The following is a 122247-nucleotide window of genomic DNA, read 5'->3' on the forward strand; positions in this document are numbered from 1 at the left end:
TCCACTCACCTCTGGCTATCTGGACTGACTCTGCAGGCTCTGAAAACTCTGGAGCAGTACTCACTGCTGCTCTCTCTGGTTCCTTTTGTCTGTGCCTACACAGATAGACTCAAATGAGGGATCAAACTAGCTTATGAACAACCCTATTAACCTCCCCAAGAATCCCCTTAAACTCACTCAAACATCCATGCAAAGCATGCAAAGGAAGGCTGGACAGGACACTTTCGGTGGCAGGTTCGGCGGCCGAAAGTCCTCTCCAGAGCCGAAACTCATGCACCTTCGGCGGCCGAATCTCAACTTTCGGCAGCCGAACCCTTTCGTGGGCAAGTTTCGGGGGCTGAAAGGCACTCTAGAGACAAAAGTCTCTAACCTTCGGGGGCATCTTCGGCGGCCGAAACTCCCTTCCAGAGCCGAAAGTCCAAAGGCTCGGGGGCAAGCTTAGGCAACCGAAGCCACCTCCTCAGCACCTTCGGCGGCCGAACCATTCTTCGGCGGCCGAAGCTAGGTTCATCAACAAGGCAGAACCTTGCTCTGCCTCACGCCAAAAAGCACCAATCTTCCTCCAACGCAAACACCTCAACTCTTCAATATGCATACACCCAAGTATATGCTCAAAGGGGTCAGAAACTACCTGAAAACCCCAACAACACAAAACATATAACACATATACAAGCTTTTCTTACAAAAATATCAAAAACCTCTCTTTTACCCTAATCATGCAACTCTCTCCCAAAACCTCATAAAACCTTCATAAATCATGAAAACAAGCTCAGGATCTTCACTTACCTCTTGAAACCAAGAAGATGAACGATCCTAATATGGAGTTTTGGAGCAACTCTCCTTCAAACTCTCCAAACTTCATAACTTTGTGTTTTTAGCTCAAAACCTTCAAAATAACATAAAAATCAATCAAACCTTTGCATGATTTGATGAAAACAAGAAGAAAACGTAAGAAGGTCAGGGTCTCACCTCAGAAAGTGAAAGAAAACGGCAATACTTATCTTTTCAACCGACTGAGGGCCTTTTATAGGTGGCTGGCCAGACCACCTTCTGCGGCCACACGTGAAACCGAAAGCCATGCATGTTCGGCGGCCGAATATCACCTTCGGCGGCCGAACCTGGCTTTTCTACCTTGGTTCTTTTCTTGCAAAACCTCTTTTCATTTTAGCTTAAAAATAGTAAAACATACTACATTACTGTTGAAAAACATAAATCTTACCCTTCTAGAGAATTCCGACATCCTGGATTCCACCGGACGACAGGAATTCCAATGCCGGACTCTAGTCGGGTATTACAACTAAGGTCACCAATAAAACCATCTTGAGTGGGCTCAAGAAAAAGCTGAATGGGGCGAAGGCTAAATGGGCAAACGAGCTACCAAGCATACTATGGGCTTGTAGAAGCTCACCACGGGCAACTATCGGAAAAACTCCATTCTCCTTGGCATATGGAATATAAGTTATGGTGCCTATAGAACTCAAGATCTCAACTCACAGGGTACAATTCTATGACGAACTAACCAATAAAGAGAAACTAAGAAATAATATAGATGCCTTAAAAGAACTGCGAGACAAGGCTAGTAATTGGACAACAACCTACAAACAATGAGCCACACACTACCATGACCATAAGGTCAAAGAAAGAGTGGTCAGAATGGGAGATTTGGTCTTGAGGAAGTTAGATGCCATGAGTAAAAGAGAAGGTCTAGGAAAGCTCACTCCAACCTGGGAAGGACCCTTCAAGATCATCAAAGTAATCAGGCCAAGGGTGTTTCGCCTAGAAGATTTGAATGGAAAGAAAGAGTCACATGCCTGAAATGTATAACACCTCAAGTGGTACTATGTATGACTTTATACCGTTCAAATTTCGTGAATAAAATACCAATCAGATTACCATGATGTACTTTTCTACATATTTTTCATTCAATTTCATTTCAAAAAAAAAAGAGAGAAAAAAGAAGAAATCAAGATTAAGGCCTCCTATATACTCCTATATAAAAAACTATAATGCAAGATAGCCTAAGGGTACAAATCTATGTTGTTTAGTTAGCGCTCATAATCAGAGCTAAGGCCCCATACATAAGAAACTACAAAACAAGATAACCTAAAGGCACAAATCAACGTTATCTAGTTAGCGTTTGAAATCAGAGCTAAGACTCTGCACATGAAAAACTACAATGCAAAGATAATCTAAGGGCACAAATCTACATTGTTTAGTTAGCGCTCAGAATCAAGCTAACTCCTCGTGCATAAAAAAACTACAACGCAAGATAGTCTAAGGGCACAAATCGACATTGTTTAGTTAGCACTCGGAATCAAAGCTAAGGCCTCGTGCATAAAAACTGCAACACAAGATAGTTTAAGTGCACAAATCTACATTGTCTAGTTAGTGCTCAAAAGAAGGGCTCAAATTTTCAAACGAGTAAGCAGAGCTAAAGTGTCCAAACAACGATTCAGGGGTCAAATGTCCAAATGAGCATGCAGGCAAAAGAGCTCGGACATCAACCCAGGGTTTAAGAGCCCAGACTGATATCTAGGGCTTAAGAGTCTAGACATCGACTTAGGGCTCAAATACCCGAACGAATAAGAAGGGCTAAAGTTTCCAGACAATAACTCAAGGCTTAAATGCCTGGACGAGCAAGCAGGACTAAAGAGCCCAAACATCAACCCAGAGCTTAAGAGTCCGAATATTGACTCATGGCTAAAGAGCCTAGACATCAACTTAGGACTAAAAGCCTAGACATTAACTCAGAACTAAGAAGTTCAGATATTGATGCAAGGCTAAATAAATTAAGACTAAATTGAAAATTTCACTTTAAGTATATATTTCCATAGAAATCAAAGTATTAATATTCTCATTTCCAATGAGTTACAGAGCTAGAAAGTCGCATGCAATGTAGCTAACTTTAGCAAGTATCATTAATTTAGTTAATTAATTGAACTAATGAATTTAGTGTGCAATTAAAATTACAAAATCCCTATTATGACTTGAAACTTAGTTCAAATAAGTGAGTAATGAATAGTAGGAAATTATTTCATGGGATGAATTAATGGATCATGGATTAAAAGTTAGTTTTAATTATTGGGCCTTGTTTTTTACATGGGTGAAAGGAATGGGTGGATTATATCTACAAATACCTAATACATATAGTGTTTAAAAAATAATATTTTAGTAGTGGTTTTGAAAATTTAATATTGTTAAAAAAAAATTCAAAGTTTTACTCTATGTAATAACATATTATAATATATAATTTATTTTAAATTTAATAAAATTATAATTTATTGGTAAGTTTTATCTCAGACGAAAATGTAAGGAAGAAAATCTATAAACTCTTAATTTAGTACCTTTAAATTCATGAATACTGAGCAGTTAGAAGCTCGGCCTCACTCAATTTGAAAGTTCACAGAATGTCTTAAAGGAGAGGGGGTGAGCATTCGGTCGGTTCGGTTCAAAATCGAACCGAATCGAATAAACTAAAAATCAAAATTTTAGTGTTTATAAAAACCAAATAGAACCGATTTTAGTCAGAAACTGAATCGAACCGAATCGGTCTGATTCGGTTCGATTCAGTTCGGTTTGATCGATTTTAATTTTTAATAATTTTTTTTTATTTTTTACACTTTATTTTTAATATTTTAAAATTTAATTAAAATATTTTAATTTTAATATGATTTAATTTTTCGAAAAAACATATTATTATCACTAATCGGTTCGATTCAGTTTTTTTAGTTTTTTTCTGATCAAAATCGAACTGAACTAAAATAATCAAAATTTCTGAAATTAAAAATTAAATCAAACCGAAATTATAAAAAATTAAACTAAATTTTTAAATAAATTCAATTCAATCGATTTTTTCAATTTAAACTGAATAACGATCATGTTGTTTGAGGCTATAAGAGTGTTACACCATAAAAATTAAATAAGAAAATGTAAAAGGTAGAAAAATTCAAAGAATAAAAATTACAGTGAGGTTTAGGAGGCTCAATAAGCCCATTGCATACTAAGCTTTTCCTTGATTTTTTGATGGCCTAATGGACCAAAATATTGGAGGAATTGGCTGCTAGTGATTCAAGGCATAATAGGCCCTCATTGTTAGCCCATTCAGCCAAGGTAAGTAGATGAGGTCTTTTTGTCTTTGTGTTATTTTATAAATTCAAGGCTAGAGATTTCGATTTTTATTCATTTCAGTTGGATTCGATTTTTAATTTTAAAAATTTTAATTATTTCAGTTCGGTTTGATTTTAATCTAAAAAATTGAATCAAATCGTGTAGTGATAATAGTATATTATTTTTAATAATAATATAGAGATATTATATTATATTAAGGTAAAAATATTCTAATTAAATTTTAAAATACTAAAAGTAAAGTGTAAAAAATAAAAAATTTATTAAAAATTTAAATCGATCAAATCGAATCGAATCGAATTAGACTGATTCAATTCGATTCAATTTCTGAATAAAATCAATTCGATTTTTATAAATACCAAAAATTTTGTTTTGAATTTATTCGATTCGGTTCGATTTTGAATCAAACCGACCGAATGGTGACACCTAATCTTTGGCAGCCACCAAAAGCCTATTATAGTTTATTTTTATTCTTTAGTTATATAGGAGGTATGTAATATTAATTCTTAGTTATAGGCTTTAAAGGGTTTTGTAATATTTTCTTTTCCCTCTTTCTTTTAATTGTAGGTGGGTTGTATTCAATCTCCTTTCTATATATAATGCTTTCATCACCCTAAATATCATTAAATGGAAATTAGTAAAGTTAAATAAATTTAAAAACATTTCATGTTCGCGATATAGGTGGTATATTTTAGGAGTATTATCACCAAGGATATGTAATTAATTGGCTAAGTAGAAATTAATCTCAGATTAAGTTGACCTAAAATTAATTGAATGCATGCTTGAAACCTATTGAAATCTTTTCTTTTGCTATGGCTATTGAAAACAAATCAAATTAAATGATTCTATTTGTCAATCTTTTTAACTTGCTAACCAAGAGGTCAAAAAATTTGAGAAAAATCAGTCATTCCCATCCACGGATTCCTCAAAAAATTACAACTAATATTTTTAATATTATTTAAGTTTAATTATTGGAATTATTTATTGATCTTTATTGTCAATTTTCCAATGAAGACATATATTTAAAAATTATAATTATCAGTAGAATAATTTAGAAGTTTGTTAGAAATATCACTAAAAGCATAAAATAAAAACCTAAATATAATACTTACAATATCAAGAATTATACTATGATACTTATTTTGAGTACAATTATTTTTCAAAACAATTGTAAAAATAGAATGGGTAAATGGGCAAAAAGAGTTTGTAAATAATTTTAACTAATTTGATCAATTAAGCTATAACATTATGAATCAATCAAAATCTTATGATTCTAAATTGATGTAAAAATCTCATCTAACATTTTTTTTCACCTCAAAAATTTGAAAATTTCTCTAGTCAAATTTCACAAATAAAAAATATTATAGTTAAAATTTCAAGAATAAATGATATTATAGTTAAGAAATAAAAAGAAAATTCTGTATTTTTATATTTTTATAAGAGCAAAGAATGAGTTCTATTGGACTTGAATTACAAGTTCAAGGGTACTTAATTGGTCATTATCATGCTAATTTTAATTTTTTTTTTATCTTAAATTTTTCATATTTTTACAATTAAATCACATAATTATCTATAATTTTAATGCATTTATTAAAAATTTTAATATATATATATATTTTTTTAACTCAAAATTAGAGATTGGAGGAATAGAACATGAGATCTCTCAAATTTACTCGTATGCACTTACCATTAGACTAAACCAATAAATGCAATATATATATATTTACTTATTAAGAATCTAATGCAAAATAATTTATTAATCAATTTATTTAAACTTTTAAAAAATAATTATTTTTTATTTATTGTCAAATTTTATCATGTTAAATTTCAATTTGTTGTTTAGATATTTTTAAATGTAAACTATTAAATATCATTTTTAAAAAATAATTATTTAAAGTTATTTAATATATTTATTAAAAATTTTGAAATTCATGTATATAATTAATAATGTAAAATAAATAATTTATTTTTATATCTATGAAATTTTATAAAAATAAAATTTTTATCATAAAACTTCTTTTAATAAATAATAATATAATTTCAATATTTATATTATTAAATTGTTTTACAATATAATAGATTTTGAATTAAAATAAATAATCATCTATTAAGTTTAAAATTTGTAATTATTAGTAAATTTATATATTTTAATATTTTTTAACTAATTTTTAAAATTAGTTTACCAAATAAACTACAATCCTCCCTTCCTATGTATAGTATAAATAAATTATAAAAATTAAAAGAATTAAATATATTTAAGTGAAATAATTTTTTAATTATTAATTTATTAAACAAGGGTTGGTGATTTTACGTACTCATTTTAAAATTTTGTTATTTCATTCAATTTTTTAATTTTCATTAATTAAATTTTATTTCTTATTTTTATTTGTACTTTAAAAATATGAATTCATTATTTTAATAATCTTTTAAATATATATTTAATATTTGAATATGCTATTTCAATAATTTTTATTTTAAAATTAATCTAATTGTATTTAAATTAATTTAGATACTTGTTTCAGATTTCCTTAGCAAATTTTAAAATTAATTTAAATAATAAAATTATTAATTAATTTATATCATTATTTTAAAAAAATAACTTTTTATATTATATATATATTTTAAGATTTTCTTAATTAACAATAAAATTAATTTAAATACTAAAATTATCATCTATTTTATTTTTTTTTTAAAAAAACAAACAACTTATATTGCCATATATTAAAATAGAACATCCACAAAGATAGATGGAAAACAAAAACTTCATTCATTCGAATTTAACATAGAAACCATTGCTTAAGCAAGAATATGAACATCCCGATTTGTAGTTTTTTATAACAAATTGTAACTTGACATCAACGAGACAAGATAAAAGAGTTTTCATATTTTCAACGATCAATCCTAAAAAAGAAAAATCTAGATTTGTAGTTTTTTATAACAAATTGTAACTTGACATCAACGAGACAAGATAAAAGAGTTTTTATATTTTCAACGATCAGTCCTAAAGAAGAAAAATCTAGAGCAGTTCCTTGCAAGCATAAGAGATTTAGATTTCACAATAATTAAATGGAAAGCATGAATTTTGAGCCAAGTTAAAGCTTCTCGCACTGGTAGAGCCTCAGCCACCAATGGAGAAAAGCGGGCCTCAAGAACAATCATATCTCCATGTTGAAACTTCAAATAAGAATCCCCAATCAGCTAACCAAACTAATTATCAACTGTGTTCTATTCGTATAGAATATATAGCGTATAAAGCCTATCAAATATATTACAAAGGGATTCTCAATGTATTTGCTGTGTTCTATTCGTATAAAATATATAAAGTATAAAGCCTATCAAATAGGTTACAAAGGGACAAATACAGTTTGGCAGAAATACAATTTTTTAAAATACAATATATCCTTATCAGGATCATTATCATCTAGCCTTATCAGGCCTCCTCAATTCGAGTATCTTGTGTAGAAGCTCGAATTGATAATGATACATGAGTACTCGATGTCGAACTTTGGCTCGTGGCTTTGTTAAAATGTCAGCAAGCCGGTCCTTGGAGCAAATAAAATGAACATGGACTTCTTGCTTTTGAACTTTGTCTCAAATAAAATAGAAATCCACCTCTAAATGTTTAGACCGTGCATGAAAAATAGAATTAGCAGATGTAATACCCGGCTAGACCCCGGCATCGAAATTTCAACTTTCCGCGGAATCTCCGCTGGAATCCGGAAATCTCGGATGTCGGAGCCTTCTAGAAGGGTAAAATAAAGGTTTTCTAAAATATTTTTAAGTGTTTTGAAGGTTTTCAATGAGAAAAAAAATTGAGTTTTGAAAGAAAAGACCCTAAAGGGAAGAACCCAGGTTCGGCCGCCGAACATGGGGCTGTTTAGGAGGCACGTTAGGCTTTCAAAAGTGGCTTTCTTTCGGTCGTCGAACCCCAAGTTCGGCCGCCGAACGTGGTGAAGTTTTGGAAGCAGTTTTGGCTGCCGAAGGAGGTTTAGCCGGCCACCTATAAAAGGCCCCTTGTCCGGAAAAATGGGCGAGTTTTCTCTCTATTTTCGGGCATAGGTGAGTTCATGCTCTCCTTTGGTTGTTTCCATGCTTTTTCTTCAAATCCCTCAAGTTTTCATGAGTTTTATCTTTGTTTTGAAGAGTTTTAAGCTTCGATCAAGGTTTTGAGAGCTTGGACTCTCCATACCTTCAAGCTTGGGTCGTACCAAACCTCGATCTTCAAGAGGTAAGTGTAGATCTTTATCTTTTATGATGTTTTAAGTGAGTTTTATGAAGGGTTAAGGGCTAGGAATGCATGAGTTGTATGGATGTGCATGTTTGGGTTTTGATACCCTTTATGATAAAAGTATGTTAATGCATGTTTAATGTGATGTTTGTTGGGGTTTAGGCTAGTTTGAGACCCCTATATGTTTATATACATGTTTATGCATGCTTGTGAGTGTTGTAGTTGAGTTTGGAAGTTTTGGAAGGCTTTTGTGCATGTAAGGGCTGAGTTCTGCCACTTCTGGAAGAACTCAGGTTCGGCAGCTGAAGGCACTTTCGACCGTCGAACCTGCCTATGGTGGCTTGTTTTGGCTGCCGAACCCTGCCCCCGAAAGTTGGACTTTCGGCTCTGGAGGGGAGTTTCGGCCGCCGAAGGTGCCGCCGAACATGCATGAGTTTCGGCTCTGGAACCACTTTCGGCCGCCGAAGTTGCTGCCGAAAGTGGCTGAGTTTCGGCTCTGGAAGGACTTTCGGTTGTCGAACCTGCCGCCGAAAGTGTCCTGTTCAGTCTTCTTTTGCATGATTTCTATGATTGTTTTATGATGTTTTAGGGAGTTTTTGGGGAGATGTTTAGAGTCCTATTAGAGTATGTTTGGTCCCTCATTTGAGTCCACCTGTGTAGGATCGGACCTGAGGAACCGAGGTGTTCAGTAGTGAGTTAGCTGCTCCAGAGTTAGTAAGCGTCAGCCAGAGGTGAGTAGAACATAACTCTTTTTATATTAAAGAAATCAAATGTTTTAAGCATGTTCATGCATCATGAATACCATGTCATGTAATAGGTTGTTTGTATTAAAATTCACGAATATGATGCATTGCATAATACGATGATGATGATGTGGATGAATATTGAATGATCCTCTAGCCCTCTGTACGTTATGATATGATATGATATGACATGAGATGGAAAGACCAGGCGTGGCCGTATCGCCCCTAGCAATATGTTATATGTAAGAGAAGACCAGGTGTGGCCATATCGCCCTTGGCATAGTCGGACATGTTATGATACGAGCTATGTAAGAGAAGACCAGGTGTGGCCGTATCGCCCCTGGCATAGTCGGACATGTTATGATATGAGATATGTAGAGGGCTATTGGTGACAAGTTCATCCTTGATGTGTATTGTTTGTGATGTGATGCATTTCATGATGGCATATGTTTAAATGTTTTCCTTATTTAGTTATGCTCATTGGGCTTTATAGCTCATCCCTCTCCCCTAACCCCAGGTTTGCAGGGACAGAGATAGTTCAGGAGGTCAGCAGGTTATGGCTATGGTTATGTTTTGTAATAGAATAGTAGTGGACATGATGTAATGTAAAGATGTGTAATAAAATGTAAAATGTTATAATGTAATGTAATGGATAGAGTTGTGCTTGGCCCGAGTGTATGGTTAATCCCTTTTGATACATGATTTTATGTTAATGTTTAAATGATGATGTTTATGTAAACCAAGCTTAATGTATGATATGTTACCCCATTGGAGCATTTGATGAGGGCTCTAGTGTGGGGTTTTATGATATTGAGTATGTGCATGCACAGAGTAAGCTTGGTGAATGAAAGAAAAGTTTAAAGTTTTTATGTATATGTATGATCATGTATGGAATTAACAGGTATACAGGATGTGTAACGACCCGAAAATTGGACCGCTACCGGAGCTAGGATCCGGGTCGACTTAAGGCCGCCGGGACCCGTAGCAAGCCAAACATACATCCTGGAAACCTGTTTAATTCCATACATGATCACAACATACATAAAAATTTAAAACTTTTCTTTCATACCTCCAACTCAACCTGAACATACACTGCACATAGCCATAATCATAATCATGATCCCTCTGTGGGATCTCATCAATGCCCCAATGGGCGATACATCATGAGATGAGTTGGCTTTCATGAACATAATAAAACATTTTGATCATGTAATAAAAGGGATATCTCATACACAATGTCAAGCACAATAACTAATCCTCAATATCATTACATGACTGAAACTGTACTTTTACATAACATTAATACATCTATCATGTCCACACTAACTATTTCATACACGTGACTTCACTACTCTTGTAAACCTCCTGGTCTACCCTGTACCTGCAATCTTGGGGAAAATGGGAGAGGGGTGAGCTACTAGAGCCCAGTGAGCAGAATAATAAAACACTTAAAACATATGATAACATGGAATGCATCACATCACAGCTAATCACATCAAGGATGAACCTGTCCCCAATAGCCCTCTACATGGTTCAACTGTGCCAGAACGTAGAATGGATCCTGATCTTTCCCTTACATATCATAACATAACATGGTCCAACTGTGCCAGAACGTAGAATGGGTCCTGGTCTTTCCCTTACATAGTGCCAGCGAACGTAGAATGGGTCCCACTGGTCTTACTTTCCGTACCGTACATATCACATCGTCATATCATAGATCGAGGGCTATGGATCATCCAACATTCATCCACATCAACAATAAAATGTGCAATGCAACATATTCGTGAAACTCTAATGCAAACAACCTAGTATATTTCATGGCATTCATGATGCGTGAATCATGCTAAAAGTCCATTATTTGCTTTAAAACATAGTAAGTTATTCCACTCACCTCTGGATAGCTCTGACCAGACACTGGGGCAACAGACTCACTGCTGGGGTCCTCGGTTCCTCGGGTCCGAACCTACACAGGTGGACTCAAATGAGGGACCAAACATACCTGAACATAACTCTAAACTATTCCCCAAAAACCCCCTAAAACATCATGGAATAATCATAGAAAAACATGCAAGAAATGGCTGAACAGGGCACTTTCGGCGGCCGAAAGTCCCTCCAGAGCCGAAAGTCAGGCAGGTTCGGCGGCACCTTCGGCGGCCGAAACTCCCAGACAGAGGCGAAACTCATGCATGTTCGGCGGCACCTTCGGTGTAATACCCGGCTAGACTCCGGTAGCGGTCCGATTTTCGGGTCGTTACAGAATGGTATCAGAGCCTGGTTTCGATCCAGGGACCTGTGGGTTATGGGCCCACCACGCTTCCGCTGCGCCAACTTGTCCACAGAGTAGCCACTCCTGACAGGAATGAAGTGAGCAGATTTGGTGAGTCTGTCCACAATCACCCATATAGAGTCCACTCTGTTGGACGCCGCCGGTAACCCCACTACGAAATCCATAGCTATATTTTCCCATTTCCTTCACCATCGGGATTTCCTTGTTTCTTAACTTTCTGATCTGGGTGTCTATGATCCGCACTGGCTGTTCGACATAGGTGAGATCCTCTTGGACCTCCACATCAGGCTCACTAAGAACCTTGCTCGGATCTGACACGAACTTCCTCAACATTGAAACATGGAAAACCGGATGGATTCTTTCCATCGAAGCAGGTAAATCCAGCTTGTACGACACATTCCCAATCTTTTGCAAGATTTCAAAGGGTCCGATGTATCGTGGGGCTAGTTTACCTTTCTTCCCGTAGCGAACCACCACAATATAGAAGAATGCACTTGGGAGACACGGGAGTCCATGCTTCAGCAGTACCCTCATCTCTTTTAAGGTTAGATCCCTATGTGTTTATGTGCCTTGTATGTGTTATGTTCTTTGCCATGTTATGCATGTACTAGTTGAGAAACATTCGGGGACGAATGTTCTTAAGGGGGGGAGAATGTAATACCCGGCTAGACTCCGGTAGCGGTCCGATTTTCGGGTCGTTACATTCGGCGGCCGAAAGTCCCAGACAGAGACAAAAGTCTCCTTTCGGGGGCAAGCTTCGGCAGCCGAAGGCTGCCTCCACAAGCATGTTCGGCGGCCGAAAGTTCCTTCGGCTGCCGAACCTGGTTTCTCCCAGAATGGCAGAAACTCAGCTCCCCTATGCATTTATGCCTCCCATCTCATCCAAACATGCATTAACCTATTCTACAACATTCCTCAATCATACACAAGCAACATACAAGTTCCTAAGGGCATCAAACCATAAAAAACCCCAACTACAACACACAAGCAACTCACATTGTCCAAAAACACAAATAAAACCCATAAACCTAACCATGAGCTAAACATGCATTCTACCCCATAGATCTTGCATAAAACTTACTTTAAACATGAAATGAGCTTAAGATCGGCTCTTACCTCTTGAAGATCGAGAGAGAGACGTCCTAAACTCGGAGGTGGGAGATTTTGGGTTCTTGAACCTCAAAGCTCCAAAACTTGCTTAAAACTCGGAAATCTTCAAAACAAGATGAAAACTAGTGAAAAACTTGAAAGATCTGAAGGAAAAGACTCAAGATCGGTGAGGGGTGGCGGAGAACTCACCTTGGCCGGAAATGGGGGAAAAAGCTCGCCCGTTTTCGGCTAAGGGACCCTTTTATAGTGGCTGGCCAGGCCACGTTCGGGGGCCGAACGTGCCTCCGCATGCATGCCATGTTCGGCGGCCGAACTTGAGGTTCGGCGGCCGAACCTGGACTTTCCTCACTTATGCTTTCGGGGGCCTAAAGGCGCTCCCGAAGGCATGCATGTTCGGCGGCCGAACTTGAGATTCGGCGGCCGAACCTGAGTTTTCCTTCAAGGTTGTTTTCATGCAAAAACTCATTTCCATTATACTTAAAACCATGAAATACCTTAAAACATTTTATAAAAACATGATTCTACCCTACTAGAGGCTTCCGACATCCGAGATTCCATCAGACGGTAGGAATTCCGATACATGAGTCTAGCCGGGTATTACATTCTCCCCCCCTTAAGAACATTCGTCCCCGAATGTTTCTCAACTAGCACATAGCATGACATAAAGCATAACATACATACATACATAGCACATAAACACATAGAGATCTAACCTCAAAAGAGATGAGGGTACTACTGGAGCATAGACTCCCGTGTCTCCCAAGTGCATTCCTCCAAATTGTGGTGGTTCCACAGGACTTTCACCATCGGGATTTCCTTGTTCCTTAACTTTCTGATCTGGGTGTCTATGATCCGTACTGGCTGTTCAACATAGGTGAGATCCTCTTGGACCTCCACATCAGGCTCACTAAGAACCTTGCTCGGATCTGACACAAACTTCCTCAACATCGAACCATGGAAAACCGGATGGATTCTTTCCATTGAAGCAGGTAAATCCAGCTTGTACGACACATTCCCAATCTTTTGCAAGATTTCAAAGGGTCCGATGTATCGTGGGGCTAGTTTACCTTTCTTCCCAAAACGAACCACTCCTTTCATAGGAGACACCTTGAGCAATACTAGATCCCCCTCCTGAAACTCTAACTGCCTTCTGCGGATGTCTGCATAACTCTTCTGTCTGCTTGCAGCAGTCTTGATCCTTTCTCTGATTATGGGTACCACCCTGCTGGTGATCTCTACTAGTTCAGGCCCTGCCAAGGCCTTTTCTCCAACTTCCTCCCAACAAACAGGTGATCTACACTTCCTCCCATACAAAGCTTCATATGGAGCCATCCCGATGCTAGCATGATGGCTGTTATTGTAGGCAAACTCCACCAAAGGTAGATGCTGCCTCCAAGAACCGCCAAAGTCCAGCACACACATCCTGAGCATATCCTTGATAGTCTGGATGGTCCTTTCTGACTGTCCGTCAGTCTGGGGGTGGAAGGCAGTACTGAAATCCAACCTAGTACCCATGGCGTTCTGCAGACTCCGCCAAAACCTGGAGGTGAACTGGGTCCCTCTATCTGACACTATCGAAACAGGGACCCCATGCAGCCTGACGATCTCATCAACGTACACCTGCGCCAACTTGTCCACAGAATAGCCACTCCTGACAGGGATGAAGTGAGCAGATTTGGTGAGTCTGTCCACAATCACCCATATGGAGTCCAATCTGTTGGATGCTGCCGGTAACCCCACTACGAAGTCCATAGCTATATTTTCCCATTTCCATTCTGGAATAGGTAGCGGGTTAAGCATTCCAACCGGCTTCTGATGTTCCAGCTTCACCCTCTGACACACTTCGCAGACTGACACAAACTGTGCCACTTCCTTCTTCATAGCTGGCCACCAATAAACCTTCTTTAGATCTTGATACATCTTGGTGGCTCCGGGGTGAATGCTGTATCTTGCTTTATGAGCCTCTCTCATAATGTCTCCTTTTAGCCCTATGTCATCTGGTACACATAGTTTGCTCCCATAGCGGAGAATCCCCTTGCTGTCGAATCTGAACTCACTATCATTGCCTGACTGAACAGTCCTGGCAATCTCCACTAACTCCGGGTCCTCATGCTGTTTCTGAGCCACCTGCTCCAGAAACACGGGTGCCACTCTCATCTGGGCCACCAAGGCACCTGTACCAGACAACTCCATCTGTAGACCTTCCTCAATGAGCTTGTAAAACTCCTTCACCACTGGCCTCCTTTCGGCTGATATGTGGGATAAACTGCCGAGTGATTTCCGGCTTAAGGCGTCTGCCACAACATTTTCCTTACCCGGATGGTACTGAATCTTGCAATCATAGTCACTCAGCAGCTCTACCCATCTCCTCTGTCTCAAGTTCAAATCTCTTTGACTCAGGATGTACTGCAGGCTTTTATGATCCGTGAAGATCTCAGATTTTACCCCGTAGAGGTAGTGCCTCCACATCTTGAGTGCAAAGATTACTGCTGCCATCTCAAGGTCATGTGTGGGGTAATTCAACTCATGCTTCTTCAGCTGCCTAGAAGCATAAGCGATCACCCTCTCATTCTGCATTAGTACACAACCCAGTCCCACACGGGACGCATCACAAAAGACTGTAAAGTCCTCATCACTAGATGGCAGAGCTAAAACTGGTGCTGAAGTCAACCTCTTCTTAAGCTCTTCAAAACTCTTTTCGCACTGGTCGGTCCACACAAACTTCTGATTCTTCCTGGTTAGTCTGGTCAGAGGAGCTGCTATCTTTGAGAAGTCCTGAACGAACCTCCTGTAGTAACCTGCCAAACCCAAGAAACTCCTGATCTCCATCACTGAAGTGGGTCTAGGCCAGTTAGCCACAGTTTCTGTCTTCTTGGGGTCTACCTCTATACCATTTTTCGACACCACATGCCCCAAGAACGAAATGCTCCTCGGCCAGAACTCACACTTAGAGAACTTGGCATACAAGCCATGTTCCCTTAAAGTCTGCAGAACCAACCTCAGATGATGGGCATGCTCCTCTGCGTTCCTGGAATACACTAAGATATCATCAATGAAGACAATAACGAAGTGATCCAGGTATTGACTGAACACTCTGTTCATGAGATCCATGAATGCTGCAGGGGCGTTGGTTAACCCAAACGGCATCACAAGGAACTCAAAATGCCCATATCTGGTCCTGAAAGCTGTCTTTGGTACATCTTCATCTCTTATCCTTAGCTGATGGTACCCCGATCTTAGATCTATTTTGGAGAAACAACCCGCTCCTGTTAGCTGGTCGAATAGATCATCGATCCTTGGCAGAGGGTACCTATTTTTGGTAGTGACTTTGTTCAACTGCCTGTAGTCGATACAAAGTCTGAGGGATCCATCCTTCTTTCTCACAAACAAGATCGGAGCACCCCAAGGTGAGGTACTCTGTCGGATGAAGCCCCTTTCTACCAGCTCCTGCAACTGCTCCTTCAATTCCTTCAACTCGGCTGGGGCCATCCTGTAGGGAGGGATAGAGATCGGTCTAGTTCCAGGCACCAACTCTATCTCGAACTCTATCTCCCTAGCAGGTGGTAAACCTGGAAGCTCATCTGGAAAGACGTCCTGAAACTCTCTGACAACTGGCACCGAAGCTGGCTCCCTGACCTGACTGTCTAGCTCTCTCACATGAGCTAAGTACCCCTGACATCCCTTCCTAAGCAACCTACGAGCCTGAAGAGCTGATATCAGACCTCTAGGTGTGCCCCTCTTGTCTCCTCTGAAGACGACCTCTGACCCGTTCTGATCTCTAAACCTGACTACCTTGTCCCTGCAGTCCAAGGTAAGACCATGAGTAGATAGCCAATCCATCCCTAGAATGACGTCAAAGTCTGTCAAATCTAGAACCACTAGGTCGGCGGAGAGGCATCTTCCCTCTACAAAAATTGGACTGTACTGGCAGACTGACTCTGCCACTGACGGGTCACACTTGGGTCCACTGACCCATAGGGGACACTCTAACCCAGAGACTATCAGACCCAACCTCTCAACGGCTCTCGGAGCAATAAAAGAATGAGATGCACCCGGGTCCATTAAAGCATACACATCAGAACACCCAATGACGAGATTACCTGACACCACGGTGTTGGATGTGTTAGCCTCCTGCTGAGTCATGGTGAAGATCCTGGCTGGAGCTTATGGACCTTCACCTCGGGAACCAGAAGAAGAGGCTGCCCCTCTCCCTCTACCTCTGCCACTGCCCTGAGTTGTGACTGGAGCCGCTGGCTGTGCCACACTACCAGAAGCTGTCTGCTGGGGCTGGCCCATAAAAGGTGCTCTAGGACACTCCCGAGCTATGTGTCCCTCCTGTCCGCATCTGAAACATGTATTAGTCTCAGCTCGACACACTCCCCTGTGCGGCCTTCCACACCTCTGGCATTCTGTACCATCTGAGCCTGAGCTCGAGCCACCGCCAAATCCCAGACCGGACTTCAGCTTATTCCAAAACTTATTCTTCTTCGGCTTCTTGGTGGTGTTGTCCCACCTCTTCTTACTTGAGCTCTGAGAAGAGAGACCTGGCCCTCCTCTGCCTGGGGTCTTAACCCCTGAAGACTGGGTCGCTGACTGCTTCACTGACCCCTCAACTATAGCACTCGCTTCCATCCTTCGAGCCATATCCACCACAGTGTGGAAACTTTCCCTCTCAACTGACTGAATCAACGAGGAGTACCTGGAATGCAGCTTCATCACATATCTCTTGGCTTTCTTCGTGTCTGAATCTAGAGCTTGCCCTGAAAAAGGCAATAGCTCCAAGAATTTATCTGTGAACTCCTCCACGCTCATGTGCTCTGTCTGCCTCAGTTGCTCAAACTCAATCATCTTCAGTTCTCTGGAACTGTCTGGAAAAGCCCATCCAGCGAACTCATTCGCAAATTCCTCCCATGTCATACCGTCTAGTCTCGGGTCCACATAACACTTGAACCATTCCCGTGCCTTCTTGCACTTTAAAGTGAACCCTGCCATCTGAATGGCCCTGCTATCACTCGCCCCTAGCTCATCAGTTATTGTCTTCACTACTCTCAGATACTCAAAGGGGTCATCCCCTGACTTGTATTTGGGAGCATCCAGCCGAAAGTCCCTCCAGAGCCCAAAGTCAGGCAGGTTCGGCGGCACCTTCGGCGGCCGAAACTCCCAGACAGAGGCGAAACTCATGCATGTTCGGCGGCACCTTCGGCGGGCGAAAGTCCCAGACAGAGACGAAAGTCTCCTTTCGGGGGCAAGCTTCGGCAGCCGAAGGCTGCCTCCACAAGCATGTTCGGCGGCCGAAAGTTCCTTCGGCTGCCGAACCTGGTTTCTCCCAGAATGGCAGAAACTCAGCTCCCCTATGCATTTATGCCTCCCATCTCATCCAAACATGCATAAACCTATTCTACAACATTCCTCAATCATACACAAGCAACATACAAGTTCCTAGGGGTATCAAACCATCAAAAACCCCAACTACAACACAGAAGCAACTCACATTGTCCAAAAACACAAATAAAACTCATAAACCTAACCATGAGCTAAACATGCATTCTACCCCATAGATCTTGCATAAAACTTACTTTAAACATGAAATGAGCTTAAGATCGGCTCTTACCTCTTGAAGATCGAGAGAGAGACGTCCTAAACTCGGAGGTGGGAGATTTTGGGTTCTTGAACCTCAAAGCTCCAAAACTTGCTTAAAACTCGGAAATCTTCAAAACAAGATGAAAACTAGTGAAAAACTTGAAAGATCTGAAGGAAAAGACTCAAGATCGGTGAGGGGTGGCGGAGAACTCACCTTGGCCGGAAATGGGGGAAAAAGCTCGCCCATTTTCGGCTAAGGGACCCTTTTATAGTGGCTGGCCAGGCCACGTTCGGGGGCCGAACGTGCCTTCGCATGCATGCCATGTTCGGCGGCCGAACTTGAGGTTCGGCGGCCGAACCTGGACTTTCCTCACTTATGCTTTCGGGGGCCTAAAGGCGCTCCCGAAGGCATGCATGTTCGGCGGCCGAACCTGAGTTTTCCTTCAAGGTTGTTTTCATGCAAAAACTCATTTCCATTATACTTAAAACCATGAAATACCTTAAAACATTTTATAAAAACATGATTCTACCCTACTAGAGGCTTCCGACATCCGAGATTCCACCGGACGGTAGGAATTCCGATATCGGAGTCTAGCCGGGTATTACAGGATGTATGTTAGGCTTGCTAGGGGTCCCGGCGACCTTAAGTCGATCTGGATCCTAGCGCCGGTAGCGGTCCGGTTTCCGGGTCGTTACAGCAGATAAATATGTAGCTCCAATATTGTCACACTAGAGATTGGGAATTTCTTTAGAAGCATACCTAATATTTCATAAAAGAGATTATATCCAAGTAAGCTCTATAATTGCAAAACCAATTGCCCTGTACTCAGCCTCGGTGGAAGACTTGGCAACGGTTTGTTGCTTCTTGGAATTCCAATAAATAAGATTTTTGTCCATAAAAATGGCAAAGCCAGTTGTAGATTTTCGATCATCTAAATCACTTGCCCAATCAACATCCATGTATACATTCAGGTTTGTATCCAACGATTTCGAGAACAAAAGACCATAGCTGGTTGTTGCTTTCAAGTATCGCAATATGCTTTTGACAAAAATTCAATTCTCATTTATTGGCACATGCACAAATTGTGATACTTTGTGAACGGAATAACATACCTCAGGATAAGTGAGACTTAAATACTGCAATCCACCAACAATGCTTTTGTACAAAGTAGAATCAAAGAAAATAGTACTTTGCATAGCAGTAATTTTGTCATTGGAACTCGCAAGGGTAGAAATACCCTTGCAATCAAACATTTGCGCCTTTGAAAGCAAATCCATGATGTATTTTTGTTGTGTAAGCAAAAGACTTGTATATGTTCAATGTGCCTCCATACCTAAAAAATAATCAAGTCGGCCTAAGTCCTTTAATAGAAAAACTGACTATAAGGATTTAATAATCTGCTGCACAATTGTGATATTAGACCCAGTCACAATGATACCATCAATGTATACCAAAACAAAGATGAGAATGCTATTTCTAACATAAATAAATAATGATGAATCAGCAGGAGATGATCGAAAATCATGGAGCAACAAAGCCGAGAATAGACGTTTATACCACTGTCATGGAGCTTGATGAAGACCATAAAGAGATCGATGCAATCGACAGACAAAGTCAGGTTTTGTCTGATCTTGAAAACCAGGCAGCTGCTCCATAAAGACAACATCATCTAAGTCACCATGTAAGAATGCATTGGAAACGTCTAACTGCTTGATAAACCAGCCATAAGAGATAGCTAGAGACAAGACTATTTGTATTGTTGTAGGTTTAACCACCGGACATAAAGTCTCAAAATAATCTATTCCTGGACGGTGATGAAAACCTTTAGCCATAAGTCTCGCTTAATAATGGTGAACACTCCCATCTGATTTTTGTTTAATGCGGAAGACCCATGTAATACCCGGCTAGAGTCCGGCATCAGAATTCTACTTTCCGATGAAGTTCAGGATGTCGAAAGTCTCTAGAGGGGTTAGATTTATGTTTTTCTAAAAGGTTTTGGTATGTTTCATAGTTTTAAAGCATAAGGAAATGAGGTTTTGAGTGAAATGAACCAAGGCAGAAAAGCCAGGTTTGGCCGCCAAAGTTGAGGTTCGGCCGCCGAACATGCATGGCTTTCGGTTTCACGTGTGGCCGCCGAAGGTGGTCTAGCCAGCCACCTATAAATGGCCCTCAGTCGGTTGAAGCGGTAAGAGCACCATTTCTTTCACTTGCTGAGGTGAAACTCTGTCCTTTGTGAGTATTCTTTCATGTTTTCATTAAATCATGCAACGATTTGATTAGTTTTTATGATCTTTTGAAGGTTTTAAGCTAAAAAACTCAAAGGTGTGAAGTTTGGAGAGTTTGAAGAAGAGTTGCTTCAAAACTCCACATTAGGATCATTCATCTACTTTGTGAGTATTCTTTCAAGATCCTGAGCTTGTTTTTATGTTTTCTGAAGGTTTTATGGGGTTGATGGAGAGAGGTGCATGAATAGGGTTATGTGTGAGGTTTTGATGATTTTGTGCATAGAACCTGTTTCTGTGTTGTTTGTGTTGTGTTTTTGGGGTTTTAAGGTAGTTTCTGACCCCTTTGAGCATATACATGAGTGTATGCACGTGGAAGGATTGAGGTGTGTGAAGTGGAGTGAGTTTTGTGCATTGGGCGAGAGGCAGGGCAAGTTTCTGCCCTACTGCTGAACTCAGGTTCGGCAGCCGAAGGTACATTCGGCCGCCGAACCCCTGAGGAGGTGTGAGGAGGTGGTTTCGGCTGCCTAAGCTTGCCCCCGAGCTTTTGGACTTTCGGCTCTGGAGGGGAGTTCGGCCGCCGAAGGTGCCGCCAAAGGATAGAGACTTTCGTCTCTGGAGTGCCTTTTGGCCTCCGAAACTTGCCCCCGAAAGGGTTCGGCTGCCGAAAGTGGAAGATCGGCCGCCGAAGGTGCTTGAGTTTCGTCTCTGGAGAGGACTTTCGGCCGCCGAACCTGCCGCCGAAAGTGTCCTGTCCAGCTTTCCTTTGCATGCTTTGCATATGGATATTAGAGTGAGTTTAAGGGGAGTCTTGGGGAGTATCGAGTTGGTCATCAGCTAGTTTGGTCCCTCATTTGCGTCCATCTGTATAGGTACAGACCAGAGGAACCAGAGAGAGCAGCAGTGAGTACTGCTCCAGAGTGTTCAGAGCCTGCAGAGTCAGTCCAGTTAGCCAGAGGTGAGTGGAACTAACCTTAACTTGTTTACTTGCACAATGGAATGTTTTAGCATATCTCATGCATCATGATTATGCAATAGGGTGATTGCATTAGTATCCACGAATATGTTGCATTGCATCGTTATTTGGTGACGTGAGTGAATGCTGAATGATCCAATAGTCTCAGACAGGAAGTCCAGGAGCCTTTGACTACGCCCTGGCAGGTATAGTAAAGACTAGGAGCCTTTGACTACGCCCTGGCAGGTATAGTAAAGACCAGGAGCCTTTGACTACGCCCTGGCAATGGTAAGTACAGAGGTGTTATATACACATATACATATATGACAGGAAGACCAGGTGCTCGATTCTACGCCCTGGCACAGAGTTACTGGGACTATGTGGTGACAGGTTTACTCTTGATGTGGCTTGTCTGTGATATGATGCATTCCATGGGATCATATTTTACTGAGATGTTTTACTGTTCTACTCACTGGGCTATAGAGCTCATCCCACTCCCTTAACCCCAGTTTTGCAGGTTCAGTGTACAGTGTACAGGGACAGTCCAGCAGAGTACAGAAAGAGTAAAGAGATTTGTAATAGCTTAGAGTGGACATGTAATATTAAAGAGCTGTAATAGTTGTGTATAAAGTTAGAAATGTGCTTGACTTAGTGCTGTATGTTTTATACATGATCTGTATATGTATCTATGTTGTACTGTGTGTGAAAAACAAACCAGGCTTAACAGGTATGAGTTAACCCATCTAGAGCAAGCTCTAGTAAGGGGTACAGAGTACAGAGTACAGAGTATAGAGATAGTGCATGCACAGGTTAAGCCTTGGTTCAGAAAAGAATTTTTATTTTCACAGAAAATGTATGATCATGTATGAGTTTACAGGTTCGCAGAGAGGATAGCAGGCTTGCTACGGGTTCTGGCGGCCTTAAGCCGACCTGAATCCTAGCGCCGGTGACAGTCCATTTTGGGGTCGTTACAGATTGGTATCAGAGCCCTAGGTTCACATGATCGGACCTATAGAGACAGTGTCGGGCTCATAGAGGTTAAAAGTGGTCAAGCACAATAGGAAATCATGTCCACTAGGATAGGGTGTTTAGTCCTATCTGTTTCATGCCATGAGTTATGCATGTGTTTTATTGATGTTTATGTGCTAAAGTGTTATGTTATGTGTTGTTTTTCAGAGAGTAAAGATGAGAGGAACTCGTCGATCAGCTCGATTGACTGGAGTCCCACCAGAGAGTGAGAGACCAACTGCTCGTCCTCCTGCATTGCCAAGGGCAAGGTCGCAGAGATCTAGCAGGGAAGGTACGTCAACAGACCCGAGAAGGTCTGTAGACGAGAGTAGAAGAGGTACAGTGAGAGGAGAAAGATCAGAGGAAAGGAGGGAGGCTATGGAGATTGATCAGTCTAGAGATGATAGTATGGGTGTAGGCAGATTTGAGGAAGGTATGGGATTGTCGCAGGGAGGTGCTCAGGCCTCAGGTTATGGATATCCATCCTTTCCGCAGGAACCAGAGTATCCGATGGGAGGTATGTCGGAGTACTCTCGTTTTGTCCCATATCCCCCTTACATGCCATATATGCCTTATCCTCCTTATTACCCACCATATCCTATGTATCCATCTTCCCCTACCCATCCAAGTGCAGCACACCCAGAGCCAAATGACCCAGTACCACCACCATCAGAACAAGTAGCCCCTGTTGTTGACAGACATCAACCTAGCTCATCTGGAGGTAAAGTACAAATGATGGAGTACTTGAAATTGGATGCTCCTAAATATAACACGGGAGATGATCCATTTGAATACTTCAGATCAATTAGGATGATAACCAGTGAATTGGGAGCTGATGATAGTAGAGCCATTGAGATGGCAGGGTTTACACTTAAATGCAAGAAAGCCAGAGAATGGTTTAAGAATTATGTGGAACCTAGGGTGGACAGTATGTCTTGGGGAGAGTTCGCCAATGAGTTTGCAGGGTGGGCTTTTCTCGATAGCTCCAGGGAGATGAAAGTCATAGAATTTGAACAGTTGAGACAGACAGACGAAATGAGTGTTGATGAATTTACAGATAAGTTCCTGGATTTGCTTCAGTATGTGGGTCAAGCCTATGATACTGATCAGAAGAAGGCAAGGAGATATACTATGAGACTGCATCCCAGGTATTCTTCCTTGATTCTTCCAGCAGAAAAGGAGAGTTTCCACACCATAGTGGACGCAGCCAGGAAAATGGAAGCTAGTGCCAATATTCAGAAACAGTCAAAGGCACAGGCTTCGGGTTCTAAGGCCCCCAGTTCAGCACCCTCAGGCAGCAAGAGATGGGATAGAGCAAAAGGAACAAAGAGTAAGTTCTGGAGTAAAGTCAAGTCAGGTCTGGGAATAGGTAATGGCTCAAGCTCTGGCACAGCTCCAGTATGCAGAAGATGCGGAAAACCACATGGAGGAGTTTGTCGGTTGGGATCTACAGCTTGTTTTCGCTGTGGACAGGAAGGGCATATTGCTCGGGATTGTCCTCAGATGACTTTTGCACCATCCCAGCAGATGAGTTCCGACAGTGTGGTACAGCCAGCAGCTCCAGTCATGCCTCAGAGTAGTGGCAGAGGTAGAGGGAGAGGGGCAGCCTCTACTTCAGCAGCAGGTTCCCGAGGTGGAAATCAAGTAGCCCCAGCACGGATTTTCACTGTGACGCAGGAGGAGGCTAACACGTCGAACACAGTGGTGTCAGGTAATCTCATCATTGGGTGTTCAGATGTGTATGCTTTGATGGACCCCGGTGCTTCTCATTCCTTTATTGCTTCGAGAGCCATAGAGAGATTGGGTTTGATCAGTTCTGAGTTAGAGTATCCTCTCTGGGTCAGTGGACCTAAATGTGACCCATCAGTGGCAGTGTTAGTCTGTCGTTTCAGTCCAGTGTTCATAGAGGGTAGATGCCTTCCAGCTGACCTTGTGGTTCTAGACTTGACAGATTTTGATGTCATTCTAGGGATGGATTGGCTATCTACATATAGTGCTACTTTGGACTGTAGAGAGAAGATAGTGAGTCTCAGAGATCAGGATGGGTCAGAGTGTGTCTTCAGAGGAGACAGGAGAGGTACACCCAGAGGTATGATTTCAGCCCTTCAGGCTCGTCGGTTGCTTAGGAGGGGTTGTCAGGGGTTTCTAGCTCATGTGAGAGAGCTAGATAGTCAGGTTAGGGAACCAGCCACAGTACCAGTCGTCCGAGAGTTTCTCGATGTGTTCCCAGACGATTTACCAGGACTCCCACCTAATAGGGAGATAGGGTTTGAAATTGAATTGCTGCCAGGTACCAGACCTATCTCTATTCCTCCCTACAGGATGGCGCCAGCAGAGTTAAAAGAGTTGAAAGAACAGTTGCAGGACTTGGTAGATAAGGGTTTCATCTGCCCCAGTACCTCACCTTGGGGTGCTCCAGTACTCTTTGTCAGAAAGAAGGATGGATCCCTCAGACTTTGTATCGACTACAGACAGTTGAACAAGGTCACTACCAAGAATAGGTATCCTCTACCTAGGATTGATGATCTATTTGACCAGCTAGCTGGAGCAGGTTGTTTCTCGAAAATAGATCTGAGATCCGGGTATCATCAATTGAGATTCAGAGAGGCAGATGTGCCTAAGACAGCTTTCAGGACCAGATATGGGCATTATGAGTTCTTAGTGATGCCGTTCGGATTGACTAACGCCCCTGCAGCATTCATGGATCTCATGAACAGAGTCTTCAGTGAGTTTCTGGATCACTTTGTCATTGTTTTCATCGATGATATTTTAGTGTATTCCAGAGATGCAGAGGAGCATGCCCAGCATCTGAGGATAGTTCTGCAGACACTGAGAGAGCATGGTTTATATGCCAAATTCTCGAAGTGTGAGTTTTGGTTGAGGAGCATTTCCTTCTTGGGACATGTGGTATCAGCAGAGGGTATTGAGGTAGACCCCAAGAAGATAGAGGCTGTAGCTAACTGGCCCAGACCCACTACAGTGACTGAGATTAAAAGCTTTCTGGGACTGGCAGGTTACTACAGGAGGTTCGTTCAGAACTTCTCAAAGATAGCAGCTCCGATGACCAAACTGACTCAGAAGAACCAGAAGTTTGTCTGGTCAGACCAGTGTGAAGAGAGCTTTGCGGAGCTCAAGAGGAGATTGACAACAGCACCAGTGTTAGCTCTGCTTGTCAGTAATGAGGATTTCACAGTGTTCTGTGATACATCTCGAGTGGGATTGGGCTGTGTTTTGATGCAGAGTGATAGGGTGATAGCTTATGCTTCGAGACAGTTGAAGAAGCACGAGTTGAATTACCCTACCCATGACCTAGAGATGGCAGCAGTTATCTTTGCACTTAAGATGTGGCGGCATTACCTCTACGGGGTTAAATGCGAGATCTTCACCGATCACAAGAGTTTACAGTACATCTTGAGTCAGAGAGAGCTAAATTTGAGGCAGAGAAGATGGGTCGAATTGCTCAGTGATTATGATTGTAAGGTCCAGTATCATCCGGGTAAGGCGAATGTTGTGGCAGACGCCCTCAGCCGGAAGTCACTAGGCAGTTTAGCCCATCTAGCAGCCGAGCGGAGACCAGTAGTGATGGAGCTTTATAAGCTCTTAGAAGAGGGGTTACAGCTAGAGTTGTCTGGTACAGGTGCGTTGATAGCACAGATGAGAGTGACACCTGTGTTTCTGGAGCAGATAGCTCAGAGACAGCACGAGGACCCAGAGTTGATGAAAATTGCCAGGACTGTTCAGTCAGGCAACAGTGCAGAGTTCAGATTTGATAGCAAAGGGATCCTCCGCTATGGGAGTCGACTTTGTGTACCAGATAGAAGCAGTGTGAAGGAAGACATTATGAGGGAAGCTCATTGTAACGACCCGAAAATCGGACCGCTACCGGCGCTAGGATCCAGATCGACTTAAGGTCGCCGGGACCCGTAGCAAGCCTAACATACATCCTGTACAGCTGGTATAATCCCAAACATGATCAAACATAATCGTAAAACATCTAAAACTTTACCTTTAACCAGTTTGACCTGTGTATGCACTATGACTGAACTCATAGAACCCCTAGGGTCAGCATACCCTATGTCAAACTCGGTCCATCACATGAAACAACATAAAATAAAACTCATGTATAAAGGGATTATCCAACTCGGGCCAAGCACAATACTATAACTCTGAACATATATCATAATATCATTATGCAATACATCTCTTTTTACATCAATACATAACCTTACATTACATCATGTCCACTACTATTCTATTACATGTCCTGACCATAACCATATCTCGTCGTCTTCCTGAACTACCTCTGACCCTGCAACCCTGGGGTTAGGGGAGAGGGGTGAGCTAAAAAGCCCAGTGAGCAGAAACCATAAAAGAAAACAGTTCATTTTAACATATGCTATCATGGAATGCGTCACATCACAAATATATCACCTCAAGGATGAATCTGTCACCAATAGCCCCCTACATATCAATCTCGTACCATAACAAGTCAACAATACTCTATGCCAGGGGCGATACGGCCACGCCTGGACTTCATATGCTCTATGCCAGGGGCGATACGGCCACACCTGGACTTCTCATGCTCTATGCCAGGGGCGATACGGCCACACCTGGACTTCTCATCTCATCTCATATCGTACATGCCATATCATATCATACCATATCATGTCATAACATACTGAGGGCTAGAGGATCATCCAGTATCCATCCACATCATTATCATCGTATTATGCAATGCATCATATTCGTGAATTCTAATGCAAACAACCTATTGCATAACATGGTATTCATGATGCATGAACATGTTTGAGCATGCTGAAAACATTTGATTTAAAACATAAGGGTTAGTTCCACTCACCTCTGGCTAGCTCGGGACTAACTCTGAAGCAGCTAACACTGCTAAACACCTCGGTTCCTCGGGTCCGGTCCTACACAGGTGGACACCAGTGAGGTGCCAAACATACTCTAAACAACTCATAAACAACTCCTCAAAAACCCCCTAAAGCATCACTTAAACATGCATAGAAAATACTCATGAAAAGGCTGGACAGGGCACTTTCGGCGGCACCTTCGGCGGCCGAAAGTCCCAGACAGAGACGAAAGTCAGGCAGGTTCGGCGGCACCTTCGGCGGCCGAACTCTCTCTCCAGAGACGAAATTCAGGCACTTTCGGCGGCCGAACATTACCTTCGGCGGCCGAAAGTCTGCTTTCAAGCCAAAAACCCAACTTTCGGGGGCAAGGTTAGGCGGCCAAACCATGCATCCTCAAGTAGGTTCGGCGGCCGAAACCACCTTCGGCGGCCGAACCTGAGTTCATCCAGAACTCAGCCTTTGTGCATTTCAAGCCTCCCAAACCTTCCATACACCCCAAAACAAGCATCCAACTCCTCAAACACATGCATACATCCTTAACCATGCACAAAGGAGCTCAAACAAGCTTAAACTCCCCAAAAACAACATCTAAAGCATACATAGATAGTTTATGACCCACATAGGCCAAAACCATCAAAACAAACCAAACCTCACATACTCTTTCCCAATCATGCATACTCTCTCCCATATGCTCAAGGGGCTTGAAAACTGACCTAAACCCCAACACAAACATCACATAAACATACATTATCATACATTCGGCATAAAACCAACATAAACCCTAACATGCATATCTACCCATACTCAACCATCAAAACCTCTTAAAACTCACTTAAAACTTCATGAAACGTAAAAGAAAGCATAGATCCACACTTACCTCTTGAAGATCGAGGGTTTGTGCGAGCTCTAACTTGGAGATGGGAGGAAACTACTCCTTGGGTCTCCAAGCTCCCAAAACTTTGATCTAAGCTTGAAAACTCTTCAAAACAACCATGGAACTCATAAAAATATGAAGGAGATGAAGAGAAAACATGAAAATGACCAAAGGAGGACATGAACACACCTGAGCTCGAGAATGGGGAGAAATCTCGCCCATTTTCGGTCTGAGGGGCTTTTATAGGTGGCCAGCCAAACCTCCTTCGGCGGCCTAACATGCAAGCAAAACACCCCCATGTTTGGCGGCCGAACTTGAGGTTCGGCGGCCGAACCTGATTTGTTCAAACATAGCTTTCGGAGGCCAAAAGCGCTCCCAAAACCAACTCATGTTCGGCGGCCGAACTTTACTTTCGGCGGCCGAACCTGGCAAAAACCTCCTTGGTCTTTTCTTTTCAAAACTCAAATCTTTTTCATTTAAAACCATAAAATCAGTAAAAATCATTTTAGAAATCACATTTTTACCCCTTTAGAAGACTCTGGCATCCTCAAAATCCCGTATTCCAACGGAGATTCCGCCGGAAGGTAGGGATTCCGATGCCGGAATCTAGCCGGGTATTACACTCATAATGCGAGGTATAGTGTTCACCCAGGAGCCACCAAGATGTATCAAGATCTGAAAAAGGTCTATTGGTGGCCAGCCATGAAGAAAGAAGTGGCGCAGTTTGTGACAACCTGTGAGGTTTGCCAAAGGGTGAAACTCGAGCATCAGAAACCAGCAGGAATGCTTAACCCATTGCCGATTCCGGAGTGGAAATGGGAGAACATAGCTATGGATTTTGTAGTGGGTTTACCAGCAACGTCCAACAGGATAGACTCTATATGGGTGATTGTGGACAGACTCACGAAATCTGCTCATTTTCTTCCAGTACGGAGTAACTATTCTGTGGATAAGTTGGCACAGGTCTATCTGGATGAGATAGTGCGATTACATGGAGTTCCAGTATCTATAGTTTCAGACAGAGGACCTCAGTTCACCTCTAGATTTTGGCGAAGTCTGCAAAGTGCGATGGGCACGAGACTGGATTTTAGCACTGCTTTCCACCCACAGACTGATGGACAGTCAGAGAGGACCATCCAGACCATTGAGGATATGCTTCGACTGTGTGTGTTAGACTTTGGCGATTCTTGGAAGCAGCATCTACCTTTGGTGGAGTTTGCCTACAATAACAGCCATCATGCTAGCATCGGGATGGCTCCTTATGAAGCTTTGTATGGGAGGAAGTGCAGATCCCCTGTTTGTTGGGAAGAAATAGGAGAGAAGGCTCTTACAGGGCCAGAGTTAGTAGAGATTACCAGTAGAATGGTGCCCATGATCAGAGAGAGAATCAGAACAGCGCAGAGCAGACATAAAAGTTATGCAGACGTTCGCAGAAAGCAGTTAGAGTTCTAAGAAGGTAATTGGGTATTGCTGAATGTGTCTCCAATGAAAGGAGTGGTTCGTTTCGGAAAGAAGGGTAAGTTAGCCCCACGATACATTGGAACCTTTGAGATTTTGCAGAGGATCGGAAATGTGTCGTATAAGCTGGATTTACCTGCTTCTATGGCGAGAATTCACCCGGTATTTCATGTTTTTATGCTACGGCAGTTTGTGTCAGATCCGAATCAGGTTTTGAGTGAGCCTGAGGTGGAGATTCTTACAGATCTCACCTATATAGAGCAGCCAGTGCGAATTCTGGACACACAGATCAGACAACTAAGGAACAAAGAGATTCCAATGGTGAAAGTCCTGTGGAACCACCATAATCTAGAAGAGTGCACCTGGGAGACGCGAGAGTCGATGCTCCAGCAGTATCCATATTTGTTTTGAGGTTAGTTTCCTCCTTTTTTATGTGTTACCTGTTTGTTTTAGGACATTCGAGGATGAATGTTCTTAAGGGGGGGAGAATGTAATACCCGGCTAGAGTCCGGCATCGGAATTCTACTTTCCGATGAAGTTCAGGATGTCGGAAGTCTTTAGAGGGGTTAGATTTATGTTTTTCTAAAAGGTTTTGGTATGTTTCATAGTTTTAAAGCATAAGGAAATGAGGTTTTGAGTGAAATGAACCAAGGCAGAAAAGCCAGGTTCGGCCGCCAAAGTTGAGGTTCGGCCGCCGAACATGCATGGCTTTCGGTTTCACGTGTGGCCGCCGAAGGTGGTCTGGCCAGCCACCTATAAATGGCCCTCAGTCGGTTGAAGAGGTAAGAGCACCATTTCTTTCACTTGCTGAGGTGAAACTCTGTCCTTTGTGAGTATTCTTTCATGTTTTCATTAAATCATGCAACGATTTGATTAGTTTTTATGATCTTTTGAAGGTTTTAAGCTAAAAAACTCAAAGGTGTGAAGTTTGGAGAGTTTGAAGAAGAGTTGCTTCAAAACTCCACGTTAGGATCATTCATCTACTTGTTTTCACAAGGTAAGTGAAGATCCTGAGCTTGTTTTTATGTTTTCTGAAGGTTTTATGGGGTTGATGGAGAGAGGTGCATGAATAGGGTTATGTGTGAGGTTTTGATGATTTTGTGCATAAAACCTGTTTCTGTGTTGTTTGTGTTGTGTTTTTGGGGTTTTAAGGTAGTTTCTGACCCCTTTGAGCATATACATGAGTGTATGCACGTGGAAGGATTGAGGTGTGTGAAGTGGAGTGAGTTTTGTGCATTGGGCGAGAGGCAAGGCAAGTTTCTGCCCTGCTGATGAAATTAGGTTCGGCAGCCGAAGGTACATTCGGCCGCCGAACCCCTGAGGAGGTGTGAGGAGGTGGTTTCGGCTGCCTAAGCTTGCCCCCGAGCTTTTGGACTTTCGGCTCTGAAGGGGAGTTCGGCCGCCGAAGGTGCCGCCGAAGGATAGAGACTTTCGTCTCTGGAGTGCCTTTTGGCCTCCGAAACTTGCCCCCGAAAGGGTTCGGCTGCCGAAAGTGGAAGATCGGCTGCCGAAGGTGCTTGAGTTTCGTCTCTGGAGAGGACTTTCGGCCGCCGAACCTGCCGCCGAAAGTGTCCTGTCCAGCTTTCCTTTGCATGCTTTGCATATGGATATTAGAGTGAGTTTAAGGGGAGTCTTGGGGAGTATCGAGTTGGTCATCAGCTAGTTTGGTCCCTCATTTGCGTCCATCTGTATAGGTACAGACCAGAGGAACCAGAGAGAGCAGCAGTGAGTACTGCTCCAGAGTGTTCAGAGCCTGCAGAGTCAGTCCAGTTAGCCAGAGGTGAGTGGAACTAACCTTAACTCTTTTACTTGCACAATGGAATGTTTTAGCATATCTCATGCATCATGATTATGCAATAGGGTGATTGCATTAGTATCCACGAATATGTTGCATTGCATCGTTATTTGGTGATGTGAGTGAATGCTGAATGATCCAATAGTCTCAGACAGGAAGTCCAGGAGCCTTTGACTACGCCCTGGCAGGTATAGTAAAGACTAGGAGCCTTTGACTACGCCCTGGCAGGTATAGTAAAGACTAGGAGCCTTTGACTACGCCCTGGCAATGGTAAGTACAGAGGTGTTATATACACATATACATATATGACAGGAAGACCAGGTGCTCGATTCTACGCCCTGGCACAGAGTTACTGGGACTATGTGGTGACAGGTTTACTCTTGATGTGGCTTGTCTGTGATATGATGCATTCCATGGGATCATATTTTACTGAGATGTTTTACTGTTCTACTCACTGGGCTATAGAGCTCATCCCACTCCCTTAACTCCAGTTTTGCAGGTTCAGTGTACAGTGTACAGGGACAGTCCAGCAGAGTACAGAAAGAGTAAAGAGATTTGTAATAGCTTAGAGTGGACATGTAATATTAAAGAGCTGTAATAGTTGTGTATAAAGTTAGAAATGTGCTTGACTTAGTGCTGTATGTTTTATACATGATCTGTATATGTATCTATGTTGTACTGTGTGTGAAAAACAAACCAGGCTTAATAGGTATGAGTTAACCCATCTAGAGCAAGCTCTAGTCAGGGGTACAGAGTACAGAGTACAGAGTACAGAGTACAGAGTACAGAGTACAGAGTACAGAGTACAGAGATAGTGCATGCACAGGTTAAGCCTTGGTTCAGAAAAGAATTTTTATTTTCACAGAAAATGTATGATCATGTATGAGTTTACAGGTTCACAGAGAGGATAGCAGGCTTGCTACGGGTTCTGGCGGCCTTAAGCCGACCTGAATCCTAGCGCCGGTGACGGTCCATTTTGGGGTCGTTACAACCCACTTGCACCCAATAATGTTATGAGCTTGACATCGTAGAACCAGTTCCCAAGTGCCTGTTTGTATCAATGCATTTAATTCAGTAATCATAGCTTCTCTCTAATGGGGACTTTTAAATGCTTGAGTATAACATGTAGGGACCAAAAAAGAGATACATGCAGTATGTGCTTGTGGAGACCATGGGATTTTCGGCTTCAAACCTCCTATTTGCTGTCTTGTAACCGTCGAATGAGTTTTGAGTGGAGGACAGTCAATCAAAGCTTGGTTAGAAGTCTCACCGGTTAGTGGTTGGTCGATAATAGCATTCTGTATTGTAGAAGGACAATCTCGTGCAATCTATTCTAAAAACAATGTGCATAAGAGTAAGTGAGCTAGTTTGATTATGGTCAAGTGGTTCGAGTTGATTGGCATCGGGTGAGGCGGTTCGATTGAGCTGGTGTTGTGTTAAAGATATGACGCGGATTGGTATTGGTGACAGGAGGATTGTTGATGGGTCTAAGCTTTGTGTTGTTAGGCTCATGGACGGTAAAGAACTTAGTATTCGTGGAATGTCGTTTTGTGTAGAAGGAATAGATGAATGGCTACGGTTTGAGTTGGAACTAATAATTCCAGTACTGTGTTGCTGAAATGTTGAAATGGGTGGTAACAGTATGGATATAGGCTGCTGTGCAATTGTCTTGGTACCAATATCATCAAGATTCTAAAAGGGAAACACCTGTTTATAAAATAAAACATGACGTTATATGAATTTTTTATCAGAGGAAAGCTCAAGAAAGACATAACCTTTGTGAATTTTCATATATCTAAGAAAAGCACATTTAGATGATTTAGAAGCTAATTTATGAGGAGTATAAGGTTTCAACCATAGATAATACAAAAATCCAAAAACACGTGATTTATCGTAATTAGGCTTCACATGAAATAAAAGCTCAAAAGGAGTTTGAATAGAATTATGTGTTGACAGAAGGCTATTTATAGTATAAGCGGCAATGTCAAAAGCATAAGTCCAGTATAAATAGATAACAAACACATTATGTAACAAAGCCCTTCCTAACTCTATAATGTACCTGTATTTTCTTTCTGCATAGCCATTTTATTAAGGTGTATATGGACAAGACACTCGTTGAACAATATCATTGTCGTTAAGATATTTGACCAAAGACTGAAACTCACCACCCCAATTTGATTGAAAGCTTTTAATTGGAACCCCAAAATATTTTTCGACCAATTTTTGAAATTGAATAAACTTAGAAAAAAACATCAGATTTCTGTTTAAGAAAATATAACCAATAGTATTTGCTAAAATGATCATAAAATAAGACATAATATCTATAACCATCCATAGAGACCACAGGAGAGGGCCCCCAAACATCAGAACAAATTAATTCCAAAGGTTGTGTAGCACGAAACAAAGAATTAGCAAAAGGCAACCTGAGTGATTTACTCACACTACAACCATGACAAAACTCAAAATGTTTATTCGAATAAAAAGAAATCTTATTATTGCTAAGAATATTCTTGACAACTCGAAGATTGGCATGGCCAAGACGTTCATGCCAAAGAGAAATAGTCGCTAGTAACGCTTTTGGAGAAAAGGAATGAACTGGCTGCATCGGAAAGAGGTATAAGTCATCCTTACTTTGGCCTTGGTAGAGCACCTGCTTCGCGGGGATATCCTTCACAAAGTAAGTGTTAGAGAAAAATTCAACAGAAGCATTATTTTGAGAAGTAAATGCAGAAACAGAAAATAATTATTTTTGACAGCAGGTGAATAAAGAATATCATTAAGAACAAAGGAATGACCATTAACAAAAGTTGCAGACGACCCACGAGATAGGATTGGAAGTGTTTTACCATTAGCTATAGTAAGAGTTGTATTGTCGTGCACAGGAACTGGACAACTGATGTTCTCCTGATTAGGAGCTAAATGATAATTGGCACTAGAATCAATTGTCCAAACTTGGATAGTATCAGGTTAGTATGGACAACATTGGCTTGAGGTGAAGGTCTAGGAGAAGGGCACTGTCGGATATAAGGCCCACTGCCATGACAATTATAACAATAGCAGTAGACAATCCATGTGAAGATGTAGCACCACGACCAACAAAGGAGGATCCAGTACCTCGGCTATAACCATAATTTTGACCACTACGGCCTTGGCCACTACAGCCTCGGCCACTATAGCCTCGGCCACCACAGCCTCGCCAACGACCACCGCTGCCTCGCCCAATACTCACATAATTGGCAATCGGCAGAACAGCAGAAGTAATAGCAAGGTTATCTAATCGAAGCTGCATTTCCTCACTCAATAAGAGTGCATAAAGTTCATCAAAATTTACAGATGTATTCTGAGCTTCTATGGCACGTGCAAAAGGATGATATTCAGCATCACAAACTAACGTCTCATTAGAAATAGGACTTTATAAAGCATTCAGCTGATCAGAGATTGATCTAGCTTTCTTCATATAGATATCAATGGAGTCTGTAACACGAGACAAGTGCTTGACTTGTTTCCGCAACTGCTGAACTTGTGTTTTAGCACTTGTGGAATAGATAACAGCTAGCTTATCCCAAGCTTCTTTAGCTGTAGCGCATCGAACAATCTGATGCAGCATGATAGACTCGGAGACGGAATAGCAAAACCAATCATTATAATTAGAATTCGGTTCTCCATTAGAAAGGGTGCCAGAAGGAGCTATAGCAGAACCATCAATATGCGAAGTCAGTCTATAGCCATAAAGAAGAGGCAAAATCTAGGCTTTCCACAATAAATAATTAGATGAGGTCAGTTTGATGATAAGAAACTGTGTAACATTAGGAATTTGGAAAGAATGAGAGGTGGGAAGAGTAGACGAAGAAGTAGAAGAAACAAGACTTTGTTCTGTAGCCATTATTGAAGGATTGAACAAGAAATCGGGCAAAATTTATAGTTAAGCACTTTAAAACTCCGATAACATATAGAAGTCAGATGGTATTTGAATTCTCTAACATATTTTGTGCAGCAACCCATTCATTGATCGACGTGAAATCTCAGCAATAGAATTGTGCCGCTGGTTCCATATAATAACTTCATTTCTATTAGTCCAAATTCCCCATAAAGTCATGAGACATTCTGCAACTAAATCATCATTCAGTCAGAGATCGAATTTAGGAATGCATGCAAACTTTGTCCAACCAATGTCCATAGCTGATTAGCCGTCTCAAAATCAAAAAATAAATGGACCAAAGTCTCGATATGAAAACTACAAGCAGGACAACAAGATGGGACATCAACAGCTCTTTGATTGAAGAAGCGGACGAAGAGGTAATACATTTTGACACAAACGTCTTGTAAAATCCATAACTTTGCTTGGAACTTTAATCTTCCAAATTTACGCCAAATAGTCTCAGAGAATAGTGTACTCTGAGCAACACCAGCCCTACGGCGTTGTAAATATCAATATCCACTTTTCGCAGTATAAAACCCTGTTCTAGTACCCAACTACGTCCATGAATCAACATTATTTATCCTTCCTAGAGCAATTTGTTTAACAAGCTGAATATCCCTTGTGTTCAAAATTATGGAAATATAAAGGCAAATTCTATGTTTTAATATCATAATAAAACAAGTGACCAACAGTAGTTTAAAAGTTAAATTTTAAGGGCGATTTACTATTTAATTTTTGAGTATTCTCAGTATTTATATTTTTAAAAATTTATTAAAATATTTTTATTTTTTAATTTTATTAATGAAATAATTATTTTATCTATTTTTATTTATTTCTCTCATTAAAAATATATTAAAAGGTTAAATTACTTTTATTATTTAATTAATTTTTTTTCTCTTTTTCTTTTTCATAGTCTTTCTCCTTATAGATTGGATTGAAAAGCAATTTATCCATGTCTGGGGCACGCAAAATTTGTCATTATTGAATCTACTTTAACAGAAATAATATATGCTATTATCTCAGTTTGGAGAAAAAAAAAATATGAGAAAGTTTTGGAAAAAAGGGTTTGAGAGTTGGTGATTTTATTACAAGTCAAAGAGCAAGGATAATTTAGGATTTTAAGAACGAGATAAAAAATAAAAATATTTTAATATATGTTTAAAAATATAGGGATTAATTTATAAATTATGGTAATAACTAGAAATTAATTTATAAATCTCTCAAATTTTAAATAATAAAATTATCAACTATTTAAATAATTAAATATTATTATAAATAATTAAAAAGTTTAAGAGTATTATGAGAACCCATTATTTCCCTAATTTGATATAAATATATATATAAATTTTTCATTGATTTCTTTTTTTTTTTTCGTTTACACTATAAAAATTATATCAATTTAGATTGAAAAACTATTTAGTTTAGGAATAAGACTTGAAATATTTAATATGCTATTCTAGAAATACAAAGACTTGAGATAGTAATTCTTCCTTTATTTTAAAAGATTAAAATTATAATTTCGTAATATATATATATATATATGCTTTGTGGTTGTTTTGTATTAATTTTACTATTAGGCAGTTTCAATGATAATACCAAACACAACTGTATAGATAGATATATACTATTGGATTTTTGCAGGTATTGTTCTAGAGTCCTTTGGATTTGGGATTTTGATTTGTGTTTTGATGGGTTCTTCGTATTTTTTTCTGATGCGAAATTCTAAGGTATTCAATTTGTAGTTTGTTCTTCTTCTGCCTCCGATGGCTACTAGTGTTTCGATGGTGTTGCGTTGCAGGTATTATGGCTATCTATTTAATTGATAAGGATTGTTGCGGAGAGAGAGCTCACTATAGGCTCGGTAGGAGCCTTGTTGCATGTGCGATGGTGATGGCTTCGGAGTTTCCACAGTCAAGCCAAGGTGTGTTTGGCTTCCTCTAAGCTGCACAGTTCGGCTGGTGTGTTTGGCTTCATCTAAGCTGCAGAGTTCGGCTGATGAGCACCCTGTCGCTTTATTGAGACATGATTTCTATGGGTCTTGGCTGAGAGTCAAAAACAGTGTTTGGAGCTGTTGGACTGAGTTGCTAGGCTGGATTATGTTCTTGGACCGAAATGATTTGAGTTGTTTTTCTATGGCCAAGCTTTGAGTTCTCTCAATTATAGATTTTTTCCATTTGAGCTATGAAATGTAATATATGCTTTAACATATAAAATAGATATCAAAGGACTTTCATAATCAAACCTATCAATTGCATTTCATTTGTTACTTAATCAGCTAATAGCTAAAAGAACCCTAATGGCCTATACAAATTGGAGTCGAGCAAAAAGCTTCAATATTTACAGATTACACTGTTACTATGCATGTCTACATAGGGAACCCAAAGTTTTGATATCCCATTGAGCCACCTTGATTAGGCATATGGCTTGATAGGGCCATCTCATTAAAAAGAGGGTTGGTGAAATGGAGCACCTGGAGAAGGGATCCAATTTTGATCAGCAGGCAAAGCAACCGAGTTGTTATCGACAATCGTGATGTCGTGGATGCTTGACCTTTTCCTCTCTTTCCTCACAGAATTCTGCCGAAGGAAATACTTCTGGGCATGACTAGCTACTTGTGCGGGTGTTCTTGTCACAACCACATTCCTAGAAATGCTTCTCCAATCGCCCTTGCCAAATTTTTCCAGTCCAAATAAAAATTTTCTGTTACAATACCATATAGCAAGCCAATTATGAAGACTTAAATATATGTACAAATACAAAGGATCAAGTTTGCATATGCAATAAGGGAGCCCCATGAATTTACAGCTAGACAATCTCAAAAAGGAAATGCAAATATGCAGTAAATGTGGAATTATACTAGATCCAGATATAGACACTCATATGCATTGAAAAGGAATTGAAGATCAGATTTCATAAATTCCTGGAGCAATCCAAATATATATCTTGATCTTAAATTCATCCTGTTTCAGCCCCACCCAAAAATTTGGTGACAATAACACCAAAAGGAGTTGAGCTAAAACACCAGAAGAAGTTGAACATGAACTATGTAAGTATGAATCTGATCAGTGAAGCATTCAGTTATGGGAACTTAAAAGCTTGACAGACAAGAAATTCCAATTTGTCAATAAAATGATAAGGGTTGCAAATCATGTCGATCTTAAAACCTTGGATTCAGAAATCATTTTCAACTTTCTATAAGTGAACAAGATTTCCACATTTGTACAAGTGACGAAATTGGATACCCAAATATAAAAAATGAGGACAGTACCATCTACCAATAATAAAACTAATAACCTTCACAAAATTCATAAACAAAACAAAACAAGAAGTCCGGAAAAGTAAAAAAGATAAACCAAAAGAAAAATTCCTGGAAGTATTTGTGCAGGTTAAAGAGTCCACCTATATTTTTTTATTTTCCTAATTTTATAAGTAATTAGACCAGCTCTCAACCATAATTCCAGGAAAAATTAAAATCTACAAAAAAGACTTAGCAGTAAAAAAAAATAACATAAAAATCAGTTTCCCACAATCAAAATAAAAAAACTAAAAAACCCAGAAAATCCCAAATAATAAAAATATCCTTTTCCTTTTTCTACTTGTCCTCATCTTTATCCATTCAATTGAATGGACAAAGCAAACATCTAAACTCTTCATCCTTCATGTCTTTCTGCTACTAATAATCGTCATACAAACAAAAAACTACACCTGTGTTCTTCTTCCGTCCACGGCGTTCCTTTCTTCCTTTCAGCCTCGCGTAGCTTTGTTTTATTCCCAAAGGATATCTGATCCAAAGCCGCCATGGTAGAGTCAACTAAGTCATCACTGTAAATGGGTAACTCTATGCGTCCGGAGTCAATCTCAAAAACATCATGGGCCAGATACTCGTAATACTCTGTCACTTCTTGAACCGATTTTCCTGTGTAAGCAGCAATTTCCTGCCACCGATCAGGCAATTCCTCTGGAAAACGAATCAAAGCCTCTTCAAAGAGCTTATCATCATAGCGATTCCAACAAGAATTAATGGAAGAAGACGGTAAGGTAAGCCGATGCATTGTTTGAGTTCCTCTTTCTCTTTTATCAAAAGAATAGATTTGTTAGAGATTTGGGTCGGACGGGATATTTGAGACGGTGTTTAGATGTTTGTGTAGTCAGATGACTTTTAGAAATTCAGGTTTATTTTGGACTTTTTAGCAAAGAGTTTTAATTTTGTAGATTTTCACTATTGGCCTTTGTTTATTTGAATACTTTTGTTTTATTATTATTTTTTTTTTAAAACAAAAAACAGTTGCATTCTTTTTTTAGTTTTATCAAAGGAAAGGGTAATGAAAACACATTCGTCGAGTAAATCAAGTTTTTTAATAGGTTTAAGATTGAAAAATTTAGTATTTAGTTTTTGTAATAAGTGAAAGTTTATTAATTAAAATTTGAGATGGTATTTATATATGATTGTGTGTGTAGTCATCTAAAGGGGGAAGTGATTTTAGAATTTCGAGTTCATTTAAACTTTTTAACACAACGCACAAGAGTTTTAATTTTACACGCCTTTGTTTATTTGAATATTTTTATTTATTTATTTATTTTTAAAAAACAGTTGCATTCCCTTTTTAGTTTTATCAAAAGGAACGATGATGGAAACACATTCATTGAGTAAGCCAGGTTCTTTAATAGGTTTAAGATTGAAAAACTTAGTATTTGGTTCTTGCAAATAAACCGAAACTTATTAATTAGTTTCTAAATTTTAAAAATATAGTAAAATGTTCATAATGTTTTAAAAATTATATTAATTAATTTATTTATTAAATTTTTTTTTGAAAAGGAGAGAAATATTATTAACTCTTAGCGATCAAATAAACTATATGATAAGGAGGGATATGAACCCAAACTCTTTGATCTGACTCAGAATGAGTCGAGCGACATCATTCGCAGACCTATGAATAAAACTATATCTTGCTTCTCCATAACTGGATAGAAGTAATTTATAATTTTGAACCAAAAGACGAAAAAGTGATAAATCATCTAACGAAACATTGTTAATGGACACAACAAGAATCTGAGTATCCGATTCGAAAAAAACTCGATCCCATCCGCACTCTTTAATCCAGCTCAACGTCTCTCGAAAAGCCATTACTTCAGCACACTTAACCTCCATCTGACTGCAAAAACAGCTTGCTTTAGCCGCCATAAATCTACCATTAGCATCTCGGACTACACAGCCGAAACCTAGTGAACTTCATTGCGAGTTTAAAGAGACATCAATATTAACTTTAATCCAACTGTTAAAAATAATAAAAAAATTTTAATATAGAAAAATTAATTAATAAATTTTTATAAAATTAATAGATTAATTAATAACTTTTTAAATCAGAAAAATAAATAAATATTTAATAATTAAAATTAATGAAATAATTAATTAATATATTTTTAAAAATTTTCAAAATATTTTAATATATATTTTAAAATAAAAAAAATTAATTAATAAATTTTTTCATAACATAAAAATTAAATAATAAATTTTTCTTGAAAATTTTGTTGAATTGTATTAGGATCAAGACAAGAGCATAATTGCGCGCGTACTTAAAAAAAAAAAAAAAAAAGAAAGAAAGAGTTTAACACAGTATTGCAACGATAGAGATTAGAATTTTTTTTTTTTCTGCAAGATATTAGTTTGCATTAAAAAAGCGTCGGTCTAGTCTAAGGAAGCCCCAAAATTTGATTATAGATTAAAAGGAAATGAAGATCATAATAGAAAATTTCTGCCCATGACCTATCCCATAAATCCTAATAGCTAGGCAAAGCAACCTGCCACTGCAACAACACTCCGGTGAAGGAACAATACCATTGAGCTCACAACATCAATGAGAAGGAGCAAAGCTTCTTTAGAAAAGACTCATGCCCACAAGGAAGCATAGATAGTACCAGATTCACTACCAAACACAACTCAAGCCTAGAGAGCATTCATCAATGAAGTTGAAGCTAAACACCTAATAAAAAATAAGGAGTCTCCGCCAAACAACATGCTAAGCATTACATGCACAAAGGATCTAACTAGAGAAGCAAACCAAGCCAGAAATTATTACTGATGCTTTGGGGGGTGAACCAAGAAATGCTTTAAACACTCCCTTGCATCTAAGAGGTCATCCCTCCAGAAAGGAAAGTTGCTAAAAAACTCAGAGGTGCTATGGCTCAGAAACATATCTCATCTTCCCAAAGCAGGAAATCCAAAAGGAAACAAATGAAGCTCAAGACGATGAAAGGAACCTATAATACAAATATGCGAAGCCAAAACTAACACAAACTACACAAAACCCAAAAAACCAAGCTAGGTAGTCAAAAGATTCTCTGTGACCAAAGCCTCACTGCCTCAAGTAAACAAAAACAGCCTCAAGTAAACAAAAACAACGACAAACAGCTATCTACACCCCAATCTAGTAGTAGGGAGAGGAAATTCATTATCAAACCAGATGAAGAAAAGCATTTCCCTAACCAGAGTAGGGATGTGCAATCCGTCGGTTCAGTTCCGTTCCGAACTGAATTGTAAAAAATCAAAAAATCAAAAATAATTTTTTTAAAGAATTGAACTGAATTATAAAAAAAAATCAAATTCAACTAAATTGAAAAAAAATATTCTGTTCGATTATAACCAATCAGTTCCAAAGCAAGAATTTTTCAAATCGATTTTATCACCCAAATGCATCCATAATCCCAATTCCCAACATCATACGCCAAACACAATAGTCAATTAATTGAGCAAAACACGATCTCAATTTACAGATTTAATACAAACATATCGAACTCGTTAAAATTACATTGAAATTGAAGGAATAATAAATGACTGCACCTAAACTTCAACAACTCATTGAAACCCAAAGAAAAAAATCTCAATAATTTAAAGATTTAGATAACAACAATTGGTATTTTGACAAAGAAGAAATAGATGGTGAGGAATCAAAGGAAGCATTCATCGCAAACTTTGAAATCTCACATTCCAATTCATACACATTAATCAACAATAAAAAAACCCCAACAAATCCAAACTGCAAGAACCAACAACTAGACATCCAATTCTTGGTTTGTCCATGTATCTCGAACCTGTGCAGATCTTAAAACCACCATCATCTATAATCTATGGACTAGCAAATCTTGAATAGAACGAAGAAGAAGGTGGAAGAACAAATATCTATCTCTCTAAGCACATGAAGATGGAGAATCGATACTAAGAATCGCTTCGAGAGAGAAAGAAGAAGAAGAAAGAGGATGATGAGGGAAGAGACGAGAATGGAAACGGAGAAGGAAAAGGCTGGAGATGAGACTGAAATTGATGAAGATGAAATGGGATTGAGTAGGGCCGTAAATGGGCCGAGCTATTCGTGAGTCAGACTCACTCGATAAAAAGTTCAATCGATTTCGGTTTGTTTTTTAAACGAGTCAAGTTCGAGCTCAATTTTGAGCCTCATCACTTAAACGAGCTGAGTTTGAGCTCCATAATATTCGGCTCGTTAAGGCTCGCGAGCTGGCTCGTTTTTAGGCTCGCGAGCTGACTCGTTGAGAAGGCTCACGAGCAGGAGGCTCGTTAAATAGGCTCGTGAGTAATATTGGTGAACCAATTCGTTAAATAAATTTATGAACAAGTTCATATATTATTAAAAAATAAAAATAATTATAAAGTTATAAAATTTAAACTATTATAAATACTTGAAAATTATAGTATTAAAAATTATAAATAATTAAGATTAATTATTATAATTAATATTCTTTAAAATTAAATTATAAAAATCTTTTGTATATAATTATTATAATAAGATTCCATAAAATTAATGTATAATCACAAATAATTAATATTAATTATTATAATAAGTATTCTTTAAAATTATAGTACTACATGATAAATTGAGTTGTAAAAATTATATACATTTTAAAATTAAAGTATAATTATAAAAAAAATTTTGTATATAATTAAGCATACAATATAAAAGATGATAATAATTATCAAAGTATATTAATAATAATTAATTAAGGTTATATGGATGTTGAAGTTGAAATTCAAGTTAACTAATTGAACAAGCATGAAGATGATTATGAAAATAATTAAATTATATTAGTTTGTTTCAACTGTTGGAAGTTGGAATCAACTTTATTCGTTTGATATTAAACTTTGTGTGTAATCTAATTTTATTATGTTGTTGAATTTATATTTATTTGTGTTATTTTAGTTATAAATTGTGTTACGTAATTTTTTTTATGTATACTCTTTTTTTATATTATTTAAATTAATGATGATTAAAAATTGATTAAAATATAATTATTAATTCGAGCTCGAGCCTGAACTTGAGTTCAAACCAAACTTTTTAATTTTGAGTTCGGTTTCGAGCTTTTTTAACGAGTTTCTTAATCGAGTTTTCCGAGTTCGAACTCGAATTTTATTAACGAGCTTCTTAATCGAGCTTTTCGAGTTCGAGCTCGAATTAGGCTCGTTATTAAATCAAACGAGTCTTTCACGAGTCGAGCTCGATTATAATATTTAATTCTTGAGCCGAGCTCGAATCAAATATTAGAGCTCGAGTCGAGCTTCCAAACTTTTTTAATAAACGAGCTTGAACTTTACAAAGTTCGGCTCGACTCGGCTCGATTACACCCCTAAGAGAGATATGAATCATAATATTGATTTTAAAAAACTGTAAAAAATGATTATTGTGTTATATAATCATAAGGATAAAAATGAAAAAAAAATTAGTAATTTTAATTAATATTCTTAAAAAACACAAGTTTGGACAAAGAAAATTCTAAAAATTAGTGGATAAAAGTGAATATAAACAATAAAAAATAATTATATTTAATAAATACAATACTATAATTATTAGAAAATTTGAATTAATAAATAAATTTAAATAGCTTAATATAAATCAAATTAAGCATTGTGTTAATAGCCGTTGACTCTGTTTTTCCACCTACTTCAAATTGCAAACTAAAAAACATCTTAACATTCAGGCTAATATGGCGGGGTATATTCGGTTTAAATTAAAAAATTAATTAAATTAATATAAAATTTTTTTATTTATTTTGATTTGATTTGATTTTTAATTTTAAAAATTTTAATTATTTTAGTTTAATTCAGTTTTAATCAGAAAAAAATAAAAAAATCAAATCGAACTTATTAATGATGGTAATATATTTTTTTGATAATATAAAGAGATTATATCATATTAATATTAAAATATTTTAATTAAATTTTAAAATATTAAAAAATAAAAAATTTATTAAAAATTTAAACTGATCAAATCGAACTGAATTAAATTGAATAAGACTAATTTGGTTCGATTTGATTTTTGCCTAAACTCAATTCGGTTCAATTTTTATAAATACTAAAATTTTAATTTTTAGTTTATTCGATTCATTCGATTTTAAACCGAACCGACCGAATACTCACTCCTATTCATATGTGTTAATTTTAAAAAAAAATTTATAAAAATTAATTTTGAATTTTTTAATATTTAACTATAATTTATAATAAAAAATATTTTTGAGATAAAAAAAATGTGATAGATAGAGTATAATTTTTTAAACTAAATTTAAATAATTATTTTAAAAAATATTCAGAATTAATTTATTATTAAAGAATAAACTATTAGTACATAGTGAATAATTAGTATTTTTTATTATTTTAAATTTAAAAATAATTTTTTGTTACTAACGGGTGAACATGTCAATAATTTTTTATTTGCCTATTTACTTTATATTTTAGTTTATTTTTTAAAAATGGGTAATACCATGTTTGGATGGAAAATAAGAGAGAGAATAAAATTTAAGAAGAAAATAATTTTATTTTTCATATAATTTTGTTTTGATGAAAGAAAAATAATGAAAGTAAAAATATTGAAAAAAATAAAAATATTGGAAGGAAATTTTTTAAAATTATAAATATAATCCTATATTTATTTATGCTTTTTTAATATGTAAAATTAATATTTTACTATTTGAAAAACAACTTTCATTCAAATATTTTCCTTTCAATATTAAAAAAACAAATAAACATTTAATTTCCTTTTTATTTTTAGAGAAAATTATTTTTTGTTGTTTGTAGTATATAGGTAAATTTATTAGTTAGTTTTTTAATTTTTAAAAATATATTAAAATATTTTTAATTTTTTAAAAATTTTATTTATTGGTGTCTTAATTATAAAAAAATTTAAAATATTATTAGTATAGGGAATTACTTAGTAAAATAAAAAAATTAATGAAGCAATTATAATGAGTTTTTTAAATTATAATAATTAAATAGTAAAATATTTAATTGTTAAAATTAATTTAAAAATAATTAATAAATTTTTTAAAATATTAAAAATATTTTAATATATTTTTTAAAATTAAAATTTTTTTATCACATGAATTGAAAAAAATTTTCTCTTTCTTTTTATTTTTCTTTCTCCCATCTAAATATAGCATAAATGTCCTTTTGGATTCCTAGTTTCCTGCTTTCATGACCCTCCAGTTTCTTTACAGCTAAGAAATCATAGATAGATTTCTAGGGAAGGCAGACACGACCTACGAAAATGGCGAGAAAGGACCTATGAAAATGGCGGAATATGATACGACGTATATAATATAAAGAAGTCGTTCCAAGTCAAGAAGAGTACAGAAGAAGAAACTGCTTTTTATCTTATTTGTTTCTCAAATGTTATGGCCTTTTCTTTCATTGAAAAGCAAAAGAGGTAGTGCTCCATGCTAGTGCTAGTGCTTGTACTACGTAGATTCCTTGTTTCTTGATCATGATTCCCAGCTCTCCTCTTTCTTTTTCGCTAAGAAATCGCTGTTGAGCTTTAAAGGATGAAACTTTAAATGGGTTTATTGTTTTTTGGTTGCAGATAAAGAGTTTAGTGAGGATGATGGAAGGGGAGAGTTCAAGCAAGAAGATGGCTGTTCCTAATGACTTTGGCTTCACTAGCATTTTGCTTTCATGGTCCCTTGAAGACATATTCAATGAAAATCTTTTCCAGGTTTTTATAAAAATTATTTGTTTTTGCTCCTATTTTCTTATGGGGCAAAACAAGAATGATTAACACTTAATGATTTGTTTACTAGCATTTTGAAAAGAAAGAGAGCATAATTTATATTTGATCTTTTTGTAGGTGGATGAGATTCCGCAATCATTTGAATCAGTTAAACATTATTTTGGATCATATGTACTTCCTTTATTAGAAGAGACACGAGCACAATTGCAGTCAAGCATGGAGATTATTTCCAGAGCACCATATGCTGAAGTGGTTAACTTCTCTGAGTGCAAGCCTCATGGCTCGTTATTGTATGATGTTAAGGTTGATCACTGGAGAAACAGGTCCAGTGACCGTGGGAAGGAGCCTTACAACACATTGCCTGGAGATATTGTTGTTTTGGCAAATGCTAAACCTGAAACTGCCTCTGATTTGCAAAGGGCAGGAAGGACATGGGCTTTTGCAATGGTCACTAACATCACAGAGGATGAGAATGAGGCTGCTAGTACAACTACTTATTTTAAAGTCCAGGCATCGAAAGATTTTGAAGTTATTGATGGGTTGCAGAACTCGCTGTTCGTGATTTTCTTGATAAATGCAACCACTAATAAAAGAATATGGAATGCATTGCACTTGCAAGGAAACTTGAATATCATCAAGGAATTTCTGTCTGCTGATTCTGTGGTATGGGATTAAAATATTATGTTTGTTGTAGATAGGATTATGTAGATTCAACTTGTATATGTTTTCTTTATGTTAAAAGGACATATGGAAATGGCCATGCTTACTTAATAACCTTGGACCATAAAATGTCAATCCTTTGAGCCAAACTACAATTTTTATTCTTTTTTATTGGTCAAAACTTATTTTGCAGCTTTTTACTTGGCAAGAGAAATAATAGGAGAGAAGGAAATTTTCTAATTCACCTATGCTGCTCTCTTTTTTGTGGCTTCCAATCCATACGGATTTGGTAAAATCTAATTTGATGTGAAATGTATATGCACTGCATACATAGAACTAGATCCAGAGGAGAATAAATAATATGCCATATTGGTCTGTTTTCTTTCTCAACTGTATTCCAGATACGATATATAGATGAATTTGCATGTGTCTTTCTAGTATTGTTGTTGGGATTCAGCTGAAATTCTGTGCTTTATAATAGGTGAAGGAAAAGTGTGGCCGCTGTTCTGTGAGGAGGAATGGAATCTGGGATGCAAAACTTGCTGTTAGTTTTTCATCAATATTAAATGAATCCCAAACTGAGGCTGTATTAGCTGGCCTTGATAAAATGCAGTGCAATCACAGGTCTTCTGTCGAACTCATTTGGGGACCTCCGGGGACAGGGAAAACTAAAACTGTTAGCATCCTACTCTATAACCTTCTAAAAATGAAATGTAGGACCTTGATTTGTGCTCCAACCAATGTTGCAGTTATGGAAGTGGCCACAAGAGTCTTAAAGCTTGTAATAGAATCTCATGAAAAAGACTCGGGAACAGATGCTTCAATTTATTCTGTAGGAGATATTCTTTTATTTGGGAATAAAGAGAGGCTGAAAATGAATTCTGAAGTTGAAGATATATATTTGGATTATCGTGTTAAAAGGCTTATAGAGTGTTTTGCACCTTTGACTGGCTGGTGGCATTGTTTGAATTCAACAATTGATTTTTTTGAGGATTGTGTTCCTCAGTACTATATTTCCTTGGAAAACGAATTGATCAAAGGGAAGGAGCACAATAATGAAAGTGAAAACAAAGATAAAACATTCAGCTGTAAAATAGAGGTTAGATTGAAGGGGAACATGTCATTTCTTGATTTTGCAAGAGAAAGATTTGAGTCTATTGCATTACCTCTGAAACAATGTCTCCTTAGTTTATGCGCACACGTATCTGAAAGTTACATTCTGAAGCATAATAGAGAAAACATTATATCCCTAGTTGGGCTCCTTGACACTTTTGATTCTTTGTTGTCTCGGGATGATTTGATCTCTGATGAAGTAGAGGAGGTTTTCTCATGTTCAGAGTTTTCTTCTCAAGGTTTTGCAGATATATTACTGCTGTTGTGCTTGAGGAGAAGGGACTGCCTTTCTCTATTGAAATCTCTGCGTAATTCTCTGAGAGAACTTGATCTACCAAATGCAATGAACGAGAGTTCAATAGTCAAATTCTGTTTCGGGACAGCCTCTTTAATTTTCTGCACAGCATCAAGTTCATATAAGTTGCATTCAATGGCAATAGAACCAATGAATTTATTGGTAATTGATGAAGCTGCCCAGTTAAAAGAATGTGAATCAACAATACCCCTACAAATTCAGGGTATCAGGCATGCCATTCTTATTGGTGATGAGTGCCAATTACCAGCTATGGTGGAAAGCAAAGTACATAAAATCTTCTATCCGTCATATGTTGCCATTCTTAATCAGAATGAATTTGGTTATATTTATTTTTACATATAGCATCTCATTTTTTTTTTCTGTTTTTGTTTTTTCTTTTGCTTTTTTTTTTTGGTAGGCTTCTGACAGAGGTGGCTTTGGAAGAAGTTTATTTGAAAGGTTGAGCTCCTTGGGTCATCCAAAACACCTTTTGAATATGCAGTACAGGATGCATCCATTTATAAGCTGCTTTCCAAACTCAAAATTTTACTTTAACGACATCTTAGATGCACCAAATGTTAGGGAAAAATGCTATGAAAAGCAATATCTTCCAGGGCCAATGTTTGGTCCTTATTCATTCATAAATGTGCTTGATGGAAGAGAAGAGCTGGATGATGTTGGACATAGCAGAAGAAATATGGTTGAGGTAGCTATTGTGTTGAAACTAGTGATGAGTCTGCACAAAGGTATGAATAGTAAGTTTAATTTTCCTATTACCACTTCAATATGGAATTTTTCGCACTTGATTTATAGACAGGCATTCCTATTTTCTTTGAAGCCTATGCTTTTATCATATTTTTAGTTCAGTCATTTATGGAGTAGTTCTTGGCTCCTCTGTGCTTTTATCAGGCTTGATTTTGCCTAAAAAAGGTTATGTTTTCTTCTTATTATGTGGTAGGAATTTTAATTTTCAACACGCACAACAATATATTTTGATCTTTTTGGAGGAAGACTTAGCAGGATGAAGTTTATAATGTTTGTGATAAACTTTTGGCTTCTCTTTTAACATTTTTCATGTGGACAATATCATTAACCTCTTGAAATAATTATGTTAATGACATCATTATTCTGCTGAAACAAAGTGTCTCAACTAGTGATTTTGTTTGTAAATGTATTGTTGGAATACCTTTTGCTTCCTTGGCTGTTTTTGTATACAGCATGGAATGGCTCAAACCAGAAGCTTAGAATTGGTATAATATCTCCATATGCTGCTCAAGTGACTGCAATTCAAGATAAACTTGGTCACAAGTATGGAAATATTAATGGGTTTTCAGTGAAGGTGAAGACAGTGGATGGGTTTCAGGGTGGGGAGGAAGATGTCATAATCATATCCACTGTGAGATCAAATAGAGCTGGGGCAATTGGGTTCATGTCCAATCCTCGGAGAGTCAATGTTGCTATTACAAGAGCAAGGTACTGCTTCCAATTACTTCTTTCCCATCACCTGTATAGTAATCCTAGCAATACTATTAAAAAAAGTTTTATTTATTTAATTGTTGTCCATGTAGGCACTGTCTTTGGATTTTAGGGAATGAAAGAACTCTAATCAATAGTGAATCAATTTGGAAGGAATTAGTTTGTGATGCTAAGAGGCGTCAGTGCTTCTTTAATGTTGATGAAGATGAGCAATTGGCAAAAACCATATTAGAAGTGAAGAAAGAGTTTGATCAACTTGATGATTTGCTCAATGGAAACAGTGTTTTCTTCAGAAGTGCTAGGTGGAAGGTATATAAAATTGGACTGAAAGTAAGTTATTAAACATATCTGTGCTAAAGTAACTTTTGTGTTGATTTATGGTGGATAGGTTATTTTCAGTGAGAATTTCATTAGATCATTTGGAAAGCTGACATCAGTTCGGACAAAAACATCTGCTTTAAACCTTCTTCTTAGACTTTCCAGTGGCTGGCGCCCCAGGAAGAGGAATGTGAATTTGATTCATGACTCTTCTAATATCTTGAAACAATTCAGGGTTGAAGGGTTATACTTATATGTAATATGTTCAATTGACATAGAGAAAGAAAAAAGGTACTCTCAAGTTTTGAAGGTTTGGGACATATTGCCATTAGAAGAGATTCCAGGATTGGTCAAACGTCTCAATGGCATCTTTCAAGGATATACAGATGATTTTATTAGTCATTGCAATGAGAAATTTCTTGAAGGGTATGTGCCTTTGTTGGCACTGCAGTAGATTGTGTTTTTTGTTTTTCAAGTACCTTAACTTTTTAATTTCTCCTTATCTGAAACAGCAAGTACGTGATTTTCCTTTTTTTTTTTTTTTTTAAATTTTCCCTTCCATGCCTAATGTTGCTGTTTGTGTACAGAGATTTGGAAGTTCCCAAAACTTGGTCAACCTCTCATGACATTGTCCGGTTTAAGAGTCTTGTAAAAAATGAAGGGGAAAGCAATTTGATTTCTGATGAGAGATGTTATGTGGAGAACTCAAAAGTGAGTGACAGCTTGTTGCTAATGAAATTCTACTCCTTATCCCCTGTAGCTGTAAGCCACTTGCTTTCTGGTCGTGATGGTCTAGAACTAGAGCTCCCTTTTGAAGTGACGGATGAAGAACTGGAAATAATTCTATTCTCACAAAGTACATTTATATTGGGACGATCTGGCACTGGAAAAACAACTGTTGTAACCATGAAGTTATTTAAGAAAGAGCAACTTTTCCACATGGCCACTGAAGGTTACGGTGAAGGGAGTGGCAATACCTCCAAGGATGAATTCCAGAAAATCAATGTTGGTTATGATATAAAAAATGTTGAAAACAGTCATGGTGAGGCTAAGAGTGTTGTTTTGCACCAGCTTTTTGTTACTGTTAGTCCTAAACTGTGTTATGCTGTCAAACACCAAGTTTCTCAACTGAAAAGGTATGTGGGTTCTGTTCAAAATGTAGTACAATTATAAACATCACTTAGATTTTACACTCACTTAGATTTTAGAAAATTATTTCGAGAAGGTTTCTTATGACTGTGTTGGCCATGGAATTTTTGTTGAGATCTAAAACAACTGTATATTGAGTTATCATACATTAAGCAACAAGTTGGTAATACTCACTCATGCTTTCTACTTGTTAATCTTAGCAAGTTCCTTTACTTTTCTAAATGAACATTACCTTTTTCTGCATGTATGCATTTTCTGATTTATGCTTGTATATTTATATAGATTTGCCTCCGGTGGAAAATATTCTGCAACTTGTGTTTCAGCTGATGGGGAGGATGTTGATGATGCTGCACAATTCAAAGATATTCCAGATTCTTTAATTGATATTCCTTCTGATTTGTACCCTCTTGTCATAACTTTCCATAAATTTCTGATGATGCTTGATGGAACAATTGGTAATTCTTACTTTGAAAGATTTCCTGATCTGAGACAGCTTTTCGATGGTAAAATGCAAATTTCAGGCTCCATTGCAGTGCAGTCTTTTATAAGGACGAGGGAGGTTAACTATGAGAAGTTTTGTTCAAATTATTGGCCGCATTTTAATGTTGACTTCACTAAAAAGTTTGACTCGTCTAAAGTCTTTACAGAGATGATGTCTCAAATAAAGGGTGGCTTGCAAGCAGGGCGATCTTCAGATGGTAGACTCAGCCGGGAGGATTATGTTATGTTGTCTGAGGGTCGGATATCCACTTTAAGTAGGAAGCAGAGAGAAGCAATATATGATGCTTTTGAAGATTATGAAAAAATGAAGATAGCCAATGGTGATTTTGATATGGCTGATCTTGTGATTGATCTTCATCGTCGGCTTAAAACTGAAAATTATTTGGGAGATATGATGGATTTTGTTTATATTGATGAAGTTCAAGATCTTACAATGCAGCAGGTTGCACTTTTCAAATACATCAGCAAAAATGTGACTGAAGGCTTTGTATTTTCTGGTGACACTGCACAAACTATTGCCAGAGGGATTGAATTTAGGTTTGAAGATGTCAGATCTCTGTTTTATAACGAGTTTGTTTTGGGATCCAGAAGTGAGGGTACTGACAGAATAAAGGAGAAAGGTCAGTTATCTAAAATTTTTCATTTAAGCCAGAACTTTCGAACCCATGCTGGTGTTCTCAAGTTAGCTCAGAGTGTTATTGACCTCCTTTACTGGTTTTTCCGACCATTTATTGATGTTTTAAATCATGAAACTAGTCATATATATGGGGAGTCGCCGATTCTGATTGAATCTGGAAATGATGAAAATGCAATTGTTACTATATTTGGGAAAAATGAGAACATAGAAGGAAGTTTTGCCGGGTTTGGAGCTCAGCAAGTCATATTAGTAAGGGATTATTCAGCTAGGAAAGAAATTTGCAAATATGTCAGGAAGCAAGCTCTTGTTTTGACCATAGTGGAATGCAAGGGCCTTGAGTTTCAGGTCAGTGGTGTATTTTCTACATTTTTCATTCCTTTTTTATGTAGTGGAACATTAAAGTTGTTTCTCCTTGATCAAGTTCTACTGCTTGCTTTTTGCTGTCATATTAACATTGTTGCTCTTCTTGGTGACAAATGTTCAGTTATAGCCAATTGTTTTGAGATTATGATCAAACTTCAGCACTTTCAGCAATTTTTCTGATTCTGATGTTGTTTCATGTGCTTTATGAGAGAGAGTGTTTTTATTTATCTATTTATTTTGAGTGTAGGGTTTATTTATTTTCACTCTGTGTTTGTTAAAAGAAGTAAATAACTGCCAGTCAAGAAATTAATGTGACTTGTGAAGTACAACAATTATTAGGAAATAATCGAGTTCGGGCTGTAGTTATGAGTGCTACAGATGGTCTAACGAACTTTGAAACACAAAATAGAATAAAGCTAATGAGTTGGTTATGCAGGTAACGTTTTCATAAAGCTATTTTTTGAATGTTTACCATCTGGTCAAATGTTCATATTTTCTTGACCTATGTCATGGTTTTGCCTTATTAATTTTTTTATATAATCACTATGTAGGATGTCCTGCTCTACAACTTTTTTGGCTCATCACCAATGAGAAATAAGTGGAGAGTTATTTATGAATATATGAAAGAACAGAATTTGCTTGATGCTAGTTCTCCACCATCTTTTCCAAGTTTTAATTCAGGAAAACACAATATCCTGTGCTCTGAATTGAAGCAATTATATGTTGCTATAACTCGTACAAGGCAGAGATTGTGGATTTGTGAGAATATAGAGGAATTCTCCAAACCAATGTTTGATTACTGGAGGAAGAAGGCCCTTGTCCAAGTCAGAAAGCTGGATGATTCTCTTTCATCAGCAATGCAAGTTGCCAGCAGCCAAGAAGAGTGGAAGTCACAGGGTTACAAGGTTTTTGTTGGTTTTCCTCTTTTAAAAATTTCTTTGTAGTTTCTTTCCTCTTTTAAAAATTTCTTTGTAGTTTCTTACATATGAATAAACTTGCTATTAATGATGTTAGTTTTCTTTTTGATAATATTGTTATCATGTGCTTATCAGTATTTTACCCTGAAGGTCTGGAAATTGGAATAAATTTGTGCAAATCAGGATGTTATTATTTGTAGTTGCTGTTATCAATGATTATTACATTGTTGTCTTCCATACAAGTATATAATACTACTCTCTCCGTTCCATTAATTAGGCCTGTAGTTTCTTTTTTCTCCCACATGGATTAAAGAAATGCAATGGATATAGTTAAAACAATAAAGTTTAGGTTGTAATTTTCTAATGTTAATATACCTTCTTCTGGATTTTCTCTGTTACTCGATTACTCATGAAACTAATAAATTTTTCTTTTCCAACGCTTATTAAATAGAGGTATAATAATAAGCTAATAAATAAATTATCATCTGAGAAAGGAAATGTGCCTATAATTTGGAACTGATATGAAAGGAATGGAAGCCTATCCTTGTGGGAGCATTTGCTACCATCATTTGCTATTTTTGTGGGGTAGCAGTGAGGATATATATTGGTCTTGTATGAAGCTACAGGAGGAACACGAAGATGCCTATCATACTGACTCCTTGTAGTTGCATCATGTTCATGGAATGGTGACAATTTATCTTTCTTTTCCTTATGTTGGTGATGCAGCTTTTGCATTTGGGTAACTACGAGATGGCAACAATGTGCTTTGAAAGAGCAGGAGATGAATATGGAGAAAAGTTGGCTAAGGCTTCTGGGCTTAGAGCATCTGCTGAAAAAATGCAAGCTTCAAATCATGAAGAGGCTTCTGCTGCCCGTAGGCAGGCTGCTGAAATTTTTGAGGCCATTGGAAAAGCTGAGTATGCTGCAGAATGTTTTTTCATGCTAAAGGAGTATGAAAGAGCAGGTATGAAGTTATCTTCTCTTTTATTCTTATTTAGGCATCTTGAAACATGAATCAGAAATATGGTTTTTTTGTTGTGGGAGTACTATACATTGGTTTCGTGTGTCCTATGACCTTTTGAGCATGTTTATTGACTTGCTATATTAGGTCTCTTGGCCATAAAGAAGCTTTGTAAATTGTAGTTCATTGTGAAGCAACAGATTTTGTGGGATAATTAAATTTCTGATGTAGCATGTGAATGTCATCACTGCTAATATACCTGTGTTTCCAAATGAAGCATTTTAGTTCTGTGAAAATATTCATTTTGTTAATGGCAACATTTTTCCTGTTGTCACCATAAAAGGGAGGACAAGGCGAAAAGTGACGAGGGAATGGACACTGGTCTGTTTGGTGTGTGATGATCATGTCGTGATAGGATGCTTAGATTTATTTACTGCTAAATTCTGAAAGGTGATTTTGTGAAATGACTTTAAGATTCATAGCTCTTTAACTTTAATTCTTGACTTTCCAGGAAAAATCTATTTGCAATGTGGGGATTTTGCTTTGGAAAAAGCTGGGGAATGTTTCTATCTTGCTGGATGTTATAGATTTGCAGCAGAAGTGTATGCCAAAGGCAACCAATTTACGAAGTGTTTGTCTGCCTGTACTGAAGGAAAACTCTTTGACATGGGCTTCCAATATATTCAGTACTGGAAACAGCATATGACAGAGGATAGTTGCATTGTTAAAAGGAGCAAGGAAATGGATAAAATAGAACAAGAGTTTCTGGAGAGCTGTGCTCTTCACTATCACGAGTTGAATGATAACAGAGCCATGATGAAATATGTTAGAGCTTTCCAATCCATTGCTTCTATTCGCACTTTCTTGGAGAATTTAGGGTGCCTTGATGAGCTTCTTTTATTTGAAGAAGAATCAGGCAATTTCCTGGAGGCTGCAAAAATTGCAAAGCAGAAAGGTGAACTTCTACTTGAGGCCGATCTGCTTGGAAAGGCTGGACATATTAGGGATGCATCATTGCTAATACTTTGGTATGTGTTTGCAAACTCTCTGTGGTCATCTGGGAGCAAAGGCTGGCCCTTGAAGCCGTTTACAGATAAGTTGGAGCTTCTAACAAAGGCAAAGTCACTTGCAAAGAATGATTCAAGACAATATTATGAGTTTGTACATATGGAAGCTGAAATCTTATTGAATGACCAGAGCAGCCTGTTCATGATGAAACAGCATCTAAATGCTTCTCAGGGACAGAAGAGTATAAGAGGTGAAATATTATCTTCTCGAAAAATTCTGGATGCACATCTTAATTTAAATTCCAGTAAGTATGATTGGGAAAATGACATGGTTCTTGATCTAACAAGGTTTTCAGAAAGTAAAATTTCAAAAGATCAGGTTTCTCTTGAGACACTAGTTTACTTCTGGAATATCTGGAAGGATAATATTCAGAAAATATTTGAGTACCTGACAAGTCTTGAAGCACAATATGCTAGTGAATGCGCAAGTTATGGAGAATTCTGCTTGAACTACTTGGGCATTCGCAGGCAGTTCAGTAATCTCAATGCCATCTATCTTCTGATGATCCCTGATGCATATTGGGCAAAAAAAATGCACAGTCGATTAATCCAAAACAATGGGAAGTTCATTTCTCTGGGCGTTCATCAGTTTGTGCCTGCTGCTCGGAGTTATTGGAGTGAAGAATTGCTTTCTGTTGGTCTGAATGTATTGATCAAACTTGAATCTCTTTATAACCTCTCAGTTAAGAATTGCTTCTCTTTCTTCTGCCAGAGCAGGGCTCTTAATCATATATATGAAATAGCAAAATTTCTTTTCAATTCCAAGTTCCTGGACTGCAGACATTCTGACAAGAGGTTACTGCTTAAATTCATTGGATTGACAACTGAACACTTGTTTGGCTGCATTTATCCGCTAGGCTGGAAAGAATCATTGAAAAAGAATATGCTTTCTTTAAGGAGAACGGAAGGTTTTAGAACTTTAATCAAGGATGTTGCTTTAGAAACTTTTAATGTGAATAATCAGCTCTCATATGGGCAGCTTGGAAGGATAACATTGGCAATTCTTGGTTCTGGTAAGATGTGTAATGAGTTATATAAGAAGATTGTAGGTGGTTTAAGATGGAATACATCATGGATGGCTTTGATGGAGGATCTCTGTTCAAACTCAGGGTCAGAAATTTCACCAGACGGTAAAATTGAAATGCCAAGTGATCAGCTTTCTGTGATGTTGAAGTTACATGGAGCTTTGGTAGATACATATAATGCCAACTGGAGGACAGAGAATGACTACATCTCACCTGGAGGTTTCCTATACCTTGTGGAGCGCCAGCTGATTTTGTTATCTTGCTCACGCGGGTTTTTTCTCACTACAAAGTCTTCTTTTACTGAATGGCTCATCTACCTGGAATCTGATGGAAGCCAAATTTCCAGTTCAGCAGAACAGGCACTGCAGTCTGCCAATGGCATGCTCGGGTTTTTAGCTAATATTGTTCAGCAGCTTCTTTACAATAAGATGGAAATGATGGAGTGGATTAAAAAGTGTCACCCAAATGCAAAGGATTACTATGCAGTTGTTGTATTGAGACTAGTTGTTATAGCATGTTTGCTTGCTTTGAACTTTGGATTGTGTATGGACTTGCTTTTTGAGTTGCGGGGTAGGAATTATATTGCTGATCAGCTTCCAGGGGAATTTTATAAAGCCCTCCAGAAAAGGTGGAAGAACCGGAATTTTCTGAATGCAAATGCATTTGTAAATGTGCTTGCTGATGCATTTCAGGAAATCGGAAATCCACTGGTAATTGTGAGCTTGGATAAAACTCGCCCTCAGTATTCATGTCAAAACGCCATATTTTTTGATATGATCAGCCAAAGCAAAGAAGCCATGTTCACAATCTTGTTTCCTGATATCAATAAAGCTGATGAAACTAACAAAGAAAGTGTTGAACTGGACACTACTACCTCTTGCAAGGGAGTAGTGTCTCCTGATGGATATGATGATGGCAAAAGATCCAATGTTGATGAGAACATTCCTTGCCCACGTGGCCAGATTTGGGAACTACTTGGACATTTAAATTCAATGAATCAAGGAGAAGACAAGAGGTCAATGGTAAATGATCCCACAATTAAGGTGATGTTCATATCCTTTGCAAGTTTTGAAGCATGAAATCAATTGAGCATTATTATCTGCGCCAGCTTATTGAGTTTTTTTTTTTTTTTAAATTAAATTTTCAGGCAAATATAGAGAAGATAATTCTCCTTTTAAGTACTGCACTTAAGGGTTCTCCTGATAATGAAAACGTTAGCTTGCATGGGGAAGCTGCCATTCTACTAGAGGATTTGAAGCAACTGTTTGCTGCATTAGATGTGAGGTCAGTTTAAACATGGTGGTCTGATCTTTTACGTGCTTAACAGTTTGCATAAACACATTCATAAGTATATAGGGGTCTCAAACTATCCTATACCCCAACAAACATCACATAGCAACACAATAATCATGCATTTCATACTTAACCCATAAAAACCCTAACATTTTTACAACTAACCTAAACCTGCATTTCTACCCCATAGACCTTCATAAAACTTGTTTAAAATATCGAAGGAGGCGATGATCGACGCTTATCTCTTGAAGATCGAGAGAAAACGTGACCCAACTTGGAGATTTGGGGAAAACAGGTTCCGGAGGTCTCCAAGCTTCCCAACTTCGATCTTTGCTCAAAAACTTCAAAACCAAGTTAAAACTTGTTAGAAACTTGTAGGATTTGAAGGAAAACCTCAAAATCAACCATGGAAGGGTATGAACTCACCTTGTCCTGAAAATGGAGGAGAAAACTCGCCCATTTTCGAACATGGGGCTTTTTATAGGTGGCTGGCCAGACCACCTTCGGAAGCCAAAGGTGACTCCAAAACTCCACCAAGTTCGGCGGCCGAACCTGGATTTTCCTCCATGATGTTTTTCTTTCAAAACTCGATTTCTTTCATACTTAAAACCTTGAAAACATGTAAAAACATTTTAGAAAAACATATTCTTACCCTTCTAGAGAGTTTCGACATCCGAGATGCCGCCAGACAGTAGGAATTCCGGTGCCGGAGTCTAGCCGGGTATTACATTCTCTTCCCCTTAAGAACATTCGTCCCCGAATGTTCACCAAACAAGTATAGCAAGGCATAACACACATAAACACATAAAAACACATAGATACTAACCTTAAAAGAGATGAGGGTATTGCTGGAGCATAGACTCCCGTGTCTCCCAGGTACATTCTTCTATGTTGTGGTGATTTCAAAGGACTTTCACCATCGGGATTTTCTTGTTCCTCAGCTTTCTGATCTGCGTGTCTAGGATCCACACTGGCTGCTCAACGTAGGTGAGATCTCCTAGGATCTCCACATCAGCCTCATTAAGAACCTTGCCCTGATCTAACACGAACTTTCGTAATATGGAAACATGGAAAATCGAATGGATTCTTTCCATTAAAGCAGGTAAGTCCAACTTGTACGATACATTCCCGATCTTTTGCAAGATTTCAAAGGGTCTGATGTACCGTGGAGCTAGCTTACCTTTCTTCCCAAAGCGAATCACCCCTTTCATAGGAGACACCTTGAGCAACACCAAATCTCCCTCCTGAAACTCCACATGCTTCCTGCGGACATCTGCATAACTCTTTTGCCTGCTCACAGCAATCTTGATCCTTTCTCTGATAATTGGTACTACTCTGCTGGTGATCTCTACTAGCTCAGGCCCTGCCAAGGCCCTTTCTCCAACTTCCTCCCAGCAAACAGGCGACATGCACTTCCTTCCATAAAGAGCTTCATAAGGAGCCATCTCGATGCTAGCATGATAGCTGTTATTGTAGGCAAACTTTACCAAAGGTAGGTGCTGCCTCCAAGAACCGCCAAAATCTAGCACACACATCCTGAGCATATCTTCAATTGTCTGGATGATCCTCTCCGACTGTCCATCAGTCTGTGGATGGAAAGCAGTGCTAAAATCCAGCCTGGTACCTATAGCATTCTACAGACTCCGCCAAAACCTGGAGGTGAACTAGGGGCCTCTATCAGACACTATTGAAACAGGAGCCCCATGCAGCCTAACCACTTCATCAACAAATACCTGCGCCAATTTGTCCACAGAATAGCCACTCTTAACAGGGATGAAGTGAGCAGATTTAGTCAGTCTGTCCACAATCACCCATATGGAGTCCAATATGTTGGATGTTGCCGGTAACCCCACTACGAAATCCATAGCTATATTCTCCCATTTCCACTCTGGAATAGGCAGTGGGTTAAGCATTCCAGCCGGCTTCTGATGTTCCAGCTTCACCCTTTGACATACTTCGCAGGCGGACACAAACTGTGCCACTTCTTTCTTCATAGCTGGCCACCAATAAACTCTCTTCAGATCTTGATACATCTTGGTGGCTCCAGGGTGAACACTGTATTTAGCATTATGAGCTTCCCTCATAATGTCGCCTTTCAGAATTACGTCATCTGGTACACACAACCTGTTCCCATAGCGGAGGATCCCCTTGCTGTCAAATCTAAACTCATCATTCTTGCCTGACTGAACAGTCCTGGCAATTTTCACTAACTCTGGGTCCTCATATTGTTTCTGAGCCACCTGCTCCAGAAACACGGGTGTTACTCTCATCTAAGCTATCAAAGCACCTGTACCAGACAACTCCACTGCAGCCCTTCATTAATGAGCTTATAAAACTCCCTCACCACTGGTCTCCTCTCTGCTGTAATATGGGATAGACTGCCAAGTGATTTCCGGCTTAAGGCATCTGCCACAGCATTTGCCTTACCCGGATGGTATTGAATTTTGCAATCATAGTCACTAAACAGTTCTACCCATCTCCTCTTCCTCAGATTCAACTCTCTCTGACTCAAGATGTACTGCAAGCTTTTATGATCTGTGAAGATCTCACATTTAACCCCATAAAGGTAATGCCTCCATATCTTGAGTGCAAAGATTACAGCTGCCATCTCTAAGTCATGTGTAGGGTAATTCAACTCATGCTTCTTCAGCTGTCTAGAAGCATAAGCAATTACCATTTCATTTTGCATCAACACACAGTCTAGTCCCACACGGGATGCATCACAAAACACTGTGAAGTCTTCATTGCTGGTAGGCAGAGCTAACACCGGTGCTGACGTCAACCTTCTCTTCAGCTCTTCAAAGCTTTCCTCGCACTGATCAGACCACATAAACTTCTGATTCTTTTTGGTCAGCCTGGTCATAGGAGCAGCAATTTTAGAGAAGTCCTGAACGAACCTCCTGTAGTAACCTGCCAAACCCAAGAAGCTCTTGATCTCTGTTACTGTAGTGGGTCTGGGCCAGTTAGCTACAGCTTCTACCTTCTTGGGGTCCACTTCAATTCCGTTTTCTGACACAACATGCCCCAAGAATGAGATGCTCCTCAACCACAATGCACACTTGGAGAACTTGGCATACAAGCTGTGCTCTCTCAGGGTCTACAGAACTATCCTCAGATGATGGGCATGCTCCTCAGCATTTCTGGAATACACTAGGATATCATCAATGAAGACAATAACAAAGTGATCCAGGTACTGGCTAAACACTCTGTTCATGAGATCCATGAATGCTGCAGGGGCATTGGTCAGCCCAAACGGCATTACTAGGAACTCATAATGCCCATAACTGGTCCTGAACTCATAATGCCCAAACGGCGGTAGTCCTGGAAGCTCGTCTGGGAAGACATTTAAGAACTCTCTGACCATGGGTATTGAGGCGGGCTCCCTAACCTGACCATCCAGCTCTCTCACATGAGCTAGAAACCCCTGACAACCTCTCCTAAGTAACCGACGAGCCTGTAGGGCTGATATCAAACCTCTAGGCGTACCCCTCCTGTCTCCTCTGAAAACAACTTCTGACCCATCCTGATCTTTGAACCTGACTACTTTGTCTCTGCAGTCCAAGGTAGCACCATGAGCGGATAGCCAATCCATCTCTAGAATGACATCAAAATCCGTCAAGTCTAGAACCACAAGGTCGGCTGGAAGGCATCTACTCTCAACAAACACTGGACTAAAGCGGAAGACTGATTCTACCACTGATGGATCACACTTGGGTCCACTGACCCAGAGGGGACACTCTAACCCAGAGATTATCAAACCCAACCTCTCAACGGCTCTCGGAGCAATAAAAGAATAAGATGCATCGGGGTCCATTAAAGCATACACATCTGAGCAACCAATGATGAGATTACTTGACACCACAGTGTTGGATGTGTTCGCCTCCTGCTGTGTCATAGTGAAGATCTGAGTTGGAGCTAATGGACCTTCACCTCGGGAACCTGCTGAAGAAGAGGCTGCCCCTCTCCCTCGGCCTCTGCCACTGCCTTGAGTCGCAGCTGGAGCTGCTGGCTGTGCCACACTGCCAGAAGCTGTCTGCTGGGACTGTGCCACGAAAGGTGCCCTAGGACACTCCCGTGCCATGTGTCCCTCTTGCCCACATCTGAAGTAGGCTGTAGTCCTATACTGACACACTCCCTTGTGCAGCTTGCCACACCTTACACATTCAGCACCATCTGAACTCGAACTCGAGCCACCACCGAGTCCCAGATCTGATTTCAACCTGTTCTAGAACTTATTCTTCTTAGGCTTCCTGGGGCCTCTGTCCCACTTTTTCTTCCCACCTGAAGCTGCTGCATCCAAGGAAGAGGAGTCTAACCTTCCCCCACCGGGGGTCTTGGAACCCGAAGACTGTGCCACTGACTGCTTAACTTTTCCTTCGATTATTGCACTAGCCTCCATCTTCCGGGCTATATCCACTATAGCATGGAAACTCTCCCTCTCTGCTGATTGGATCAATGAGGAATACCTGGAGTGAAGCTTCATGACATACCTCCTAGCCTTCTTCAGGTCTGTGTCAAAAGCTTGCCCTGCAAACGGCAACAGCTCCAGGAATCTATCAGTGAATTCATCCACACTCATTTCCTCTGTCTGCCTTAGCTGTTCAAACTCAATCATCTTCAGCTCTCTGGAGCTATCAGGGAAAGCACATCCTGCAAATTCATTTGCAAACTCCTCCCAGGTCAAACTGTCCAATCTCGGGTCCACATAATTTTTGAACCACTCACGGGCCTTTTTGCATTTGAGCGTGAACCCTGCCATCTGAATGGCTCTACTGTCATCTGCCCTTAACTCATCTGTAATCATTTTCACTATCTTCAGATACTCAAAAGGATAATCTCCCATCTTGAACTTGGGAGCATCCAACTTCAAGTAATCTGTCATCTTAACTCTGCTCCCCCTAGATGAGCTAGGTTTGGGTATTTGGACTTTAGGAGCTACAGGTTCAGGGGGTGGTGGAGGAGGTGCAACATTTCCTTGATTAGGGTTTGTCACATTTGGGTAGAAAGGTGAGGGTGGATACATTGGGTATTGGGGGTATGGTGGATAGCAAGGTGGATAAGGCATGAAGGTAAGGTAGGGGTTAAAGCTGGAGTAATCCGATGTACCCCCATCGGATACCCTGGGCCCTGTGGAAAGGGTGGATACTAGGGTGGATAACCAAACCCCGAGGCTTGAGCGCCTCCCTGAGACTCCTCTGTACCCTCCTCAGACATGCTCACATCTAGATTTCCATCCCTTCTCTGATCCTCATCCATCACTTCCCTCACATTAGAAGACCCTCCTCCTAGATCTGTTCCCCTTCTGCTAGTATCAAAAGACCTTCTAGGGTCCCTTGACACCCTCTCTCTGCTTGATCTACATGACATTGCCCTAATATGGGAGTTTTGCACTAACTGAACACATAAAAACTCCCATATTAGAGCCCTCATCAAATGCTCTAGTTGAGTCAACATAACATATGCTAAGCTTGGTTCAACATAATTTAACATCAAAACATTAACCAAAGATCATGTATAACAGGGGATTCTCATACATTTGGGCCAAGCACAATACTAATCCTCAATACATTATTTTACACTAATTTACAATACATCATCTTGTAATTCATGTGCACGGCTAACTATTACAAACATAACTTCTACTCTTGAAGACTTCCTGGCCTAGCCCGTACCTGCAAACCTGGGGGTTAAGGGAACGGGGTGAGCTACTAGAGCCCAGTGAGCAAAATAATATAATATTAAATTTAAAATATATGCTTTCATGGAATGCATCACGTCACAAACAAATCACATCAAGGATGGACTTGTCACTAATAGTCCTCTACATAATCCAATTATGCCAGGGGCGTAGTGCAGGCCACACATGGTCTTTCTCTTACCCATAACATATCATACATATCCAAATCGTGCCGGGGGCGTAGTGCAGGCCACACCCAGACTTTCTCTTACACTGTGCCAAGGGCATAGTGCAGGCCACACCTGGACTTCTATATCATATCATATCATATCTCATCATATCGAGGACTAATGGGTCATCCAACATCCATCCACATCAACATCATAATATGCAATGCAACATAATCGTGGATTCTAATGCAAACAACATAGTAAATAACATGGTATTCATGATGCATGAACATGCTCAAAACTGATTTAATTTGATACATAAAGATCCATTCTACTCACCTCAGGCTGACTCTGAAGCAGCTAGCTCACTGCTGGGGTCCTCGATTCCTCGGGTCTGAACCTACACAGGTGGACTCCAAATGAGGAACCAAACATACACTAACATAACTCTAAACTACTCCCCAAAAATCTCTTAAAACACCCTAAAATAATCATAGAAAACATGCAAAGGAAGGCTGAACAGGGCACTTTCGGCGGTAGGTTCGGCGGCCGAAAGTCCCTCCAGAGCCGAAACTCAGCCACTTTCGGCGGCACCTTCGATGGCCGAAAGTCCCTTCCAAAGACGAAACTCATGCACCTTCGACGGTCGAAACTCCCCTCCAGAGCCGAAAGTCCAACTTTCGGGGACATGGTTCGGCAGCCAAAAGCTTGCCTCCACAGGCAGGTTTGGCGGCCGAAAGTGCCTTTGTAACGACCCGGAAACCGGACCGCTACCGGCGCTAGGATCCAGATCGGCTTAAGGCCGCCGGGATCCGTAACAAGCCTAACATACATCCCGTGAACCTGTTTAATCCCATACATGATCAACAACATACATAAAAATTTAAACTTTTCTTTTCCATTCATAAACCAAACTCAACCTGTGCATGCACTATACATAGACATTAACATTAAACCCACCTTGGAGTCCTCATCAATGCTCCAATGGGTGACATAAACATGCATTAAGTTTGGTTAAACATAATCATCCATAAACATTTAAGATCATGTATCTAAAAAGGGATTTACAACATACTCTGGTCAAGCACACTTCTAAACCTCAATATCATCATTACATTACATAACTCAACATTACATTACAATATCCATCATGTCCACTACGAACTATTACATGACTAAGACTTTACTCTATTCGACCTTCTGCTCTATCCTGTACCTGCAAACCTGGGGTTAAGGGAGAGGGGTGAGCTAACAAGCCCAGTGAGTAGAAACATAGAAAACATATTAACAAACATGCTCATATGAAATGCATCATTACTCAGACAATTCACATCAAGGGTTGGGTGAACTTGTCACCAAATAGTCCCAGCATCATTTCGTGCCAGGCCGTAGCATAGGGTCCTGGTCTTCCTGTCATATCATACATTACTTACCATTGCCCCAGGGCCTCCTCTGGGCACCTGGTCTTCGAGTCCCATATCCGTGCCAGGACGTAGAATGGGATTCTGGTCTTTCATTTCCGTGCCATGCCGTAGAATGGGGTCCTGGTCTTTCCTCAGGGACTAATTGGGTCATCCAACATTCACCCACATCAATCACAAAGAATGCGATGCAACATATTCGTGAAATCTAATGCAATCATCCTATTGCATAATCATGATGCATGAAACATGATAAAAACATTTAATTTCTCAATTTAAAAGATTAAGTTTAGTTCCACTCACTTCTGGCTGATTCTGACAAACACCGAAGCAGCTGAACTCACTGCTGGGGTCCTCGGTTCCTCGGGTCCGAATCTACACAGGTGGACTCAATGAGAGACCTAACATACATAAACATAACTCTGAAAACATCCCCTAAAAACCCCCTAAAACACCTCAAAACATCCATAGAAAATATGCAAAGGAAGGCTGCACAGGGCACTTTCGGCGGCAGGTTCGGCGGCCGAAAGTCCCTCCAGAGCCGAAAGTCATGCAGGTTCGGCGGCACCTTCGGCGGCCGAAAGTGCCCTCCAGAGACGAAAGCCCATTTTCGGGGGCAAGCTTCGGCAGCCGAAAGGCTTGCTTCACAGACAGGTTCGGCGGCCGAAAATCCCTTCGGCTGCCGAACCTGGTTTCTTCCAAAAGGGCAGAAACTCGGCTCCAACATGCACAAATGCCTCCCAAACATTCAATCATGCATTTTCCTATTCTACAACATGCATACTCAAGCATACAAGCTCCTAGGGGCTTCAAACTATCCTAAACCCATCTACAACACATCAAACATCCACATTGCTCAAAAATATACATAAACCCTATCAACATTCATAAGCTCTAACACATGCATTCTTCCCCAAGAATCAACTTAAAACTTATTTAAAACATAAAAAGAGTTCAAGATCGACCCTTACCTCTTGAAGATCGAGAGGGGAGGCGACCTAAACTTGGAGAATGGAGGGAGAGAGCTCCTGAGTCTTCCAAGCTTCAAAACTTGCTTTATGCTCAAAAATCTTCAAAACAAAGTTGCAAACTCATAAAAATCATGAAGAATGGAAGGAAGAAACTCAAAATCGATGAGGGACGGCGGAAAACTCACCTTGGCCGAAAACGGGGAGAAAAGCTCTCCCGTTCGGACATGGGGACCCCTTTATAGGTGGCTGGCCAGACCACTTTCGGGGGCCGAACGTGCCTCCGCATGCATGCCATGTTCGGCAGCCGAACTTAAGGTTCGGCGGCCGAACCTGGACTTCCCTCACTTATACCTTCGGGGGCCTAAAGCACTCCCGAAGCGCATGCATGTTCGGCGGCCGAACTTGGGATTCAGCGGCTGAACCTGGGTCTTCCTCCAAGGCTATTTTCATTCAAAACTCAACTTCCTTTTTACTTAAAATCATAAAATACATCAAAACATTTTATAAAAATATGATTTTACCCTTCTAGAGATTTCCGACATCCGATATTCCACCGGACGGTAGGAATTCCGATATCGGAGTCTAGCCGGGTATTACAGCCTTCGGCTGCCGAACCTGAGTTCTTCCAGAAGTGGCAGAACTCAGCCTTTACATGCACATTTTGCCTCCCAAACCTTCCAAACTCAAGCACAATACTCCCAAACATGCATAAACACATTCATAAGCATATAAGGGTCTCACATTATCCTATACCCCAACAAACATCACATAGCAACACAATAATCATGCATTTTATACTTAACCCACAAAAACCCTAACATTTTTACAACTAACCTAAACATGCATTTCTACTCTATAGACCTTCATAAAACTTGTTTAAAACATCGAAAGAGGTGAGGATCGACGCTTACCTCTTGAAGATCGAGAGAAAACGTAACCCAACTTGGAGATTTGGGGAAAACGGGTTCCGGAGGTCTCCAAGCTTCCCAACTTCAATCTTTGCTCAAAAACTTCAAAACTAAGTTAAAACTTGTTAGAAACTTGTAGGATTTGAAGGAAAACCTCAAAATCAACCATGGAAGGGTATGAACTCACCTTTGCTCGAAAATGGAGGAGAAAACTCGCCCATTTTCGGACATGGGGCCTTTTATAGGTGGCTGGCCAGACCACCTTCGGAAGCCAAAGGTGACTCCAAAACTCCACCAAGTTCGGCGGCCGAACATGAGGTTTGGCGGCCGAACCTGGATTTTCCTACATGGTGTTTTTCTTCCAAAACTCGATTTCTTTCATACTTAAAACCTTGAAAACATGTAAAAACATTTTAGAAAAACATATTCTTACCCTTCTAGAGAGTTTCGACATCCGAGATTCTGCCGGACGGTAGGAATTCCGGTGCCGGAGTCTATCCGGGTATTACAGAGGGCATATTTTATCCACTATTATGGGTAGAAAAAAAGGATAACATCCTCATTGATTGCAATCTTAATAGCAGCTCGGAAGTTCCAGCCATTTTATAAGAAAAACGAAAGAGATTTATGTCTCAGAGAAATGGAATAAGAGACTAGCTCTAATCGAAATGAACAGACAGGATTCAATAGATTTTTCTAGCAACGGAATCAAATGATGTGGCCGAAAAACAGAGTTGTGCTGTGATTGACTAGACTTGCAAGAAAGAAAACGTGAGATGGTGGGTACCTATAGCAGCCACTCTAACGCTTAAGTCAATAAGCTTGAAGAGAAGAGCGAGAGAATAGAATTGCTTAGAAGTGTAGAGTAGTTGTATAAGAGAATTGTATACCTTTGCCTCTGAGATTATTTCCTTTTTATACTATAAGAAGGTGAGGATAAATATAACATTTCTTAATAATCCAGCGATGATATGGCCTGCTGCTTGATAAAAGATCCCACCGAGTTAACTGGTTGATGATCCCGTGATTACATGGATAATGGAGATCTGCTGGATTATATCTACTGACGGTAACTTTATACCGAGATTCGACCTATCCAAGAGAGGCTGAGTCTTGATGATGTACCGGGTGTTAAGGTCTCCAACTCTTTCTTTTCTTGGGTGGGACCGCATTATCCACTTTTCAGATTTTTGCTACGTGGACCTATTTTGTGGTATATGTGGACTACTCTCATATAGCATAAGTTCTTCTATGTAATTTAATTAAATAAATTATATTTTAAAAATAAATTGCTACTTATATAGATTTTTAATTTTTTATAATAAAACTATTGAAAGAAAACATATATATTTGCATTATATATATGCATATCCATGCGGAGATGTATTGACAATTGGTTGTTTGAAAAATAATAATTTAAGTAAAAAATTAAGACATAAATGATAAAAAATGATACATTAAAAATAAAAAAAATTATTTAGTATAAATGATATTTAACGCAAAAGAAACTTCTTAAAATTAATGCCATGTTGTGCAAAATTAAAAGAATATATATCAATTCTTAGAGAAAATAGGTTTGCTTTGTATATATCCATAGATAATTTTATAAAATTATTTTAAATTATCTTTAATAAAATTTTAGTAGCTTTGTAATTGCGAAAACGAAGAGAGAGATAATGAAATGAAGGATTTCTGAAAATTAGGGCATTTGATCATGGTTCATTCAGTAACTAGAATTGTCTAGGTCATCTAATTTGATTGGCCAAGAAATATAGCGCTTGATTTTGGATTAATGGGATTGAGCCCACCACTACCTCCTCGTCTAATAGCCTTTTTGGAGTTTAAATGCTAAAAAATGTCGACCAAGCAAGGACGATTTTCTATGAAGGTTCTCCTCATCGTCTGCTTTTATTTTCTTTCTTTGTCTGGGTTTGTTCTGTTTTGTTTTGTGTTGCTTTCTAGCATTGGCTCCATTACTAGTGCGTCGACGGATAAATTGTTGTGATCAATGATAAATTATTGTGATCAATAGCTGATGCTTTGGAGACTTCATAATCATGGGTTTTTGCATTTTGGCTTCTCTTTGGTTAAAGTAGATCGAGATACTGATAAGCCTCCCTATTGCGCTTCTTGTTGTTCTTCTTCCTTGCTTCTAATTGCATATAAGATGGTTTGGCTTTTCTAGCATGTGTCCTTCCTAGAAGGTTTTAGAAAATCGAAAAATAGTCTTTTTATGGAAAACAGTTAGTAATAAATTTTGGAAAACTTCAACGTTTTGATATTATAATAATAGGAAATCCAATGGTAAACAGGATATATCAAAGCATTGTAGAAGGCTATTTCCATAATAAAAACTGAAAGAAAAATTTATAATTTAATTTTTATTGTATAAAAATAATTAATTTTCTCTTAAATTTTAAAAATCTAATCTATTAATTAATATTTTCATTAGTTTTATTCATTAAGTATTGTATTATTTAATATTTATAGTATAATATATAAAAATTTATTAATTGAGCACAAAAATATTTAATTATAGAGAACTTCAACATTTGAGATTATAATAATAAAAAATCTAATGGTAAACAGGAAAAATTAGAAGAATTTATAATTTAGTTTTTATAATATAAAAAAATTTATTAATTAATTATTTAAATTTAAAAATTATATTAAAAATCTCTTAAATTTTAAAAAAATTATTAATTAATATTATTTATTAAATATTATACCATTTAAACTTATTAATTCAATATTTAGTTTTATAAAAATATCTATTAATTAATTCATTTATATTTTGAGTCTAATATTTAATAACTAATAGAAAAAAATTATTATTTAGTCGGTTAATTTTTTATTTTTAAAAAATTATTAAAATATTTTTAATATTTTAAAAAAATTATTAATTAATTTATCTATTAATTTTAATTCTCAAATATTTTATTATTTAATTTTTATATTTTAAAATAAAATTTATTAATTAATTTTTTAGATTTAATAAAAGTCTATTATATAAAAATTATTAATTAATTTTTTAGATTTAATAAAAGTCTATTAATTACTTTTGGGATTTTAATTTTTTTATAATATTTAAAGATTAAAATTAATAAAAAAATTAATTAAGAAATTTTTCAAAATATTAAAAATTTTTTAATATATATTTTTAAATTTAAAAATTAACTAATAAATTTTTTTATAATATAAAAATTAAATAATAATTTTTTTAATTAAAATTAATAAATAAATTTAAAAATGTTTTAAAATTAAAAACTAATTAATAAATTTACCCACTAAAGTGAAGTTTCCAAAATAGAAATAAGAATGGAAATGAAAGCAGAGAAACCGGCATAAGACGAGGCGTCACTCGCAAATCACTGACAAGTGATCACTAATCACAATGACAGTGACCAACGCCAAATTCGGCTTCACAGGGATGAGTTGGTTGTGAAAGAAGAAAAGGAAAATAGAATGTTATACAAATTTCTTCACCAACATCTGATTTCATATTGATGATGAGATGATATGTTCAATGTTTATATAGAGTTGAATCAACGATGGCAGTGTCAGCCTTCAAATCTTCCACTAGAAGGCCAACAAATTCAGCATCTGCATCCGCCTCCTCCTCCAAAGAAGAAACCAAATCCAACTCTCCAAACAAACCACCGTCTCGAAGATCAAGAAGTGTAAGCGCTGTCTCAAGATCCCACCAAGAAACCTCGTCAACATCATCGGATTTCTTGTTTAAAAGAGACAATCCACTCTATTGGACCACTGTCTCCCCTCCCGACAATGATAATCCAAAGTCTTCGGATGCTGATATCAAGAGAGGAAGATCGGTGTCCAGAGATGTTGCTAAGAATGTCTCCGGGAGCCCGAAAGATGTCCATAGGAGTCTCTCCAGGGTGGACACTGGGCGCCGCCGGTCTTTGTCCCGGGGTCCCCTGGCCAGGACCCATCCCTTGAATTCTGAGGTTAAATCCGATATCCTCTTTCTATTCTTTGCACAAACATATTCGTCAAGTTCATATAATTCTATTCTGATAAATCTGGTTCCAGAGTGATGCTGAAAGAGGTGGTAGCTTGTTGAACAAGCGCACAAATAGAATTGCTAATGGCTCAAATGTTGGGAAGAAGGTTAATTTAGTCAGAGGTAGTAGTTCTGATACGCTTGAACAGATTGAAAACTTACAGGCGCCAGCACGAGGTTCTGCCACAAATTTGGTATGGTAGGAGGATAGTGAATTAGTTAGCTATGTGAAATGGAACTGTTTGATTAATTTTGCTTTTACAACTTTGTTCTCTTTTAGTCGTCTTCACCAACTTTGAGCGGGGATGATGGAGTTTTGGGAAGCTCATTCTCTGAAGCTGAAGAGAGAACTAGTAAGGCAATTTATGAGCAAATGAAGGTGAGCTACATGGAATGTTGTGTTTGCTTGGTTTAAATATATTGCATCAGAAGCTTAAGCTTATTTAGGTTAGTAAGCTAGTTTCTTACTGTTTAGTGACTAGGATTGAATGCTAATTTCCCCTTTGGGACATTTGTTAAATGTCATTGGCTGGAATGTTGTGTGATGATTTAGCTTTGTTATTCATTATGCAGTCATTTCAAGGAGATGAGTTGGGAGATGATGCCTCTAATCATATATATGAAACAGTTAGATCTGAAGTGAGACGTGCTATTGCTGACATTCAAAATGATCTTGAAAGTGTAAGTTTGATTTATCTGGATCTTTCACTAATACCTCTGTTTCCTTAGCTTTGGGCAATTTATTTTGGGAGATTCTTATGTGATGTTCGTGTTATAATTATCTGCTGCCTGATATAGGATTCAGATTAAGCAACAATTTTCATGCAATATGCCACCCTTCACCATAAAACAGCTCTATCTTTGTTCTAAGATGCGTCTTTTTTTTTTTTTTATATTGCTCACTGATTATCAATATCTGATGGCCTTTTTTATAAGTTTTCTGGCTAAACATACGCCGACTGCAGGTGTATGTTGTGGGTATTAGTGATAGTATATTCTTGGTTCTATGATACACATATGTGCATGTGATGTAGCTTCTATTCACTCTTGAACAGGACATATCCTCCTTATTAGATGATTTTAACATATAGCTGATGTCTCATAAAAACACTTGCATAAAGAATGGCCTAAATGGGCTTTACATCTTAAAGCTTACCAATAATGACTGATAAACATATTTAACATCATGCTCTTGAGATTGGTGATAATTTCACACTTAGTCATCAGTGACTTCTTGAAAAAGAATTGCAAAATCATGTTAACGAGGGTTAGTGTGCCATAACATGGTAACAAAGGTTAGTTAGTCATGGCAGTCTTTTGATTGACTTTATAGAAAATGTCCAACAGCAGCGCAATTAACTAAGTCTTCATCCCAAATTGTAATGATACAAATGCCTGAACTCCTAACCCACCAAGAAGAGAAGTATTCTCACCTTTCAAAGGCAACTTTGGTATTAGAAACATTTTGATAAGTTATCTTTTGGAGTCAAACAGTGACCGACAGCAAATTGGACATTCTTTTAACAAAATGACCAATTTGTTGTAGTTAATTAAAACTGAAGGGCCCAATAATAACCAAACTTATAATAGGGAATAATATGTTTTTGCTAAATCTTAGGACTTGACTGTGAATTTCCTAAATTAAAATGGATAAACTAAAAATTATATTGTCATTAATAATGGAAGAAAAAAGGATGTGGGCGTGGAACATAGGGCCCATATTTTTTTTTTCCCTGGAATAGGGCATATATTTCTAAATTGAAAAAAGAGAATCACATGTTTGCTAAAGCATGTATACTCCTTTGCACTTAGTGCCCAAGAAAATGTTAAATGGGTTAATATGTTAATGAAATTAATACATCTAGTGGAACCTGTTTGTAAACAGATTACACAGGTAATGTCATGTGGGTTTACTTGGGTCATGTCATTTGATTTGTTTAATGAAAAAGACATGTCAGTATTGATCATTTGTGACACAATTAATGATCGTGTTGTGTTCAGGCTGGGTGTAATCATGTTTGGGTCAAAATGAGACGGGCTTGTTTATATTACACAGCGCAGCACCCATTGCTAGACAATAGAGAACATGACATTAAATGTATATAGGTGAAGATTAATGTTAACCATCTGATTTTCTTGCCATTGCAGATTCATTTTCTAGGCAGAACCTAACGTCAACTTTTGATTCTCCATTGACATGTAGACCTAAATCTATGCTTGAATACCAATACCTGCACTTAACCCCTCAATATCAAGAACAAAGTGTGTTTTGTTGGTCACTTAAATATCAACTTAATGAAATTGAAGAATGGCTGAGCAGGGGCTGTTTGTGGTGGAAACAAGAGGGAACAAGATTATCCTCGGTTTTCTTATTTATCAAAGTTAAAAGTACAATAATGTTTATGCACCTAGAAGACCTAACTTAGAAGGGGAAAAATAAAAGTAATAAGGGATTACAACAAATTAGGAACTAAGCAAAGCGAGCAACTAAGAATTTGCATTGTTGATAAAGGCCTAGAATGGGAATCTGATGTCGCTGGTGATGAATGCATATTATGTAGATTCTGCCAATGAAGGTCTAGCAGAAAGAACTGGGTCATTTGGAATTGAGGTAGATTTATTGGTGGTGAAGGCTGGTTGTATTTATTGCTTATCGATTTATTGGTGGTGAAGGCTGGTTGTATTTATTGCTTATCAGCCATGAAGGTTGAAACTTGAAAAGCAAAAAACTTTGATAACTATTTTACTCTCTTACAATGATGCCTATGTAAACATAGGAACTGAGTTCTGGCACCATCCATATTATAATACCGTACTAATCAAAGTTATAGGTACAACAAGAATTTATGCACCAAGAAAGACCTAAATAAAAAGGGAAAAATACTACTATTCAGGGATTACAACAGACTAGGAACTAAATCAAGGATTATCTAGCTAAGGGATTATACAACAAATGGTTCATAAGTCAATGCTTTCTTCCAATAACAAAAATAAATAGGAAAGATTTTAGAGATTCTAACAAGGAGTTTAGCTATTTGTGGTAGATATTTGCTAATGCACTTGATACAAATTCTCTCTTGTACCATTAGTAGCTTCATCTCCATTGGAGCTAGCCATAGTTTCATGCCCCTCATTTATGTGCTTCTTCTCTATGAAATTACCACTTAGGTATTACAATGCATTAGGAACTAAATCAAGGATTATCCGGCTATGGGATTATACGACAAATGAATTCATAAGTCAATGCCTCTTCAATTAAGGAATAAAAATAAATAGGAAAAATTTTAGAGATTTTAACAAAGAGGTTAGCTATTTACTGGATGTTATTGCTATAAGTTGGGAGTCTATTAGTGTTAGTGTTGTTTTAGAAGTCTATTTTAGAATTCATATTTATATTGATTATAAAAACTCTCATAGCTTGTATTTAAATTCTATTCATTGTGAATAAAAACCTACAATTTTCTAATCAATTAATATGATGTTAGAGCCAATTCTCGTAAAATTAAATTGAGAAACGCAGTGAGTTTCTCTTTCACAAACTTATCCCAAACTCTAGGTCACCCACATAGAGTGATTGTTTAGCTTCACTACCCATCCCAGAAGGAGTGCTAGCTATTCCCAGAGTCCGGTCATCGTAGGAGCTGCGCGTGGACCTCATGCGCCCTTTCTGTCCAGACATTGTTGGCCAACACACTGACGCGTGAGCCACTTTCCGGCAACCTTCTTCACTCTGTTCTCTTCTTTCATGGTTGACTTGTCGAGGGGAGTCCATTCTAGTATGCTGCCGTCATGTTTTGTAAGTCTTTGAAGGTGAACTTGCTTATTTTTTACTATTGCAGTTTCTGGGTATTTGAATAGGCTGGTCTAGTGCGTGTGGGTTCATTTGATCAATCTTGGGTCTTTGTTTGTGGTACTTGTGCATTATGGCGGAGAATAAACTTGTCGTGATGGATGTAATTCTTGTAATGATCAAAATTATGGAACAAAAACTCAATGGGACTAATTTCTTGGATTGGACCAAAGCCATCCATGTGTATTTGCGGAGTATTGACAAGGATAATATTACTCTTTGATCCACTCAAAGATGATGCAAAACAAACTTGGTTGCAGGAAGATGCTCGATTGTTTGTACAAATACAGAATTCCATTGAAAGTGAGGTAATCAGTTTAATTAGTCATTGCGAGTTTGTTAAAGAAGTAATGCATTATCTTCGGTTTTTATACTCTGCTAGAGGAAATGTTTCTCGTGTTTATGATGTATGCAGGGCCTTTTATCATTCAGAAAAACTAGAGAGGCCCTCTTAGTTCCCTTTAGTCTGGATTTAGTCCAGATGTTAAGATTCAACAGTCAAAACGAGTACAAATGGCTGTCATGAGCTTTCTTGTTGGCTTACCTTTAGAATTTGATATTGCTAGAACCTAAATTCTGACTTTGAGATACTTTCTCTCAATGAGGCTTTTGCTAGAGTTCTTTGCACTGAAATGATGCAATTTGTGTCCCCTCAAGCTAGTAATGCACTTGTGAGCCATGTCAATGACAATAGTCATCAACGGAATAAAGGTGGTACCAAGGATGGGGCACAAGGCAATTGCGACAGTGAAATGGAGGGTCGCAATCAAGAATCAAGTGGAATTGTGTGCTACTACTGCCATGAGCTAGGACATACCAAATGCACATGTAGACAAACTTCAACACAAAAAATTAGCATGCTCAGTCAGCCCATGGCCTCATGTTGCATTTTCTAATACAATAGATGCCTCACCCTCTTAAAGGATTCTTTAGTTTTGTTAGATGAATTTGCTTAATTTTCCCCGCAACAAGCATCCTTATAGTCCAATACCTCTCCCATAATCCTTATAGTCCAATACCTCTCCTGTAATTGCCATTGCTTAGTCAGGTAAATGCAACACATATCTTGTTCCCTCTTCAAAATGAGTTGTTGATTCTGGTGCTACATATCATATGACAGGCAATTCAAATCTCTTTTCTACTTTTGAGTCTCATACTACACCATCTAAAGTCACTTTGGCAAATGGCTCCACTTCTCTTATTCTTGGTTCTAGAACTATTGATCTGACCTCGTCAATTTCCTTGTCTTCTATATTAAGTCTACCATAATTTTCTTTCAATCTCATTTCTATTAGTAAACTCAAATTAACCTTGAATTGTTGTGTCTCTTTCTTCTTGGTTATTGCTTGGTTTAGGATCTTATGATGAAGCAGATTATTTTGGGGTTTCTGCATACTTGACACAAGGATGTAGAGATCCATCGCTTGTTTTAGTGTTTTAATTCCTTTTGAAGTGCATTTTAGGCTGGGACATCCTTCATTATCCTCTCTAAAGAAATTATATTCTCAATTTCATAAATATTTCATCTTTAAATTGTGAGTCGTATCAGTTTGCTAAATATCATCGTCTTGGGTTAGTTCATTCAGTTATTTAGGGTCCTTGTCCTATTGTGTCCAATACTGATTTTGGGTATTTTGTTACTTTTATTGATGATCATTTTGATTTAACTTGGTTATATTTAATGAAAAGTCGTTCTGAGCTATGTTCCATCTCTTTTGCCTTCTGTACCAAAATAAAAATACAATTTAATATTTGTGTGCGCATTCTCTGCAGTGATGATGCTAAAGAATGCTTTTCAACCCCTTCTAATTTTATGTGGCCCAACATGGTATGCTTCATCATTCCTTTTGTGTTGACACACTTTCTTAGAATGGGGTAGCAGAAAGGAAAAAATAAGCACCTTCTTGAGGTTGCATGTTTCTAATGAGAGTTCTCAAATAGTTTTAGGCTGATGTTGTATCACTGCCTTTTTTTTTTTTATCAACCAAATGCCTTCTTATGTTCTTAATGGTGATATTCCTTATACTATTCTTTTTCCATCTGAGGCATTATTCCCTCTTGAACTTCGGATTTTTGGTAGTACCTGTTTTGTTCGTGATATTCGTCCTCAAATTACCGAATAAGAAAGTCTCTCAAGTGTATCCCTTGAATACTCACGTTTGCAAAAGGGTTATAGGTGCTATTCTCCTTATTTTAATTGCTACCTTGTCTCTATTGATGTCAATTTCTTAGAAAATACACCCTTCTTTCCCGTGTCTTCTACTTCTAAGAGTCAAGGAGAGGATGATGATATACTTGTTTATATTGTAACCCTTACTGTGAGTTCTATAGATGCTCCTACAGTTGTTCCAGCACCACCTCGACCACCTATAATCCATGTTTACTCACGATGTCTAGAGACTTGATCCAGAATCCCATGATTCCAGTTTTCTACCCTCCTTTTTGCTGTCAGATTGAGTGTCCAGTACTCCAAATCCTAGTCTTGCCTTGTATCTTTTGTTTTCTTTGATCACTTATTTTCTTCTTCTAGTTTCTTTGTTACCTCTTTAGATTCTATTTCTCTTTCTAAAACGGTTCATGAACCTTTTTCTCATTCTGGTTGGCGTGCTGCTATGGAAGAGGAAATGATAGCCTTGGATGATGATAATGGTACTTGGACTTTAGTGAATTTACATGTAGGAAAGTCGGCTATTGGATATAAATGGGTATTTGCAATAAAAGTAAATCTGGATGGTTTGTGACTCGTCTCAAAGCTCGTCTTGTGGCTAAAGGGTATGCCCATACTTATATTTTTCATTACTTTGGCACCTTCTCTCTAGTAACAAAGATGACATTTGTCCTACTCTTTTTTTCAATGGCTTCAACTTATGATTGCCCTCTAAACTAGGTTGATATTAAAAATGTTTTTTTACATAGTTATTTTTATGAGGAAGTCTATATGGAGCAACCACCTGGATTTGTTGCTTAGGAAGAGTATGGAAAGGTGTCATCTACGCAAATCTTTATATGGTCTGAAGTAGAGTCCTCGAGCTTGGTTTGGCAGATTCAATGAGGTAGTTCAAGAGTTTGGGTTGCAAAAAAGCAAGTATGATTACTTAGTATTATATAAATAATATGATTATCTTATTGGTTGTGTATGTTAATGATATTGTCATCATAGGGAGTGACATTGCCGGCATTTCGTCACTAAAATCCTTTCTTCATGCCCAATTTTAGACGAAGGATTTGGGACCATTGAAGTAATTTTTTTTTTTTTTTGGTGTTGAAGTGCCAAGATGCAAGAAAGGTATGCTCTTATCTCAAAGAAAATATGTTCTTAGCTTGTTGGCTGTAATAGAAAAAATCGGGTGTCAAACCATGTAGTACACCTATGAGTCCTAATTCACAACTCACAATCACAAATGATGATAGTGAATTGTTTAAAGACCCTGCGAAGTATAGGAGACTCATTGGAAAATTAAATTATCATATAGTGACTCATCCTGACAATACATACTTTGTTAGTATTGTAAGTCCGTTCATGTTTTCTTCGACAGTCAATCATTGGGCAGTTTTAGACTAGAACTTATGCTATTTGAAGGGTGCTCCAAGACGAAGCTTGTTGTACTCAAATCATGAGCACTCTAATATTGAGTGCTTTTCAGATACAGATTGGGCAAGTTCAAAGGCAGATAGAAAATCTATGAAGTAAGAAATAAAATGTGGTCTTTCAGTCCAGTGCAGAATTAGACTATAGGACCATTGCACAATCAGTATGTGAGATGGTTTGGATATGCCAATTATTAAAAGAAGTCAGTTTCAAGTTTCCGATCAATTAACACTGGTATTTGCTAATACACTTGACAAAAAATTCTCTGTGGTATCATTTGTAGCTTCATCATTGTTGGAGCAAGCCATAGTTTCATGTTTCTCATTTATGTGCTTCACATAAAAGAAAGGGTGAGAATAAGGGAAGAGTGAGAAAATGGTCTGTGGTAAAAATTATATTAAAACAATAAAAAAAGAATAATGTGGAATCCATTATTTTGTGTTGAATCTTGTTGGGCCTAGTGTTGTTAAGGCATATCGCTTAGATGAGGTGCGCTTGGAGTGAGAGAGGTGAGCGCCTAATGCAGAATGGCAAGAGGTGTCATAGCTGTTTTTTTCTTTCTTCAATAGCAAAAAACATAGAACCAATTCAAGTTCAACAGAAGCAGAGAAAAGGAAGAGGAAAAGGAAGGATCTGTGTATCAGATTTGGGGAAGAAGAAATGGAGGATGCACTAGAGGAGTTTATGAGGATTAGGCAGGAAGGGACTATTGAGGAGTACATGGATGGGTTTGAGGACGTGAGGATCAAATTGGAGAGGGTTATGCCATCTCTAGGAGAGCCCTATTCATTATCTGTATTCATAGGAGGGCTGAGGGATGAAGTCAGACCACTAGTAAGAATGCGTAAACCAACTACACTAGCTCAAGCATTTTAAACTGCAAGATTGCAAGAACAGTTCCTCACCAGTAGTAAAACGAGCAACCCTTATTCAAAAACCTATAATCCCACTTACAAGGCAAACAATCCTTTGAATGCAAACTCCTACAGAAGTAACCCTTCCATCCATAACACTTACTCATATGGCCCTAAGCCACCTTTATCAGACCACAAAATTGCCCACAATCTATTAATCACTCCAAAGTTTTAGCCCACTGCTATTCAATCCTCAGTTTGCCAAACTACTTCCAAAACTACCGTTACTTCATCTAATTCTATCCCTAACAGTTCCACCACTACACAATCTAATATAAGATACCCCAGACCTTGTTTCAAGTGTGGTGACAAGTTCTTTCCTGGATATCAGTGTAGACAAAAGACTTTGTTGTCTATGCAAGATACCAGTTTGGAGGAGGAAGTAGAAGGCGAAGAGGTATGGCATGAAGTTAAGGAGGAAGTACCTGAATTTTCCCAAGAAGCCAATCTGTCCATCAATGCATTGGAAGACAGTCAGGGAAGTGAGACAATAAGAGTGCTGGGTCAGTTCTAGAATAGACAGCTTGTGATCCTAGTAGATAGTGGCAGCACCCATAGTTTTTTGGATGCTAAGGTAGCAAAGGAATTGAAGGTTCCTATTGTTTCAGTTCCAACCACTTCTGTTAAAGTTGCTGATGGAAGGAAGGTTTTCAGTACCGAAAAGGCATTAGAATTTACTTAGAAAATTCATTGTTGGCCCTCCAATTTGACCTCCGGTTGCTGCCATTAGGAGGCTTTGACATGGTATTGGGAGTAGATTGGATGAAAGCTCATAATTCAATCTTGTTTGATTTTGATCAATGCAGTATCAAACTGGAAACGAGTGGTGTTACGTGGAATTGGGGATTATGCATCACAATTACAGTTGTTGTAATGCAAGAATGCCAGGAAATTGACCCATAAGAGAGGCAGTGATTTCAATTCTCCCCTATTCTCGGTTCAAGTTTCTGAGTGTCCACAAACTTTCCTGGGTTGCGAAGCTTTGTTACAGAAACAACCAACCTGAGGACTTATAACACTTCATAAATATAGCAGTGTGTTTGTAGACCCACAGTCCTTGCCAGCTTTTAGATCTCATAACCACTCCATTCCTCTATTGCTCCAATCCAACCTGTTAATGTTTGACCCTATAGGTATCCATATTTCCAAAAGGCTGAAATTGAGAAGTTAGTAGAGGAAATGCTGCAAAACGAAGTCATATTCCGCCTAGTTGAAGTCCTTATGCCTCTCCTATGCTTTTGGTCAAAAAGAAGGATGGTTCTTGGAGATTTTGCATTGACTATAGGAGATTAAATGACATCAGGGTGAAAGACAAATTCCCCATCCCAGTAATTGATGATTTACTTGATGAGCTCCATAGTGCAACCATTTTTTAAAGTTGGCTATCATCAAATTAGGATGAGCCCACTTGATGTTTATAAAACAACATTCAAAACTCACGTGGGTCATTACGGGTTCATAGTTATGACTTTTGGCTTGACCAATGCACCTGCCACTTTCCAAGCACTTATGAACTATATTTTCAAGCCTTATCTCAGGAGGTTTGTACTGGTTTTATTTAATGACATTATGGTCTATAGCTTTTCTTGGGAAGAACACCTGCAACATCTTGAAGCTGTGTTCCAAGTCTTGCAACAACAATAACTCTTTGCCAAGCTCTCCAAATGCTCTTTTGGCAAGACTAAGATTGATTATTTGGGACATATAATATTTGGGAAGGGAGTATCTACTGATCTAGGGAAGGTGACAGTTATGCTTAATTGGCCTGTTCCACAATCAGTTAAGGAGCTTAGGAGCTTTTTGGAGTTAACAGGTTGTTACAGAAAATTTGTTCAGAATTATGGACTTATTAGTAAGCCTCTCACTGATTTGTTAAAGAAAGATTCCTTTCATTGGAATGCAGTGACTCAAGAAGCATTTCAGACACTGAGACAAGCCATGACTAAAGCCCCTGTGTTAGCCTTGCCGGACTTTAGTAAACCCTTTGTAATTGAATCTGATGCAAGTGGAATGGGAATGGGAGTTGTACTGCAACAAGGAGGACACCCTATAGCCTATATTTCTAAAGCCTTTAGCTCAAGCACCAGCAGTTTGTCAGTTTATGGAAGAGAATTATTGGCTATTACTTTTGCTGTGTCTAAATGAAGACACTACTTGGAGCAAGGGCTTTTTTTCATTAAGACTGATCATGAGAGTATTAAATACTTGTTGGAATAGAAGTTGCATACCAGCTTGCAATTAAAAGGGGTTTCCAAGTTATTGGGGCTGCAATAAAAAATTCTATATAGGAAAGGGAGTGAAAATAGTTGCGGATGCTTTAATCAGATGAAGCCACATTGAGGAGGGACAATTTATGGTTTTAGAGTATTCTATTCAGCCTTTATGGATGAAACACATCATCACTAGTTATGAGGATGATCAGTTTGCCACTGACGTTATTACTCAGCTTTCTGTTGATTCACAAGCTTGCCCAAGGTATCACCTTAAAAATGGGCTCTTATACCATAATGATCAGCTGTTTGTTGGCTCCAAAGGCTCTTTTAAGAGACCAGCTGCTCAGCTTGTATCACAGTTTCTGTTTGGTGGGCCATTCTGGAGTGTATGCATCTTATATTAGGCTCAAAAGGCATTTTTTCTGGCCGGGAATGTTAAAAAGTATGATAGAGTGGGTTAAAAGATGTGATACTTGTGCAAGATGTAAGGTAGAACACTGTGCTTCCCCTGGGTTACTCTAGCCTTTACCTATACGATTACAAGCTTGTCAACTGATTACTGTGGAATTTATAGAACAACTTCCCACATCAAAAGATGAAGATACTATTCTGGTAGTGATATGCAAATTCAGTAAGTATGCTCACTTCATTGCCTTAAAGCATCCCTTCTCTACTTCCGTAATTGCTCTAAGTATTTCTGGACAATGTGTTCAAACTTTATGGGCTGCCAACTTCTATCATAACCGATAGAGACAAGATTTTTACAAGTTCGAAAGCTGAGAACTACTTTGGCCTATAGTTCTGCTTATCATCCACAATTGCATGGGCAAACTGAGAGGTTGAATCAAAGTCTGGAAGGATACTTACGGTGTCTCAGTTATCAACAACCTCACTTTTGAGCGAAATGGCTTCCTTTAGCGGAATGGTGGCATAAAGCCAGCCATCATTCTGCCTTGAAAATGTCTCCCTATGAAGCCCTTTATGGTTATAAACCAACCTCCCTTCCTCTCCTACAACTACACAATGTGTCTGTGGAAGGTATTTCTGCATTTTTGCAATCAAGGCAACACATGTCTCAACTTATCAGAGACAATTTGTTGAAGGCATAGAACAGAGTGAAGCAATATGCCAATAGCAAGAGGTCTGACCGAGAATTTCAAGTAGGGGATTGGGTTTATTTGAAGTTAGAGCGCCATATAGACAGACCTCCTTGGCGGTTCGAAAGGCATTAAAGTTGGCAGCTAAGTACTATGGGCCTTATCAAGTGTTGGAAAGGATTGGAAAAGTAGCTTATAAGCTTCTTTTACCTTCGACAGCCACTATGCACCCTGTATTTCATGTTTCTCTTTTTAAGAAGAAAAGATGGGATGCCTATTATTCATGAGTTACCAACTTTTCAAGGTGATGAAGTTGTTATAAAGTCAGAGAAGGTGCTTAAGACAAGAGTCATTACTAAGGATGAACAACAAGTTGTTCAGGGGCTCATTCAATGGTCTTCCCTTACAGAAGAAGAAGCTACTTGGGAGGATCAATTTTTTATCTTGGCCCAATTTTCTCACTTTGCGGCTTCTTGGGGACAAGAAGGCCCTCATGGGGGGTATTGTCAAGGAAGAAGAGAGGAATTGTTAAGAACATAGTGGAGGGAAAAATGTGAATTGAGTTTGGAGGGAAATAGGCCTTGGTGGCTTAGCTGTTGAGTGGTTGTTACAAGTTTGTTACAGCTACAGCTGTATAAATACCAGCCGGAGACATTCCTTCGGCACTTGAATAATGAAATCAATAATTCCTTCCTCTACAATTCTAAATCTCTTTCTCATTTAATCCTTTTTTTTTCTCTCTCCCATCTCCTATTCTCTTTTCTCACCCAATCTAATTCTTACTCATCTTCTTCAATTCTCTGAGTTTCTCTGTTAAGTGTTACACTTTTCCTCACTTTTTTTCTTGCTATTAGTAATGTATAATTAAAAATATTGGTATTAGTAACATAGGTGTTAAATTTGGGTCAGGCCTAACTCACCCCAAAAGCTAGTTCAAGGGGGAGGAGTGCCTATAACCCATATAAGGGGCACATTACCCCTTTCCACAACCGATGTGGGATTCAACACACCCCCTCACGCCCATAATTTTTTACTGGTGCGTGGCACATTTATGGGCCGCCCAACATCGGATGGGGAGGCTCTGATACCATATTAAATTTGGGCCAGGCCTAACTCTCCCCAAAAGCTAGCTCAAGAGGGAGGATTGCCTATGACTCATATAAGGGGCACATTACCCCTTTCCACAACCGATGTGGGATTCAATAATAGAAATGGAAGATTAATATTGGTGTTACTAGTATATGATAAATAATGTTTATTTATTTGTAAAAAGGTGAGAAATTTAGACTATAAATTAATTATTAATTATTATTTTAATTATTTAGAAATGTATTATGTTATTTTAATAATAATAATAAAAAAATAACTTTAAATTTTAAATAAATATGCATATTTTATTTAAAAATTTATCATATACATTAATTAGTTATTTATATTAATTTTATATTTTTAATTTTGTATAAGGAAATCATGCTAAATAAAATAAAAAATAAAAACTTAAGTATTTTAATTATTTAAAATTATATTATATTACTTTAATGATACTAATAATAATATATTTAATTTGTAAATAATATATATATCATATTAAATATTTATCATACATTAATTAGTTATTTATATTAAATTTATTTCAATTTTTATTAGTATATTAAGCTAGATAAATTATGTCACCCAAGTATTATTTAGGTTCCAAATAAGTTAAAAGTGTGATATTTTCTCTTGAAAAGGGGATATGTGTGTACCTACATACATACACTATGGTGCCTCCCTTCAAAAAGGCCCTTGCCTGGTCTCTCGCCTCTATTCTGAGGCCATAGAGTATCATTCGCCTTAGTGTTTCTAATTGCCTTAATAACAATGGCTGGAACCTGACATCAGGTTCGCTATTTTGATTGAAACTAATCTTTAGGGAGTTTGGGTACAAATTAAAGTTTTGGAATGATGCTATTACAAGGACCCAAATTCAGCACGGATCTATGATCCCCAATGTAAGAGCTAGCTTTTAGGATATCAGATAATTTCTAGTGCAGAAATAGTTTCATTTGCAAAAATGGTTGACACTTTAGATTAAGAGGCAAGGGAAGGGGCACATCATGTTAAATATTCCTTAGGGAGGGGGCACGTCATATTAGTATTCCTTAGTGATTGGGTGACAATACTAAAACATTTGAATTTTTACCATGTGAATTTTTTGTTAGTTCATGAGAGCTTGTTGATATGACCTGATATCCAAAACAATTTACATGACCTCATGACAGCTCTGTGGTTTGATTTGGTACTTGGTAGTTTGAGAATTGATGCAGAGATTTAATCATGTGAGTAGTAACTGGATAGTGGATACTCTTCTTTTAATTTTTTTTAGGCTCTTCTAAAATTTGGTCTAGCTTGTCTATTCTTAGGTTTGCAATGCTTTGTTGGTGTTAGTCATTTGCATTATTTGCTAGCAGCTATTCAATAATCTCTGTATATTTTACTTCTGGTATGAATCATATCATATTTCATGCTATACCATAATCTACTCAGAACTAGCTTCTTTATCTCAGGCTGTCCGAAGGAGTAATGCAACTACTATTGCCATCACCAATGTAACTGACGTTCCTCCTGACTTGGTCAACCCAAGTGCAGTTGAATTAGTTTTAGACATCAGAAGAGAATATGCCAATAAGCTTGAGCAGGTACTTTTCCTTCCAGAAGCTTTAGCTGAGCTTATGATTGAAAACAAATTGGGCTAAACTGCTAATTGATAAAACATTACCTGCCATTTTACATTTTTCTTAGGTGGTTTTGGTTGTAAATTTTACCTGTAAGTGGAAGCCAAATTGTTAGTACTTATATTTATGGTTTAATCCAACTTAAGGTTATCTTTTATTTGACTGGTACGTGTTTGAATAAATATGAATAATTTTGCGAGTCGATTATTTTATATTCCTCATTTTGATAAACTACAATGCATCTGAATTTAAAACTTGTGTGGCATGTCCTGCCTGAGGTGTGTTATTCTCATCTCTCTCTCTCTCTCTCTCTCTTTCTTTCCTTCCCCTTCTTTTCATTTGGTTTAATTAGAGATGATATTTTTTACATTGTAGTCCCAAGAACGGGCTAGGAAACTTCGAGCTGACCTGGCTGTTGAGGAGCACCGTGGTTTAGAGCTGAGCAGAATCCTTAGAGAAGTACTTCCAGATCCCAAGATCTCACATACACAAAAAACTCGTTCAGGAAGAAAGGTATGTTCTTTTTGGACATGGTCAGTTGAATTATTTGATGCATGTTTGACCCTTAGCTGTGCAGTATACAATATCCTGTCATATTGGATTATGTCCTGTAAATAGGTAGACAAATATCAGCTAATGTGAGTTATGTTTTGGACGTATTCTGATGATTTTTCATTCTTTATCGGCTGGCTGGCTGGTTATAGTACTCAATCCTTGTTTTCATACCTTTAAATTGGCATCTGTTGGATGTTCATAGCATCTGAATTTTGAAATAATGAAGGAACTGTAGCTATGAATTCCAATGGTAGATCTTGAGAAGATGGGTAGGTTTAAACAAATTTTCTTTTTTTTCATATTATGAAGTTTCTTGCTTACTTGGACTTGCATTAGGTGAATCCATAAGTTAGAATATGATTCCTTTTAATGTCGGACCATATCCTGCATATTACTTTGAAATGTGTATCCAAGATTATCTTTATCCAATGTGAATGAGATGCAAAAATCTGTAACTCCTTAATTTAGCCATGTTTCAAATAGAAAATTCTTTTCTATAACACGGGATTTTCTTGCATAGACTTCTTTTTGCTTTTTCCAAAATGCTTGCTTTTTGTTGGTTTTTGATCTTTGATATGGAAGTAGGTTTAAAAGAAGCATGTTTGGTAAATAATATGTATTTTTTCTTTAGAACTTCTTGTGATATTAATCCAGTGGTGGCGGTGGGGTCACTTGGATTATTGCTTCTCATAAAAAGCTTTTTTTTCTTTGAAGTAGTGCTCTTGCTTTTCGTGCCTTCAGTAAATGCTCTTTTTTTCTTCCTCCTTTTGGAAAAGCAAAGGCAAAGAGTTGTTTTTAGCTGCAAATGAAACACAATCTTGGTGATGGTTGTGGTGGTGAATCCAATTGTCAAGATCCATATGTGGGTATGAAAATGCTACAAGAAATATTATTAAGTGGTTTCCAGGTCATGTTTTTAGCTATGTGTGCACACTGATCATATTGAAGACGCCCACATGTTTATGTTGTGTATTTCTTCTAAACTAGGGGTTGGGTTGGGGGGCGAGGATTTTGGCACAGTTGTCATTTTATTTATTTATTTTCCTTTATTTAATTCTTTTCTTTTGTTTCTTTGGTCTGATGACAGTCTAGCATTGAAAGAAGGAAGATGTCAAAACGATTAACCGAAGAAGCTATGGCTTATTTTGATGAATGTGTCTCACTTTCGACTTTTGATAGTTCTGATTTTTCTTCACAAGAGGACCCACCAATCAGCTTGGTTGGCATTAGGACTCCTGTTGGTTATCGTACATCCATTTCTCAAGCCAATACTACTATCGCAGCCAACCACTGCCCTGACAGTTGCCCTGATGATAAACAGGTTTATTAAGTTGTAGCATTTTATCTTTTATTTAATTTTTCTTTAAAGAAATATAGTTAGATTTGACATATCCATGCAACAAAAATAATATAGTTGATACCTCTTCAATAACTGGGTTGAGATAAGCTGCCTAAATGGAGCCTGAACCTTTTTAAGCCTTGGTTATGGTCCTCCTTGGAATTTGAGGCCTGATTTATTCACCAAGCTTTATCCAATTGAACAAATATGTAAAATGAATAAAATAAATCCTAAGTTTTAGGTGGGCCTTGATCAGTCCCAGGGCAAAAGCCATGCTCAATTAAGGTTTTTCTAATACCATAATGCACCTGGCCCCCTGACTTATTTAGGGTTTTATAGACTAGGAAAAAATAAACTCATTAATCCCCCTATAGTTAAAATCAGCATAGGCAAATTGGAGAAATATACAATTTCACATCATATTAATTCAGAATTGCAATTATGTCAAAATTAATAATAATTATGATTTGACAGGTCAAAAGCTTATAAACACACACTAAACATTCTTGATTCTTCACTGCAAATTCAATCTCAAACCTTCAAAGCAATTAACATAAATGACAACAATAGTGATGAAGAAACTGAACAAACGGAAATCAGAAGTCCACATTCCACATTCTTAACAAGTTTCAATTTAGTCAACCATAAAAACTTTATTATCCAAAAGCTATTGTTGTTTTGTCGGGTACAATATTTTTAATGCTTTACAAGAAATGACAATGGTCTCCAACCAGAATACCTGATCTAGCCATGCTGAACTCAAACCAGATACCTGGTTTTCTCCTGATCTATGCTTTCTTACCAGAAACAAGTCCTCATTAATTACTACAGCTATATCTTATTTTCTCTCTACTTGCACTTTTCTCTCTCCCCAAACACTAAGTCACTCTCAGCTAGAGACACATACTCAATTTTTAGATTTTACCAATGCTAGCAGGCATGTCAGATGCACAATGGGCATTCATCTGAAAGTTAAGGGGGTGGGGGCGGGGAGAGAAGGATCAGTTTGCAAATAATAGTAATTCTAAAGGATTAACTTTGCAAAATATAAGGGCATATTTGTAAATCAGTTTGTCAAAATATAGGGATAAATTTTGTTTATGGTAAATTTTTTTAAGGATTCTAAATAATTCACCATAATTTTTATTAATTATAATTTAAAATTTTAACTAATGTAAGACCCACATTTTTTAATTGTCAAAATTTGTGAAAATTTTAATTTAGTCATATCCACGTATTAACATTAGAAAATGAATATTTAAAGTGTCATGTTGGCTATTAAGTAACTTAAGTGCTAGTGGTGTGAAACCTCAACTTAAATTGCAACGGGAAATTTCTTATATCCTGAATGATGAAAGTGTGAAATAGGGTACCCTAGCTAAGTGTACTTTTATCAATAAAAAATTACAATGAATTATTTTATCATTTTTATGTTATCATCATCATCATCATCATCATCAAAACTTACTGCTCATAAGGAGTTTTTTTTATTATTTTTTTATTAATTTTTTTTTCTCCGTTTTTCTTCCTAAATTTAACCATACTTCTGAGTGAAACTTGTTCTTGCTTTATCATATTTTATTTTGTTATGTTCTATTTTATTTTTAATGAAGGTAAAGATGAAGTTCTTAGTACTTCAAAAAAACCAAAAAAAGATGTTCTTAAACTAGAAACTGAGCAATCAGGAAAATTACGGAGGAAGCAATCAGAATATTTGGTTTCTAAACGTGAAGGGTTGTTCATGTTCTACAGGAATGGAGGACATGTACTAGCAGCAGTAGGGAGTGCATTCCTGATGAAAACAATATAAATAGCTCAGAAGCACGATGGAGCCATAGGACTCAGTTTTCTTTTGCGCACAATCAAGGTGACAAGTTTGAATTTCGGAATGACATTGGGAAGTATGTCAAAAATTTTGAGAGAAACAATGGGAAAGTTAATATCAGTTCACAAATTTTACAATCAAATCGCAGTGATCTGGATGAGTATAATTTGAGGGCCTCATCAGAAAGCTTGTTATTTGACAGGGTGTTATTTAAGAATAAAATCGAGTCCGGTAGTATGCTATTATGTGGCGGAGGCATCACATGTCCCTTTGCCTCTTCCATAATGTAAATGAAAGCAGCTGGGACTTCACACGTTTGAGGACTAAGCATCCATATCAACAACAGTGATCTCATGTAATGCCATCAGGTTCATTTTCATTTGCCGCATGTTTTGTGCTATAATTCCACTCCTGAGTTCAACTTATACACCGCTTAATGATCATAAAATATGAAAATTTTGCATTTCTTAATACCATCTTCAACCTCTTGATTCTTATTACTGTTACAGTTGAAATTTGTGAGATTATAGCAGTTGATTGAGCTTTTTATTTTTGTTTTTGTTTTTGTTAACGTTAAGATCAACAAGTTTTAATTGCTTTCAGTGTTGAAAATAAAAAGGCCCTTGATCGAAGATGGTTAAATGTGTTCATGGGTTGTGAAGCTCATGGATTTTTGGAGGAATTCTAAAATTATATATGGTGAATACCAAATGGATCCTATCAGTTTTCAATAATCAAAATATATTACTGGACGAGGAGAAGTCGATTTTAAAAATTTATGCAACTCAAAACATTCAGCATACGCTCAATTTCATAATTGGGAATCAATATGCACTTACTATATTATTTGGATCTTTAGCTCATTTCTAAATTTGAAACTAAAGCAATATAAATTTTTAAACTAAATTTGGGGATTGTAGCGTAAAATCACAAATTCTCTTTTTGGGTGTTAGACTACCAAGCCTTAGTCTCGGTTAATGTTCCTTTGGAATGTTCAAGAGCAATAACTTGTAACGTCTCTTGAACTTTTAGAAGAATCATGTAAAAGATCAGGAAGGGTTCTTTGGTTTGGAGGAAAAACACTAAGCAAAACTGAGGGCCAAGGCTAACTTAGGGATTTTCAGATCACTAAAGTTATTAGCTAGGGTTAAGATCTCTAAAATTATATTTTAAATGGTTAGATAAAGCTCAGCTATTCTCTCTTCTCACAAATGCTCTCCCATAAAATATGCCAAGGCATATTTTCACAATCTCCTATAAAAATACTAGGTAGTAAAAAAAAAAAAAGTTTCTCCTCTTTCCATCAATTCCTTGTTTTTCTTGCTCTCTTTATTTTTTTAATAAATATTTCTATATAAATTATAGATTTAATTTGAGCGTGGAATGATTTTCACCAGGCATCACTATTGGACTCTATTTCTCTTTATTTTATAGATCTTTTAGTAAAAACATTCTTGAAAAAATCTTCATCACAAGTCGCATAAACATTTTACACTCTTACACTTTTTATTAAGTTATTCAAGTCAGTTTAGCTTTATAAGAAAATAAAGTTTTAGTATTTTTTTTTCTCTTTCAAGTTAAAAAATTAAATCTATATTATATTATTATCTTTAAGATAGATCTAACCCCTTAAATAAAAGTTACCTTTAAAGGAGAAAGGGAAGAGAAAGGAGAGGAGGGCCACGAGGAAGGAGATAAAAGTTTTTTTTTTTTTTTTTTCTGTTTCAATTGTTAAGTTTGGGGTTTTGCTTTTGGCTTCATTTTTCTTCTGTGTTGTTCCACTATCCCTAGCTATTGGGTGAAGATGATTATTCTTTTCTTTTCTATTTGGTTGTGGTTCCTCTGTTCCACTCGGTTTTTTCATTGAGAGTGGACACGATGGGGTTTCTTTCGTTTTTCTATTTCTTTTTATATATATATATATTTTTTTATAGAGATTATCTGGTTTTGCAAGGGTGCTTTTATGGAGTCTATGTTGATAAGGGATTTTAACTTTGGCTTCTGGATAGAAGATCTCTACATATGTGACGATGGCATCTCAGCAGGACCGCACTATTAATACGGTGATTTCCACTCCCATTGGCTTTCTTACGGCTAAACTCTATTGCGTCTCCTTCATTTCTGTAGATGTTCGCTTCAAATTTTTCATGGGCCTACTATTTGTTGCGATTTGTAGTGCTTGCATGTTTGTCTTCTTCCTTTCTTTTTATTTATATGTGTTTCGTGTTTAGCCGTTGTGATGGGCTCTACTTTGGTGTTATGGTACTCTATTTTTCTTCGGTGTTGGTGTGTCAGTATCCTCTTTGGTTTTGCTGTTTTCAGTGATTACATGTATGCTTATTAGCCGTTCTTTGAGTTTTGACTGTTATGGTGGCTCTATGTTGGTCTTCTTCGTTTTGGGGTTTGCATCGATTTTTGTCAGTGTCTGCAGAGAAAGTCGTTGCCACGATGGTTTTTGTCTGTTTGACTTCTGGTTTAGTTTGTATTGATTTTGAATTATTGGTTGGTTTTAACTTTGGTTTTAATTTTTGATTTATTCAAATTGGATTATTTTGTATTGGACTTTTACTGTTTAGCCTTTTTATAGTTACGTCTTGTGGGCCTTTGAAATGCAATTCTATTGTATGGTTAAAAAAAAAAGTTACCGTCGTAAAAAAATCTAAAGATTGAGCTCACACAATCCGTTGAACAAAGCCCACCTTCACGAAAATATGGAGAAAGTCCATCTTCCTTAGTTGGTGGCTTGGGCTCCAACTCTTATTTGTATCCGACAAAAATCTGGATCGAATATTATTTTTATGAACATTTATTTCTTCCACTTAATTTTTCATTTTATGACTTGCCAATCATATCCAATATAAATAGTGAATTAATTATATAACTTTATAGAATTTAGTTTTAAGTTAGGTTAAGGAGTTTTTAATCTAAATGTAAATCAAATCAATTAATTAAATTAATATTATGTTCATCATTTAAGTTTTATTATATGCTAACTTTTTTGCTTTTATAATTAATTGACAATAAGAGCACCTGTAGAAAAATTACTTATTCAATTTGAAATCAAAAGGAAAACGACATTAAAATATTTTTATTTTATGATTAAAAATTCATTATTTGATTTTTTAGTTTTGAAAAATTTATTAAAATATTTTAAAAATTTTAAAATTTATATGTTCGTTTAGTTTTAACTATTAAATCTTTTACTATTTAATTTTTATGGTTTAAAAAACTTCGTTAGTTAGTTGATCTTCTAAATTTATAAAAACTATTAATTAGTCTTTCTATATTAAAATTATTTTAAATATTTTTATAATACTCAATAGTTAATATTAATGGAAAAATTAATTAATAAATTTTTTAAAATACAACAAATATCTTAATATATTTTTTTAAGGTAAAACTAACATCAATAGCCACGTAAGTGTGGATGTAGGAGCAAAAGGATAGGATTTCGTTGATCAATAGAAACAACTTGAATAATTAAGCAACAACTGATATGGCCTGCATTACTAGTGAACACCATCCACTTTATAGATTAAACAATTCTTTACAAGTATGGAAAATTTTAGAAATAATAAAATAAATTATGTAAAAAAATAGTAAAACAAAATAAAATTCTAAGCGTAAAATAGATATTATAGTGTAAATATAATATGTACATAATTACAATAGATTGCAAAATTATAGGTCTAATTAACATTAATTGATAGATAGAATTAGGAGAATAATTTGTTATCTTAATAAGATCTTGTAATCTATATATAAATACCCTTATTTAATAGAGAATACATCAACTATCTCCCACGAATCTAATTTGTTATATGATATCAGAATCTTTAAATTTTTAAGGCTGAAATTGGGTACTGTACATCGGTACTGTTCATGAGCACTGCTCACGAGTATTGTTCATCAATACTGTTCATAACGTCCAGAAACCGTGTCTATTTTTTATTGTCTTTGCCTTGAAATTTCAACCCTATGTGTTGTTTTGTTTTTGGTATCTCTTTCTTGGTGGTGCTTTGAAGCGTTGGATTTTGGTGGATTTATGACGTTACTGGATTGGGTCTCATTTAAATTTAATTTTCAGATATTGTTATGACACTAAGTTTATAATTACCAAAGAAAGATGGGAAAATAATAATAGATGTAAAGTTGTTGCAGATGCTAATAATTTGAGTAATCTTATTTGTTGGTACTGTAAGAAATATGACTATACAAAAAGATACTGTAAGGAGTTGCAGAATAAAATTCAAAAGATTCCAATGGTTAATGTTGCTACATCCAACTTCGTTTCTAGGAATATTGGCACTATCTCGACTGATAAATATGCTTAGTATCAGGATCTATTTAAGAAGTTCATTTCGGTCATTATTATTATTGAGACAGATAAAATATGTCTTATTTCCTCATTAAATAAATGTGTCATTGATTTTGGAGTCACAGATTATATGACAGGTAATCCCTATACATTTTCTAGTTTCTAATCACATAAGACATTTTCTCCCGTAATCATAGCTGATAGGTTGTAATATAATATTGAGGGTTTTGAGATTATTAAGTCTACTTCTTCCATCACTTTATCATCCGTATTAAGTTTACCTAATATTGTCTTTAATTTAATCTCTATGAGCAAATATACCAAAAACCTAAACTGTTATGTCTCTTTTTTTTTCCTGATAATTATTTTTTCATGATCTTATGACGAAAAAGATTATTGGTAAAATATATGTATCTAATAGTCTCTATATTTTGGATGCTTAGGTGCCTTTGTCAGTTGTTTGTTTTAGTGTACTCTCTCCATCTAAAGCATATTGCCAGTTAGGACATTCTTTTGTATCAATTTTGAAAAAGTTATATCCCGAGCTTCATGATGTCCATTCATTAGAATGTGAGTCTTGTTGTTTTGCAAAACACCATCGTATCTCTCTTAGTCCTATAATCAATAAACGGACTGAATCTACTTTTAAATAGTTCATTCAAACATTTAAGGACCTTGTCCTTTTAGGTCTAAGATTGGGTTCATATATTTTAACACTTTTGTGGATGATTTTTCTATAATAACTTGTATTTATTTTATGAAGCATTGTTTTACAATATTTTCTCTTTTCTTTTTTTTTTTTTTTTTTACTTTTTTTGTTGAAATCAAGACTCAATTTAATGTTTCTGTGCACAATTCGTGAAACAGTAATGCTAAAGAATACATGTCAAGCTCAAAATGGGGTTGTTGAAAGGAAGAATAGGCATCTTCTTAAGATTGCTCGAGCCATGTTATTCCAAATGCAAGTTCCTAAGTAATTCTGAATTGACATGGGCTTAGGGCATGCTTTCTCATTAATCACATGCCCTCCTCGGTACTCAATAGTGATACTCCATATGGTGTACTTTTTCTTGATAAGTCATTATTTTCATTAGAACTATATATTTTTAGCAATACTTGCTATGTTTGGGAAGTCCAATTTTATGTAATTAAGCTTAATCCTAAAACTTTAAAGTGTATCTTCAGAAGCGGTATTGATATTATTCTCCACACCTCAATAAATATTTGGTCTCAACTGATGTGGTCTTTTTTGAGAAAATCCATTCTTTTCTATAGCACAACCATCTATCAATCAAGGAGAGAAAGATGAGAGACTCATCTATAGGGTCATATCAGATAATGGGATCTCAACTAGTTTATCTTCCCCTCCACACCCTACTAAAGGGGTTTCTTCTAGTACTCAGCCTTCTGCCAACCTGCCGGTGGTTCAAGTTTACTTTAGAAGACCTGTATCTACTAATACATATCCTGCATCAGAATCTTCTTCGCTATCGGATCCATCACCAAGTGACCTTAACCTCCCTATTAAACTTTGTAAATTCTATTGTAAACTTTCTTTCTTATGATCTCCCATCTCCTTCTTCTACTTTCTTAATTGCCTCTCTAAATTCCATCTCCTTACTTAAATAGTTAAAGAGGCCCTAACGCATTTTGGGTGGCATGATGAAATGATTAATGAGATTAAGACTCTAAATAATAACCATACATGGAACTTAGGTGATTTACCTTGAGGCAAGAAATGGGTGTTTACCATGAAAGTTAATCCAGATGGTTCCATAGTGAGGCTTAAGGAACGTCTTGTCGCTAAAGAATATGCACAAATCTAAGAGTCGGCTATTTTAACACTTTCTTCCTTGTAGCCAAAATGACCTCGGTTCGCTTGTTCATTTCCTTAGTTACTTCTCAGCATTGGCAATTACACCAACTTGATATAAAGAATGCCTTTCTATATGGTGACCTCTAAGAGGAGGTGTATATGGAGCAACCACATGGATTTGTTGCTCAAAGGGAGTATGGGAAAGTATGCCGTTTGAAGAAATCTTTGTATTGGTTGAAGTTGAGTACCCTGCTTGGTTTGGAAAGTTCAGTAAAGTTGTTCAAAATTTTGGGTTGAAAAAGAGTAAGTGTAACCACTTAGTCTTCTATAGACATTCAGATGCTAGTATTTCTTGTTATATATGTTGATGACATTGTCATTATAGATGATGATTATGTAGGGATTTTTTCTCTCAAATCCTTATTGCATGCGAGTTTTCATATCAAAGCCTTGGATCAGCTTAAGTATTTATTGGGAGTAGAAGTCATGAGAAATAAAAGGTGAATTTTCTTGTCTCCAAGGAAGTATGTCCTTGACTTACTTGTAGAAATAAGGAAGTCAGTAACTAAACCCTGTGACACACCAATAACTCCTAGTGTATGTCTCACGAAGGATGATGGAGATCCTTATGATGACCCAGAGAGATACAAGAAGTTGGTTGAAAAACTAAACTACCTTACAATAATGACTCAGCCAAATATTACTTTTGCAATAAGTATTGTAAGTCAGTTCATATCTACACCTACTGTAATACCCGGCTAGACTCCGGTATCGGAATTCCTACCGTCCGGTGGAATCTCGGATGTCAAAAACCTCTAGAAGGGTAAAATCATGTTTTCATAAAATGTTTTAATGTATTTTAAGGTTTAAAGTAAGAAAGAAATTGAATTTTGAATGAAAAAAACCATAGAGGGAATTCCAGGTTCGACCGCCGAACCCCATGTTCGGCCGTTGAACTTGCGTGAGTTTTGGAGGCACTTTAGGCTTCCGAAGGTGGCCTGGCCAGCCCATATAAGAAGCCCCATGGCCGAAAATGGGCGAGTTTCTTCCCCATTTCCGGCCAGAGGTGAGTCCATGCCCTCCCACAGTTGGTTTTAATGATTTTCCTCAAATCTTTCAAGTTTTAACGAGTTTTAACTTGGTTTTGAAGTTTTGAGCTAAAGATCAAGTTTTTGGAGCTTGGAGACCCAATGAGCTAGATCTCTCCCATCTCCGAGTTGGATCACCTCTCCTCACGATCTTCAAGAGGTAAGAGTAGATCCTCCCCTCTTTTCATGTTTTGGTTAAGTTCCATGAAGGTTCATGGGGTAGAAATGCATATTTAGGTTTATGTGCTTGTATGGTTAATGTGTGTTGTATATGTATGTTTTGTGTTGTTGTTGGGGGTTTAGGATAGTTTGAGACCCCTATAAGCTTATTTGCTCGAGTATGCATGTTGTAGAATAGCTAAATGCATGTTTGAATGGTTTGGGAGGCAAAATGTGCATGAGGAGGCTGGATTCTGCCACTTTGGGAGAACCCAGGTTCGGCAGCCGAAGGCCCTTTCAGCCGCCGAACCTGCCTGTGGAGGCAAACTTTTGGCTGCCGAACCCTGCCTCCGAAAGTGGACTTTCAGCTCTGAAAGGGAGTTTCGGCCGCCGAAGGTGCAGCCGAACATGCATGAGTTTTGGATCTGGAAGGAACCTTCGGCCACCGAAAGTGCCGCCGAATGTGCATGACTTTTGGTTCTGGAGGGACTTTCGGCCGCCGAACCTGCCGCCGAAAGTGCCCTGTTCAGCCTTCCTTTGCATGATTTCTATGATTATTTTAAGGTGTTTTAGGGGGTTTTTGGGGAGTATTTTAGAGTCATATTCATGTTTGTCTGGTCCCTCATTTGAGTCCACCTGTGTAGGTTCGAACCCGAGGAACCGAGGACCCCAACAGTGAGATAGCTGCTTTAGTGTCTTTTCAGAGCTAGCCTGAGGTGAGTAGAATGACTCCTTATGTTTCAAAGTAAAATAATGAAAGTTTTAGCATGATTCACGCATCATGAATGCCATGAGATATATTAGGGTGCTTGCATTAGAATTCACGAATATGTTGCATTGCATGTTATGTTGTTGATGTGGATGAATGTTGGATGATCCTTTAGCCCTCACTATGATATGATATGATATGAGATAGTGATGATACGGTATGAAAGACTAGTGAGGCCCATTCTACGCCCCTGGCACTATGTAAGAGAAAGACCAGTGAGGCCCATTCTACGCCCCTGGCATATGGAAATGTTATGTTATGTTAATGTAAGAGAAAGACCAGTGAGGCCCATTCTACGCCCCTGGCACTATTGGAATGTGTAGAGGGCTATTGGTGACAAGTTCATCCTTGATTGTGATTTGTTTGTGATGTGATGCATTCCATGAGATCATATGTTTTAAATAGAATGTTTTATTATTCTGCTCACTGGGCTCTAGTAGCTCACCCCATTCCCTTAACCCCAGGTTTGCAGGTACGGAATAGACCAGGAGGTCAGTTAGAGTAAAGTCATGTTTTATGTAATAGCTAGATGTAAACATGAAAAAAATATTGTAATGTAACGTATAGTACAGTAATGTAATGCAATGATGTATATTGAGGTTTAGAATTGTGCTTGGCCCTAGTGTATGTTAATCCCTTTTTGGTACATGATCTTTTAATGAAATGTTTAATGGTGCTTACGTAATCCAAGCTTAAAATATAATATGTTACCCCATTGGAGCATTTGATGAGGGCTCCAGTGTGGGGTTTTATGGTTATGAGTTGTGCATGCACAGGTTGACCTTGGTGAATGAAATAAAAGTTTAAATTCTTATGTAAATGTATGATCATGTGTGGGATTAAACAGGTATACAGGATATATGATAAGGCTTGCTACGGGTCCCGGCGACCTTATGTCGATTTGGATCCTAGCGCCGGTAGAGGTCCGATTTCCGGGTCGTTACACCTACAGTGAAATATTGGACCACTTTAAAACAAATTCTATGTTATCTAAAAGGGAACCCTAGACTTGGTATACTCTATAATAATCTTGGGCATATTATAGTTGAGTGCTTTTTAGAAACTAATTAGGTAGGATCCAAAAGTGATATAAGATCCACTATAGGCTACTGTGGGTTTGTTGGAGAAAACTTCGTGTATCAGAAAAGTAAGAAGCAGAATGTGGTACCCAGATCCAGTGCCGAGTCAGAATACAAGCCATGGCTCAATCCACTTGTGAGATTTTGTGGATGAATCATCTATTGAAAGAAGCTGATGTGGATATTTTGTCATCTGCGAAACTTTAGTATGATAATTAGGTTACTCTTCATATTACCTCCAATCTAGTATACTATAAACAGACTAAACATATTGAAGTTAATTGCTATTTTATACGTGAGAAAATTCAAGAAAATTTAATTTTCACTAATTATGTGAAGATTGGAGAACAACTGGGTGATTTATTCACCAAAACATTAGATGAGTCTAGAATAGAATATCTTTATAATAAGCTGGGCATGATAAACATATGTACTCTAATTTAAGGGGGAGAGTTATGGTGTGAATATAATCTGGACATAATTATAATAAGTTACAAAATCATAGGGCTAATAGATACTAATTAATAAATAGAAGATTTTTAGGAGAATATTTTATTATCTTAACGGGGTTTTGTAATCTGTATATAAACACTCTTGTTCGACAGAGAATAAATAAATTATTTTCTATAAATTTAGTTTGTTACTATGAAAATATGTCTCCATTTGTTTCAAAAAAAAAAATCTTAAAAAGTATTTTCATATTTTGAAAGTATTTAGAAAAATTAGTAAATAGTGAATATTTTTTGTTAAAAAAAAATTAAATCATTTTTAAAAAAAAATTTCAAAAAATTGATATTTTGTTGGCTTTTGAGAATCTTACTAACATTATTTTTATATATTTATTAATATATTATATTTTTTAAATTATAATGAGATAAGGAAAATAAATTATTTTTTAAAACATATTTTTTATCAATTTTTTTTTTCAAATTATTTTCTTGCAAATAAACAAAACCTAATTTACTACAAACTTTATATAGTTAAGCATTTTATAATTTATATTTAATTGATTTAGTTTCTAAGTTTTTTATATTGGCAGAAAATAACTTGTATTTAAAAATATAAAATATTTTATGTGGAAAAAGTTTTTCAATAAATAAACTTATTTTTATTGATTTTCAAACATATAAACTTATTTCTTTTCATTTGAGTTTAATTTAAAAATAAAATATAATTAGCACTCACAGATTTAGTTTGGGGTAAGTATATCTGAGTAAATTTTAGAGGTCTCAAGTTCTATCCTCCTAATTTCCGATTCTTATTTCAAAAAAAATAAAATATATATAATTAATTTATAGAAATAAAAAAAATATTTTATAAAATTAATTTTCAGTTTGATTTTGATACAGTACAGTTAAATATGTTTTCTGTATAATTTTTATTAAAAAATCAAAGCTAAATTAAAATTATAAAATAAATTGATTCGATATGATTTTTAACATTTTAGTACGATTCTTTAATGTAGTTAAGTATCTAATAACCACACACACAATCCTAATACATGCCCCTCACAACCTAACAACTCAATGATGACCATCTGTCAAAAGGCCAACAAGAAAAAAACAGCAAAACAGTAATACTATCACACCACACCTACGTAAGTTGCAATTAGCCAATGCCACAGTACCCAAAGACACACCAAGTACCATCACAAGACATTCTCCAACTTAAGCCACAGCAGCTCCAGAGCACATCAAGGCTCAACCAATAACAACGTAAAGGCACCACGCAAACCTCGAAACAATGCAATCAGCAAGCCAAAACAAATCCCAAAGCTAGCCACCGCATCAAACATCAACCTTATGCAAAAGGCAGAACATCTTTCGTTCACCAGCAAAATATGCAGCTCCATATCATAATTACTGTACCAGCATTAACCAAGCTCACAAAATCATAGTAGAATCATCATCTACAACCAGTAACACTTACAGTGACATCAATACTCCAATTAATGCTGACCACATAACAAGTATAATCCATAGCTAAGGCATCAAATATCAGACATTATGCAGATGCAAATCACAGCACACTGAGCACCAGCAAACTCAATGCAGCACCAATGAAGATACATTTTTTCCGTGTGTGTGAAAATTACGTAAGGGACATTTTTCTTTTCATATCGTAATAGGCAAACAAAGTCTAGTTAAGCAATTATTTAAATTATTTTATAGGGAGATTTACTATTTAGTCATTGAATGTTGTCATTATTAACAAGTCAGTTCCTACATTTTTAGAAACCTATTAAACCGTCCTTATTTTTTCTCTCCGTCAACAAAATAGTCATTCCGTCATCTTTTCGGTTAAAAATAAATAAAATTTCCGTTAAAAATAGATAAAGGATGAGAGAGAAAATTTTTAAAATTCAATTTCGCCCTCAAATAAAATTCCTTATTTAGTCATTGGATATTGATATTATTAACAAATCAATCTTTACATTTTCAGAAATCTATTAAAATGTTTTTATCTTTTTTTCATATCTATTAAAATGTCAAGAAGAAGAAGAAGAATTGACGCCTCCTCCTCCTCCTTAAAAAAGAAGAATAAAAAGAAAAATCGAAGAAGAATCAAAGAAGAAGAAGAAGAAGAAGAAGAAGAAGAAGAAGAAGAAGAAGAAGAATAAGAAAAAGAATAAGAAGAAGAAGAAGAAGAGGAGGAAGAATCAATGAAGGAGGAGGAGGAGGAGGAGGAAGAGGAAAAGAAGGGGGTAATTTGTTTTTTTGCTATATTTTTAACGGCAGAAATAGACAGAAAGACTATTTTGTTGAGAGAGAGAAAAAATAAAGAAGTTTTAATATGTTTTTGAAAATGTAGGGACTGACTTATTAATAATGACAATACTAAAAGACTAAATTTTAAACCTCCCTATTTTATATTATGACTTATTTTAAATTTTATTTTATAAATTAAATTTTGTCATTTGAAATTTTTTTTTTTTTTGAAATGGGAATTGGGAATTACCAAGCCAAGTTTGTGAGTGCTTGTCATTTGAAATTATGAATTCATTTTAATTAATTTACCTTGTATTTGGATGAGGGAATTTAAAATATGAGATTTGAATTGATAAAAATATATGTTTTATTTAATTAATTAGAGTTATAAATATACAATAGGATTGTAATTAAGGGCAATATTTATTTGAATGTGGCTTTGAAAGTATTTATAAAATATTGTTATTTCAAAATTTTTTAAAAAGCTCTTAACAAGTAAAATATTGTAATTTGAAATCCGTGATTTGTTAATAATTTGCACTAAAAATGTATCCTTAATTTTAAATCTTGGTATCCAAACATAGTATTAAAGATTTTCAAATCATTTTGGTGAGTTTATGAATCATTTTGAAATAAAAATTATTTTCTTTATTCAATTTTAAAATAAAATACAAATTTATTTGATCAATTTCAAAATAATCAGATTAATTTAATTTTATAGGTTATATGGATACAAAATAAGTGTAATTTTTTAAAGAAATTAATAGGTCACACAAAAAACTTTTTTTAATATTTTATATAACACAACAATCACCAAAAGCAAGTAATGAGTTGTAACCGTAAGACAGGATCACGTGACAAAAGTTAAATAAACTGATACACGATTCCACTTACGCAAGGAAAGACCCGAACACTGTAACACCGGATCTTTCACCAAGACTCGCCGGACTCACCCTTCTTAGAAAAGTCGAGTCTTCACATAAAGTTACCGTTAGTCCGTGTAATACAGCAGATCCTTGTTACACATGTAACTACGAGATTATCCATCAATCAATCGGTGGACTCTCCTATCAATTAGTCGACACCGGCTAGATTTTCAGAAAATATTATAATTAACTCCATTTTCTTATGGTATAAAAACTAGTGATCACATAGACAAAGGTACACAATTCTTACACTACTCTCATGTACTAATCAATTCCTTACATTCGCCCTATTCTCCAGTTTACTGACTTGAGTGTTGGAGTGACTGCTATAGGTGCCAACCACCTTACATTCTCTTTCTTGCAAGATTGACCAATCACAGCATAGCTCTATTTTTTGCCGTATCATTTGGTTCCATTGTCGGAAAATTCATTGAATTCTCTCTATTCATTTGGATCAAAACCGATATCTAATTCTCCTTGTCTCTTAAAAAGAAATCTCTATCCTTCCTTGAGATAACCGGCAATTCACCAGCTGCTACTAGAGTCACTACCAATGAGGGCGCTATCATTTCTTCCACTCTTCGTAGTGGACAAAACACACCCCTATGATAAGCGTAACAGATCTCAACAATTTGAATAATGAGCAAATGCTCCAATATATCAGAAGTTTGCAGGTTACTCTCGAGCAATACAAAGCTCGGGAGGAGGCATCATTCATGACTCCCAGGAGAAGGGAGGAAGCCTCCATAGATAGCCTAAAAATCCAGACAGAGGCGGTCTAGACATGACTCAAAAGGAAGGCCAAGTTTGAAGAAGAAGATTCACCAGACAATGCTTCGAAAGACATTGGCTGAAAGTTGGTACGGGCTGCTCAAAGATACTAGAAGGAGCAGGAGGTGGACTACGACCTGGATGGTGCCTCACCTCTATCAGAAGAGATTTTAGTGAAAACTTTTCCAACCAAGTTCAAGCTACCAAGCTTGGGTAGATATAATGGAATGGAGGATCCCATGAGTCACTTGGCGATCTTTAGAATGACTATGCAGCTTCAAGATGTCAATGATTTTGTGTTGTGCTGAGTGTTTCCATCAACACTCATAGGTTTGGATCAGAAATGGTACCAACATTTGAGCCCAGGTTTAATTTAGAATTTTACATAACTCGCTATGTTATTTAAGTTCAGATTTATTACTTGTATACTTCCTAAAAAAATTCTCCTCTAACTTGCGGAAGATCCATCAAGGAGAGGGCGAGTCTTTGAGGAGTTTTATCTCATGATTTAATGCAAAAAAATACAAGTAGAGAAATTAAATCATGAGATAGCATATGAAGTCTTGAAGTAAGGAACACGCAACATCAAGTTTATGAATTCTTTAATCAAGAACACAGTTGCTATGTACCAACAATTAATGAACAAATTCTAGAAATATACCAGGTTGGATGATGAAGTCTAAGCATTAAAAGAAGAAAAAAAGACGGGTCAAAAGCAAAACCAAAAGGCAGAGATGTGAGGATACGAAGAAGACCATAGAAGCAACCCAATCTCTTGAAGAAGGGATGACCAAAGTAAGTATAAGAATTATATTCCATTAAATGACTCACGAATACGCATTCTAATGTGGATAAGAAAGAACGACAAGGAAGTCAGATGGCCTCCAAAGCTCAACTCAGTAAGAGCTGAAAGACAAGACAGAACCAAGTATTATCATTTTTACGAAGACTACAGACATACAATGGAGGTGTCTCGAGTGTTCAATAGAAGAGTTGGGTCAATTGTCTCTAATGTAGGAGATTTAATTCTTAAAAGGACGGATGTAACAAGCGATAATATCGGGTTTGGTAAGTTGGGCGAAAACTAAAAAGGACCACGCAGGTCATTCACCCAAGGTCTTGTAAGCTGGTCAAGACAGATGGCCAAGTCATTCCCCCCGTTTAGAATATTTGTAATCTGAGAAGATTTTATCAATAATAGTTAAAGAGATATGTTTTTCATATGTTGTGTTCTTCAGTGATAAGGAATGTTGGGAGTGCTTTTTCAAAAAAAAATTAAAGAGCATTTATTGAAGGCCACAAGACTAGTTCTGCCAGGCCATAATTTGGGTGTTAGTCTTGCTAAACAAGGCACCTTATACGAGGCCACAAGGCGGGTTCCACCACGCCATAATCTGGGTGGTAGTCCCACTAAATAAGGCATCTTATGCCAAGCCACAAGGCGAGTTTCACCAGGTACTAATCCGAGTGTTAGTCCCACCATGTCAGGCCACAAGGCAGGTTCTGCCAGGCTATAATCCGGGTGTTAGTTCCACTAAATAAGGTATCTTATGATAGTTCATAATCCAGGTGTTAGTTCTATTAAATAAGACATTTTATGCCAGGCCACAAGGCGGGTTCTGCCAGGCCATAATCCAGGTATTAGTCTCGCTAAACAAGACATCTTATGCTAGGCCCTAATCCGAGTGTTAGTCCCGCTATGCCAGGCCACAAGACGGATTTCATTAGGCTATAATCCGGATGTTAGTCCCGCTAATCAAGACATTCTATGCCCGGGCCACAAGGTGAATAATCACTAGAACCGAGTGTTAGTCCTATATTACTAAAGTTTTTCTAAGGCTTTTTTATACTCAAACCATAAGGCAAGTACACACCAAGCTACATGTCCGAATGGTGACCCCATTTTCGAGATATTTATTTTATGGCTGTTAGTTAGGCTAGTGATCAGGAATTATGGTCGGATAGTAGCCCCTCAACAAATCTTTTAAAGAGGTTAATTAAGTCTTAATAGTTGGGCGAGAGTCATGGTCAAGTACCGATCAGACAAACTTCATGAGCAATGATAAAGTAAAAAGCTTTCATTCAATAAAAAAGAAAAACTTACAAGGCAGGAGGGACATCATCAATTGCTGCCTCCCGAGCTTTCGAGGCAACCTCATTATTTGCTATTACAGAAGGAGCCTAGTTAGGAGGGTTGTCTTCAATCGCCCCTTGCTCCTCTCGCCCATCCTTCTCCCAATCCTCCTCGTTCGAGAAGATGCTGTCAATCCAAGAGAAGTCTTCCATAAGAAATCGCCTAATGAGCTCCTTCTTGACAGAGTCTTACCCTTGTACAAACATCTCTCTACCTTAGGCCACCATCTCCTGAAGCTCAGCTTCCAGTTAAACCACTTTGTCTGTGGCGGCCCGAGTCTTTTTTGTTTGAGACTACAGCTCCTGGACTTAGCGCTGAAGCATAGCCACTTGATCCTTGGCACTTTTTGCCCGATTCTCAAGGGTAAGCTTGGAAGTGTTGGCCTCACCTAGGTCCGCCTAGAGCTTGTCCACTGACTCTAAAGTCTTGTTCATAGTGCCCTTCACCTCATTAACTCGGGCTTCAGCCTCGAGCACTCCTCACGTAGGAGATTTTTGTCTGTCTCTTGCACCCCAAAATCTTGCCTAAGAGCTTTGTAGCTCTCCTTGGCCATATAGGCATAGATAGCACCCTCCATGGTGGAGTGCATAATGTTGTTAAAGAGGTCGTATGTCTAGATCTCGTTCAGATGGTGATGGTCCCCAAGCCTTAAAGCATTCTTCAAAATTAGGACTGATAAGTGGGGTTTGTCAAGGAGGGAGGTCGTCCGATGCGTCAAAGTCAGATGTTGGATGCTATGAGGCCATAAAGCCTTGACATTAGTATTTTCTGGCATGGGCTCAGCAGTAGCAAGAATTGATGCAGACACCTCTTGTAGAAGACTCAGGCTGAAAAGGAGCCGACTCTTCTATTACAGGAGGGGGTGGAGGAGGAGGAAGGCTGATAATCGCCTCAATGTGACGAGCACATTTGGGCGAAGGCGCGGTTGCCTCAACTACAACTTTGCCTTTTTGGGCTGTACATGCTGCTTTAGCAAATTTGCTTCTTGATTCAACTATATCTGTGTAGATTGAAAAGTAGGTAAGGTAGTTTGAAATCTAAAAGAAGGCAGAAAGAAAAATACCCTGATCGCTAGCTAAGGAAGTGCTCTCCCTAAGGCTGGAAAGGCTAGGCGAGTGAGGACTCTGAGCCTAGCTTACCTAAAGATGGCTTTACCAAGACAAAACGACATTCCTCACTGCCTTGGTAATGTCCATTTTCTGGGACGTGGCCATCGTCTGGAGGAAGGCTAAAGCTTCGTCCTGATTTCTCCGTGGCTGGACCCCATCCTTTCGCAACTCTACCCATATATCTAGATCATTCAAAGACAACTAAAACCCCCAGACACCTAGTTGCAAAGAATGAAAAATTTATTCTTCCAGCATTTCAGTGATGAGGGGATCCGATCGAAGTGCGTCTAACATTTCTCCCACTGATGTACCATAATTCTTCATTCTTTTTGGTACCTAGTTGGTACAACTAGGAGAACAATGCAACACTCGACTCAACATTGTTGTTCAAATAAACAAACCAGAAAGCCACTAGGATCTTCCAACTGTTTGGGTGTAGCTGGATGACTGAAAGCTTGTGAAATTGAAGGAGCTCAATAAAAAAGGGTCCATAGGGAACCGAAGACCTCCGTTCAACTACTTTTCGTAGGCTATGATTGTATGCTCTATAGGGGTCTGATCCTCTACGTAAACACTCAAAGAGGGAGCAAAGATGCGAAAGGTCTCTCGAGAAATTCAGTATTTATCATAAAAGCAATCTACATCTTGCTTTGTCAATATAGAAGGGATGTCACTAATCAGGCCACCTTCATTCTCATAAGCTGCTCTTAGTGGAACGGTAGGAGCTGAGGCACGGATGGAGCCATCGAAGGAGGAGCTTGAGGCAAAGCTTCCACCGAGAGTAAGAGAAGAAGATGAAGTATCCCTATTCATTTTAAAAAGAAAAAAAGAAAATAAAAATTACTGTGAAAGCAAGGGAGTATAAATGAGAAAGAAGGAGCGACCAAGTCTTTCCAGAAGCAAAGATTACAGTTGTGAGTAAAAGTGATATTTAGAGAAGAAGAAGGGTTCTTATAGGGCGACTTTGTGACCAGGCCAGTGGCTCTCGACATAGTTTTAAAAGTCATGTGTCTTGAAATTCTTTTTCTGAAAAGCTATCGTGGGCCTCTAACGGACGTCGGCAGCAGAAGTTAAGCCTAATCCAAGTTTGCCATAAAATCTAAGGCTAATTGCTCCGCATCAAATTTGGTGGTCATGGCAATACAATGCTAACCATTCTTAAGAGTCCACTTAGACATAGCAAGATAAGGACTCTAAACATTTGAATGCACTATTCAAAAAGGGACAAAGCTTGTTTATTGACTCGAGGAAAATTAATGAGTTACATTCTAAAGGAGATAAAGACTGGAACTATGGACATAACTTCTTTAAAGAAGAAAAAGAAAGGAGTACTGAAACATGCAATAGATCTTAGTACTTGTTGATCGATGATGTATAAACTCTCTTACTCATGCCCTCTACTAATAATCTACTTTATTGAAGATCCTGGAGCAAACAATGTTTAGAAAAAAGTTTATACAAAACAATTTAGTATATGGGTTAACTTATTAATAAAAGTAAATTAAATAAGAACTTAAATAATCATGGAACAAAGGATATAGAAAGAGATAGTATTAAGTTGATACGCCTAGAATCTTTGAGCTATCAACTAGAGTGACATAAGAAGGTGATGTACGAGAAAGTTAGATAGAAGATTAGAATTACTTAACGTACGACAACATTAGAATTAATAATCTATTTAGAAGAAGAAGACACAATACAAGCAGTGGAGTTACTTGACTCGACAATTGCAATGGCAGAAGAGTTGGTGGATTCAGAGTCGCCTGATATACTCATTAGCAAACACCAAAATACTCTTTATCAAAAGATGAGGTGTTTGGAGAAGTCTCAATTGCCTATGCACCATTTACAAGCTTTGATTTTATTTTTAAGTTTCAAACATACTTTCTTGGTGGCTCCAGGGTTAAAACAATAGTAGCTAATTATACTTCCACTAGAATCATGAGAGAGAATTGTTTCTAGGATGCTTAAAACCTCTATTACTATTAAAACTTTTCCAATTTCCTCCTTTATTATTTTATCTACCATTACCGTTATGACTAACAAGTGCACTAGTAGTACATGGAGTGTAACACTCCCTATTTGATCCATGAATGAATCAGATTAGAGATGCCACAAACTAGGTGAAAATTAAAAAAAAAAAAATTCTTTGATTATTAGTTTATCCGAAAATCATGTATAAATTTTTTTTTTTGAAAAAATAATTTCAAAATAGTGAAAAAAAAAACAATTTTAGAGATAGTATCAAAATCATTTAATTCAAAGAAATATATTATTTTAAAAGTTAGTTTATTCTCTTAAAAGCTTCATGTGATACGTTATATTTCAAAACTTATTATTAAAAGTTCAAGTAGAAACCTGAAAGCATTTACGCTTACGTTCTCAATATTTTTAAATCTATAATCAAATTCAAAATAATTCTACCACTCTAATCATGGCCCACAATCTTCTCTCAATCAAAATTCTAGTCATCAATCATTTCAACAATGTTTTCTTTCCAAATAAAATTACATAATTATCTAATCTTAAGTTAATTCACATTCCTTATTTTCAGAACAAATCAATCATTCATGGTTTTTATCAAATAAATTTATTCAGTAAATTTCATAAATATTACTGTTTCTTGTATTTAATATAAATACAATTTATATATTTTACATTACATGTCATTATCTAATTCAACTATAAAAGCCAAATGAACTAATATCTATTTAAAAGATGATGAACTCCGTAGTTGATGTATATCTCATTCTTTTTCTTCTTTTAACAGCTACCACTATCTACTAATAATATCTATCTAAGGGATGATAAACTCCATAATTGATATATATCTCATACTCTCCCTTCCTTTAGCAACTACCACTATCTACTGTCTGCACGTGATAAATCCAACATGCTAAGCTTACACCTAATAATACTAAAAAATTCATAATTAAAGATATAATAACATATAAAGTCACGTTCACAAGTAATTATTTGCAAAATAAAATATGATTTAAATATAGTGAAAACAATAAGAATAATGAAAATAATAATAACATGGTTTATAAGAATTCACACATTAAGCATATCTTCATAAAACCACTACATATAAAGTTGAACTGAAAATCCCTTTTACTCATAAAATCATGTGGTCTTTCATAAATTTCATTCTATACCATTCAAGTAAATTCATGTAAACATATTACTATATTATTACCGGTGATTCTCTATCATATATGTGGATTTATATAAACTTATGAGCCTCTATAAAGTTTTATATATCAAACTATTAGTCTTTAACATTTATGAATTTTTATATATATACAACTCTTGATAGGATCGTCTAAACTAGATAAAGGTAGTTTAAAGGGTCTAAATACAAAGTATTGAGACGATAGGGCTCATAAGTAAATAAATATAGGGCACCTCACGTGCCAAAAGTGTAGAGTCCAAAGACCAGAGCTATATTGATAGCGGTAGGGCTCAAAATAAATATAGGGTATTTATTGTATTCTCAAAATATCATATATAACTATACAAATTGACTCCTTTTAGAGGACTAGAGTCAATGGTTATTTTCGTTAATATAATGCATTAATTGGGTTCATCTAATTATACTATATATGTATGAACATGAAGAATTTTTCTAAAAAAATTTAGAGGTGTAAGTATGAAGTAGTTAAATTGGATTTATAAGTGTTATAGCATCATAGAGTTATAGAATTTATAAAATCTGACTTTACCGTCTTAACTCCCTAAAATTCTACTATTTCACCTTGTAGAGTTTGTGTCAAAGAAAAAAAATGATCATATAATCCAAAATATAATTTCAACATAATTATTCTCAAATTTCCAATTCAGTGTACATTCATATGAAATAAGCAATATAAATAGAAGCCACCATACATATTTAAAACCACATAAAAAGAGGCAACTAAAGTACTTAACATTTTACTAAAAAAAAATTTCGGCCACCGATAAAAATTATTCCTAATGATATTAAATTAATAAATTTAAGAGAATATAACTATAAGACAAATAAAAATACATCTTATTATATCCCTTTAAAATTCCATCATGTAAAAGATCTATCTCAAGTTCCATATCATTAGTTTAAACTTTTACATAATTTTCAACTATTTAATTAATATACCATCTAGTCTAATTAAATCGAATTTTTTAATAATTATAGGAATGAACTTTCAAATTAACTTATGTTTTTGAATTATCTTGGTTCTTAAGTGCAACACTCATCATCACATGTACCGTTATTAAACACTTCTTTTTTTAGTAATTCAAGTTTTAAAAAGCTAAAAAAAAATAAAGTAAATATTTTAATACTTTAAGTTTCGGCTAATCTAAACAATTTAGTATATGAGCACTCTTACTATTAATTAGAATCATCTAAAACCCTTAAATATATCCTATTATTTAATAGATTATATTTTTTTAGATCGGAGATGCAACCACTTGCATATTTATGAATATAAAAAATTATGTCAAATATCTAATTAATACTCAATTTGTATTTTATTCACTTAACTTTCATTTGATATCAAAGGCATTTTGTACTTAGTATTTTGATATCAAAAGCAAGGGAAAAAAGAAACATACCATATAAGGAAATTTTCTGCCAAAATGCAACTTCTCATAGAAATTCACTTCATGTCTATTTTTTATCATCAATTCTTAAGAATTCAACCCAACTAATTTATTTTATTTTAAGGGAAAACAAAACATCTACTTACATAACTAATGATAATTTCGGCCAAGCTAGGATTTTATCCCAAAATATATTTCATAACATTTGTCTCAAATCAAATTCCCAAAATTTATACTATATTAATTCTTTTATACTAGAAAGTGTATTATACTCAAATTACTTTCATTCAATTCAATATTATTTAAAATAATATATAACCCAAATTTCAACTCTTACATTTGCAAGATTTACTTATAAATCCTAACTAACATATTAAAACAAATCAAGAAAATTTAGAATAGTGAGTACTTACCTCAAATGCCCAAGAACAACTCAAAAGTCTTCTAACTCGTTCCTTTTTGCTCTCTTTTAAGAGAACCATTCCTTAGATCACTTTGTTCGTGCCAAAGAGAATGAATTAAAATCATAAAAATAGAATTTCTACCATCAAAATGCAAGAAAAGAGGGGGAATTAAAACTTTCTTAAATATAAATTAAACTTACCAACACTTTCTTTCTCTAGAGTTACTATTCGTGTAACATTTTCCTCTTCAAAAACTTGAGTGGAAATTTGGAAGAAATTGAAGAAGCAAAAATGAAAAGATAGGGGGCATATTTCGGCCACCAAGGGAGAAGGAGAAGAAAAATATTTTCTTTCTCTTCACTTATCTCTTTTAATTGCAATCAAGGGCTAAGATAGCTTGGGTGCTAGTGTAATTATTTTCTATTTCAACATCTTTAAATTTCTTCGTTTAAATCTAACTTTTGATATCATTTCTTCTTCTTTTTTTATTTTTCTTTTTAAAGTTTACTAGAACTATACTTTCTCCTTTTTTTTTTTTCACATCTTAACATATAATAATCCTCTACTAATAATTTACATATGTTCTATTAATTTTAACAAATTAATATTATCAATTTTGTCCAAAGTCAAAAAATTTTCCTTTCTTTATGATCACTATTCATTTTTTTTAAAATACCATACTTCTTCAATAATACTAGAGTAAAAAAAGTACCGGCCTTCTTTTTGAATAATAAGTAGAAAAAGTAGCGGCTTTCTTATAGGTGATACTATTCACTGTCCAGAAATAGTACTATCCATGACCTGAAAATTTGGGATATTACGAGACTTTAGAAGTTTATATATCACCCTTTGAAGCCATCATGCAAAAAAAAATAAAATTTTAGAATTAGAAACAAAATGAGATTTAGCAATATCAAGTTCTGGAGGGAGATATGCAAGGAAATTCATCACCTCCATGTGCTCTAGTTGAGCCGGTTGAGTTTCCATATTTGCACTAAAGTACATCAAAATATTAGGTTCCTCACATACTCTCTTAAAATCAGTAAAATAAGTAATGAGTATTCTATTATATTTTTAGCCCAAAAATACCTTGTATAACTCATAAATTTGAGAAATATTTCCTTTATCCAAATATAAAAAATCTAAATAATCTAATAGCTCCTTAACATTTTCACACTGATTAATTATACTAAAAATTCACTATTAATGGAATTTGGGATTTGCAGGAATAGTCAAAGACCTTTCCTTGTCTAAGTTTGTAGACCCCTAAATTTGTACTTTCATTTACATACACATTTGAGGGAAGAAAAATCCAATGATGAGAATCACATTTGATTCTAAAACGTGAAGTAAACTAAAAGAGATTTGGAATGTGTTTTATGCCATAAAATAAACAAAAAAATATAATAGTAAAAATAAGATTAAAAATAAAAAAAAATTAAAAACATAGGATGATACTAGGGGCAAGCTATTCAGCTCACACTGAAATAACTGATTAAATCGAATTAATTCAAAATTTTGGTTCAGTTTTATTTTATTTTAAGTTTATATTTGATTTTAAAAGTTTTAGTTTTTTTTTTATTTAGTTTGGTTTTGGCAAAAAATCAAAATTGAATTAAATGAAATAGTTTTTTCTTGAATGATTTTGTAAGAATGAGTATATAAACTTAAGTCTTCTTTAATTTTTTTTAATTTAAAGTTTTGTTTTCTTATTTAATTGTAATTATTAGTAAAAAAAATCAAGATTGAAACACTGCAAATTAAATTTTATAATATTAAAAATAAGGTCTAAAAGAAAAAAACCATTAAAAAACTTAACCAACCAAATCGAATCAAATTAAATTGGGATGTTTCAGTTTAGTCTTATTTTCATCTAGTTCAGTTTTTGTAAATTTCTAAAATTCAAGTTTTCAATTTATTCGGTTAGATTTGATAAAAAGAATAAGATTGGAATACTTACTCCTAGGTGAGACATGTGAAAGTGTAAAAAATTAAAATTATGGTAAAGCTTGAGCCATTCAGCCAATCATATGATTTGATGAGTCCCTTATGCCTTTTTAGACTTCATCCATCTCAAGGTCGATTTTGACCTAAGAATTAGTGAGCTTAAACTAAGGAGGGGAGGGTTAGCCGAATAGGTCATGTTTTTTATCCCATTCATTTAGCCCAAAGGATTAGCGAGCTTAAACTAAGAACCAGCAAGCTTAAACTAAGAACAGGTCATGTTCTTTGTCCCATTCATCCAATCCATGTACATGGGCACCCAATTTTATTTTCATGAATCTTTGGGGAACCTTTTAAGGAAAAAAAAAGAACAAATGTCAATCCAAAATCAAGAGTTTTACTAGCCAAATCTCTAAAGAAAAAGGTAATTTGCTTTACAAATTGGATAGGATTCTTCCTATCCTAATTAAGCATCTCGTTCTCTCCTAAAATATTGGAGACAATAATAATTTAGCATTCATACTCTTAACAGTCCGCTACCCTTTTCTTTTACTCTAAAAAAATCTTCTCTCATCCTCCCAACAAGAAAGAAAAGAACACTCAAAGGCATTCCCATTCCCTTGTAAACGTTCTACTCCTTCTCTTTACTCTTTTTGATTCTTACCTTTCTTCTTTATTTTCTTTAACAATCAAGTCAAAAATTCTTTTTAAGTACCATAATATGGCATAATATTTTATATGTTGAGCACCTCTTCTAATTATGTGTATGTTGATTGGTGCTACGTCGTAGCTCCTCCATTCTTTTATTTATTTAATCTAGAATCGTCTAATAATTTTCAAGTCCTTGATTAAGTTAGTCTATTAATTAAATTTTAGTCTATATAAATTAACATAAAATTTTAATTCACCATAATTTATATACATTTTTAATTTAATTTTTTATAGATTATTTTTTGAGTTTTAGAATATTTTTTTATTGTTTAGAATTTTAGAATTGTAGTAAAGGAGTCTTAAAATATTTTTTAACATAAAATTTTAATTCACCATAATTTATATACATTTTTAATTTAATTTTTTATAGATTATTTTTTGAGTTTTAAAATATTTTTTTAACTCGGATAATGATATTTAGGATTTTAGAATCTTAGTAAAGGAGTCTTAAAATATTTTGTAAGTTAACATAGAATTTTAATTCACCATAATTTATATACATTTTTAATTTAATTTTTTATAGATTATTTTTTAAATTTTAGAATATTTTTTTAATTTTTTATAGATTATTTTTTGAATTTTAGAATATTTTTTTGACTCGGGTAATGATATTTAGAATTTTATAATCCTAATAAAGAAGTCTTAAAACATTTTTTAAGTTAGCATAAAATTTTAATTCACCATAATTTATATACATTTTTAATTTAATTTTTTATAAATTATTTTTTGAGTTTTGAAATTTTTTTTGACTCGGATAATCATGTTTGTCATAATTAGGGGTGAGCATTCGGTCGGTTCGGTTCAAAATCGAATCGAACTGAATAAACCGAAAACCGAAATTTTAGTGTTTATGAAAACCGAACCGAACCGATTTTGGTCAGAAACCGAATCGAACCGAACCGGTCTGATTTGGTTCGATTCGGTTCGGTTTGATTGGTTTCGATTTTTAATAATTTTTTTATTTTTTACACTTTATTTTTAATATTTTAAAATTTAATTAAAATATTTTAATTTTAATATGATTTAATTTCTCTATATTATTGAAAAAATATATTATTATCACTAATCGGTTCGGTTCGGTTTTTTTGGTTTTTTTCTGATCAAAACCGAACTGAACCGAAATAACTGAAATTTCTGAAATTAAAAACCGAACCGAACCGAAATATATAAAAAACCGAATCAAAATTTCAAATCGATTCGATTCGGTCGGTTTTTTCGGTTTGAACCGAATACTGCTCCCCTAGTCATAATAAGGAGTCTTAATATATTTTTTTTGACTCGGATAATGACGTTAAATTGATTTGATAGACAAAAGATATTTTGTTGATCTATATTTTCTAAACTATTAGTCAACTGATTATTTATGATAGATAAGTATTTATGTTATTTATCGATTAATTTAAAATAATATTTCTCAACTATGCAATTCTCCTCATGATCCATGGTTTAGATTGTGTGAAATAGTGATAAAAAGAAAACATAATATGTATATATTTCCTATATTTTTATTTGGACAACAAATAAAATGAAAAAAAAATTGAGGAGAAAGAAGAAGGGTGGAAAAGAAATTCCATTTTCTAAATCCTCTTATGTGACTAAAATAATTTCCTCAAAATTAGAGCAAAATGAAAGAAAAATTTGTGAATATATTATTTATAAAACAATAAAATTGTAGCTTGAAACATCACAATAAATAGTTTTTTTTTTAAGCAAAAAAATTCTGCATCTCTCCTATCTTAATTAATTAAAAAAAAAAACAAAAAAGAAAAATCTTTTTTTATAATTTGTATTATTCAATTTCTCTCTTAGAATCAAACAAAGGCTTAGTATAGACAGACTTCCCTTATATTGAATCTGGAGTGCACAATTGTTCAAAATGCAGAAATGTCCTTACACGTTCACTCTTTGCAAGCGATACACAGACACAAACCCCTAAAGTAACTGACATATTAGTCATGGTAAAAACCTTTTTAGTGTTGTTTTCATTTTTAAAAATTATAAGATTCCTACATATACCACCAGCATACCTCTAAAAACCGCATTGGCAGCATGACTGCTGCATAAGCCAAGTGTTGTGCATTAAATTAACTCATGGTTTGGTTAATTAACCCATGGTTAAACCCCCCACAAAATCCCCCCCCTTTTTTTTATAAAAAAAGGCTATTTATTAAATACTCTTTCACTTCTACTTCTTTCTATGTCTCTCTCCTTGTTTTCTATGTCTCTCTCCTTGTTTTGGTAAACCACTTTTGGTTACCAAAACACTCACCTCTTCATTCTTCAAAGTCGCTGATTCTTAACCAGCAGAGAGACCTAACCGTACCCATCCTTCTATTTCTTGCATTGAGTTTCTTTCTTCTTTCAATCCCGGTCTCTGTTTTTCTCTCATTGCAGAATCTGAACAGAGAGCTCAAAGAACAGAGTAAATGAAGAGGTCCCCTGATTCATCATGCTCTTCTTCTTCATCTTCTTCTTATTCTTCCTCTGCTTCATCTGATACGCCACCGCATCAATTAAGACCAGAGACACGCAACTCCAAACGTGTTAAGAGAATTCACAAGAAGCAAGACAAATGCCAGCCTAATACCACCAGTCCTACCTCCGGCGGTAGAAGAAGCTCCATTTATAGAGGAGTGACCAGGTACAATAATAGAAAATAAAATGTGGGTTCTTATTGATTTGGGCATTGATATTTATAGTTATACTTATATTTGTCTTTGACATTTAATTTTTGTTTCTGGGTTGATGGAGAAAGGCATAGATGGACGGGAAGGTTTGAGGCTCATCTATGGGACAAGAGTTCATGGAACAACATTCAAAACAAGAAGGGAAGACAAGGTGAATTTAATTAATTTATATTTTTTTATATTTACAAAAATCAAGGAGATCTGTGATCTTTTTTTTTTTTTTTTGAAATAATTTATTACCAACTTCTGACTGTGTGTTTATTCCTGATAATCCTTGTCATTGTAACGTTCATGTACACTTTTGTCGCTGCTTAGTTTATTTGGGTAAGTACTTGGCGATCTCAATCCAATATTTTAATTCCTCAATTTTTTTTTATATTGTTTTCTGCCCAAAGATTAAAGAAGTGATAAATTTTTTTATTGGAAAATTGCAGGGGCTTATGATAATGAGGAAGCAGCTGCTCGTACCTATGATCTAGCTGCTCTAAAGTACTGGGGTACAGAGACAACCTTGAATTTTCCGGTACTATAATCAATTTTCTGTTTTGGGTTTCATTTCCCAGATTTTAAAGAATTGAAATATTTTTAATTTTTAATTTTTAAGAAATTTAATTAATTGGTTCAGATAGAAACATACTCTAAGGAGCTTGAAGAGATGCAGAAGATGAGCAAAGAAGAGTACCTGGCTTCTCTTCGACGGCGAAGCAGTGGCTTTTCTAGAGGAGTGTCTAAGTATCGTGGCGTGGCTAGGTAATTTTCCCACTCCACTTGCTAATATTATTTAATTTTTATAATTTTTTAATAATTGAAATATACATTTTAATTTTTTAATTTCGTAAGAGAAAAAAAAAAGCAGTAATTTAGCTGAATGCATCTGGAGTCGTCGGCCTAATTGTTTGAAGTTGTGACAGGCATCACCACAATGGTCGGTGGGAGGCAAGAATTGGAAGAGTTTTTGGCAACAAGTACCTTTACCTCGGAACTTATAGTACGACTTCTCTTCCAATTTAATCTATTGCTTTCAATTTTTTAACATTTTTAAAATTTTTATACTTATATAATATATAGTTTTTAAACTGAGCTTCGTGACATAAAATCGAACCAATTCGTTACTGGAATAAAAAATTTAGTAATATTAATTATTGTTAAGCAAACATAGCCAGGCCAATCTCTGTTTTCTAATTTTGTTTTGTTTGCTTTTCTCAATTCTCAAGACATAATAATTTGGTATCCTAAACTGGACAAACAAACAATCCTCCGGTTTTGGGTTAGAAATCAATGAAATTTAATTTATTAAATGGAAATTAAATTAAATTAAATTTTTATTGACATTAATTTAAATTTCATCATGTTTTTTATTTTATTTAAATTAAAAGAAATTTTTTATAATTATTAACAAGTAAAATAAAAATAACAAATTAAATATTAAGGCACCAATGATAAATTGAAAGTGACCGAAAGGGTAATAGGAAGCTTGATTTTGAGGTTATGTTTGCAAAAAAGTCTGATTTCTTTTGCATAAGGGCATTAGGAAAAGAAGACGCAGAACTTTTACACTCACTGACTGGATGCCAAATTCAAAAGTTGTTAGTGTCAGTCAACCACCTAACATGGCAGCCCCCTTTCTTAATCCCTATTTAAATATAATTATAGTCTGATTACCAAGCTGTAATTTTGTATTTTATAAAATTTTTATATATTTTTTTAATTCAATCTCTTTAAAAACGAAAAGTTATAATAATCTAATTCAAAATTTACTATTTAGTTTTATATAATTAATGAAATTTATTAATTGATGCTTTATTTTTAAAAATTTATTAAAATATTTTCAAGTAGTAATTTTTTAATAAAATATAAATGTAATAACTGAAATAATTCAAAAGCAATAATCTAAATGACAGGTTTTTAGAAAATAATTTTGTTAAATTTCTTTTGCAGATAATTTATGCATTTTAATATTTTATTGTATATAAATGTAAATATCCTAATTTTCTTTTTTAGAAAAGGAGAAAAAAAAAAAAAAAAAACAGAAGCATGGAGTATTGAAAGTGTCGGTTATGTAATAAATGAGTAGGTTTTGGAAATTTAGAGAAAAGAGAAAAGACGAGTGGGCGGAAATGAGCACACCTGGAAATTTGCATGAAGCATGGTGCCTGGAATTGTGCCAGGTCCATGAGATGTACACAAAGCAAAAACTTTCTTTTTCGCTCAGATCCCTTGAATTCATTTGGCTTCACGTTCCCTGTCATCACTAATAATAATTACTATACAATGTGATTCTCAACATTTGCTTACTGGGGACTCCCCACGTGACTCACCCCTTACAAAGACAACAAAACCTCACGTTCTTCTCAACATTAACAATGAAACACACTTATTGAAAAATCAAAAATCAAAAATCAAAATTAAAAATTAAATTTTCTCAATATATTTAATAGTTATAATTCTTATATCATAATGGTAGACGGGTTGGGACCACAAATTTTCTTTCTGGGTGCATGATTTTGTGTTTTTAGAATTGATAATGACATGGCATGGTAGTTAATAGTTATGAAACTAAATATCTTAGTAGTTAAGTATTTTTTTTTCTTATGATATATTAATAATTTAAAATTAACAATATCTTAATATATACATTTTTAAAATTATATAAAAAAAAACAATAAATACAGAAGCTATATGGAATGTGAGAGTCACATTTTGTGCTCACATGCATACTTACAACGTGTGTATCATGTACAACAACGTTTTACAATGTCTCTACGAAACGTTTATATTTATTTTTAGTATATTGACTAAATTGTTTTTAAGATTTACAACATTTACAACATCTACCTCTACAATATCATAATATATTGAAACACTACTACATATCCAACGATTGATTATTTTCTTTGTATTTTCATGGCTCGTTATTTTTCTAATCTCGTTATTTTAATTTAACTAATTTTTTTAGGTAGCTAAATGTTATAAACGAGAAAAATATGTTTCTTCAAAATATTTTTTGCTAAAACAAACGACACTAATTAAGTTTTCTTTTTCTTTATTATCTTTTTCTCTTTAAAGCATATACAATTGTGCTAAGCAATGTAGGCTGCAAAAGAAGCTATGGAAGAATATGCATTGGTGAAGATATTACATTAAACCTAGGCAGAATGTAATTTTGACAGCATATTCTCAATTCAGTCTGATATCTATTGGCTTGACTAATCTTATCAACTAATTTAATTCTCTAAGATTGAGCAGAATATATAGGCAAATGAGCTTCCATTGGATGCTAAACTTTGATATATGTTTTATTTATTTATTTATTTTATTTGTTGGCAAGACACACAAGAGGAAGCTGCAGCAGCCTATGATATGGCAGCAATAGAGTACAGAGGAGCAAATGCTGTGACCAATTTTGATATCAGCAATTACATAGACCGCTTAAAGATGAAAGGCATCCCACTAGATCATATCCTTCCAGCGGACCCACTTCCCAACTCCTCCGTCGAGTCTGAAGAAGCGGAAGCCGATGTTGAACAACCACCATCGCCATCACCAATACCATCATCACAACCACCACCACAAGAAGAAGATGAAGAACAACAGATTGCTTCACCACAGCTTCAAGGCACACAGCTCCCTACGTGCATTGACACTTCAACTATGATAAACATAGATCCGATCGAAGATCATGATCTCACTTGGAGCTTTTGTTTGGATTCTGGATTGGTCACTCTCCCTGTGCCTGACCTTCCCCTTGAAAATGCCTGTGAGTTACCGAACTTGTTTGATGATACAGGCTTCGAAGACAACATTGACTTGATATTTGATGCATGTTATTTTGGAAATGATGGGAATCCAGAGTTCATGTCGGAAAATGCAGGATGTGGGGTACAGGAGTTCCGCATTTCAGGGAGCATAGAAGAGGAGAATGGGAAGGAAAGGTTGTCTTCTAGTTCAAGTTCTCCTTTTTCAACAACCACCTCGGTTTCTTGTAACTATGCTCTCTGAAGGGCCTTTGAGCCTTGAAGACTGGAATAACGTCGAGCTTAATTTGCTTTGGGTTCTTTGAAGGGTTCTGTTGTGGCTACTACATGGGAAAAAAAAAAGATAGATTTATTCGATAAAGTTTTAAGGGTTGTTTTCTCTTTTTTTTTTTTTTTTTTTTGAAATTTGAAAAAAAATCCTCGTTGTCCTTCTCTCTTATCCTTTTTTTTAGTCTTTTAATCTAAAAGGAAATTAGTTGAAATGATAGAAAGCTTCGAATTTTTTTATTGTATATATTTAATTAATTTTTAAGTTATACTAATTCAACTAAATTAATCTAAACTCGTAGTGGGATGGGTCTCTATTATTATTATCATTATTATTTTTAAATTTATCTTTTATAAATATTTTTTTTTAACACGAGATAGAAATTCATTCATTAAAAAAAGTTGAAGGTCAGTATAAAGATAGAAAATTCATACATTAAGAGGGAGGGTCGAAGGCACAATGGTTGCACAAGGGTTTTAAAGGCCTAAATAGATAATAACCCAAACAAAAGCCTAAATAAAACACAACCCTAAAGACCCAAAAATCCGGTGATTTACTCTTCAATCTGAGCTATCAGAAACGTGGCGCCCTTTTTTTCCCAGAAAACTTTCGATTGCTTGTGCTGGGCAAGGCTTTCAATGGAGTCGATTACTCTTTAAATATAGTCTAAACATAAAAATCAACTGAAGTACAAAGAGTAAGGCAACAACAAGGGAAGCATTATCAGAAGGCTTTTAGAAGAAGAAGAAATCACACCGAGAATAAATAAGGCACATGCAATTATGATTGGATGGAGACGATGCCTCCTGAGCCAAGATCGAAACCTCCAAATCTAATGAAGCCAATAAGAGTCCAGATAAAAGGAAGAAACCCACTCTCCTCTAGGATTTCTCCATGCATGCACTAGATCTAAAAACCATCACCTGAACGATAATAAGAAAAAAAAATACAATAGAATCAAGGTGAGTCAAAATAAAACTCCCGCACTTGAAGCCCGGCTCATCCGAAAATCGAGAAAGGGTAAAAAACTATCTACAACCCAACGTAGAGGAGTCACCCAGCTTGGTAAGGGTAGGAGCATTCGAGAATAACCAACAAAAAAGAAGCATGTGGCCTAAAAAAACAAGAGAACATATCTCTATTTTTAGAGAGAGAATTTTCAAACAAACAATTATATTTATAAAATTTTTTATTTTAAAAAAAGACTACTAAGATTTTTTTTTTTAAATAGAAATTAAGAATTAGGAGAGTAGAACATGAGATCTAAAATTTACTTAGATATACTTATTATCGGATGAAGTATGTGAGGGCGACTACTAAAATTTATATTTATAATATTAAATTCAATCCATTGATGTTGATTTATATTTAAGTATGTATAAAAATGATGTATTACAGAGAAATTAAAGAGACATTTAATTTAATTGTCGGATGCGGTACCTGATGGACATTCAAACGATTAAACTTGATAAATGTTTAAAAAACTAGTTGTTGATTGTTGATAAATATTCGAATCGGCTATATAATTAGAGTTATTTTTCACTCGTTAGTAGCGGTTTAAATTTTATTTTTTTAACACCTATTTTTTTAACACCTATTTAGTTTAACAGTTGAATATAGTTAATAATTCATAAGTAATAATTGGCGTTGCTAGTCGATAACTCGTAACTGATAATGAATTAATTGCTAATTGGAAATATTCAAATGTTTGATAAGTTATGTCTGATTATTATTATTTATATATAAAATGACAAATAAAATTATTTATTATTAAAATACATATAAAATTAATA

General features: G+C 36.3%; 3 protein-coding genes and 1 pseudogene across 9 annotated transcripts; 2 read left to right on the plus strand and 2 right to left on the minus strand.

Moving 5' to 3' along the window:
* Positions 1–18853: 18853 nt before the first annotated feature.
* Positions 18854–19351, minus strand: LOC110624165 (uncharacterized mitochondrial protein AtMg00810-like). Its single transcript, XM_021769283.1, has 2 exons — positions 19212–19351; positions 18854–19112 (listed from the first exon to the last, which is right to left on the minus strand). Exons 1-2 carry the CDS (start codon positions 19349–19351, stop codon positions 18854–18856), a joined length of 399 nt encoding a protein of 132 aa, XP_021624975.1.
* An 18033-nt stretch (positions 19352–37384) lies between these two features.
* LOC110624042 lies at positions 37385–39375 on the minus strand (annotated as a pseudogene).
* Positions 38869–97310, plus strand: LOC110623974. Of its 7 annotated transcripts, XR_006352228.1 has the most exons (24): positions 38869–39214; positions 46036–46167; positions 46300–46845; positions 47324–48535; positions 48669–48996; positions 49468–49723; positions 49819–50035; positions 50115–50470; positions 50632–51180; positions 51476–52676; positions 53246–53599; positions 54338–54575; positions 55084–57707; positions 57812–57948; positions 70643–71072; positions 71158–71322; positions 71409–71507; positions 71702–71809; positions 85338–85469; positions 85881–86018; positions 87148–87381; positions 89152–89592; positions 91179–91287; positions 97250–97310. XR_006352228.1 is itself a non-coding variant. In XM_043960550.1 (22 exons), the coding sequence occupies exons 1-22, from the start codon at positions 39197–39199 to the stop codon at positions 89512–89514; spliced, it is 9837 nt and encodes a 3278-aa protein (XP_043816485.1). In that variant the 5' UTR covers positions 38869–39196; the 3' UTR covers positions 89515–89695. The 7 variants fall into 7 exon arrangements, 5 of the variants coding, with proteins under 5 accessions (XP_043816485.1, XP_043816489.1, XP_043816487.1 ...); XR_006352227.1 differs by lacking the exon at positions 97250–97310 and having other exon boundaries at positions 91179–91502; XM_043960550.1 differs by lacking the exons at positions 91179–91287; positions 97250–97310 and having other exon boundaries at positions 89152–89695.
* An 18535-nt stretch (positions 97311–115845) lies between these two features.
* On the plus strand, positions 115846–120565 carry LOC110624455 (ethylene-responsive transcription factor WRI1). The gene is made up of 7 exons (XM_021769610.2): positions 115846–116385; positions 116500–116582; positions 116747–116755; positions 116866–116954; positions 117057–117181; positions 117343–117419; positions 119760–120565. Exons 1-7 carry the CDS (start codon positions 116171–116173, stop codon positions 120428–120430), a joined length of 1269 nt encoding a protein of 422 aa, XP_021625302.1. The 5' UTR covers positions 115846–116170; the 3' UTR covers positions 120431–120565.
* Positions 120566–122247: the final 1682 nt, after the last annotated feature.

This window comes from Manihot esculenta, chromosome 10 (genome assembly GCF_001659605.2).
Source record: "Manihot esculenta cultivar AM560-2 chromosome 10, M.esculenta_v8, whole genome shotgun sequence".
Classification (NCBI taxonomy): domain Eukaryota; kingdom Viridiplantae; phylum Streptophyta; class Magnoliopsida; order Malpighiales; family Euphorbiaceae; genus Manihot; species Manihot esculenta.

Coding starts and splice junctions, on each gene's coding strand:
- LOC110624165 (XM_021769283.1), bottom strand. CDS start 19,351: ATGGATTTGCTTTCAAAGGCGCAAATGTTTGATTGCAAGGGTATTTCT. Junction 19,113..19,211: donor AGCATTGTTGGTGGATTGCA/GTATTTAAGTCT, acceptor TTTTGTCAAAAG/CATATTGCGATACTTGAAAG.
- LOC110623974 (XM_043960550.1), top strand. Junction 46,168..46,299: donor TCAATGAAAATCTTTTCCAG/GTTTTTATAAAA, acceptor ATCTTTTTGTAG/GTGGATGAGATTCCGCAATC. Junction 71,323..71,408: donor GAGGTTCTGCCACAAATTTG/GTATGGTAGGAG, acceptor GTTCTCTTTTAG/TCGTCTTCACCAACTTTGAG.
- LOC110624455 (XM_021769610.2), top strand. CDS start 116,171: ATGAAGAGGTCCCCTGATTCATCATGCTCTTCTTCTTCATCTTCTTCT. Junction 116,386..116,499: donor ATTTATAGAGGAGTGACCAG/GTACAATAATAG, acceptor TGATGGAGAAAG/GCATAGATGGACGGGAAGGT. Junction 117,420..119,759: donor CCTTTACCTCGGAACTTATA/GTACGACTTCTC, acceptor TTTGTTGGCAAG/ACACACAAGAGGAAGCTGCA.